At 32.2% G+C, this 110,702-nt stretch overlaps 2 protein-coding genes across 2 annotated transcripts; one reads left to right on the top strand and one right to left on the bottom strand.

Moving 5' to 3' along the window:
* Positions 1 to 897: 897 nt before the first annotated feature.
* LOC129985334 (very low-density lipoprotein receptor-like) lies at positions 898 to 110,426 on the bottom strand. The gene is made up of 13 exons (XM_056095322.1): positions 110,343 to 110,426; positions 33,443 to 33,499; positions 27,482 to 27,542; positions 25,387 to 25,518; positions 22,938 to 23,072; positions 19,709 to 19,852; positions 18,371 to 18,499; positions 16,266 to 16,406; positions 14,991 to 15,107; positions 12,030 to 12,143; positions 7,860 to 7,985; positions 7,656 to 7,778; positions 898 to 1,093 (listed from the first exon to the last, which is right to left on the bottom strand). Exons 2-13 carry the CDS (start codon positions 33,488 to 33,490, stop codon positions 1,074 to 1,076), a joined length of 1,290 nt encoding a protein of 429 aa, XP_055951297.1. The 5' UTR covers positions 33,491 to 33,499; positions 110,343 to 110,426; the 3' UTR covers positions 898 to 1,073.
* On the top strand, positions 91,605 to 95,561 carry LOC129983949 (uncharacterized protein K02A2.6-like). Its single transcript, XM_056093680.1, has one exon. It carries the CDS (start codon positions 91,605 to 91,607, stop codon positions 95,559 to 95,561), a length of 3,957 nt encoding a protein of 1,318 aa, XP_055949655.1.
* Positions 110,427 to 110,702: the final 276 nt, after the last annotated feature.

Raw genomic sequence — 110,702 nt, 5'->3', positions numbered from 1 at the left:
TTAGGTGCCCTTAAGAAGGCCATCATTTTTGCTTCAAGGCCGATTTTTTATTCTGAGGCTTTCATTTTTCCCTGCATATGAGCTTCCAACACCTAAGTTTACGAAAAGTGAAAACTGTGCAAAATCGAAAACTTCTGATTCAAATGCAAGTGTTAGATTTAACTCCCTTTTATTCGAATCAGTGTGTACTGGAATCGTTATTCGATTTTGTTATTTGTGGTACCTTTACTACTATTGATGCCATTAAATTCACATGTCGAATTTATATTATATCTATTGGGTTTAATGTGGTTGTCTCCAATTATGAATGTTGCACCTTTTGCTAGTGGTCGATCTCTGAATTTAAATATTCGAGAAATTCAAGCGAGTGTTTCAGTTCGTTTGAAGAAAACTTTTCTTGAACACTTATATGGTATGTTGCTCATTTGTATTTAAGGTATTAAGATAGGTTATATTTTATGATGCTGGTACATGAACTGTAACAAGAATACATAAATTCTTTTACGTGATTCCATGATTTGGATTTTGTTCCCACGATAGATGATTATATGATGATGAAGTGTGAGATCATTATGTTAATTAATTAATAAGAGATTAATGTTATCTTTTAATAAATAAATTTCCAACACCGAACCTACTGTTCGAAACTTCTCGATTTGATTTACATCAAGATTTATAACCAACAAAAACTATTCAAATACAAACAACGTGACATCGTAGATAAGCTATCCAACCGTATAGCTCGAATAGATGGTAATTACTACGATGTATAGTTTCTGTACTTTCAGTTTATGTTAGTCGAGACGATCCCATTCTACAAACGACCAGATTTCCTTACCCACAGATAATTACCCTAGTCTTCTATCTGATTGTAGAAAAAGAGAAACCGTCGCAGAATACAGAGTAATCCATTTTATTCTGAAAGAAATGATCTCTTCCCCAGATTCAGAGGAACTTTTTCCCTGTGGCGGCAAAATAGCAATGAAATAAATAATGGAAGTGATGAATGCAAGTTTGTGATGATGTTTCGTTTGTTGCGTTGGTGACAATGAGTAGGAATCCGGTTAGGAACGTTATTCGGGTGCTTCACAACCTGTGGGCAGAAAAAGAAAATTGCGATGTTAGTATAATATTATAACATTTGATAGATGTGCGAGTTCATTTTTATGAGATTGGGTAAAGAAAAATGAGTTTGATATATTTTTAAAATTTATACTTTGGAGAATAAAATATTCCTAATCAGAACATTTCACTGAAAAAAAAAAAAGATATATTAAATGCGCCACATCTGGCGGTATACAGGGTGTTTATAATTAAACTTCCCCTATAAGCAACATCTTACAACGCAATCGGATGAACGGATTGCAACGAAATTTGATGTATGGATTATACAAGAGATGCGCTCACGAAATTTCGAAAAAAAAAAGAAAAAAGTTCCAAAATGTCCACCAAAGGGCGTCTTTTCCCGAAAAACATTAAATTTAACACAATAAACGACCAAAACGGAATACAGAAACAATATTAACAATCCAGAACAAGAATTATGAGTAATAAAATATAAAACCGGGAAAAGCTGTCAGTTCTAGAAAAAAATGTCGAGATTTGCATACTTGCAAAGAGGAAGCTTTATGCACAACAGGTTAGGGTATGAAACGTTTGCAGTCGTTTTCATGATTTATGTCGATGTTTCCGGCTGTAATGGTGATGATATCTTGTTCTTACGCTGAGTCCGTAACGCTTCATGTGCGAAGCATCGCAACTGATCTGTTACGATCTGCTGTTGAACACAAGTGTCCATCGACTTGAAATTTTGCTGAATGAGGGTGGCCACATGGGGCACCCTACATCATCCTAGACACGATTAACAACTGCTCCTCTTGTGCCATTTCGTCCTAATCGGTTCTTGTTTCTCGAAACTGAACTTTTTTTTTCTTTCTCAACAATTATTTTTCCCATACTTTTATTTAAAGTAGTTCGATGACAAGGTGATCAGAAACGAGTCAATAATTGTTAATATTGTTTCTGTATTCCGTCTTGGTCGTTTAGTGTTTAAATTTAATGTTTTATCGGAGAAAACGCCCTTTGGTAGACATTCTGGAACTATTATTATTTTGAAATTCCGTGAGCGCATGTTGTTATATAATCTATATACCAAATTTCGTTGCAATCCGTGCACCCGTTTGCGTTGTAGGATGCTATTTACATGGAAGTTTAATTATAACCACCCTGTATGTGTGTGTGCACGAATGATAAAGGTTTCTAAAAATTAATTTTCCTATTAGCACAAGATATTGTACAATATCTCCCTGATGTTGTTCGATATTCGGAATATCGGCCAATATCATGAAGATATATCATAACAATGTTATTGGCATTTTGTGCTAAAAGGTATTAATGAAGGTTAGGCGAATAATCTTTTTTTTTTTTCAAAATAATTCGATCATTGCTGAGTAATAAATCATTTATAATCCTTCATTATAAAATGGATTTATAACTCGACGACTGACTTGCTGTTTTTTGGGGGGGAGGGGGGGGAGGTTGATAAATCTGGTCGAAGTGGGTATCCATTCATTATGTGTGTAACAGTACAATCGATACCATTTTTTTTTTTTTTGAAAATATCCGATGTCAACTTAATAAATGCACATAAAATAAAGCTAAGATTTCAAGAAAAAAGAATTAACACGTTCGTTGCGATGAATCCTACCTATGATTCGGACTAATATCTAATAAAATGCTTACTTCTTTGCTATCTCTTAACTATAGCAGAGAAGGAGCATCTATAGATGCGCTGGCGCCATTGCAACGCATAGGCGCGTAATGCGGCGTCAGTGTGTTGACTGTAGTAGAGAAGATAATCTGTCATTGGATAATAGGCGTGAATCAAATGCGATTCCCAAGGTGCATAGCGGGATAAAACAAGGCGTGGAACTACACGACAAACTAAACAATAGGTGTGTTCGCATCAAATTCTATGCTGAATGAGAACTTTTCTTGTCACCCGAGTGTGAGTAACATGGCACTCGGCGTGTTAAATGAACGATCAACCATACATTTTCTTTCCTTAAAGTTATTGCAATTACTTTCTGCATCATTTATTTCCTAAAGTTGTGAACTGTGTATCACAGAGGGTTGGTCTTCTCAGTATTGCTTATTTTTCTCTACAGTGCTCTGAACTTCTCTTTAATAGTAACTATGCTGTATATAAAATTGAAATATGTTTATTTATGCACTGAATTTCTCCACATTCGAAAAAAAAAATTGTTAATACATGTTTGTCAGTATCTAGATAGAACAATCCTGGCATGCATTTAAAGTTTGCCACCGATAAGGTTGATATAGAAATATTTTAAGAGGACAGTTAAAAAAAAATGCTGTTTATTTCATTGCCAATGTATCTTTTTTTAATTTAGATCCTCTAATACTGGTGGTTGAAAAGCGAGATTATCTACGATATGCTAATTCTTAACTGTTAAATTTGTAATATGCCATTCACATTTCTTCTTTCAAAGATCAATTAATGGAAATTTGAAATGTGCCATTCATATTCCTTAGATCAAAGATCAATCAAGGCAATATTAAAAATTTTCTTAACACATTCATTGCCATGGGGATCACTGGTGCCCAACAAGACAAAATTTCTAGAAATGCTTTGAACATATGTCGATACTTACAAATTTTTCGTTATTACTCTTCTTACTATAATGTTGTGAAAAAAGAAATATAGTATAAAACATATAAAAATAGTTTTATTTATTTCTAAAATACAGATCTCGCACATTGCGACATATCGTATTGAAGCACTTCAAATAAAGAAGGGATGAACCAACTAGGGATTGCAAAACCGGGATACCGAATACCGGTATTTTGAGCCATTTGTACAATTTTGTAATACCGGTATTCACAAGTTTAAATACCGGTTTTTCGGTACTTACTAGACATTTTTAAAATTGTCTCCACTATATGTTCAGGGATCGCCAACATAGCAAAATAGTATACATTTTTGTTTTTATGTCTCCCTAACGGGCGAAATTAATTAACTAATTAATGGTTTAATTAATTTCTTAAATCTAAATTAGGTAAACATGGATTATCCCTGAAAGAAGAAATTGTATCCATAATGACTGATGGAGCAACAGTTATGAAAAAAAGTTGGAAAGTTGATTGGTGCAAATCAGCAATTGTGTTATGCTCATGGAATGCAGTTAGGAATAATAGATGTATTATACCAAAAAAATAAAGAATAGAAGAATCCAAACACTGTGGATATAGAAACTTCGGATTCCAACTTTGAAGAGAGTAAGAGTGAGAGTGATATTGACAATGAAGATAATAACAATGTTATTGTTGAAGAAGTTATTACTAATGAGGATGAAATATTAACCCATCAAGAATTGCTTCCTATAATTTATAAAGTTCGAAAAATTGTTAAGATATTTAAACATTTCTCTATAAAAGATGACATATTATTAAAATACATACTAACTGAAAATAAAACAGAATATATGTTAATATTAGATTTTAAAACACGTTGGCACCGTTTACTCCTAACAGCACACATCACTATCTGAAGATTATATATTACATTCAAAAATCGCACAGAAGAAAGGCATATCGAAATAGAAAATGTCAAATGGTATTTACATAATTATAATGATTTTAAAAATGAAAATGAAAAACTAGAAAAGAAAATAACCAATTCAAATCTGATTAAGTTTATAGTAAATTTTCTTAAAATTTTTTACCCACAAACCTATCCACATTCAAAAGAATTCTGTTCAGTTATCGAAGATGATGATGACACTAATGTCGATAGTGAAAAGGAATTGTCTCTTGAACAAAAATTAGAATTAGCGATAAATAAGAAAATTTCAACGAACCAAAATACAATACAGAAATCAACTATATAGAAAAACCATCCGATAAGAAATCGATTTATTTGAAGATGAGGGATTTAGAGGTAAATACTTGGAAAAAGTATATCGCGCATTGCTAACAGTACTACTAACTATCGTAGATGCCGAAAGAGCGTTTTCAACAGCTAGTAATTTTTGCACAAAATTACTTTTCAGCCTTAATGAGAGAACAATCGATGCATTATGTTTTTGAGATCACATTTCAAAAATTTGAATTAGTACCACGGACTGAATAATTATAGTTACAATTTTTTTGTGATTTAAATAAATAAGTTGTTCCTTTACTTTTTCGTGATTCTTTATATACTGTTATAATTTATAAGTTGCAAATTATTTTTTGTCATATTTATTTACCCTTTCTAATAAAACTGGCAAATAAAACAAAGAAACACCTGTGTTTTCTTTATTTTTCTAAAATTTCTAATGCCGGTATTAAAACCGGTATCCCGGTATTAAGATCTAAAAAATACCGAATACCGGTATTGTGATTTTGGTCCGGTATTGCAATCCCTAGAACCAACGCAGTCTTGACAATATGTCATAACTTTGTAGTACAGTTTTTTGCAGTCGTTCTCCGTAGTTGCTTTGATTTTATTTATTTATTTTTGATCACACATTTTGTAAAATCTTCGCACAGACCTAACTTTTTCCGTTATTGATTTTAATTCGCGTCATATTTTCTTTTGCAAATTTTCACGTGAAAAAATGTAAAACTCAATTTTATTATCATGACATTTTGTTAACACATCCAGTGTTGTAAGGATCACCAGGGACCGATACTCGGGCGCCATTGGCTACTCCAATGAAATACATCCATTAAAACATGCTTATACATCATAAAATATCTGTTATATAATAATATTTCAACATTACGTGTATCGCATAATTTAAAAAAAAAAAAACTCATCACGGCGCCAAGGGCAAATCTAGTAAAACTCGCGCGGTATCAACGTGTCAAGGACAGAAATTTCAACGAATAGCAGATATCATTCGAGATGTAATAAAAATTTGCCACAAAAATATTTCTTTTACGTATCCTTACTATCAAGGAAACTTAAAAAAATAACGAGGAAAAAATTGCGTGGTACAGCACTGGGTTTAACTAATTGGCCGCGAATTTTATTCATAACATATTTAAAAGGAACCGATTTATTTAAACAGAATGTATTTTTATGTTCCAATTATTGATATTTTATGTTGAAAATCCCTGTATTCGAAATAAAAGGTATGATGTGTGGAAAGGTTTTTATGTCACTCACTCATCGACGCCCATTTGAATAGTTACAAACAAAATATTAGTTACTTTCTTTTTCGATCTGAAGATTTTTTAGAAGATTGATGGAAATGAAAATATTCTGGGAAGAGTAAAATTTACTGCGATATATTAAAATAATGCATCAAACATCCTTTGCAAGTGACATGTAACGTACTTTAAATATATTCTTTAAATCAGAACTTCATATTCTCCCCTGGTCAATGAACGACACTAACTTGCGCGTGTTAGAGTTAAAGAAATAAAAATGTAATTAATTTTTGATTCTATCTTTTCGTGCCTTACATTGTCTTTTGCCTTCATTACATATACATACTGGCTAGTAAGAATTAATATACTCTACTCGACTTATTCGACTATGACTTCGATTTATAATATTATAATACTCGACCTCAACAAACTCGTAGTATTTTAGTTGAACAGCAATCGTAAGAGTGCCAAATGTCGTTGGTATGCATTTTAGAAGATAAGAAAATGAGCGATGCAAATAATAGTGATAATTTTAACAATGGTAGAAGACAAATGAAATACCTGGCGAAAAAGCAACATTAATTTTTTTAAGAATTTTATAACTCTTTATTTTATATGCATTGATTAATCTAATAGATAGGTTTTGGGTTATATAAACAATCGCTACTTTCCGTAGCATTTTTATACTTCTCACATTTTATAATAATTATAAACTGAAAATAAGAATGGATTATATTACTACAATTGAATGATGCATATATTAGGTGCCGTATCCTTTATTCTCACTAGTTCGTTCTTTTTCTTCATGTCATTCGTTTCTTCAAGCTCCAAAATGCATATCAGTGGGATTTAGCGTTTCTAAAAATCTAATCTTTCGAAGAGGAGTAATAAATCTCGGACTATGAAAGTAGCTAGAAGATCTGTTTGTAATTTTAGTGAGCACTTCCGGACTGTCAAAGGTCCTCCAGTTGTGGGATACATACAAGGACACTTTGTAAGAAGATATCGTGTTTAGGCTGGAGAAAGGCTTCGTATAAGAGAGTTTGGCTGAAATATTATAAAAGCTACCATTATTACAGGAGCTGCTAAAGGAGGCAGCGTTTCAATTAACCGTATACTTGTTATTCCAAACAACTTGCCATTTTATTTCAAGAGGTTCCAATTTCCCTTAAAATTGGCTTTAACAATGACGATCAACAAATCCCAGGGCCAAACCATGGCTTAATGTTGTATACATTATGGTATTAGAATAAAAATAAATGTTGAAATTTTCCCGTAGACCTTTCTCAATCAGTTACAAGTTTCTTGATTATATCATATCAGACTTTGCTTTCAACAACACTATAATGATACGGTTTGATAACATTTTACATTTTGATCAGACCGTCAGTTCTCATACATACACATCAAAAATTTCCACGCGAACGAAGTCGCGGGTAATGGCTAGTATTATATAAAAATGAAAGTAAAAAGGAGAGTGAGAGAACAATACTCACGGCAGACGTTACACCTGTCCTCGTCCGTGTTGTCCCCGCACCCGTCAAGTCCGCTGCACAAAATGGCGGTGGACCTGCACCGACCATTGCCGCATTGGAAGCTCTCTTTGGGACATTCTTCACCTGAAAAATGAATGGAAGTCACATATCTATCCTCTCTTTTGGCAACACTCTTTATCCAAGTTACTTTTGAAATGAACTAACCTCTCTCGCAGACTGCGAAATCCTCGTCCGATCCATCGAGGCAGTCGACAACGGCGTTGCAAAAGGCATAGGCAGGGACACACTGCCCACTGGCGCAGCGGAAGGAATGGGCATCACAAGGAATACCTGAAACAACATTCTTCTATCAGTTAATTGCCTTTTGAAATACGGAACTTATGCAGAAAATGATTTCTGATATGGTTGTCATGAACTTATAAGGGCATAATGAAGGCAACCGAATGAGAAAGATGAAGTGGTATATCAGTATTAGTAAAAATAAGATATTCAGATCATTGAAATATTTGAAGCATTTCGTTTGAGTGAGTATTATCCTAGCGCAAGATCCATTTTCTGGATAAACTGCACCGCAACTAGATGAAAACTTTAACGCCATGTTTTAAAATTATGTATAAAATGTTTATAATCAGATATTAAAAAGACAACTGCAGATTAAAAGCATTCAAATTTCTTTGATAAAACCCACTTCCTTTACATAAAGGAAAATGTTAAAATGTGGTTTATGTCCAAGTAAAAGCGGAAGACAAGAAACAACCAACTCAGAATATATAAGACGCAATGAGTCCAGTGACTGACATTCAATCAAAATATGTCGGATAGTTAAACTATCATCACAGTGGCTACAAGTTGGTGATGGCTATTTAAAAAGTATATATTTATGAATTATTCCAGAATGGTCAATACATAATCGTGTCAGAATAACGTCGCATCGGCGATTTATAGAGGAACACCGAAGTTCAATAAAAGGTTTGGCAGTATGTAGTTTGTTTTTGGTCTCAAGGTCCTATTGGCTCTGCCGATTTCGGAAAAGCCATTTACGAAAGGAAGCACGCACATCAGCATAAGGAATGACCTATTTGTAGCATTTGTTAGTTGATTTTGCCGCAATATCCACTATTTCGTTCCCATGAATGTCCGCATGGGGAGGAATCCAGCGGAAAAGAATTTCAAACCCCTTTTGAAATTCTTTATTGTTTGATAGACTTAGAAACATCATTAGATCATTTGATAGACTTTATCATTTATCGTTTGATAGATTACATGCTTAGTTTCTGTTTTGAGAAATGCATTTTTGTATTTTTGTGGCATACTAATGGCACGTTCTATTTCTTCATTAAGATAAATAAATGCTAATCTTCGTGGTATCATAGTAATTCCATTGTTCTTAATAATGATTCAGTTTTAGAAAATTATATCTAATAATTCGGAAAAATAATTTATATTGGTTTTGAGTTATTATTTATTCAGAGGAGCGTATTAACTTCAACTTATCTTTGCTTCTGAATTCATTTCTATAAATATAAGCGAGTTGAAAAAAAAAAATATAATGATGTCGATCAAGCCAAATTGTAAATATTTGAATTATTGGATTCTATGATTAAAAAATAATCAGAAATATCCATGTAAAATAATGTCTTAATTTGAAAAGTATGGCCGAAAAATTTAATTAAAAGATCAATTATTTTTCATGCATTTTTTTTTCAAATTTACTTCATTGTATTCATCAGAGTTTGAAATCTAATCTCAAATTCACTGTTTTATACATTCACTGGTAATAAACCAAATGCGACTTTTTGGTCCTTTTGTTTTGCCATGCGGCAGTTTAGCAGAGAACCACATTTGTGATGACGAATGCAAACTACTCCTGTTAATTTCGTGTTGTGGCGCCTGGTAAAGTATCTAATAAATTTTCTGGGGTAGATTTCAGTTCGCTTCTGAAGAGGTACTTTGGAAATATATATCCTAATTTTGAATAGAGGTTCGATGACACCTGATCCAGCATTATTCTCTAAATTTATGCAGTATACAAGCTTAAGAACGTTTGGCCCAGGTGAATTTAATATAAATTATTGATCTTCCGAACAGACGCATTTAGATTTCACAAGAAAAATGAGTTCTCTCCAGTATTCTGCCGTTTCTAAAAGGGCGAATGGAAAGCTTTAAAAGGAAAACAAATCCTGCAAATTACTGTTTGTTTCAGAATCCCTAGACTTGTACCTTAATCGAAGATTGTACCTTCACTTATACGCAGAAAATTGAACAGTTATTACGTCTCCTAATTCCACGAATAATCTCAGTTCTTCTTATTGCTAAATATAAACCGCTCCTCCTCTCATCTTACCGAATCCGAGAATGAAAAATAATGTCATTGGGTAATTTGGGATAATATAAAAAAATTGGCCGAGGCTCTTGTTTTAAAGTTATATTTTGCAACATTAACAAATGTAATTCATTATTTAGTATAATTTGATTTTTCGTACAATTTTTTTTTATTGTTATGTACAATAAGTAGGTTTGCATTCAAAATCCCATTTTTTTCAACGAATTTCTATTCATTCGGTGTTTTCACTAAACCCACAGTTCTGTGGTTTGTTTCTCTTGGTTTACTGAGAGATTTCTGTTTCAGAATACTGCACGCAAATTTCGAGCAGAAAAACTGATGAATTATTTACGAATCTTACCAATTACTTAATAATACATCACTGGTGCAGCAGACATTCTTATAACTATTGAATGATGAGTGTTTGATGTTTAAAAATCTCTTTTACGAAATGTATTTCAATATATGTGACATCAAAGAATATTTCATTAGATGCTTAAAATTTCATCCTATTTTCACTGGCACTCGTAAAGCAAAAGCTGCTTTCTATCAAAAGAAATTAGCTTGTAGCTTACACGGATTCAAATTTGTTTTTTGAAACAAAATCAATAAAAAAAAAGAATTATAAACATTATTAGATTCCTAATTGATCATGGAGAACAGTTCCAATTAGATTAACCCTATCCACTTTTCAAGGCATCATTTAATACACCTCGCTCTCTTTCTATTTATAATATATCCTTAAGCCCCCTCAAATAACTAATTTTTATAATTCCTTTATATTTTCACTTATACTGTACATAATCAAGTTCATTCATTCAGTTTTATTGTACTCCAGGTATTTTTCATTCCAGTTTTTATCATTTCTTGCTATGTTATATATATTCATATTTTGTCATTTGTTTGTTTCTTTCAAAGGGATTGCTGTGTAATTTTTTTTTTAACAAAATCCACCTATATCTATACAAAACCGGAAAGAGCCACATGAGTTCTAGAAACGGAGGTGTGATGTGGTGTTAAGTAAATTGAATGATTTAACAAGCGTACTGAAAAGTTAAAAATAAGCAAAAGAATCAATTAAATCTAATTTTTAACTTTATAGATAATGGAATTATTGCAAGATGATTTGGTAGGTTTTCGTAAATAAATGTTATTAATTAAAAAATATAATAATATTTTTTTAGTTTATTCAATCAAATCTAATCAATCCATTCTCTACTACTAATAAAATTGAATAAGTGTTTGTCGGCGTTCTATAGGTCAGACTGCTTTTGATTAAGAGTTAGTTAATAAAATTTGAGATTATATATTTTGGAGCATAAAAATGTCATTGAGAAAGAATTTTTAAAATTTTAATTAATTAAAATTTTTTAAAATTCTTGCATTTTCTGAAAATATTATAATTTATAAATAATCTTTACATCATCTTGAAATTAAAAAAATTATCTTTTCAATTATACTGTTTTTTTCCGCAAAATTTTTGTTTCTTTTAATCACTTTTTTTTAATATTTTAACTGTAATTTGCATTAATATTTCATATTTGAAATCAGCCTCAAATTGTTTTCATTGCTGCTATTAATATTTAAGCCTGACATTTTCCCATTGCTCATGATCAGAATATGAAGATTTGATTTATTTTTCTACATTGAGAGAGTTTCGATATAGTGCATGCTTTTAATAAAAATTTTGAAATTTTGTTATATTTATAATTAAGGTTTAAATTCAGAACCAAGCAATGGTTAAAATTTTTTAAAGTTTGACTGATTTTAAAAACTATTGCACCTTTTTGTAATATAATCAAATGTATAAAAAATATAAACGGAAAATTTAGGAAATGGAGATGTAAGGCTTCTAAAATAGTATAAAATATATATTTATCAATATTTGAAGCTTAAAAGTATTTTTCTGAAGAATTCATTAAATAATACAAAATATTTAACTGAAATTTCTAGCAATCATTCATCTCTGTGAACCAACTGGTAGTCAAGGACGGCTAGTAACATAGAATTTGATTGAAGTAAATGATTAGAATAATAAAAAGCAATCTTACCAGTATAACATCTGGCTTCGTCGCTTCCATCCGGGCACTCCCATCGTCCATTGCACACAGCAGACCGGGACAAGCAAGTGCCATCGTTACATTGGAACGATTCAGAAGGACAGGCTGAAATATATACTATCATTATTAAAAGTATACTTTCTGCTTGTAATTTTCAATACAAGGTTTTGGGAAAACAATGCCTGTCTAGCACCAAAAAAATTATTATTCATTTATAAATCTCAAAACCATAAAAAATAAGGTGAATGAAATTCGTTACACCGAAACTGCTGATCTGTGCCAAATTTTGGATTAAAAACAACTGCCAAAGAGAAATCTGCTTATCTATAAAATATCAGAAGTAAAATCTAGTCTTCAATTAAAATGACAAACACTAAAGAAGCAAATAAACTTCACACAAACAAAAACGCAATTGTTGACCTGATAGAAAACACCTGATTGAGAACTGGCTACATTCGTCTTACGCATAAGCTGGAGGAAGCCGCTCCCCGGTGCACCGTATATCAATGTCCTAGGTCAGTTCTTTACATTTTGATAGAATATTCACACTTCAATAATCAACACATCCGTTGCTTTCATTCTCCCAACTTCATGGGTCGCGATGGTCTGGTGGTAAGGTCTCAACTTTGAGGGATTCAGGTTCGAGATCCGATTCCGTCGAAGAACCATCGTGTAAGCTTATCTGGTGCACGTTAAACCCATCAGAGCCAAACATCCTCCACTGGTATGGTGTAGAAGTTTGGAGAGGAGGTGCCAGCTCAGGTGTCGTTCTCGTCATCTGACCACGGTTCAAAATGACGAGGTTCGTCCCAAAATAGTCCTAGTGTTGTTTTAAAATGGGACATTAATATAACTAAACAAAAAACACCCAACTTCATTTTAAAAGATATCCTTCATGTTCCCCATCTTTTCATCTTTTGATTTACTATTTACAAAAATGATTTACTATTTGATTTGTTTTTTCAAAACTTGTTTTTAAAGTTGTGTTTTTCCTAACGCCTAGTATTAAGTAAGTTGCACAAGTTGGTACAGCTTAGTACAAGCTGTGGGATCTGCCATATGGCACAATTTTTAAAGAAGCTTTTAAAATGAGACCGATAACTACCATATGTTTTGGTCAGTTTAATCATAAATGGTTCTGGCGCCTGTAAACTCCATTAAATCATATCAAATCTGTTTGCCTTAAACTTGATGCGTTTGAGAACGATAAGACTAAATGATACAAGTTAGATAAGTGAAACTTGGTGTGTGATCCTAACATCATAATCGTACATTAATGACACACTTTTTTTTTTTTTTTTTTGAAATTCCAGTTGTGTATTCAGTTTTCTTCAGTATATAACGAAGCTAAACAGTTCGTTCTGGAAGAATGAAAGAAAGAATATTCCCTCTCGTGATTTAAAAAAAAAATGTCAAAGGTTTTTAAAAGCGGGGGAGTGTCAGAAAAAAAAATCATTCTTTCTATGTCTAACTATAGAAGCCAAATATGTCATAGATGATGTTTTATTATCTACACATTCTAAGAAAGCGCGTTCATAGTTACGATATCGGAATTATGTCCATTTAACTATGTCCTATGCCGCACTTTACCCATTTAATTCCGCACTCAGCAGTCGTGATGGGGACTCAATGAACCTGGAAGCTCGCATTATAAAATTTAATAAAGAAAGTTCTTATTTAACATTTCGTTTTGTTTTGAATGAATTTTTGAACATATTTGTCCTTAATACCATTTCTAAAAAAATCAATGTACTGTCGAAGAGAATTAACAATGATCCTTCAAAAAATCTGTTTTTTACCCTTTAACCCATTCAATTCATTGAATTTCGAAAAATGTAGAAAAAAAAGTCACTTTTTCCGAAACATTTTAAGTATTGAAAATAAAATTCTTGCATTTGACCTGTCTAATTCCACTAATGTTTAAAAGTTTTTTTTAATTAATACTTCAGCATTTATCATTAATTTAAAACAAAAACACTTAAAGTATATTCTTTTTATTTTTAATTAACTGTTTTCCTGGCGAATTCAAAAGTTTCTTTCACTGATAGTTCACTAATTTCACTGATACTGGGCAGTTTACTTTTTCTCTGAATTGGCAAAGAGCCAAATTAGGAAATAAAGAATTTTGAAAATTATATAATTTAAATTCAAATTACGTCGTTCGTAATTAACTTCTTAATTTCATTTTCTCTTTCTCCCTTTTTACTCACTTCCATTTTCAATTATTATTTCAATTTTTATCAGCTATAGTTCACCAAGAAGTATCATTGCTACGAAAGAAAAAAAAAGCAATACAAAATCATGATTACTTCTTTACTTATTTTCATAGCTTTATTTTATGTTATTGTGGTTTTGATTTTTTTGATATTCATCAGGTGTTGGGCTACGCTGTGCGAGTTTTCTATTAAGAATTAAATATAAAACCAATATTAAGAATTATTATTATTATTATTATTTTTGGATCTTCAAAATGAATTATAAAATCTCCTGTGAAAACTGAGCTACTAAAAAGACTTTTTAAGCTAAACCACCAAAAAAAAAAAAAGGGAGACCAAAACTTGAAACAACTTGAGGGAAAACTTGAAAACAACTAAGTTACAAACTGGGAAACTTTAATCAAGAACAGGTCGTCTTAGAATAGGATTCCGTGGAAGTCCAGGTCCCATCGGGAGCCATGAGCCAGTGAAGAAAAATAATAAACTGATAATTGATAACAGATAATCCACACTTTGAGTAAAGAATCAAGTTTTTGAATGGATTATGTTTGTTAAGCGATCCTCTTCGCAATTTATGAATGATTAAGCTTTGGAAAACTGAAATGATTAAGACGAGATTCTTTTACAAAATTGATTTTGCATTAGAACTTAAATTTATCATACTAAAATTTCATTCACATGTAAATTTTCTTGCACCCACAGAAGTGTGAGATATAGAAAATGAAAAGCTGCTAACCGAAAGGCGTGCAGTTCTCTTCATCTGTACCGTCCAAGCAATTCTTCTCCCCATCGCACACGAAATACCACGAGATGCACTGTCCACTCGTGCACTGGAAGGTGTCATTCAGGCACTCTGCAATAAAATAAAATAATGAATTGTTTTTAATATTAAAACTGACAGGTGTGATATTTTATAGGTTTTTGAAACAACTGCTTCATGGATCAGTTATTTATCTTGCAATTTGCATCGATAATTAAGAAGACTTAAAAGGTTTCGATTGTTTAAAGGATAAATACAAAGCATGGGAGAAACTTTAATATTTTTTGGTAAATGTTTATACTGAAGCGGATGATAAATTTAAAATACTCATAAAAGTTTTCTTTTTCTTTTATATTCATTGATATCTTTTTCTTTAAAATGCAATGTTGATGGACCAGAATTTTTATTACTTTTGGGCGTTTTCCTTTGATCTAAAAGTTAAAAATTGTCCGCATAATTTTATGTGGAATTCACTTCCAGATTAGAATACAGTACACTCCCGAGTATCCGGCCTAAGGTGGCGGAAGAGCACGCTGGATAAGAAAAAAGCCGGATTGGCCGGAGATCTATGAATTCATTTCTTTCTCAACAATACCAGAAGAAAGGTTTTTACACCAAAACTCAATGTTACAATACGTATTTTTTCACTTCTTATTAAATACTAATCCCTCCATTTATCTCAAGAAACATAGAATATGAACGTGGTGGTGATCCGATGTAACACAGAAGCAGTCGCCGGTAACGTGTCGAGTTAAAATAGAATGCTCTATACTGTAGTTTATATATGTATATATACTGTACTGCAAGAATTTACTAGAGAAAAAGTAAGTGAAAGGATATAAATTGTCCGCATTTTAATATAAATTCTGTAATGCCTAACTTAATTACGATAAATGAAAACTAGGTCGGATAATATGGAAGCCGGATACTCGGGAGTGTACTGTATATCCATATAATTACTTCTAATATTATCAGCATTACAGTAAATATAATAATAAAAAAAATCCTCAGATCCGTTTAGTCTTATCACCTACTCTGTAGTTTATTTCCTACCATCTATTCACCCTGCCCTTACTACTAGAAGACGACCCAATATTTCATGTACAGATAGATATATTATCGATTTCTTCTCTCCACAGACTTTTTTAAGACGCATTGAAATGTTAGATAGGCAACGAAACTTCCAATCATTTTGTAATGCAAAACACAAGGATTGCACAAAGAGTTAATACAAAATCGCCGTCTACTCACGTGTATTTCTTGAGCTGCATTTCGGTGTGTCGATCATGCACTCGCACGTTTCTCGGATGCATCTGCTGTTTGGATCTCTCGCTTCGCACTGGGTGTGGGACAAGCACGGTTTCCCGAGGGACACTGGCTTTGAAGAGATCTCTGTTGACGGGACCAATAAAATACGATTAAGACAAACGGAAGCAGAATGGGTATGGATAGAAATTTCAATGGAAATAATTCAAGTGAAATGGTAGTCGCATCACAAACATAATTGAGTTTGTAGGTACAAATCTAACGAAACACTAATCTACTCTTCTTTTCAACATAAGATAAACGGAGCTGACTTTTGTGTCGTAAAATGCTACATTTCATTCCTAGTCTTTTTCTTTTTTTTAAATTTCTCGTATGCGAGGTATTGTAATTGTCAAAAAATTCGAGATTTTGACGTTTCTGTACGTTTAAGATCTCATTAGAGTTCGAAAAACACATTTCTAGAATTATGACTCTCTGTGACAAGGATAACACAAAAACGCTTTGAATAAACAGGTGAAATTTGATGTACGGTCTCGATAGCAATTCTATAGATTTCAATCAAATTTTGAGCAAAATATATTCTGAGGAGGTCTGTCTGTCCGGCTGGTTGAATATGAATTAAAATAACTTCAGAACGAAGAAAGCTGGATAGATAAAATTTGGGACACAGATTTATCATCTATAGTGTTGATTTCTGTAAAATTTTTAGTCAAGTCCAACAAGGGGTTGGCCGTTTGTCTGTCTGTACTTTCAGAAACAAATAAACGCGGCAACTCAAAAACATAATGACTTAAATATATCAAATTTGGTACTGAATTTTATTCATCCGATTGCAGTTCCGCGTCAAATTTTGGTTTCAATCGGTTGGAGAAAAACGTGTCTAACACACAAATTCTGTTTTATTCGAGAATATGCGAAAAAGTTTTGGTTCCCGCTGGTTTCTGTAGCAAAATGTGCAATCGGTTCCTAAGTCAAACCGATTAATAGCGAAGCAGGATTATTAGTAGGTACCAGCAGGAGAAACAGGGGAGCTCCTATTTAGCAGGATGCAGCAGGAAATGAGGGTAGAAAAATAATCGAGATTATACATTTCAATCATTCGCTTGTTAACATATATAGATACTAGTGCTCATTAAATATGTGCCATATGGTTGTCAACGTAGTGAGAACGGAATGAGGGGTATTAGATATTCAGTACACTAATTTGGGTAGGACGCACGAAGAATAATATTTATTTTGGTCTTTAGAATTGCAGAAAGTTCAGCACTAGATTAAGTTTCCTCACTTTCATTTTTAAAATCGACTAATATTTTACCTTCCCCTACTTTAACATTACATATCATTGAGTATTAGCAAGAATGTCGTAATGCTATTAACATATATAGTATAAAGAAATTTCAACAAGATGTAAATGAATCTACTGTCAGGATATGATAATAATTATAAAAAAGAATCTAACATAGAAGCCTTGTAATCTTATTTATCGAATGTTTATATTTGTAACATATTAGTCATTTTTTACTTTCATCAGCCACAGTATTTTGGGTAGATCTTATTCCATTTGTTAAGCAAAATGTTAGTGGGTCGAATTTATTTTAGTTACATCAACCCTTTCTCATACAACAACGAGTCTGAATCACGCATCGAATGACTGTATTCTTAATTTTAAATTTACAATAAAACGGAGCATTTAAAATGCAAAAATCAGTTAAAACGCTTTAAAATCTCAAAAGCCCCTTATATTATTATAAGGGGAAATAAAAATAATAATAAATTTTCCAAATAAGAAGTATTATCTATTAAGGAAATAAAGCAAATTCGTATTCCGAGAGGTTAAAGTCTCATTTTTACGCAACACGAAGGCTATTTTGGGGCGGTTCTTCGTGTTCTGAATAGCAGTCAGATAAGGAGGACCAAGTCTGATTAGTTGTTGGAATAATCACGCACTATTATAACCAGTGTGATGAGAAATAGTTTATCTACTTTGTTATCAGAAATACCAAAAATTTTATCATTTTCAGAGCAAATGAAAATGCTATTATTATATATCTGTTTCCTAGAGAAATAGGCATTGAATAAAAATGCAGTACCTGAAAAAGTGGCCTCTGTGCAGATTTCCCCTTGTCGTCCGTGAAGGCACTGGCATTCTCCCTCCCGACACACAGAGAGCGGAGTTACAAGCTGACACTCGGAATCTTCATGGCATCTTCCACTCAAACCTGCAAGATGAAATTTATTTTTTAAAAAAATATCTGAATGTGATCGAAAGAGATTCTTGTTTAGTGAGGATCTTAAGTTTTCGACACAGAAAACAAACTTTCTTTTCTTCTTTGCAGATGGCTCTAAAGAGAAAAAGCTCAGCCACTACATTGGTAGCAAAAAATGGGGGAGGGGAGGTACCACAGTGATTATCTTAAAATTTTGCAACTGCTTCTATGTTTCACCGAGCTGCGGCCGCTTTCCCATTCTACGTGGCATCAGATGAATAGAAGGCTTAGTATTCAATAAAAAGTGGGAAAATAGGTATTATAAAGTTTTGGTATAAAAATTTTGTCTTCTAGTTTTGGTGGCATAGAAATGAGTTCACAGAACTCCGCCTTATCACGCTTTTTTGTTTTCCGGCCTGCCCCTACGCCGCATTAGATTACTATTGAACCGAATTACCGAAATAGAACTATTTTTTTGGTCTTTTACCTTACCGAGAGAAAATATTAGAAACGTCAAAAAAAATTGATGTCACGATTTTGACGACTCTATGCTTTAGTCCAGAAAACGCGTTTTTGGAATTCTATCACTTTGTCCGTGAATGCGATTATTCAAACATGCCTTGTTAGATGGATGAGATCTAGTATGCGGTTTTTATCAAATATTTCTTTTGTTAAATTTTGAACGAAATATATTCTCAAAAAATTTTATCTGTTTGGCCGAGTGCAAGTGAATGTGATAGCTACAAAATGGAGACATAAATTTTGCTATCTAGTGCTTCTAAAGGGCAGATGAGCACCAAATTTTGAACGAAATTCACTAACGGGTTGACCATCTGCATCTCTGCAAATGCTTGCTTGAAAGTAAAATCAATATTTTATTCGTAATATCTCGATAGATGAATTTTGATATGTGATCTTGTTTGTGCATTCGTTCTGTGCCACATTTCAATTTTAACCGGTAGAAAAATAAGACGTCTAAAATACATATTCAATTTTTCTTCATCATACTACGAAACACAAAAGGTTCATGTGCGGAATTCTGAAAATGGAAATTTGAGCAGTCGTGGCGTCATGACCTTACTGAAGATCCACCATTTTTATACTGTTGGGAAGGGGAAACACCTGTATGAGGGTGTATGCGAGAAAGTTTCGGAGACATCATTCCCATTGGTTAGCTTGTTAAAACCAATTTTTCAGACAGTACTTCCAGATGTTACTGACCTGGTGCACACTTTCCATTGGGATCTGTTCCCAGCGGGCATTCACACTTGCCGTAGATACCAGGCACGATGAACTGGCAGCGACTGTTGGGATCTGACATCTCACAGTGTTCTTGATTGACGCAGTACTGGCCGACGGGTGCAGCTGCAAAAACAACACAGTGAATGCATGTTACTGTTCATAAAGATTAACTAAAGAATTAAAAATAAGTACCAGATTGCTTTATTCTATGTAATCACGATTTTTAAAGATGAAATGGTATTGCTCTTATTTTTCTTTTTACTATTTTGTTGAAAAATATGTCTGTAGCAAATGTTCATGAGGTAAATCATTTCAGAAATGAAAATTTTCAAAGGAAAATTTTGAATTGCATTTGTTACGATGTCATTAGAGTGAATTATGATCAGAGTTATTTTTGTTCAATGTCAAATAATACGAGACGATATTTGATGTCCTTACACAGATTAAGAAATCTCCACCGCTCCCGAGTATCCGGCTTAAAGCGCCGGATAACAAAAAAGCCAGATAGGCCGAACTCATTTCTATGCCCAACAATATCAGATTTTATACCAAACGTATTAAGTAATACGCATTTTCTCACTTCTTATTGAGTACTAAGACCTCAATTCATCTCAAGCCACGTAGAATGTAACGCGGCCGTGGCCCGGTGAATCATAGAAGCAGTTGCCGGTAACGTGTCGAGTTAAAATAGAAGGTTCTGTACTGGTAGCTTATATATGTTTATATACTGCACTGCACGCTTCAAGAATTTATTAGAGAAAAAGTTAAGTTAAAGGATACAAACTGTTCACATTTTAACATAAATTCGGTAAATCCCAACTTAAATGCAGGAAACATAAACAAAACATTAACGTAAATCGTAAAAAATTCTTAAGGAAATGGACTCAAACTGATTTTATTTTTCACCGATAAATGATGACACAGATATGAAAAGGTAACCCTAAGATAAGAGTCAAAACTTGCAGTTTTTAGGTTTTGAAAAAGTCCTTAATAGATGACTGCTTCTACAATGCCTTGCCTTCCTCATTTAATTACGATAAAACAAAACTAGGTCGAAAAATACGGGGGCCGGATAGTCACGATACGGATTCTTTGGAGTGTACTGTAATTCCAATTTACATCAACGCTGTTTATGTTATATAATGTAAATTACTTAACATAAACAATAATACTGCATTAGAAACCTAACTTTCAGGTAGAAGTCTATTACAGAGTAGTAGCTTCCATAGAAGAAAGAAGAAAGGTTAAGTGCAACTGGACAATAAAGTTTTTTTTTCTTTTATGTCAAGCATTTTTTTCTCTTCCCAACCTAAAAGAAAGAGTTGTAGTTCTTTTCTTGTTCCGAAACTCTGCCAAAAAGATATAAAACTTTTTATTCTACTTTTTCGAACAGAGTAACAAAGAATAAAAAATATGGGTCTTATATATAAACTTTTAACTCAAAATTCTTATGAAATTTTGGTACTTTCTCTTATTTTTATTGTATAAATATTATCGTACATTTTAGTATCAACGCCACGGAAGTAATTCCTTAAAATTTCACAGAAGAATGTAGTCTACATATTTTAAATTATGACTGATATGCTGTTTATTGATTCTAATGGGCGATGGAACTCGCAAATACTTTTGTTTTAAAATCATAAATAATTTAATGTATCGTTTTAATGACCTTTTTCCCTTGTCCATCTGAGTATCTAATAATTTATGGGACATCATCATGGCAAGTTAAGTTGGATAATGATTATAATTTTGTATAAAGTGAGATAGAACTGTCTAATTCTGATCCGTTGTTTCACCGAAAAAAATAGTGAAAGATCATAAACGGATGAAAAAAATTTCTTATCTCGGGAGACGGATTGTGCGTTTTGTAAACACAGAATAAAACCGGAATAATTTGTTGAGGCAGTTTTTACAAATGCACAAATAAAAATAAGAGAAGCGGTTAGATGTACTTCAAACAGGCAGCACAGAAAGTAAAAGCGATTTTTGACTACATCCTTGAAAAAAAAGAGAAGGTTCAAAAGTTAATGAAATTTAAAATCACTAGAGATATTAAGTTGAAGCGATAATTCTAATCAATTGTTTAAATTTGTTAAAACCATCGCCTCTTCATTTATCAATTAATTGTATTTTCTTTCAGAAGCCATCTGCAATGCGTCAAATCTACAGGGTGGCCGGAAAAACACTTTACCTGCTTAATAGGCTCTACAGCTAAAACGAATAAACGAAATGAAACCACATTTCATATACAGAATGTAGAAGACATGGGAAGATAAATTCCGCAGAAAAAAAAATTAGTATTAAAAGTTGCCGATAGGGGAACATTGGCGCTTTTGTCAGGTACGAACGTGGAAATTTGCATATCGAGATTTTGTAAAATTCTAGTGCGAGCGTGACAGCAGCACCATACATTCCTTGTAACAAGGGAAGAGCAAACGATGTGTTAGCAGTTCGTTCTTGACTATTGATGTGTTCTTGACTGGTGTTCGTGATTGACTGTTGATGCGTGCTTAATAGAGGCCCTACCTTACCTCAGCAAGCTTTACTAGTAAAACTGTTCTACACTAGACTATGTAACGCCGTGGCTGCTCTTAAGCAAACAAGCATTCATTGAAACAGAACATAAGACAGGCTGTTAAGAACATCGAAACTGACAGTTTACACGCATCTGAGGAGAACGTCATACACCGTATGAAATATGTTGTACACAGGGACACAGAATATAGAAAATGTTGCATGGCGTCCAGGAGACTTTAATATTGATGAATGAAAGATCATTTTCTGTGAGTTTCATTCATTCATTCATAATTGTACTCCCACAGCGCCAGTATTTCCCCTACAAGCAGATTTTAGTACTATTTCTTTCTTTCTTTCTTTCTTTTTTTTTTTTTTGAATTTATCTTTTCATGTTTTCCACAGTCTATATATAAAATGTGGTTTCATTTCATTCCTTCGTTATAGATGCAGATGCCGCCAAACAGGAAAAATTATTTTATGGTCACCCTGTATTTCAATAATTGTTGCTCAATAGCTTCTAGAAATCACGGATCTGAAACGTTTCAAGAAAAAATTAACTTCATTTGAAACACTTAAGTCCAAATGGAGTTTGTGTTTCTTGGGATATTATTATTCTTGTTGATGCAGCGTTCTTCTTGAAGAAAAATGCATTTTTTGAGATGGGAAGAAAGAAATGATTCTAGATACTCACGAGGAAGGCACTTGTCCATCCTGAGGGGAAGGAAGTTCTCTTTGCATTGGCACACTTTGTTTTCGGAGCACCTACTGTTGGCTACTTTCACTTGGCATTGGCCGTCTACCTCGCAACTGTAACCCAGGAGACTCGCTGCAAGGAAAAATACAATGGATAAAATATTGTTTTTTTTTAAATTCCATAACAATATAACTCTTATTTTGGAATAAGATTCATAAATTACTTGTGTTCAGTTGCTTTATAATATTTCGTCTGCTTTATAATATTTCGAAATAACATTTTTTTTTTCTTTTTATGTATAAAAAGATGAATTTATAAAAGACGATTTTACAACTTAATACGAGGCGTATTCGGAAAGTAAGAACAGTTTCTTTGTACCGCCGCCGCAACTCTGCGGTCGGCGTTCCGCGCATGTGCACTAGTCTTCCTTGTTCACTGGCTCTTAACTGATGCCATTTTGGTTGCTGTATGTTGTGTTTTCTGTTTGCTGCGCACATTTAAAATGTTTTAAGACAGTTACTGATCCCGTCGACAGTGAGATTCTTGCTGTCATTCGATTTTTGAATGCAAGGAATGTAAACCAGCTGTAATCTGTCGTCAAGTCAAAGATGTTGACGGTGAAGGCACGCTGAGGGATGGAATGGAGAGAAAGTGGGTTAGAATGTTTAATGAAGATCGAACAAATATCTACGATGAGGCTCGGAGTGGTCGGCCCTCTGTTATCAACGATGATCTAGTAAGGAAAGTGGATGAAAACAATCCATGAGAATAGACGTTTCACAATGACGATACTTTCAGACGAATTTCCGCAAATTTCACGTACTGTTTTGTACGAAATTGTTACAGAACGCTTAGGTTATCACGAAGTGTGTTCTCGATGGATTGGCGGTTAAGTTCCTATGAAGAAGGCATAGAAAAGTTGGCAACCCTCTACGACAAGTGTTTGAACACTGGCGAAAATTGTTGAAAAATAGTTTAAGCCAATGGTACAGTTGTCTGTTTCACGTTAAAATAAAATTGGTTTGAAAAAATTACTAGTCTTTTTTTTTCTTTCAAAATGGTTCTTATTTTCCGAATACGCCTCATATTATGAACTGCATTATACTGGGGTTAGTTAAAAATTGTTATGCTTTTGCTTGATATGCTTTTTTTCTTAAATATATCCCTTTTTAAGGTAATGCTATTAAAATTTAAAAATCATAAAAATATCACAATTTTGGCGTTTGCCTAGACAAATGGCGGCCAGATACATCTAAGAATACCATTGGCATGTGATTATCACTTTCTTTTATGTCTCTTTATATATAATTATTTTTTCAATCCAACAGTTTTAGGTAAAGGGCATCATAGATGGACAAGAAATCGTAAAGAAAACTCCGCCGAGTCATAAAAACATACGTCAATCTGGAATGATCGGGCCATCTCAGATATCAATATGCACAGTGTGAGTCACCCCACCCTAGAACCCTCATTATGAGGCATATTCTAACATCGGCGGCGGGACTTGTTAATGATTCCATTACTAATTCTTTACAACCTGGAAAACTAAGATCCTTTTCACTTACACAGTAACTTATTATCCTTGATCTGGAGTCGCTTTAATTCCCCGCGATAATAAGGAATGACACTTTCCCTAATTGTATAAAATTATAATAAAAATTCAGTTTCTTTACTCTCATACTCAAAATTTTAAAATATCCGTTTTGTTGCTTAATTTTGTTCAGACGAACAAACTATATGCAAAAGAAATCTCTTCCTGCAAATATAAATCAATATTTAAGAAACCATTAAAAGAGTTGAAAAATATTATTTATTTTGAACTTATTCTTAAAATTTAAAAACCATTATTTGATCAGTTTATGAAAACATCAAACTCAGCTTTCCACCGTTATACTTCTGTCTTCAAGTAATACAATACATAATTTCTCTTGCTCTTGATGACCATCATATATCAAAATATTTCAAAAAAAAAAAATTGCATATAGCAAGAGTTTCGATATGGATATAATTTTCATATTTAGTCTTAATTGTATTTTAAGAGTCAATCAGAAATTTATAATCCTATATTTATTATAAATTGCAGTGCGAAAAAAATTTATAATGTGTACTTATTAAGTCGTTTATCTTTGAGATTCGCATGTCTCGATAATTGCAGATTGGGAATTTTTGGTACAGTCCTTGTAATATAAAATTTAGTGAAAAATTACTCCCCTCCCCCCAAGTTTTCTCTAGAAGAATAAGTCAGTTGTCAATTTTTATTCATTTCAACTTCTTCCCGTGCTTCCTCTACTTTATTTGTCCCAAGCATTTCTGTTAACTCATTACGCTCATTACTTTTCCGTAAATGTTGCTTTCTTGCAAATACACTAGCCGGACAGAGAAACCTTCCACAAAGAAAGGAAATGGCCGATAAAGTTTTGAAGAATCTAGGTTTGAGACAACAAACCTCGCAAGCAAGCGGAGTTATTGGCCTTGAAATGGTAAGGCAGGCAGGTGCACACGCCTCTCCGACTGTCGCAGTGGCTGTACTGTATGGTGTCGGAACACTCGCTGGACGTGCGGCAAGAATCACCCAATCCTAAAAAGAGATAAAAAAAGAAAATGATATCGTAATATTTCTGTAGAGAAACTTAAGCTCAGTGTCCTTATTTGAGGACAGTTACATTCTCACTTCTGTGGCTAAACTGTTCATTTTTTGCTTTATCTTATATCAATGAATCAGAAAATACAAACTTATCATGGTGCAATAGCTAATTCTTAAGTTCCAGTTTTAAAAATGGTGTTGGTTATACTACAATTCTGAAGTAACATCAGATTACACCAAACTTGCAAAAGCAGAAAAAAAAAAGCCGAATTTTTAATAGATAAATTATATTATTGGGTATTTTAAAGACATTTTTTAAAAATTATTAATATCACTTTTATCCATTAAGTTGCATGTTACATTGTTGTAATCATTGCCAGCGGGTAGCTCGTCTTCCCCGTGATGCAACCGTATCGGGTTCGAGTCCTGGTTCGGGCATGGCTGTTCTTTACCCTGTGTTCTATCTGTAAGGTATGTGAAAGACCCCCTGTAAAAAGGGGTTGTACATGTGAGTGTCATCTTCATACGAGCTCGAAGTCAGACTTCTGCTCTCGGGTACTCAGGGGCCTTTACCCTCAGGAGCTACAGCGCAAACTCGGATTAAAACCACTGACTTCGTCAGAGGGTTTGTCTCTGACAAGTGCCATCAGTAACAACAACAGCATCATAATCATTGACCATGTATTGAAAAGTAACATCCTTGTACAGAAGCATGCGGGTATAAAGGCTTACTTCCATTTTGTGTGCGTGTTCTTCCTTCTGTACTGAGCTGAAAACAGGGCTCATTTTGGAGCCGCATCTCCTCTTTCTTTTGATAGATTTGGTACAAAATTTAAGTCTTACGATTTTGGTGTAAGATCGAGTGCTGGATTTCATACATCAGTACGTCAAGTTAAAGAATTATTATATTTGCATATAAACGGACCAATGGAAATACAAATATAATTCCAAAAACAACCTTCTCGAATTCAGAGGAGTTTAAAAGTTCATTCAAATGAAGTGGTCGAAATGTTTTGACATTTACATTAATTTGTTGATGCGCATTTCGTTTAAAGAAAAAGAATGAAAGTAAATGTTAGTTTAATTTTTTTTTAAATACAGCGCTTTTTTATAAATTTGAATACAAGATAGGTTTGTTAATATTATCAAAATGAGTTATTCCACAGTATAAATTCTATTTTAAAATAAATGAACAGCCACCACTGACACATTTATAAAAAATACTATTTTTTCTCTCATTAAAAGTTTTTAATTTCGGAAAAATGTAAATTATTTTTAAAAAGCTATATTTATTTTATGTGCTTTCGTTAAAAAATATATTTGAAGTCAAATAATAATAATAAAATTTCTGACATTTCTTTGTAATCTAAGATATTTCATTTTCCTTTTTTTTTTATTAAAAATGCAAGGATAGCTCAAATTTTTGAATCATAACTCCCTAGAAATTTAGTAAATGTATAAATCTCTACATTTCGGTAAAAAAAAACACCATTAATTGATGTCAATAATTATGATCTATTTCAAAAGCCTTCATATATTTGCATGATAACTGTTGTAACAAAAACAATTTTAAAAATTAAATTGCGTAAATGCCATTTCAATTGACATGGATTTAAAGAAATAAATGAGGGAAGAGTGTTGCATATTTTACCGCTTTTGACCACAAAACAAAATGTGAAAGTTTTTCTGTTCAATATAAAGATGAACCCCAAATGAGTTCAACTTGCTGCTATATTGAAGAAATGGACACTTTGACGAATAAATATATTTCTCTGATAAATGGAAGAAAAAGGTACTATTCTGACAAAACTGCTATTGAAATATTTGTCCTGATCGGATGAAGTGCGAAATTTAAAAAAAATTAAAATACTCAAATGCTTCTAGAGGAGACTAAATTATAACTGAATATCAAAAGGAACTTTGAAAAAGTCACGAATAAAAAAAATAAATTACTCACTTAGAGACTGTCTTATGTCATTACGGCTGTAAAAGTCTCTGCTGGTTGCCGTGGACACCACCTACAGAATGAAATTATTTTAATATACATAAAAGTCATCAAAATTGCAGTAACAGTTTTAATTTATTAAATTGGATGTTACTTAGATTATCAGGAGGTAATTATAATCAAGCATAGCTTAATTCAAACATGCATAATGAATTTCAAAAGAATATTTATAATATCTCATCACGAAATAAAAAAATATTGAGAAGAAATTTTGACAGATGGAGCCAAAGTAGTATTATTCATATTATTTTCATTCAGTATTAATATATTATTTAGCTTATCTCGCTATTGATTCTGTAATAAAAACTTTGTTTACGAAATAAGTTCGTTCCCAAAAGTGTTTCATCAGCCAAAATCATTTTCATACAAAAATTAATATGAGATGGATTGATCCTAAAGATTGTTTATTAAACTTTTTTAAGAACACACTTGTAATAAAAATAAAAGAAAAATAATTTATCTCCATTGAAGACAAATACAGGTCTAATCAATTCAAATATAAATAATAATTTTATTCAGTATTTCCTAATATGTACTTACTAAAGTTGATGGTCTAATCGGAAAGCAACCAAAAAATAAAATTGATAATTTGAAAGGAGTTTCTTTCTTCCTTTCTTTTTTAAGAAACATTCGGTATACAAAAACAGGTCCAACCGTGCCTGAAAAATGTATCTTCTTTTTTTTTCTAGTATCATTTTGTTACTGGAGTACTTATGGCTTCCATTTACAATGGATCGCTTGTTCGTGATTCTAAGCACATTCTATAGCCTCCTAAATATTTTTTTTGTGTGTGGAAAAGGCAACTGTTCGTGATTCGAGGCAGAATTTGACTGTAGAAGTAAAATTCACTTGAAATAAATATATTAAAGCAATAAGAGCTATATCACGATCGAAACATTTTATTCTCTATGCCTATAGCAAGTATTTATATTTTTATTCCTGTATTTACAAGCAACTATATCTGTCTACCATCGCACTGTGACATAGCGATGAGGGCAAGGGGGATGAAGATTTCCTACGTGCCAATCTTAATGGTTGTCTTGAAAACAAAAAGATATTAATATATTATATTTATTTCGCTTTAAAGAGTCAGATTTGACTTTTACACTTGTTATGCAATTGGCCTCGCAGTAATGGGGAACACAGTATGGTGGGACGAGTAGCCAGAGGTCAGTGCAAAATGTGTCATTTTATTGATTTATTTCATGCCTCATTTCCTTCTATTCATTGTTTTAAAATTTGAATCTTCAATATTTCAGAAGTGATTTACATTTTTATTTAAGATGGAAAATGAGACACAGTTGCAAATAGCAAATTTAAATGTCTTTTTCCCCATGTTTGATTTTTCTTTACTTTCACGTTTTAATCCTTCGCACTCGGAAAAGTAATTTGATGCATAATTATTTACTGGAAACAAGGATTGGTTTATTACTCCGAAAAATAAATATATGTAACCATTTTTTTTTCGAAAAATTAATCTACATCATTGTACCATTTTGTAGGTATTTTTAACAATCAGAAATAAAAAATAAATTAACCAAACATCAAAATGCTGCACAATCTAGAATGGTGCCTGTGAGGAGACATCCGAGTGTAAAGGATTAGAAATACTGAGGCGTTTTTTTTTCCTATTGAGGAAGGAGTTCCCTCCCATATTTTTTGTACACGTATATAATAAAACTGTACACGCAGTAAGCATTCATTTCAGTTTTTTTGAATGTACAAGATAACATCCATAGGAAGGCAACCAAGATATGGAGATGAGAAGCTTCCGATATGGTAGTTAGTTCTTGGTGGGCGTATGAAGAACGTTAGGTGGGTGTATGAAGAACGTTACCTACTACGGGTTGTACCGGGGCCAATAATGGCCTTTTTTAGTCAACCCTAGTTCTCGAATCCTTGCTATTGCTGCTACCAGATCAATTAAATAATACACTTTCGGTCAGGACAGTAAAGATATAAGATATTGCTTGCCAACGGATCCTACCTTCTGCGTTAGGATGGGTTTCATTCTGAAAAATAGGGACGAGAGGGAAGAGGAAAGGAGATGTTTACATTTAAAAATAAAGTAAATTTCAGAAATGCACCCCTTAATAGGAGAGAGAATCTTCGAAAAGTGGCCGTCGCAGATACTGAAAACGAACAGCGTCATCCATTTCTTTCTTTTTTTCATTAAGAGTTGCAGTAAATATTTGTATTAAAGTGTGTCATTTAAATACAGCTTTGTGTAACATTACATAAATTTTCAAATAAAATTTTAATCAAAAATACTCAGATTTGAAAAAAAGGAATTAAAAAGTTTAAATTTCAACTAAATATGCAAATTAAAATATTTGTCAGTGCAATTTTATTTGAATGTTAAACTTGAGCATAGTCAAAAACTAAGAAAAAATGTGAAGAAGATATGGTGTCCTTTCAATTACCTGTCACAATCAAGATGTTCTTCAAATATATTTGTTATGTTCGCGGGTTTTTTTTTTTTTTTGTGTGTGTGTGTGTGTATGTGTGTGTGTGTGTGTGTGTGTGCTCACATTCTTATCTTTATTATCTAGTTTGAGGCAGACTTTTTTCTGTGGTTCAGAAATTTTCTGATCTGAAAGGTTATTCGAAAAACTGCAGTACCGATAGTAAATGCTTGCTGTCTAATCTGTCTCTCAACCATTGCCTGAAGAACCCAATAAAAGATACAAGCTAAAAAATTTTAATTAATATAATTAAAATTCAAACTCAAAAGTAATTAGCATAACAAGAGTCCTAAATGGAACAGACGATCAGCAAACACAGTTCATGATTTTCTTCATATATAAAAGAAATGAATGTGGTCTTCACATTCCTTACAGCTTGCGCAGGGGACATTGACAAAATACGACGACGATTATTGTATCGATCGCCGCATATTTCTTCAAGCTAAAATTTCAATTTAGTCTTTCAAAACATTTGCAAGGGGATTTCCTATAATTCAGAGTCTTCTAATTTAAGGGAAGTTCCACACCCTTCAGTTGAGTGATATAGTTCTTAGCCTCCGGTCTTCTCCTATTAAATTACCTTTTCCAAATTGTCTACCTGTCAGTACTTTTTTATTTTGATTTTCGGAGTTCAGTTTGTTGAACTTCGAGTTAGTGACTAGTTAAATACAAATTCGAAGGCGACTAGTGATTGACGTAGGTATGTGAATCTGAAGCGCATTAAATCTGATACAGTTAAAACCGGCTGCTGTCAGTTTATTTGAGAATGTATGTTTTAGAATGAAAAAGAAAGTACGATTAATGAAATAAATAAATAAATAAGCATAAAATGATAGGCTTAAGAAAATAATTTGAAATGATTTATAAAAACTTTTAAGCATTATTTCAAATGAATAATATAAGATATTTCTCAGAAAAAGGGTTTTCAGTTCATTCTGTTTTGTTTCAGTTAAAAAAATATTTTGCAGAAAAGAAATATTTTCTTATTCATGTAATCCTTATACCATTATATATATATATATATATTAAATCATGAATATTGTAATTTAATATTGCAAAATTAATTTCTTGTTTTCAAAAAATTGAATTTTAGATTTTTCTGACTTCAAGAATCCAAATGAATGAAAATCTTATTAAATATTTAATGCCGAAATTAATAAAATTATTATTAAAAATTAAACGCAGAATATTTTTTACCCGGCACAATTTTTATTGAATACAAATAAGTCAAGCTCTTTGGGAAACTTTTAGAACAAAGTAACAAGAAATTCTGACATTTGATAACGTTGCAATATACACTGATTTCCGAACAAACAAAAGTGCAAAGTTGACTGAAACAATATAAATATATGGAATGCACAATAAAAATCAAATTAACCATTAAATCCATCCATTACTTCAAAATTTAATAAAAGCTGCTTAGTTATTCATTAAACAGCAAATTATTTGTAGCAAAACCCGAACTTTTTTTTAACCTTTTACAAAACACAACCACAATGTTTTAATCCACAATGTTGTGTTACTTTATAGTCCAAACAAATGTCTGGAGACTGTAACTGTGTGGTAGCAACCGACGAATAATTAATTTCTAATGAATTAATGGGTCTCATTAATTCGTTAGTAAAACTCAATACGCAGGAGGATACATTTTCTTTTGCGTTTTTAGCAACAACAAAGAAAACACAGGATATTATAAAAACTTTTCATTGATGTGCTACTTTCTTGAGTTGCTATAATTCGCATTCTACAATTTGCCCGTGTTTCTTTACAACTAATTACCGACATCCGATTGTTGAGGGTAAAATCTTTACATTCGGTCACCTCAGCGCATGGGTGCTATGTATGTCCAGCAAAACAAGACCTTACTGTATATTTTTCACATCACAAACTGTACGAATTGTAACATAACGCAACGTAAAAAATAGGTACAGCTGGAACATGATTATAAAAGATGTTTCTTTGTTCCCATCCCTTGTAGTGGAATTTACATTTGCAGTCTTCAGTAGAAGTCCGTTACTGCCCAACATATGACATGCGAAAGTCATTTTCGGATCCGAATTTTACGGTGTTGTTTTTCCAATCTCGTTCCATGATCTCAATGAAAGTAAACAAACCGATGATTCGAACCCGACCTTTTTGCGAGTTTTGTGGTTGGCAACAATCGCAATGCAAATCGAGCGACTATTTTAATGTCGGCTCGTGTCGTAGTTTTGGGAGAAGAGAAGGATATGGAATATGGAAAATGTAAAATGTGTTTAGCTCTAAGAGGGAGAGCGTCGACTGTTTGGCGATGCAACTGTATGTTGCTTCAACATTTTAACTATGCCGATTAGTGATTTTAGACGGTTCGAATCTGAGGTCTGGTAATATTGATTTAAGTTTTTATTATTTAACTTATTATTTTGATTGCTCCAGTGACGAGCACATTGACTTTATTCTTGATTTTTAATAAAAGTCATTTTTTAAGAAACTGCTTTCATCTTTATGCCTTCTTGACACAAAAATTTCACTTCTTGCTTTACTAAAGTATAACAGAGTTGATTATGGGCCTAGAAGGATAACAGTTGGTTATGGGCCCAGAAGTTTAACATTTTGGTTATGGGCCCAGAAGTTTAACAATCGGAATGGCATATATTTCCGATTATGTGCTCACATTTGTCCTCAAACTTCAAGCTTACTTTTGCATATGGAGTAATTAAAATTCCCTATTTTTAAAACGGTATTTTGTCTTATCCTTATTATAAAATGCGGATCTTGCGAATGATTTAATTAGATACATGCAGCCCGGAGAATAAAATGAATTTTTCTTTTAGCTATGTCGTCATACGTTTTTGGCAAACATAAACGATCCCCGGATGCCGGGATATCCTGGTTGGGAGGGCGATGGATTCACATCTTGTGGGTTGTGAGTTCGTAACCCGCCAGCCGTAGACTCTCTGTGTACATGGTGGCTGGCGCACGCATAAATCTGTCGTAGCTGCAAAGTCCTCCAAGTCGAGACAATATCATTGGGGTGCTGGATCAGAGGTGATCGTTCTCTGATGCAGGTCTAAATTATGATATATGGATCAGTAAATGAAATGTATTAATGAAGTTCGCCTCGTGAAAAGGGCTGCAACGCGTGAGTAGCTAAGACGCATTCCTGGCCCTAGCTGGCGCTATTAAAACAAGAGATGCTAAAACTCATCTTAATATCGCCATCTATGACAAGTGCCGTAAGCATCAACAACAACAACGGTACCCGGGGCATGGTATCATACTTTTGTTCCTTCATCACATTTGGCTTTAAAAGCCAAATAGCAAATAAATGTTTTGACTTCATGGCATTCCCCAGGATTGCCCTGCTTTTTCTTGCCTCCCGATAGCTCAGTCACTGAATAGTGTGTTTATTTTAAGCAGTATTCAATAGATAATATTTTGTTCTAAAATAAATGATACGTCCGCTTACCATCCAAAGTGCACTGAAGAATAGGGACTGGATACCTGAGAATTTCATGGCTCTCACCTGTAAGAGAAAAAGAATAAATATTTAACTGTTTTATAATAAAGGAATTTCTTATAGTATAGTTTGAGAAACAAGCCATTTCTTTTTGAGCAAAAATGAATGTTTTACTTACAACACAAAATCTCAGTTGGCTTAAACTGTATTGATGTCAAAATGTCGCTCAGAAGTGCAAACTTGATTATGAAAAGTATTGTGTTGCTTTAATGTAATGAATGGTTTTTCATAGATTAGGTTCTTTTAAATATATATATATTTTCATATATTAACTGAATGATTACAACATAAGATTTGTAGCGACAAGACATGATGGTGTTATCTATAGATACGGATTTCATTTAGAACTTTTTAAAAAAATGTGTATGTGGGAGCTGCTAACAGATCTCATATCCTGTATGGAGCCATGTTGCGTCATTGATCACACGATACTTCCCCTAGACTAGAGTTGGGCTGTGAGACGGTAAGACGTACCTCTCACGCTCATGTCTCTTTTATGTTTTATGCTAATTTAGTAATGTTTTGTCCTTTGTCCTTTAATCTTAATAAATATATTTCATATATTAATGCTGGTCGTTGCCTTTCCCCACGTATATGACAGAAAACTTTTGACGAATTTCAGAAATATTTAATTATAAGAATAAGATGCGAAGGTTTTTATATTTATAAATATGAAAAACCTAATGAATCAATATACTAAGTGATCTATACTTATAAAAGCAAGTGTTTGTGTGTGTGTGCCTGCATGCATGTCTATGATATTCCGACACATTCATCGCACTCACATTCATGAAATTTTACTCTCAGACAATCGCAGTCGTGACTCAATGCACCGAATCAATCCCAATTCGAAACCCGAATATTAACATTTAAACAGAACATTTTTGACTTAATATTTTGTTTGGTTTTGGATGATTTTTCTCCCATACTTGCCTGTAATATAATTTTCAAACGGCTATTAAAAATTATGCACTTTTAACAGAACAAAACGATTATTGTTCAAAAGAAATGGTTTTGAAACAACTTTCATGTCTTTCATAATTTTGATATATATTTATGAAAAAATAACCCTTTTCCCGAAAGTTTGTAAGAATTTTAATTTAATATTTTGTATCGTTTTTAGAGTAAAACATAAATATACGATTCTAAATTCTGATCATTCTTTCCAAAATTGAGTCAAACAAATGCACACACATACACACAAATTGGCGCCTTTGGTGCCATTTATTGCGTTACTACATTTGGCGAACTCTCATCCAAGGGAAATTCCTATTTGGCGACGATATTTTGAGAAATAGTTTAATGGTTTAAGTAATTTTCCGCACGCATTTGCCCGTACTATCACTTCGGATTTGCGTAAAAGATTATTTATGCTCCATCAGATTTAACAATTGTCATTCTATTCAAATTTCTTTTGAACGTCTCACTCCATTTACTGAATCTAGAAGGGGAAAAAAATTCAAATCGCTAGTTTTCTAAAAAAATTTAAAAAGTAAAACAAAAATTTCTGAATCCCACATTTTAATTTTGAATGTTTCTTTATATTTTAAAATAAGAACTGTCGAAATATTTTTTTCCATTGATTTTTAATTCATTGTTTTCTTCATGAGTTTAAAAGTTTTTGTCGCTGTTTTCCGGAATTGGAGGGGGGAGGGGATTTCTTTCTTTCCTCGCATAGTCCAGAAAAACTATGTTCTCCTGTGTGAGAATATTCTACTCGCTTATTTTTTTATGTATTCTAAATTCTAATAAATGATCTGCAGCAAACATCTTAATTTCATTGTTTTTAAACATATCTTTCTGAAATATTTCTTTCATTTTCTGAATCGAAAATGGTATCAATATTGGGAAGAAAAAATAAACGCGGGAGATCATTGCTTTTTTCCCCCCATGCCACTTTCGTAATTTTATTTTACGTTATGATCTCGCTGAAATTCTTAACGTCATTAGCAACGTCGTGTGGTTCTGCTTTATTTTGTAATTGTATTTATTTTCCGATCATTTTGTTCAACGTGTTTCGAAAAACAGCGTATGGATATAATGTAAGCCATAAAAGGTAACTAAAGAACTTAGAATGCTAAGCTGGAAACAGCCTTCATTCTTCTGTAATAATAGCCTTCTATAGAACAATTACATTTCTACAATACGATTTGATTTATTAGGCTAAAGCCCGGGTTCGAATCTATACAAAGGTTATGGAAGACAGACTTCAAAATTTTGAACCACGATCAAATGACAAACAATACCATAATAACTTAACCATTTCCTTCTTTGAGTTAATTAGAAATGTGACAGACATACTAATTAAGCCAACAAGTTTTTACCCTATGTGTTGAAATTTCTATAATAGTGTTTCTTAACATATTGCTTGCCACATCAGTCATACGTTCATGACACTAATCTTCCGTGATAAAGTTATCTTTCAAATATGGTAGATACTTCAAAAGAAGATTTTCCTAGAAGAAAATTTTTATTAACTTCCTTCACACGCTATGCGATAATTTTTCTTCACTACCAATCCTATTTTCACACCCTTTTCTAATTAGCACTAATATTAATTCTGTATCATGACATTCATTGTAGGAACAAGTTGTTTATTTCTAAATTCACCAAAGTTGAATGAATTTTATTGCTATTTATGAAAATGGGCGTAGATTGGTACCTTTGGCGATAAATAAGAGTAGACACTGATTAATGTTTAACCCTTAACTGGGGAGGTGAAATTTTAGGACTTAACTGGGGAAGTGCGGTCTACGAGACCGCATTTCATTTACACTCAAATTACATTTTCTAATGAATTTATAAGTATGAAAAACTGCCAATATATTTTGCAGATATTTTTCTTGATATATAGATATGTTTTAGAAATTTTCCAAACTATATTATCATTGAAAAAAGTAAATGCGTTGGAAGATACATTTTCTTCTCAAATGACATGTTACAATAAATAATATTTTTGAAAAAGCGTATTACTTTTTACTCTTTAAATCATATTTATTTTTACAGTATATGAAGGTATATAGAAGACAATATAATATAAAATTCAACAATTATATGAAAAAAAAAAAATCACAATGGGAAAAATTGGCCCTTTTTTATCGGCTTGTGTGACTTTCATAGCACGGTTGTCTAGGGCATTTTAAATATGCAGGTTAAGAACTAGTATAAAAATCAAACTATAAATTCTGTATATATATATATATATATATATCTTGGTATATTAATATATTTTATAAATTTTTCAAAATACATTATCATTAGAAAAATTAATTATGTTTGAACATACATATCAAAATCAGTTGAATGCGAACTTTCATCGAAAAACTCTGTACAATTATCCTTATCACTAAAATCACTTTATTCTTCATTTAAAAGTGTCTGGAACATTGCTTCATAATAGGATCAGTAAACTGGATGATATTTCGAGGCCCAAGTTTTAGTGCCATCTGCTAAGTCTTGTTTATCACTGGGACACTAACAGTGAGATGCGGTCTTAGAGACCGCGCTCGAAGAAATAACTGAATTATTTTAAAAAGCATCCGCTGAAATCGGTTGAAAAAGTGCACGTGTATTCAAGGTCATAAAACAGTAAGCTACAGAGTCAATCCATTCAATTGAGCTAAAAATAAAATAGGGGTGATAGAAAGCACATAGACCGCACGTCCCCAGTTAAGGGTTAAGAGCAAAAAGGCGATTGTAAGAATAGTAGTTAAGCTAACAGAGACATTTTTTCATCAATTGTCAAACTTTCTATGAATATTTGAAAAATACAAAGGCTGTCGACGATTTTAAGAAATTATAGATACTTAAATTTTAAGATTATAGATAGTAGAATTTAAAATAATTAGAAATGTTTGAATATTTATATGACTAAAAATAAAACAGATGTAATAGAATTATTCGTTTGATATTTATCAAATATATAATTCCAGTATTAAATAAATACTTCCAACAATAAGTAACGTACACTATCCACTTTTAATAATTATTACTTTTAGAAAATCTAACCGTAATACTGGCAATTTTTAAGGTTCATCTGGAATAGTGAACTGTAGTTAAAGAAAGTTAGACTCCATCAAATAATGGAAACATTTCGACATTTCAAAATAAATTTTAAAAAATTACCTGTCTGAATTTTGATAAAAATGAAAGAGAGCTAAAGAAGAAAATGACATTTTCTCTCCGAAACTTAATACTGCGAATATGTTCTTCATAGAATAAAAATTTGAAAAGTGGATGGAGAGTCAAAAGAGAGACAGCGAGAAAGAAGAAAATAAACTCAAAGGAGTGTTAAAAAAACAACGACGCCATGAAAAATATCTGGTGTAAGATGTGAAACAACATCATAAAGTTTCTGAACATACACAATAAGAAATATATCTTTTGAAATGGTATTTTTCTAATAAATAAACTGTGAATAGCCTTATTATGGGGGGGGGATGGAAAACTGAATCTGAAGCATGCTTTGAAGTAAAACTTTTTCTCCACTTTTCTCCTGAATATTAGAATTGTGATTTTGCTTGCTCTTGAGTGAAATCTATTTTGGCACATTTTTCATTTAAAAATGCTGATTGGAAAAAGATTTCTGCCAAAGGAAAATTTGACTCATTTTATCCTTTTCCAGGATTCTGTACTAGTAAAAATTCATGTTACTTTGAAAGATAAAGACGGACACATATGTTTTAGATAAAATGAATTATACTCATTTTAATATTTTATAATGGAAACAATTCATAACATATCACAGAATAGCATTTTCACGTTGCAAACAATGTATTTCATCTTACATTTAACTCTACACTTCTTTACGTTCTTGTTATAATCTTATCATTCCTGCATAGGATGCCAAATTAAATTTACATCTATCATCAGACTGAGAATTGATGATATCAGAGAATCAGATAAATTAAACTTAATCTACTGAAGATAATAATCAGTTCTGCTATTGCACAGAAATTAAATTCCCAATGTTTTTATTATGATTTTCATTTTGCTCCTTACTATTCATTCCAAATTTATCTCTTTTTATTTATGTTGCCTTCAAATAGACGAAAAAATATTTATAATTTTTGTGTATCAATTAAGATTAATTGCATTTGTTTTTAATTGTCCTTTGACCTACTCAGATACGCCATGGTTCGATGTTTCTTCGTCTTTTGGCTTTCGAGAAAGGGTAAGAGTAGAAACTGGTGTTCTACGATAACTCTGCGACTCCCTTGGCTACCTATTATTATGGGAGCTGTCATTTTCAGACGAATCATAAATTAATGTATTTTTTTCTGGTTTCTTCCATATCTAAGTGCATAGTATTGCTAAATATCTTTCTCACTTTACAAATACACTCTAATGTACAACGAAAGTCAAAATAAAATTTAAAATTTTGTTCTTGGAGCTTTAGCTAAGGAAATCGAAGGCTTATATGAATAGAGGTATATTGATTGATATCTGGACAACTTAAATTTTTTATAATTAAGATAGTTGTCATGCCCCTATTCTCTAAGAAACTGTTCCACCAAACGGCCAAAAGGAGATGAAGGGAAGAGAGAGAAACAGTTGCGTGGGAGAAGTGTGGCTGATATCGGTAAGGGTGTGTGATGGTACGAGCTCCGATTGGAACTCCGAGAAATGAGCTTAAATTTGAAGTGAACTGTCTATATATAAATAGCCATCAATCATCTAATTCATAAAATACAATAAACTCTTTTTGCCAAGTAAAGTGTCATCACTTCTGTTGAAACACACGACAGTCAATTAACTTTCATTAATGAATAACTAAAGGATTTACGAACGATTCTAACTCACCCATCGGTGGGTTGCGACATGGATAAGTTGGAAATCACATGACTATAAAATGGGTAACTTATGTTACGATTTCATCACATAAATTCCTCCAAAAAAACATTCCCACTAAAATATCGACCCTTCTGTAACGTCATGATTGTAGTACTAACATCAACTCGAAAATTCAGTTTGGTTTTAAATCCTACCGCCAATTGACGAATTTCTTTTGCTGGAACCATGTTCTAGACAAGCCTATAGAGGAAATCCTGAATGAAAGGGGCTCATTTTGAAAATGTTTTTGTGGTAATAATCCAAAAACGTCATTTTCAATCCTCCTTTTTCATTTTGCTTTATGACTGGTAAGAAGTAGTTCTCTCCAATCGGCAATTTCCGTCACCAAAAACAGTCATCCCCAAATTCCCACCTTCATCTAATAGCCCTTCCCTAATCCTCCATCAGCAGTTTTTACGCCAACACGGCGTGATGTGGCGATTCGTTTCCAGAAGCACGTCCATTCGTTCGTTCCGCTGTTCGCACCGGAACATTACAGGGAGGAATTACAGAATGTTTGGCGAACGCATGGCTGGCCAAGACGATGGGATCTCTTCTTAAAACAAAACAATTGTGCTCTATTTAAAATGTCAGTTTAACTCCATTTTCCTCCGTGTTTAAGGATAATCGAGAGATTACATGCCCCAACCCAACAATTGCCGGCGAAGTGAACCGAGCATGTGACGAAAGGGAATTTCTCGAGCCTTTTGCTGTTTTTTGGACCCCTTATTTACAGCTTCTATTTTTGCTGCATTCTTTTGCTTAAAATTCTTTTGGCGGTTGCATAAATATTTCAGATGGTTTTACTATTTTTATTTATTTATTTATTCTCTACTTCTGTTTTCTTTTAAAATTCTCAGAGGAAATAAAAGTATGCTTCGATGTGCACGTACGAATATCACTGAATGTTTATATTATTAAAATGATAAATGGCTTGTTTAAAAATTTCACCTCAGTCCAACGTTTAAAATGAGTTAATATCATTAAAATTTCCTTACTTAAATTTGCTTCAAAGAGTCATTGATAAAATCGTTTTCTAATGAGTCAGAAGAAAGAAAATTGTTGAAATGCGTAGAAGATTTTTACCGCTGTTGATATTTGACCTTTATTTTGTCGTATCAACAATGATTGCCCTTTCTCAAATATTAGGTTAATGCTGCCCTCTTTCGCTTCCTGCTATCTTCCTTGCTGCAAAGCTTGAATTCAGCAATATAGTTGTTACTTATGGGCACTTGTCATAGATAAGTCCGCTAACGAAGTCAGCTATTTTAAACTGAGTTTTAAAGTCTATTGTTTCAGTAGCACCATCTAGGGACGAGAGTGTGTCTTACTTACTCATGCGTCACAGCCCTTTTTTTTACGGGGCGCCATTCACTCATCCACAAATCGTAATTTAGACCTGAATTAGAGAACGATCCCCTCTGATCCAATGCCTTTAATGGTAATGTCTCGATTTGGAGGACTTTGTGGTTGTGACAGATTTATACGTGCACCAACCATCTTGTACACGAAGAGTCTTCACCGGCTGGGTTCGAACTCACAACACAAGGATGCGAACTCAACTCCCTACCAACCAGGCTAGCTCATCCCCTCAGTATTGTTAAAGCATAAGAGTTTTGTCTGTTGATTGCAAAAATGAGTACATTTTAATTGCACAAAGATTTTTTTTAAAGCAAGATTTTTTTTACCCTATTTAATATCACAATATTTCACCCGTCTGTATGAAGAAATAACTTCTCCTGTTGTTATTGTATTTGAATTTAGAAAAACGAATGAAACAAAATAAATATTTACGAAGGAAGAAAAGGATCTTTATTTGTTCTGTCATCATTAAAACATATTGCGTACGGCGCTCTGTACGCTCCCAAAGCCCGCATATTTTTGAACGCTCTAGTAGCATGCTTGGCAAGCAATAGGATGTATATATGTACATTTTTAATTTGCCTTTGGTATTATATTTACATAAAGTATTCTCAAATATTGCTATATATCTTATACAGGTATTTATCGTATAAGAGTTTTTACATTTTAAAAAGCTGATTCCTTACAAATTAAAACACGAATTTTGGAATAACCAAATGTACAACAATAAAACACTTTATAAGGTACAGTAAACGATCTACCGACGCTCTGACTATACTGACCGATTGTTTCCACATGCTTGGAATGCCGACATTCAGTTATTTTGCTAATCATTTGCTATAAGAATGCTAAAGGCTTCGTTACCCTTGTAACGTAATAAAAATTATTTGCCTCTGGTTGGTTCTGCATCGATTCAGCCGAAAAAACATGAAAATGAGATATCTCATGACCCGGACACAACATTCGGCCTGCTAAAAACGTAAAATCTCTTGACCCGTACACAATGTGTAATAGCATAAAGAAGGAAAAAAATAATAATAAGACGATTAAAAATCGTAAACCTATTGTGAAAAGAATATTTAGTTTATTTGTATGTATCGATTTGTATTTTGAAAGCAATGTCAAACACAAGAAATCGTCATATCTTCCAGAATTAGCAGCTTTTTATCCTATATATTTTTAATTTGTGTTACTAAATTATTTAATCAATCCAAAATAATACATGTTCATTTTGTATCAAAATAAAAATTCTCAATATCAGTCAAATAAGTAAAAATAAAGGGGCTGTGATGGCCGAAGCTGACAGAAGCCTTTCTGCGAAAGTTCTAACCGCTCTAAAATTTTGCCACGCGACCATTATTGGAGTCACGACCCACAGTTTAAAAACCCCTAGCCTCGTGATTATTAAGACAGGAATGTCTTAAGATTCTTTTTTAAATGTACTGAACCTTTTCGATCAAGATGCATTTCTCGAAATCGTCTGTTGTTGCAGATGTCTGACCTGCAGGTCGGTATGGAATTATCATTTTCATGAGAGACACCGTTTCTCTTTGATACAACTGACCCTTTAATGAATAAAGGGATTGCGTATCCAGTCATTACTTTATTGGAGTCAGTCACGCCTATTTAGTTTCCAGGATTGTTTACAGGGAGGTATAAAGGGAGAGCGGTCATTCCACTCAAATTTTAAGGATAGAAAGAGCGTTAAAGAGGTGGTCCAGCTCTATTTGAGCTCGTGTAATATAAAATTTAATTAGTAACTGATCTCATCTTTTATTACCTTTCCTTTCCGACGTAAGAGTTCTCAGATACAAGGATGACTTGAGTTTAAGCCTTTCGTGACAGTTGTAATAAAAGCTTCATTTTTATACATTTGTTTATTTATCTTAATTTGCTTCGTGATTGTAAGCATACTTCCTGGTGTGCTAGAGGTCTGAAATTTTGTGTACTTATCTCGTACTGTTCTCGATAAAAATACAATATTTTAATATTTTTAGGACCGAATTTTCAAATTATTGATTATTTTAATAAAATTTTGGTTCTGTACAAATGGCACCATAAGAGAATGAATTTAAAAAAAAAAAAAACTGATTTTCAGATTTTGTAATATATATTATAATGTATTTTAAACTTTTAAAAATAATAAAATAGGAAATGATTTAAAAAAATAATTTTAGCATATCAATAAATGTGTATTTAAAAAATGAACTGTTAAAATTAAATTTGTTATTCTTAAAAGCAGTAGCAGCTCGTCTATTGGAGCACAGATCTTTTATAATAATATTGACTTTCTAATGCATTTATATAAAGAAGAATTTGAGGCGAATTTACTTAAAATCATTTATCAGACACATTCTGTAATTTTGATGTCTGTTTAGCATCTTTCAGAGGAACCTAAACAAAAGTAACATATATTTAAAGAATTTACGTTGGAACTGTCAACTGGGAAAAAATTGTTATCGAGTGCTTAAGGTTTTAGATTAATATCTCAATTTAAAGCAACACGGCGATTATGTCGATGAGCCGTAGAATTTCAAACTATAATTAAATTCGAGGATACATTTGAGCAGGCTGTTCACCAGTTTTATTTTCTAAGCTACATTAGAAAGAGAACATTTGACCCATGATAAAGGATGTTTTCTGGAATCGGATCTAAAACCGTGATTCTTTCAGCAGACCAAGACGGTCCCACTGTGCAAGGGATGGCAAAAAAGAGCCTCTACAGACGTAACGGGTCAATTCGATGCTAGACCAGGCATTCAGTGACTCTTCCTGTTTTCACTAACTTTTCAATTGTTTTTCTCAACATTTCTGTTGTGAACAGTTTAATCAAATATTCAATGGAGGGAAACATTACCGGTCTAATACACATTAAATAATTTTGACTTTCTTCTATAATGGGACAGATGTTCGAACGCGCGGCTGATTATTCTATCAGTAGTAAAATGTTGCCGAAGAAACTTCTATATACAGTGTCCAATGTGTGGAGGCGCTTCATCTTGCATAAAAGTAATTGATGCAAAACATTGGCGCTGTTGCATAAAACAAAAACACAACAAAATTTCCCAGCATGTTTTGGTACTTCCCTGTCTTTTGCGAAAATGTTCGAGTCGACATAGAGCTACAGCATTTTCTTTGTTTTCATAAAATAACTTCATGAGCAAAGCGCGAAATCATTGCTGATAAGAATGACATTTTCCCAGCTTTATCACTTTTATGCATCTCACAGTTGCGTCAAACCAAGGATTTATGCAAATTTTTGTGCTTAAAGTACGAAATTGCAATTATAATGACAGTTTTATTTTCTTCACTTATTTATTTTCTTTTTTTCATAGAAATTAGAAAGAAAAAATTCCATGCCTCATTTTTTTTTGGGGGGGGAGAGGATTATTTGTGTCGTTTCAGTATACTTTTTGTTGTACAGGCCAATCTATCGATGTTTCTGGAATTAGTCCCCCCCCCTCGTAATCCGTTTCCCCGTGTCTTGAATAGTATGTCCACCCATTTTGAAGCCTTTATACTGAGTAGTTCAATGTATAGAGAGCTTACAGTACGGGTGTTTTAATTTTGACCACCTTGTATATAAAACGCTACCGTACGTGGGACAGAATTTGCTCTTTATATTTATTACTGAATGGCAGCAGTCAAATATAAACGAATGTTTCAGATTGTTCCATTGAACGTTTCTACAGCTGCATTTAGTTCAACATTTCGCAAAATAATGGAGCTGTAATTATTGTAAGGAATCCTCTACAGTGGGTTTGCCATGTCCCCAAATCTCCATTCAATCAAAGGAAACAAGATGTAAAAGAAATCAAGAAAAAAAATTGTCACAAGAGTTTAATAGAGCAGAAAAAAAAAAAAAAAGACTAAACTGTCACCGAGTATGACTTACCTATGGCAATTAATGATTGTATCTTGCAAAGCAATTGTCTCACAAAAATAATGTTTGAATTATTTTGAAATTACAAAAAACAAAAAAACACCTATCTTTTGAATGATATCAGTTTCTTTTCTATAAATATTTTCTCTATTTTTAATATTATATTAACTTTCATTTAATGCACAATCTAACAAGATTTTTAGCGTTAGGATAGAATTCAAATTTATCTATTAATCGCATGCTTTTGTCAGTGTTAAAATTCACATACAAAATTACTTTTTTTTGCATTAAATCCGAAATCAAACTTTTATTTCCGCTTTTATTTCGCAATATATATTTTTTTAAATTTTATATATAGAGTACCATATAAATACTATATTCTGTAGTAAAATATAATATAAAGATTCATGTTCCTCTGTCATATCAAATAACAAGGTGACGTTTTTTCATAATATAAAATTTATATTAATCTTTTAAGGACATAAAAAGTAAATAAATTGAACCAACAAGTTGGTCGCCAAATTGGTCGCGACTATTATTTTTGATTCCTGAATTAAATTTCTGTCAATACTACTTATTTTTGAGCTGATGGTCCACATTTACATTCTCCTTTAATTAGTGACCGATCTCTTTTCTTTTTTAATCTCTCATTTGCGGTGTTAGACTTTCCAAATGCAGGTATTAGATAGGCTTAAGCTTCCCATTACAACAGCAATAAAACTTACGCGAGTCTTCTGTGAGTTTTTCTACTTAACCACTTTCTCCCGAGATTACTTATGAAACAAAACCGAGAACAGCCCCGAGGGGCGATTTTTGTTTGTAGAATCGGAAAGAAAGGAGGGGAAAGAAAGTGTGTTTCTAATCCTCCAGGAACTCGTTTTCGCCGTCAAGTGAAGTTTGTGTCAAGCGAAAGTGGTAATCCTGCCATTCAACCTGGCGGCGCAGATCCGCATTCGTGAGCAGAGTGCCGTGACAATCACCTCCGCTCACGAAACACATTGCAGAAGCTGTGATTTCTGCACACGAAGCGCTCACTCGAGTCCCATCTTCACTTAATTACGTTCATTCCGAAATGAATGGGTGCCATAAAGTTGGAACACGCAGAGATCATTGACATGAGTGTCTCCGCTTCCTCCTGGTCATTCGATATTTTCTAGCAATACAAATCCTCCTGCAGTGCCACATAGGGTTGTTGTTCTTCTTTGGGGTCTACATTCTAATGATCGAAATCCTAGAGCCGTGACCATTAAATTCTATTTATATGACTCATATGAAATTGGGGGTGTGGTACCGAGTCGCCTTTAACAATGTAATAAAAATTGTTTAATGCCACCGTTTTCTGCTCATAAAATTCAGTAACCACGAATAAAATGTTGTTGCTGCAATAGAATAAATAAGCTGCTGGTTAAAGACCTGCACAGAAAGGATATGGGACACAGACAATGTTGGTCCGATTAAGACTTGACTCGAAATCCAGGCCTGATTGCCAGACATTTGAATCGACTGGATGTATTATTTTCGATATTTCATCAAAAATGAGAGTCAAAATCTGTCTAATATTTTTAATTTTTTAAAAACCAAAGTCCACTTATGCCAGAAGAGAGTATGAAAAAAAGTTTTGATCCAAAATCAATTTCAATTATCCAGTTGCATTATTTGTTGAATATTTCCATAAATATCCATTGAAAATTTTTATCAAAATAAAATTATTCAAAATTAAAATACATATTGAGAAAATCGCGAGATATAATTTTTTCATATTTTTTGTGTGCAGATCGGAAATGTGACCAAATATACTATTTAGACCTCCTTTTATTTTCACAATTCTCAATAATTTTTCAAAAGAATAATATTAGAAACGAAACACATCGTAATTTTTATTTATTAAAAATGTGTGGCTGAAAATGAATTGGAAAAATTTCATATTTTAAGGACGAATTTTGGGGCACGAGAAGAATCGAAAATTCAAGCACGATTTCTTCGTACCTATGAGTCGAATGAAAAAGCAGAGATTTTCAACATTTCATACGAGAATAAGATTGATGATTAAACATTTTTATTGAAATAAACTTAAGTAAAAAATGTGTAGATTATAAAGAAGTTCGAAGATAATGTTCTTCGAACCTGCATCGCATTGTTATGAATGGAATTAACATAAACACAGATAAAACTACTTTTTACTTCTTCGTATACATAGTATAAAGAAAGTATAATAATCATCAAGAAATTCGAAGAATTTTCACGTTTTAGATTCCCTGAGTTCTAAAAACAGATTTTTGGGAAATATCCGTCTGTGATAAATATGATTCAAAAACGCTTTGATCTATGCGAATGAAATTTGGTATACGTCCTTTATACCAATTTGGTAGATTTCTATTAAGTTTTCCGTAAAGACCTCCCCCCCCCCCTCATTCCAGAGGAAATCTGTCTGTTCTCCAGCTCGAATATAATTTTAGAAATTAATATAAATATTACAAGTGGAAGTTATGAGTAATCAAAAAGACATTATTTAAAATAAATAAAAGCAGAATAAATTGAAAGTATGAAAATATAAATAAGAAATCAATCAAAAATTTATATAAATAAAACAATATTTTTACAAATGGCAACATGAGTGGGTTGAAATAGATATAGATTAAATATATTTTAGATTAAAAGTTTTCCGTAGACTTCCATGATTTGATTTTTTCAAAGCCGCTTATCGAAAATTTGCAATTTTATTTTTCTCAAAACAAAGCTCGAGCGAACCTCGTACTTCGAGAGCCTCTCTTTTGTTTTGAAAACTGCTTTTCATCATTCTGTATATCTCCCTCCCCTTACCTTAGGCCCCTAGCATCAAACAAGAGGGGTTTGTTTCTAAAAAAATCGATTTCTTTTTTCCTTGCCTTCTTATCGAGAAAAGATGAATGAAGCATGGTTTAGACTTTCTATCGGTTCATTGTGGAGGGAAGAAGAAGAAGAAAAAAAAAAAAAAAAAAACAGCCTTTCAGAGGAACGACCGTTCGTCTGCTAGCAAGGAAGGAGGGGGTGCTCTTTGTTGAGGGAGCGAAACGTGTAATCGTCTGCCAGATAGCATCAGCGCTGACAGGCGGCCATTAGTGGAGGGAAGGGGTGGCCGAATTACTTATCACCTATTCGCATTCTTAGGGCGCGCCAGAGCGGAACTGGCCGCAGACGATCTTTTAAGAGGCCTATCAGTTCAGTTGATTGCTCCCGTTTGATGGGGTTCAAGGGAAGGAAGGGACTTACTGCGCGATTCCGTTCTATTCGGAATCGGAAACCTACAATTAGTGAACATTTAGGACAAAGTATAACTCAGGCGATATATTTTTACAGGGCTGCATGTATGACACGTCGAGAGATCATTTTATGACAAAAGTTTATTTCAGTGGTGGTTTCCCCGAAGCATTCTCATACACTCTCTAATAAAGTTGTTTTAGACGTATTTCCCCCCCCCCCCCACAATGATTGAAATCAAAATTTGACACAGAACTGCAATGGTTTTTTTTTTTTTTTTTAGTTATCATTTTTACATGCTTCTGGAAAAACAGACCGACAAACATGAACCCCTTGTTGGAGTTGGCTCAAAATTCGACAGGTGCCTACAACATAGATATTAAATTTGTTTATATAAAGAAATTTATTCATCTAGCTCTCTTCGTTTTGTACTTATCGTGTTCGAACAACCGAACAAATAAACTTTCTCTGAAGAGATTCCACTCAAAATTGGATAGAAATCTACAAATGCAGTGTAAAGATCAAATTTAATCCGTCTACTTCAACGCCTTCTTGGTTTATCTTTGTCATAGAAGACATAACGTCAAAAATGTATTTTCGAACAGGGAGGTCTAAAACAGGGAGATTCGCGAAAACTTCGAATTTTTGCACCATTACCACATTTTCTCCGTATTTTTTTTTATACGCGAAAGTAAGAATTTACGAAATAAATAAAAAGTAATACTTGAAGGACTGACAACAAAATTTTAAGCTCATTTCAGATTATCCAGTTTAATAATATAATTTAGTTTTTCATAAATTTTTGTTCCTATGAAACACCTCATGTCTTTATTTTCTTTCCATACCGTTTACAGGGCTTTATAAGGTTACTATTTTTATTTCCATCTTTTTTAACAAATTATTTTTTACTCTTTAGTATTTAATATAATTTCTAAATCATCATAGTCTTTATGTAATTTCTGTGACCTTTTTTTTTCTCCAATCCATTACTAGGTTGTGCATCGGAACAAACATTTCATTAAAATCAATTCATTAACTGATAAATAAATTTAGTAAATATTAAAATACAGAAACGTACCATTTTACAAAAATTTCGTATTTTAGCGTTTACAGGAAGTCGATTAAAAATTGACCACAAAATTGAATCCTTATAAACACAGAAGTTTAATAAAAACGTATTGCTATCACTAAATTATAATTAGCAGATAAATTATTACGTGTCATTATAAATAAATATCTTATCATAATAGATGAACAAAAAACAATTATAGCTTTTATGTTTGGTTAGGAAGCGTGGTAACAGCTCGTTGTATAATCGCAGTTGAATATCATTTTTGGAACGATATACGCATAAGATAATAAAAAGAAAAACAAGGTGACATGTCATTTAACAGGATCAACTGACTGATAATAAACAATTACAAGTATCTGCTCTTGTTTAGGCTGAACTATAAAAAAAAATCTAAACCAGCCTTTAAAATTTTCAAAGTCACTAAGCAATTTAAAAATAAAAATGAAATATTTGGCTACAGACGCTGAGTAAAATAGGCAATAATTTGGGGTTTTTTTCTTTTATATATATCTTTTGCATACTACTCTTATCTACTATTCACTTTTAGTTTAATGCAACTGACGTGGCAAATCACCCAAGGAATGTACTTCTTTCACGCCTTTGAAGTGGACGACGAGGACTGCAGTCAATGGTAATGAAAATTAACTTCCTCCTTTCACAAGGGTAGTGTTGTCATGTTTCTAATTACACAAATATATATTTAAAAAAAATTCATTGATATGGTCATTTCTTATTTTTCTTCTTTAACCCGGGTGAAAGCACAGTGGTTTGCATCGAGTGCAACAGCTCAGGATTTTTCAAAAACGTTTTCGAAATCCATGTGTCCGCAAAAATAGATCACAACTCATCTACAAAACAATTACTTTTTGGCAAAGTCAAATGAACGAATAGGTATGAAAACTGAATAGCAAAATATGATAATTATTTCAGATAAATAAAAAAAAATGTAACTGAAAGAAAGAAAAACGAACTAAACAAAATTAAAAGAATTTCAATTAAGTCTATATTTCTGGTATATGGATTTTAAACCAAACGTATAGAAGGAATTTAAAAAAAATTCAAATGCCAGTTTTAAATGCAAGCATACCCCGACCTAGCCAGAGGGGAAACTTTATCGGGCCGCTGATAAGCAACCTCACTTGCAAGTAACAAAGGGCCCTCTAGAGAAAACGAATATTGGTACGAAAAAAAAAAAGAATAGAAAAAATATTAAATTTTACATTATATATTAACTTTTGATACATTAAAAATGCATAACATACATTAAATGTACGTTAACTAAAGCCAAGCGCTTTGACAAAATGTCCCGAATTGAAGATTGAATGGCTGGAATTTTTATGAGTTCTTCGACGTCATCCAATTTCTTGGCCATCTGGTATATGTATTAATAATCGCCTCAGCTGGAATATTGGTTATATTTCTCCTCAGATAAATAATTTAGTTGTAAATTCATTTCTAGGACTCCACCAAATTATTTGACATTAAAGCAGTGCAATTTTAATTCTCTTTTAAGTCCTGCTTATTCTATAAATTAAATTATAAGTACTAATTAAAAAAGTGTACATATTACGAAATAAAAACGGAAGTGAAAATCTTTTTTTTCGGAGATATGTCAAAAGAAGGTACTTTTTTAACATTGGCAAACAGCGTTTTGATGGAAATAAATAAATAATTTGATAAACAAGAAAAAATTATAGAGAGATTAAATTGATATAATTAATGAGGCATTTTTTTGACATTTAAAATAAAAAAAAACATTTTTGTGGAATAAATAGTTTTGAAAGATATGATCATCCATTTCCATAGCAAATATCCATCTGATGATGATCAAACTTATTTTCGCACTCTATTGAACTTTCTGTTTAAAAGTCTATTTATTGATTTCTTTTACATCATTTTCCTTATGGAACGGAGAATGGCATTTTTCGTGCCGTATCCAGATCATTTCCAATAATATTTTGCAGCCCTATTCATTAGCAAAGTGCTTCTGTTAAAACGTTCAGTAAAGAATAAAACGTTCCTATAACAGTTTGTTTACATTTGACTGCCGCTATTCCTCCCTAAATAAAAAGAGCTATTTCTGTACCCCGTGCATTAGCGTTTTATATTTATTTATGGACGGTCACTTTACTTTTCTATTTGTCTCGTTATCTAAACAGATAAGAAACAGAATTCTTCTTGTTTGGTTTGGATAAGACCGCAAGGCATGGCGATGGTGACCGACTGGTAAAAAGTACAGATCTTTGGCGTGAATTGAGCATTCTTACCGAGTCTGTCCTCAGAACATGCATTTTGAACGCCTTTTTGTTGACCGACTGACACCAAAGTTTGACAGGGAATTACGATTGCAGTCTCAAGATAACACATCGTTCTAGGGATTATGATCGTTGAAGATCTTCAGAATTTTCTCCCGAAATCCTGTCATGAGAACCATTGCAACAGGTAATCTTCCTATAGGAATCTACCTAAAAATGAGTTCTCGGAATATATTTAATATTTAATTCATTTTGTGTTATAACGAAACCGTAATAAAAAATTAATATGTTTCATGCAATAATCCAGTAATGTAGCGAAACAATTCGTGCTATATGGAGAACGTCCAAGTGTATTCAGCTGTGCTATGTGAAAAATAGTACGGTCAGATTGCTGATTGCTCATTCCTATAACTTATCAAATCTTTGTGTAGGGTTTTTTTTTTCGGAAAATGTTCTCTGAAATTATTTTGTAGAAGGGCTGACTGTAAATGACAACTGTTTATGTACTAAATGAATATAAGCATGATCTAGAAGAACTTTTCACAAGATTTGTAAAAATCTTTCTCTTAAGCATGGAGATGCTTAGTTAACGAAACAGTTAAGTGAGTGAGACGTTCCAGCTGCGGATGTTTTCGTGGGAAAATTATATCCCGATTCTCATGGAAGAACAAGCCAAAGCTCTGTAAAGCAGCCTCATGGCTCACAGCTCACGCGATTCTAAACAGTTAGAAACTCGATCCATTCGAAATCGAGACGCATGAAAGAACTGGAAACAGTTCTGGCTTCCTGTTGTCAATAGAATGCTAATCAAAATTTCAGGATTATCAAAGAAGGGTGGACTTTCTGCATACAGATATTTAAAAAAAAAAATGTAAAAGTTTTATGAAAATTGTAGAAATGATTGATTTGCCAAACTGTTTTTATTTTATTTCTAAATAAAAACTTAAATACTTTAGATCTTTGTTCATTACTGAAGCTGAAAGTCATTTCATAAAACAAAAGAAAAACACTTAAATGCAAAATAATTCTAAAATCTGGAAATTTTATATTTTGGTTCATTCATCCAACAGTAATAGTATATGTATAATTTAATATATTATACATATATCGTAGTTGAAGTGGAAATAAAAGTAGAAGTTAAAATTTTTATATCTAAGAGAAGAAAATAATTGCAGAGCGGCCTTTAAGCCGATTGGACCGATTATTCATTATTGAGTCCCATTCTTAAGGGTCATAATGCAATCTCTTTTTGGCCCAATTTAGTTGTACGTCTAAAATGGAGGCAGGCAGAACACGTGGCCTGGCCGCCATTACAAAAAGATAAAAAAATGTTAAGCATTTAATAATACTCTCTTGAATTTGTCATTCTCAGCTTAAAACCCTTAGAAATAAAAAAAAAATGATTCCAATCATATTGGGAAAAGTTTATGCACAGTTTTTCTTTGGATAAGTTAATCTTCGATATAAAATTTATCCTGTTTCATTTATGCACTCTTCATTAATAGAAAAAAATAAAATTTCGATGCTGACAGATTCAATATACCAATAAAAAAAGTTTAATCTCATTAAAAAAATATTTTAAAATAAATATATCAAATAAATTTCGAATTTCTTTCATTTTTTTTTCTTCCTAAAATCCATTTTTTCTTCGATTTATTTTTAATTTGAAAATGTGAAAAGAAGGGGAAATAAATGATTGCAATGTATTTTCCTGGAAATTTGAATGGCTAACTAGTATTGTCTCCATGGTCGCCGCTCGTACGAAGGCCGATCTTCAATAACCGGAAACTATTTTTTGAAGAAATTTATTTTAGCAAGGTATTATTACAGGATATCGTTTTAGCAAAATGATATAATATAGAAAATTAATTATGTAGATTAAAAGATTTTGAGATTTATCGAAATTTTATTTGTTTCAAAGGTGATCTATCCACACAGATGAAGAGGGGGAATTTAAATCCCATCCAATCTTTAACGACAAAGACAACAAAAGTATTCTTAGTTTCAAGTAAAAAACAAAAAAGATGAAATGAAGAGCGAGGAAATTTTAACATTATGGTACTTAAACTCTCAGGATGAAATATTTTTTCTTTTTATCTGGGAAGAAAATAGGATGAAACCTTTCGGAAATGACGGCATTCATTGAATGGAATGGAATTATTTGTGTTACAACTTCTTTTATTTTAGAAGCAGAGATGTTCGCAGTGATGCAGGTCTTCATTACTTTCATCTGATTCAAAACTTAGAACTAAAAGATAGGAACAGAATTTCTATGAAGCATTTGAAGAATATAATGTTTACCACAAATAATTACAGAATGTACGGAAAGAATAAAAATAATGTAATCCTCTTCAATTTTCTTCTTTAAATTAAAAATTGTCAGCCTTTTTACACAGAAAAGCCCTTTTTATACTGCATAACATAGTTACCATACAATGCAATCTATAAATTGGTACAATGTTTCCATAAAATAGTTTCCAGTTAGGACGATTATATATTTCAAGCAATGCGAATTTCCTCGCATATTCTTCTCACCGCATTAAGTGAGTTATCTTTATACAGAATAGTAACGATGTAATATGAAACGAATGAACCTAGTTATGGGAAAATGGAATGTATTTTAAAAGCAAATATTTACTTTCAATAATCAACGAACATATCTTAATGTCCATTCATTGTTTCTTTTTCTTTCTCTTTCTTTTTGTTTGTTTCAATTTCAATTTCTGAGGACTGTAAGTTATTATAACAACTTTCCTGACCACACCTTTCATCAGAGAAATGTTTTGTTTGCATGCGTCATTGCGTTTGAACTAAAATAGGATGAAAAAAATTCTCAAATACATTCTTTTCCTTTTGGAATGCACAACAAACAGCCTGATTGTAGAAATCGGCTTCTTCGTTCGAATGGAAGCCTCGATAGATCGTTGCAAAATATTGGATGCTGAAAACTCAAAGTTGTGTCAATTTACAGGCCAAATATTACACTATTTTTCATTTAGCAATTTGGACATATGTAAATGATATGCTTTATCTCATTGACATTGAAGAAGAAATGTGTCTTGAGACTGATTCAAATATGCTGATAATAGGCAAAAAAAACAAAAACAAAACACACACACACACACACACATTCAGAGGTGATTAGTCATGGGCAAATAAACCTAAGCAGATGCAGCAACATTATTCTGTCATCTCGGGTAAAGTTACAAACCTCCAAGATCTTTCTGCGTAGCATACACAATAAAGGAGGACGTCATGATTCAATTCACGTGATTTTTAAAAAAATTTTAGCCACGCAATCAATAACTTAGAATTCATGTATAATCGAACATGAACAAGAAATAAATTCTTGCGACGATAGTGTAAAAATTCAATCAGTTTTACACCATCAATTACCCCCCCCCCCAATTTTTAATAAGATGATAAGGTATGCATGGTAAGCTGCCTAACTTTCTGATGAAATAGAAATATTTTTAAATACAGTTTGTTTTCCCATAGATCTCTTAAAGAAACCTTGCTCTTGTGGACAATCATCATTTAACAGTTGTACAAGATGTCGAGATATATTTTGTTTCCGATGTTTTTACTATAGTTACCATTCTAGTTCTTGTATATAATCGAAAGTAAATGTATATAGGATAATTTTTTAGAAGTATTGAATAATTTTATTTTTTTACGATGCGAGTATTTATAAATAATAATTATCACCATTTATGTTATATTTATTACTACTTTTTAAATATCAAATTACAATTTAAGTATTAAAAGAATGAACATTTATCCTTGCATAAAAATACGTAGCATATTAATTAAACTATCTATAAATAGTTAATTAAATTTATATAATTTTATTTTTTTTAAAAATGCATCTGTATTTATAATTTTTTTCTTTTAAAATTTTAATTTTATTATTATGTATTTCGATAATAAATATTTATTTTGGATGAAAAAAATTAAAAACATATTAATTAAGAGTATTTGTAAATTTTTACTTGAATAAAAGTTATTAAAAAAAAATCCTACCCAGGTTCGAATCCTGACCTCCCGCATACGAAACGGTTACCTAGACAACCATGCCATCGGGATCATCGCGACGGCAGTCAAGTTATCAGTATATAAACTTTACCAAAAGTTTGAGGACCAATTTCTCGAAATTGTCTGGCCATTGCATTTTAATATTTTCATGAACGAACTTTCTAAATGTATACCATCATTATTCTAAATCTCATCCCGATCTCAGATTTGAACTCCGGGCTCTCCCCATGTCAGCAAAGACAAGGATTAATAAGTTTCTGTATAATATATGCAACGTTGTCTGTCATGTGATCTGATAATCCGACATGGAATGATTTCTTTAAGGAATAATGAACGCGAATCAGATTAGTTAACCTTAAAATCTGGAAAATTATCACTAAGTATATGGTACTAAATTTGATTTACAAATCTTTCATCATTACTATTTCATTTGAATCCGCTATTCTCTTGAATAACTTTCAATGAAATGATGTTTTTCGTTTACGTGCACCATGAAATGCTTTACTTTAAGGTTAGTCGATTGATTTACCAGCGTCGAACCTTTTCTGAAGGTCTGATTTTTAACTGATAAATTTAGAATTTTGCTTTTTCGCTGCCCGGATGCCTGATCCGCATGAACTCGAGGGAAACGTGACCGAGATACAGAGTCGGAAGATTAATTGAGCAGATCGAAACGGATCCGAGATCAGACCGAAAGGGAAATTTTGCTTTGTTTAAAACTCCTCCTCTCATGGCAAGGTTCCTTTTTGAGATCATCTTGCAAGAACCTGGTTTTTGAAAACACGGCAGCTGAGGCATTCTCTTTTTTCTTCTGTTCTTAAAAATCTCAACTGAACCTTAAAATGCTCAACTCAATTGAACTTATCCTAGACCAGTAAAGAAAATAAACACATCAATCAAACTTCAGATCGTTTCTTATGCTTGTTATTATTAATTTCTCGTATATGTAATATACATAGGGAAAATATCTCAGTTCTCAAAAAACTCCCACCCGGAGAATTGGATAAATTTACATGTTTTCAACTTACCTGATTCTATATAATAAATAATAATAATTTTTGAAGATTCTATTTGATAATGAACACGATAAGTAAAAAAAGTGATTATCTAGAAGAATGATATTTAGCCCGCGATTTTGACATCAAAATTATAAATTTGCATCAATTTTGAACGAAATTCTTAAAGGGAAGTATATACCGGGTCCGGCATAAATTCGTACAAACTTCAAAAAATCATAATAAAAAAAGTAATGCTCGAAAAAAAATGTAGTTTGCGGGGATATGTTCAGAGAGCCTTTGGATTCCTTTATTTCCATTAAAAAATGTATTTAAAAATGACCGATAGATGGCGCTCAGACGGTCATTCCGAGACGGTTTATACAAATCAGGAAAACAGAGCACAGTACACCATAGTACATTTTATTTTAAAGCAAAAGGTGCTGAACATGACCGCAACCACAAGGTATTAAGCAAGTGAGGCATGTAACTACGCCTATTACAGCTGTGTGTAACAAACATGTCGGCATCGATGCCACTAACGGCCAATTGAATGGCATCTTTCAGTTCCATCAAAGTGGAAGGAGAGCCCCGGTAGACACGAGACTTCAGGTATCCCCACAACCAAAAGTCCGCTGGGGGAAGATCTGGCGATCGTGAGGGCCACTCATTCTTATATCTTCTGCTTATCACTCTGTCCTCAGTGAATGTGTCTAGGAGAAACGTCTTAATGGAACTAGCAACATGAGGCGGGGCACCATCATGCATGAAAGTGACGGAAGATAACGCACGTCTTTGCTACAAAGCATGCATACCATGGTCTCGCAAAAGTCTAAGATAGCGTTCTGCAGTGACGGCACAGGTTTTACAACCGGATGCAGGACAACGCATTTCAAAAAAGAAAGGGCCTAGAATGAAGGACTCAGTGAAACCGCACCAAACAGTCCCACGAGGGTTTGATGCTGCCCAGATACGACTGCTTTGCGTATTGATGTCACCAAGCTATGAAAAGTGGGCTTCATCTATCCACATGATGTTCAGTAACCATTGTGGGTCACGTTCCATTTGTGCGAGCACCCATGTTGCAAAGGCTTGTCTTTTCTCGCAATCTGCTGGCAACAACTGGTGTAATGCCTCTACCTTGTACGGATGCAGTTTCAAGATTTCGTGCAGAATGCGTCGTATCGACCTTTCCGGAATTCCTGTTATTTCACCTGCTTCACGTGCACTGGAACTCCCTATTGAAGTCTCGGCTGCCACATTTCTCATCACCCTTTGGACAATAGGGACACGGTCAGAGCTGACAGATGACCTGCCACTTCGTGGACGATCCTCTAATCTTCCCGTTTCCTCAAAACGGTGAACTAAATTCGATATCCCATTCCTTTCACCATCCGTAACTGTCGCAATGCTTTAGTCGCGGATTCACCGTTCTTATAGAACAGTTTAACCACTAATGCTCGATCCGGTAGCGATAACATGCTACTGGCGTCGAATGACAGATCCATTTACAGCCTTGTGTTTTATAGCTATACTGATTTGAATAAACAGTCTCGGTATGACGTGTGAGCGCCATCCATCGGTTATTTTTAAATACATTTTTTAAATGGAAATAACAAAATCCAAAGGCTTTCTGAACATATTCCTGCAAACCGCAATTTTTTTCGAGCATTACTTTTTTTTATTATATTATTATTTTATTTTATTTTTGAAGTTTGCACGGATTTATGCCGCACCCGGTACTTGTGAATGTAAGCATAATAGACAAAAAAAAAAAAAAAAAAAAATTAGCATATGTTTTTAATCTCAGAATTGATAATCTTTTCGAATTGCAGATCAATTCATGTACTGGTCAATTATCTGTTTATCAATACGCGTGTTTCTGAACCCGATAATTAAATTGTGTCAAATGACAAAAATGAAATTCGTGTATGCGATTTTTGGAGAGAACTGGACGTATAAATTAAACTTTTTCTGGCTTCCTCTGCTAAAAGGTAATACGTGTGATCGCATGTTTTCGATTGCATATGTTTTTCATGAAGATTAATCGCGTTGTTTTCTAATTCATTATTTGAGGGTGTTATAGAAATAAAAGGTGTTATTTACAGCAACATCTGTATCAAGGTTTAGCCCAGTAGGTTACTGAAAAAAGAACGAAATGTATTTCTTTATCTATACAATGAAGATTAATTCAAAACTCACCATAGAGTGGAAATAGTGAGAAAGGCGAGAAAATAACGCTGAAAGAACTTTCGCTCAAATGTTGATTCAAAAAGAGCTCGAACAAGTTTTTTTGAGAAAACAAAGGAAGAAAAAATGATACAGCGCTTAAAAAAATACTTGAATTCAAATTCGAGACTAAAAATGCATTTCTTGCGAAGATTTAATTCCCTCCACCCCAGGATTTGCAAAAAATGTAAATCCTAGGGGGGGGGGGAATCAAAAAATGCCTTTGTCAAAATATTAAATGAAGTTTAAGTTTTTGGCGTCAGTAGTTTTCAATCAGTATCTTATTCTTCATAATTTTATTAAAGGAACCTATTTTACCAATTCCGATATACAATACTGTTTGTTAACGTTTTATAGTACCTACAATATTTTTTTATAGAAAGCGAATAAAAAAAATGTAATATAGTGCATTATACTTCCGAATTTTCAGATATTATTCTTTTAAAACAAAAGGAAATGATAAAATGTGAATTTTGAAAAAAGACAAATGACAAAAACGACAATATTTCATACTGATATGTATCTGCTAGTCATTTGAATATCTAGAAACATCATAGAAGTCCGCATGTTCTTCAAGTTCTGAAAAGCATTCACATGTCTAAAATTGCTTTTATTTACTTTAAAATGATATCTGTGCATTCCTCCAAAATCTCTCCCTGTCAGAAATGTTCATATCCGTATGCCGGACTTCCACTTCCTGATGAATTAAATGGAAAGTTCATTGCTCGGATTAAGTGTTGAGCGGTCGTGTTACAGTTGTAGCCCGGCTATTGTCAGAATCTAAAATACTGCGGTCTTCAAGTTCAATTGTGCACAAAAACATGGGGCAATTGCTTTGTTTTTGATAGCAGACACTGTTCTGGGCAGCCAAGCTTGTCTTTTTCAGATATCTCATGGAAGATCTCATGAAAAAGTGTATATCTGAAATAAGTCTCTTAAATGAAAGAATTTTCTTATCACTTTATTATTCAATGATACCATGCTAGTGCCGCGAAGAAAGCTGATGGCGATTTGGATAATGCCATTATACTGAATTCGCTTTCTCATTGATAAGAAAAAATACCAACAGTAGACGGTCAGTTCCTGCTGTTGATAAAATTTTCCAGTTACGGATGCCGACATTAAGTATATCTGAAGAGTCTTTGAAAAATGATATCATTTTCAGAAATTACCCTTAAAATAAATAATTTTTCTTATCACTTTATTATTTATTGATACCATGTTCATACCGCGGTGTAAGTTAAGTAATGCCATTGCTCTCGATAATATTTGTTGATAATTACTTGGGTAATGCCATTCTATTAATTTCATTGATATCGTTTTCATTGATAAAAAATAAATACCAACGACAGACGGTCAGTTCCTGCAACTGATGAAGTGTTTTTGTAACAGATGCCGATGTTGAAGCATTAATTGACTTCAACCATAAATTAAAAGTAATTTATCTCATTTGCTATTAGATTGTGTTTTAATTTTATCTTGTGTTCCGACACATTTTTTAGGAATACTTATAATAAAATATTAATATATTTGTTAAGTTTAAACTTACCGATAGGTGAAGCTGAAATAATCCCAAAGTAAATTAAAATTAATATTTGTTTTCTCAGATCTTAATAAGTGTATTCTATTCTTAACGAAATACATTTTAGAGGAATTCGCTTTCTTTTCCTTTATAGAAAAAAAATGTGTCATTTTAAGGTAACGTTTAATTTTAACAGAAAAACGGAAAAGGATGGCAAACTCACACATATTGATTTACAACGTCAGAAATAAAAAATAATAAAACACTGATGCGAAAATAAAACATCAAGAATTAAATTCTTCGAAAAAAAATAACATTTCCGTGTTTTGCCATTTCCGAAACAGACGTTTATGTTTAACAAAACTGCAACATGCTTCCGAGGACTGACAACAATTTCTGTCTCAAACATTGTTTTGGTTGCCAGGAGCTGCGCACTTAATCCATAGACGGGAATGAAAATGAATTTCTTTAGAAAACGCGTATTAAGAAATGGCATCTGTAAAGCAGAGCCCGTTTCTTTAACCTCATTTATGAATTTTGTTTTGACGACGAAAAACTATGAGACAGGAAAATGAAGGTTAGGTGAGAGAAACTATTAAATATTTGAGACGAATAAATTTACAGCCCTTGATAAGAAGTTAAAGATGAGGAGATTGAATGATTTTGAAAAGTTGATCATTTAGTGAAGGAAGCTAAAACAGTTACATTGAATCATCTGACTTCACAATGCCAAACCACAAAATAATAAAGATCATAAAGTAAAAATAGAAATCATCTATTTTCAGAATATGAAATTGAAGCACCATTTTACAGCAGTGGAATGCGGCTATTATTTGTCTCATTCATTTTATTAAGTTTTAATTTTATTCCCAAATGCTGCATAGTATTAGGATCCACAAAATTAATTTCATCATCAAGTTATTTTTATAATATTTAATGCCAAACGACGTCTGGAGGAAGAAAACAATTCAATGAATTTATTCCAATCAAAAGAAAATCACAAAGGATAAGGTCTAAGAATCTTAGGTCTGAGCAGAGATCTATATTTGCAAGATTTTTATAGTCGAATTCATCTTTATAACAAAATTAGAATGAAAAAAAAAATGACTCGGAGGTTATGGGAGATCCATTACAGTAAATGAAATTGTCTGAACGCATATGTAAATGGAAAAAGAATATACCGATTCATTACTTTTACTATTCGATCATTTTGCTATTATGTTTGCTTTAAGCAAGAATACAGCCTTTATATAGGTACTTATGTCTATTAAAGGAATTATTATCACTCTTCCTCTCCTTATCGATCCGTTTCTAATTCATACGGAAAGCATGGGTGCTTCATCGGTATATTGGTTCAAAACAATCCAGTTTAGTGTTTGATAAATGAACACAGTGAGGCTGAAACATCGCTTCACGAATTCGAAATGACAATCGAAATATGAAACATTATTGTAAAGAATATAAAACAATGAACGGAAAGTGGCGAATGCGACATTTTTGTTTGTCGATGGGTGAAAGAGTAGTCGTTCGTTTTTCAGATGTTTCCTCCAAGACTTTTTTCTGTGAAAAGAAAAAAAGCAAAAGCAGAAAACAGCTGTTGCTTATTTAAGGTAGTGAAAAAGTTAATTATTAAAGTTAAAAGTTTCAATCAACTAAATAAAATTAAAAAAGACCCTCATCAAGATTCGAGTTTAATCCAGTGTTCATTCGAATGATTGTAGATTGATTATTAAAAATGCACAATGATTTTATTAGAAACAATGTGCGGAAGATAGCAGACGAATAACAAAGGAACTACAAATGCCGTCTCAAATCCTACTACAAGTTTATCATACGTAATGATGATATGTGTATGAAAGGTAAAATGATCAAATCCAACGACAAGTTTATCAAAAGCATTTCTACTTTCATGCGAGCATGATTGGAACACAATGAGTTTCACTTTGGCATCTGATTTAATTGTAGCTCTTAAATAATACTCATTTTTCCCAAGTTGAACCTGCGGAAGGGGTCTCCCCGAAACTTTCTCGGATGCTCTCTAATAAAGGTGTTATCCCCCATCTCCTGCAAAAAAAAAAAAAAAAAAAAAAATGTGGCAGAGAACTCCTTGCTTAGAATTGGCGCACAATAATACTCATTTTTCTATATTAACCTTTGGCCGGAGCACTTTTATTGGGTCTATCGTGAGATCCTTAGCGGGTTTTTTGGCGATAAATAACCTGGAATGCGATTCATAGCTAATTAAATCAAATTTGTATTTTAGGTGCAATAAATTCAACTAATTGAAATCGAAATTTGACACATAACAACAATTGCAGTCACAAAAATGACATCAATTTGATATATCTAAGACACCCAATTTTTAAGATATGAGTTTACACGCTTCTGAAAGTACAGACGGACAAACGATCCACCTCTTTGGATTTAATTCAACATCTGAAATTTGTCTGCACCATAGAGGCTACATTTGAGTACCGAATTTTATCCATCTAGTTCTCTCCGCTTTATAGTTTTCGTATTACCTTATATTAGAACAACCTGACAGGTCGGCAGGTCTGAATGGATTTTGCTTAAAATTGAATTGAAATCTAAACATTCGATGTGAAAACCGTATACCAAATTTCATCCATCTATCTCAAAGTATTTTTGAGTTATCTTTGTTACAGGCAGACAGACATTTTCAAAAAATGTGTTTTTCGAACTCAGACAGCTCAAGAACATCGAAATTCGACAAAATCTCGAGTTCGAAATTTCTGAAAATTACAATACATTCTCAATACTTCGTATACGAGAAAGTAAAATTTGGAGAGAATTGGAATCTGTCATTCGAAACATGTTAATATGATAATCCTGCAGGTTTCCACAGTGGTTTGTCTGTTTTATCTTCACCTGGCTTGATTGTTTCAGCCAATGTAGTCTGAGCATAACGATTCTTTTATCACACAATTTATAGAAAAAGATTTTATTTAAAAGCATTCTGTTTATAAAAGTGAAATTCAAAAATTTTCTTTTGAAAAGTACTATCTAAAGATAGTATTTTATTTTAAATAATAACATTAACCCCTTAACTGTATTATTTTCTTTACTATCTAATAAGATGGCACCTTCTATTTTAGGTATATTTTCTTATTTTGAAACATTGAAAGATTTGATGATTTTAGTGATTTCAGCATAAGGATAAAAAGCATTCATATGAAATATGCTTTAAGAATTTTGATTTTTTAAAATTAAACAAACAAAAAAATTGCAAGTAAATAATGTTAATGTTAATATAAAGCTGATTTTTAAAGTTTTTCAAATGTTATAAAAAAAGTTTTGTGCTATCAAAGCGTATTTCAAAATTGAGGAACATTTTTTAAAAATTGGATTTTTTTTAATCAATGAAATGTTTGATTAAAATTTTGATACACTGACTACATTGATCTTACAGCCTGCCATATAGAATGCTATGTTCTGTTAGTTGCTATTTTCCTGTCAAGCTATTTAGAGAAAATACAGCAATCTAAAAACATTATCACATTTAAATTTTCCATAATAGGGTAAAATTAATCTTGTAAGAATATCATTACTTCATTCAAACAGTCTCCGCTCTAAAACAAAATATTATTTTCCCACCGAAATAAAAAAAAATGACAACTATGAAAACTTTCTGGAATTTGAATAACATAAAAAAACAGCCAATCTTTTCCTATCCAATTGATCCAATGAAGCATGCATTTATTGGCTGAAATTTCTTCCCATCTCTTCAGTCATGATTTGTGAGCTTTGATAATCTATCTGATTCAAATCATTGTGTGAAAATTAAATTCGATTCGGAACTGAGCCCAGGAATTTCCGGGTCAAACGAGCTGACGAGCTGTAAAGGTGAACGCTTCATACAGGTGGTTAGTCAGTCATTTTCACGCCCACTAATCCCCTGCGATTCTTATCTGATTTAACGAATGTTTCATTCTTGTTAAAATGGAGATAGCGATGAGGGAAAAAGTTTTACATTGTTATAGTTAATTCAAACGACAAATTAATTTTTGAATCTTCTTTAGGTACTGCGCTTGAAGCAATTGGAAATGTTTATATGGCTTTTCAACAATGAAAGGATGAATAAAAACACAAAAAAAAAAAAAAAATGAAGCGCCTAATGATTGTTATCAAAGCTGTTGAACTTAAAATGTTTCGGTGGGAGGTGAATCATTTATATGCAAATTTCTTCCATAAAGCATATTCTCTTGATAGTGTCATTCATTATTATGATCAGGTTACCTTATTTCGATGAAAATAACTTCTACGATAGGCAACATTACATTTTTCAAATAATTTCTAAGTTGCATTCCTCTCTTGTTTAAATTAATTTCCACACGTTTTGTAGCTGTTCATTGATATTTAAGTTGGGTTTAGATTCGTCCAGTTATAAGACGGCCAATAGGCAGCGCATGCGTAGAAAGGCTGAAAAATGGTGTTCTGTCTATGGCAAGTACTGGTTCTGACGGGACAACAACATGCCGCTGTATTGTCATTCTTTTTTCTTACTGCCCATGCATTTGTAAAATTTGGCGATTTTTTTTTTTTTTGGCGTGGAAAAAATGGATCATTTATCATAGATTAATTTCCGACATTTTTTGCTCTCCATTCTTTCTGATGCGAGGTTGTGTTCTTTCTGACTTATCACAGATGAATGCTTCCCAGTCTGTATATGAAATGTGGTTCCATTTCGTTTATTCGTTTTAGCTATAAAAGCCGTCAAACAGAAAAAGTTATCTTATGGCCACCGTGTATATACAGACAACCGCGACAGATGTTTAACGATTATAATAAAAAACCGAATTTTAATAGGATGGCGCAAATTTCAAGATAATAAGTATCGATATGCATTCTTTCTCTGATTTTGTAATACTATGCCTTATCCACATATGTTTTATGAAAGAGGCATAATGATTTGGTTTTTAAGACCTCAGCTTAGAGCAGGGGTGGGCATTCGACAGGCAGACCACCTAGCCATTTTAGGGTGACCGCCTTTACTAAGATCTAAGAAGCGCATACTAAAAGAAACATATTTATGTAATATTATATTTTCTTTATCTCTTGAGACAAACGAAGTTTTCCCTCCTTCAAAATGACATCATTTTAAAAGCACGTAGTTCAGAACCTAAAAATAACTTTTGGAATCTAATAGACGAAGTAAAGTATCCTAATTTTTTTAAAAAGTTTAACATCGCTGTTTGGGTCTACCTATCTGTGTTAAACGTATTATTTTTAATGATGAATATAATTAAGACAGCATATCGTTCCCTTCTCACAGACGACCCCTTAGAATCCAGTGCAAGATGAACAGTCAGTAATTATATATGTAAGATGAACAGTCAGTAATTATATACCGAGATATTGAAGATGGACGGACAGTATGCAGATTCAATTTTTTACTAACTATAACTACGAAAACTAACTTTAGAGCACTCACTAAGCAGTAATAACTGCTTAGAACGCTGTATCTTTAAAACTGGTTATTAGGTATTATTCTAATAGATCATATAAAATGATTCTAGTAAATATTTTCGTTATTTTTTTCTGAGTATTTTTAAATTTAAAAATCGATGAAAAGTCATTATTATTAGGCTGACCATCATTATTATACGAAAACAATTTTTACGTGACTTGGAAGAAACGATATATCATTTTCTTCTCGTTAAAGTTTTGCTACTCAAGAATTAAATTTTAACAAATATTTGAATTCTCTAGAAATATGAGTTAATTTTTTTTAAATTGTATTTTTACTTTATTTGCCTCTTTTTTTATTAAACAATTTTTTTAGTTTTACAAAAGTTATGAATCTTTTTTCACTTTATTGAAATCAGTTTTTATTATTGCTTTCACTTTGAACTAGCAACAAACGGGTTCTTTAAAAAAGATTAAAATTAGAAAATAAAACAATACGAAATTTTTAACAATTATAGAGTTCGTTTTTCAATATTGGGTCATTTCATATTTGTTTGGATTTGAAATAATCTTTTTTTTTTCGTTTATTATCTTTAAAAAACTTTCTTTTTTCTGATTAATTTCTTTTACTTTAGGTTGCTTTTCTAAACGCTCTATTATTTTGTAGTCATGTTTATCTAAATAGGCATGAAGAGAATCCTACTATTTTGGAAAAGTATTTTATTTGTTTTGAATTCGTTATGCAAACCTTTAGCAAGACAGCCATTTTACATCCATCATTACATTTTATTAAAGGAAATTGAAGACTTCGTGAACTGTGCCTTGATTCATTCCTTCATACTTCTGGAAATGTCAATTGAATCAGTTTTGTAGACAATACAGAAATGTTGATCTTCCCGAAATTCAGTGAAATCGTGCGAATAATAACGAGACAAAAGTAGTCAATTCAAATAAAAGATGTTCCCAAAATGTGGAGAATATGCAAACAATTTCTTGATTATACGTATTTTTCAGAAGACAATACACCATTTTTAATGTGCTGGAGGATAATGTTCCTCCTGTGATGCATAATTTTCAGGTCTTCCTCTCTCAAAATTCTAATAAATATTCTCAATCAAGAAGTTAGCAAATCAATCCGTCATTATTCACATAAAGATTACAGTCATTTAGAATTCTAGAAAAATGAGGAATTTTCAAAATAATATAGGAGGCATTCCATCTCCGTTTCTAGAAAATAAAGTTTATACTGAATAAAATTCGAAATATAAAAAATCGCTATTTCTTTTATACCGATAAACTTTCAAACATTTTTATTAGCTATTGATGGTTGTGCGATCTTTAAACAGAAAAATAAAGAAACGATTAAAAAAATAAATACATTGCTATCAAATATAAACAGCAAGAAGAAATCAGCAAATACAATCATTTGGTTGGTGGGTATACGCACGTGAAAAATAATGATTAAAAAAAACTGAAATTAGTTTTCTATAGAAAATGAGCAAATAAAGCAATATATTCACCTTCAATTTTATGTAGAAAATAAATAAGATGGGAATTTAAACACAAATATACATCTACGCTTGGAAATGAATTCCGAATGCTACCGATTTATAAATAAATTGCTTCGTTGAAAATCAAGTTAATAAGAAAATGTAAGGGAAAAAAATTAGCTTGATACAAATTATTTTCAACTCCAGCATCGGGAAATGAGACGCAGTTCAGTAAATATTGAAAAAAAAGCGTCATTAAAATGGGTATGGATACGAATTCCTAAGCTTTGGTATGTGGGGAAACTGTAAATAACCTCAAATATTTTTAAAAGAAAAAAATAATAATTCGGTACGGCTTAATTACCTTTTAAAGCTATATATATATAAATCAAGAAACGTTCATTTTATGATTTTACTGTATATTGAATGATATATATATAGACTGCACTAAAAACACCGTTCGCTGGAATAAACGTAACAATTTCAGTCAGAGTAAATTGTATTGGTTCGGTATATTTACTTAAAAAAATAAATTGCATTAAATAATGCACATCAGCATTTAAATTGCATTCATTTTTCTAAGTTCATTTTGATTTCTAAGAGTTAATACGAATGAATGCATTTATTATTTGTTTAGAACAATCTAATATATAAAACTGAATTTTTGTTTGTTCATACTTTACGCGCTGCTGTGCCGTTCATCTGATTGCAAAAAGCCCTTACCATTTTATTGCTTGCACTTGCGCGAAGGTTATAGGCTTAGCATTTATTTTGAACAGAATAAAGTTTACAAACAAAGCGTTTCATAGTTTCTATGATTCAAAATTATTTTTAAATATTCATGTAAATAAATTCATTAAATGTAATTATTCATTAAATGTATTCAATGTCGACAAGAAAATAAATACCATTCTATCTATCATTCCTAATGAAACAAGATAGCTGTTTCAAATTTCTAACGATACTTCCCAAATTATTTCTTCTTCGGCAGCAACGCGCCGGATACCAGCTGGTAAACTATAAAAAATCTGCCATAGAGCATTTTTAAGAATATTCGAAAGGGGAACCATGCGTCTCTTTGCACAAAGATCACTAATCTTTAAAAGGATCTTCGAAATGCAATCGGTCAGATCTACGAGCACACCCACTTGGTGGAGGAGTGGCTGCATTTTTTGACAAATAGATGAAATATCTTTTTGGTGAAGTTATGGACCGCTGAAGATTGTTTCTGATGTCTTGGAATTTTCAAACATTATGATTCCTTTAGAAACAAATATAAAATTCGAAACTGGTTGATTAAAAACATTCGTTACCTATTTTCTCTGCCTGTTCTGAAATTTTCGCATAACCTATTAACGTTATCTTCCAAATTTCCTTTCTGGTATTCGATATTCAATTAGGTAGTATATTTTTAGTGAGAACTAAAGGAAACTGAAATTCTTTTTATTGAATTTGGATAACAGTGGCTTGTTTTGTGTTATGCTCTGAAAGTGAAGAATTATTTTGCATTTCGAAGTAGCTGGTACCCAGCGCGTTGCTGCCGCAAAAGAAATAATTTTGGAAATATAATTTGGAATTTGAAATAGCTATCTCATTTAATTGAGAATGATATTTATTTTCTTGTTGACAGTGAATACATTCATTGAAATTGAATGATACATAGAAGAGAAGTATAAATAATATTTATTCTACTTTTTTACCTTATTATGCAAGTGCTTTAAAGTAGACAATATTTTTTGCTTTTCGGTCTTCAGCAAAAACAAATAAATTTTTTGGTTGTCCGACTCGTGAGCATCCAAAATACAACTGGCCATGTGAAAAACATGGATTTTCTAGGTTCAGAGCAATAAGTTGGCAAAGTTTCATCGCCATCGGATGACGGTACGAAAGTGCATAAAATAAGAACAAACAAAAATTCATTTTTATATATTAGATTAGATTAGATATAATAATTGGAATTTGCCTATAACCTTCTCGTAAGTGCAAGCAATAAGTTGGCAAAGTTTACCGCAAAATGTTGAACGGTACGGCAGCGCATAAAATAAGAACAAACAAAAATTCATTTTTATATATTAGATTAGATTAGATATAATAATTGGACTTTGCCTATAACCTTCTCGTAAGTGCAAGCAATAAGTTTGCAAAGTTTACTGGAAAATGTTGAACGGTACGGCAGCGCATAAAAAAAGAACAAACAAAAATTCATTTTTATATATTAGATTAGATTAGATATAATAATTGGAATTTGCCTATAACCTTCTCGTAAGTGCAAGCAATAAGTTGGCAAAGTTTACCGCAAAATGTTGAACGGTACGGCAGCGCATAAAATAAGAACAAACAAAAATTCATTTTTATATATTAGATTAGATTAGATATAATAATTGGACTTTGCCTATAACCTTCTCGTAAGTGCAAGCAATAAGTTGGCAAAGTTTACTGGAAAATGTTGAACGGTACGGCAGCGCATAAAAAAAGAACAAACAAAAATTCATTTTTATATATTAGATTAGATTAGATATAATAATTGGACTTTGCCTATAACCTTCTCGTAAGTGCAAGCAATAAGTTGGCAAAGTTTACGGCAAAATGTTGAACGGTACGGCAGCGCATAAAATAAGAACAAACAAAAATTCATTTTTATATATTAGATTAGATTAGATATAATAATTGGACTTTGCCTATAACCTTCTCGTAAGTGCAAGCAATAAGTTGGCAAAGTTTACCGCAAAATGTTGAACGGTACGGCAGCGCATAAAATAAGAACAAACAAAAATTCATTTTTATATATTAGATTAGATTAGATATAATAATTGGACTTTGCCTATAACCTTCTCGTAAGTGCAAGCAATAAGTTAGCAAAGTTTACCGCAAAATGTTGAACGGTACGGCAGCGCATAAAATAAGAACAAACAAAAATTCATTTTTATATATTAGATTAGATTAGATATAATAATTGGACTTTGCCTATAACCTTCTCGTAAGTGCAAGCAATAAGTTGGCAAAGTTTACCACAAAATGTTGAACGGTACGGCAGCGCATAAAATAAGAACAAACAAAAATTCATTTTTATATATTAGATTAGATTAGATATAATAATTGGACTTTGCCTATAACCTTCTCGTAAGTGCAAGCAATAAGTTGGCAAAGTTTACCGCAAAATGTTGAACGGTACGGCAGCGCATAAAATAAGAGCAAACAAAAATTCATTTTTATATATTAGATTAGATTAGATATAATAATTGGACTTTGCCTATAACCTTCTCGTAAGTGCAAGCAATAAGTTGGCAAAGTTTACCGCAAAATGTTGAACGGTACGGCAGCGCATAAAATAAGAACAAACAAAAATTCATTTTTATATATTAAATGTGTGTGGGTGAATGATGAATGATTTCAAAACTTCTCTATAGATTTTATTTCTCTTAGTTATTCTAAAGAACAAGTTCTGTTTCTAGATACCATTATCGGCATCTTTGATTAAGTTCTGCAGTTTTTTAATAAATAAATTGAACATTTCACAGTCACTTCGATGATGATTCATCTATCAAAGCAGATGCTTGTTTGACATAACCGCTGATTAACTTAAATGAATGAAATTCAAAGCTTCATTAATTTTTCTCTTTTAGTCAAAGACGAAGACAACTTTTTTGTTTAAATTTTTAGTGTGTCAAGAATATCTTACTAAATATGAAGATGAGGCAGGCAACTGTATAAAAATTTAGGCACTTCAGTTTTTTGTGTCAATATAGTTATTGATTCAAACGGCTCAAAATACAATTCTTTACATCATTCAAAGAACTTTTTTTAATTTGAGGAAAATGCTTATTTTTAACAGTTTACATATTAGCCACTGAGTCACATTGGAAGTAGATGTCCTGTAACTAAGTATGATAAGGTGCCTTATATCTAAGTGCCCTTTATATAAGTATAAAAGTGATATACATAAAAAAATAAGATAAAAGTGTATCATAAAGGCAAGATGGTGCCTGCAGACGTAGAAGTAATATTGACCACCGTTTGGCGTAATATGGCTTATTTTAAAGAACTTCAACTCACATGCCATCATAATTTTACGGCCGTATTAGGCCATATAGTGGCATTAAAGCAATATAAAACGTGAGATAGTTTTTTTCCCCTCAAAACTTAAAAAAAAAAATGTATTTTAAAACTGTATAAAAAAAAACGTTTTTTTACTGTAATTTAAACTATACATAATTATTTTTCAATGGAAAATTTTGACAAAATGAAATAGAAAAGCTCTTGATTGCAGATTACTTCCTAAAAAGATCGCTTCAGTATATCGTGTATAAAAATGTGCAACTTAACTTTACAAATAATTAAAAAAATAATAAAAATAGGAAAGACAAAGCATTTCTTAACACAATCTAAATAGTATTTATTAAGAGAAGCGTGCCTATTTTAAAAATTATCCTACATGATTAATTTTTTTAGAATTATAAAATAGCATGTATAAATCTTGAAAATAGATAATTTGAGAATATTACTAGAATAATATTCCAAATATATTTTAAACAGTGTTTGATTTTAATCTGAATAAGTTCTATTATACGATCTTTTTAATTAGATGAAAGCATAAAATTAAATAACTTTCAGAATATCGTAAAGAAAAAAAAAAAAGATCTTCGCATCATGTTAAAGTCATGGGGCATCTAGACAATTGCCACCATTATCTATTTAATAATTCGATCCTGCATCATTACGACATAAACAAATTCGTTGCTCGAATTTAATTTAACGCAATAACTACAAAATGATAGAACAAGATAGATAAAATTCGATACACAGAATTGACATTTCTAGTCCAGACAGCTATCAAATTTTAAGTCAAATCCAACACGGGATTGATAGTCTACACTTATAGAAAAATCTTAACGCGATAACTCAAAGACGCTATATCAAATTTAGAGTGTGATTTTGTTTCAAATTTTCGATTCAATCGGTTGTGAAATTCTATTTTCGTATATTATTAATCGCATGACAGGGATGAATCGTCAAATAAGTCGCCAAGGATCACATGATAAATTCAGTAAATATGCTAAATTTATGAGAAAGGTAAATATTTCGTGATTGTTGTACGTCAATGGTACGCAAGGCGTTCTTTGAGATAACATGTTTGTTTTAGTAATGCGAGAAAGCTTTGAGATGACAACTCCTGTTGGTTATTATATTTATTGAATAGAAGTTGGAAGTAACTCAGTATTAATAAATGATATCCTATCCAAAATTGTACTGGCCCCTGGGAGTATTTAGAAAAAAATAAAATATCGATTTTAAATTTTGACCACAGTAGATGAAATGAAATGGTCAGTTTTCAAATGTCGAATTATGCAGGATTGTGAATCTGTCTTGAGATTGCATTCTTCACACCACTATAGGGTCGGCCTTGAGCAGGACCTCGAGGCTGTGGTGGCCTGGTAGTAAGGCCTCGGCTTCGGAACCGGAGTATTTGAGGTTCGAGACTCGATTCCATCGAAGAACCATCGTGTAAGCGGGTCTGATGCGAGTTAAATACGTTGGGGCATAACGTAATTCTACTGGTGCGGTGTGGAAGCTTGTAGAGGAGCTGCCAACTAAGGTGTCGTCTTCGACACCTGACCGCGATTCAAAATGGCGAGGTCCGTCCCAAAATAGTCCTTGAGTTGCTTTAAAACGGGACGTTAATATAACTTAACCAAAGTTGACTAGGACCTTGGAAATTTTCCTTTCGTAAATTTTGTAAGTGCTTTGTGAAATAAAATTCGATATAAAGATTAAGCCTGTTGGTGTGGTTTGGAAACTTAAGGAGAGAAAGTTGTCTCAAGTGACATCCTTGTTTTATAACTACGATTTTAAATGATGAGGTCCAGTTTCATAATAAGATATTAATCAAAATTCAATTGAATTTTACTACAAAAATTTTATGCTTACAGTGAAAAAGATACTAATATGCATTTAAGGGGGGGGGGACTTATTTAGACACTTTGCTGTCATTTTGAAGGAAATTTAGATGTTAGGGAGAAAATGAAATATTATCAGTGCATGAATGGAAAGAACTTTTTTCATAAAAATTTTTGTTTAACATATTCTGATTTCATTTATTTTTTATTTTGAAAAATCCGAAGTATTGTAAGCATGAGCGGAACGAAAATTGAGGGGAGGTTCTGGGAGGGACATCCTCAGGTTGTTTTCGCACCGTTAAAATCGTAAAACCCGTAACACTTATTCTTCTCGTCATGCTCGATCGATGTGAACAACGACACGCACAAGCGATCCCCGAACACGCATCCGCGAGCCTCTTCCACCCAGGGTGGCGGCCTCCTTTTGTGTTTGTCTCCCTTCGGAGCATTTCAGCATCCGCAACCAAGCTACTGATAAGACCGGATTGAGAGGTAAACATGAAATAGATTGAGACAAGAAATGAGTGCATATCTATATACAAAGCTCATCTATTTTCTTGTATCCTCTGGACACGCATCCTTAAAAAATATTGCATCTGCTAGCGGAATTTTGATAAGAATAATGATAAAACCACGCAAAAAATGTTTTACAAGCATCAAGTTATATTGTAATACGCGACTAAGCAATACACTAAATTCTTTATGTGCATCATTTTGATACCCTCTTTGCTAGTAAAGACAAGTTTGGTGAGTAAGCTATTGTGACCATAAGCACAAGCAGTTTATACAAATCTCGAGGTTATTATTATTATTATTATTATTTTTTCGTTTTTAGTATCAGAATGTGAAGAGTCAATGTAAAAATGTATTCTGATGATAATTAGGTGTGTGCGAAAAGGGGCGTTACACCGGTAAAGAACTCATAATTAGTATTAAAAAAATAAAATTTAAATAGTTGTCAAAGAACTAGACATTCAAAAAATAAAGATTCATACGCATTTGTGCTAGGTGCAAAGGAGAAACTATAGATTGCCAGAATATATAAATAAATAAGCTAAAACAAAAAAAAGGGAAAATATATATGGAAATAATACACACATGAATGTATATACATATACACGTGTTTCTTTCCAATATATATATTCTTTCCAATATATATATGAGTGTGTGTGTTCGGGCATCTCAAAATTTAAACCGAAGCTAGATTTCAAGTGATTAGAAAATAGTTTTGGAATGAAACTTTCTGGCAACAGTTTATTATTTAAAATGTGAAAAGTCATCTACTTTTTAAAAAATTATTCTTTTTTTAAATATATATGCAAACGCATTGCAAGTACCAAAGGCTGTATTTCAATTTATCCGTTAATATATGCTCATTGCATTTACAATTTCGATCGTTTCATAGTCGCACCCAATGCGATATATTTAAAATGAAAGTTATTTTTGTAAGCGCATTTCATCGCTTTTTGGTATCTGCCTACAAAGAATCAAGACAAAGACCCATTTATCAAGGAATTTAGGAAATACAAGTAAGGTAACCACACAACAGTGGCATCAAAAATGGAACAATCCAATCATACATCATTTGCTTAATGCAGTGCAACCCCCACTGATCTTTTTCTGTACGCTGCCGTGAACATCAGAATGTTCAAATTCATATATCTCGTTTGATAGTAACGGCCCTCCAACTGAATATCGTTTGGGCCCCAACAAAGCTTCTGTTTACATATCAGTTATGATCATTCTGATACTCATCAAAAACGTTTTGTTCTCATTTAAAGTTCAAGCATGAAGTAATCTTGCTTGCTTCTTTTGAATGCTTTTTAAGTATACAATATCTTTATGGTTGCATTGGTTCAAGCTGTATATATCCGAGACCCTTCAACTATCTGCATTCAAAATCCTGTTACTGAAAAATAAAATTAATAAACACAATTTGAATGGCCGATAAGTAAAGAAATACGAAGTTTACGGTAACTATTTGGAAATTCTCAACTCATCATTTTACGCCTACACATTTTTATTCTCTCATATACGGAATATAAAGAATGTATTGCACTCTGAAAAATTTGAATTCGTGATCTTCAAGAATCTTCACGTTCAGAACATCTTGAGTCCAAAACCACACATTTTTTAGTTATGTCTGTTCTGTTTGTAACAAAGTTAACTCAAAATTGCTTTGAGCTGGACGGCTGACATTTGGTATACAATCTTAATACAAAATCTTCAGATTTCTATCAAAGCAAAGTACATTTGAGCAAAATCAGAGGAAAGATGACTCTCTGGTGCACGAATATAAGTGAACAAGATAGCTACAAATCGGAGAGAGCTAGATGGATAAAATTGGGTACACAGATTCAACTTGTTGAATTTAGTTTAAAATTTGACAAGGGATTGACCGTCTGTCCATCTTCACATTCAGAAGCACGTAAACGTGATCACTCAAAGATGCAGTGACTTAAATATATCAAATTTGGTTGTGATTTTGTGATTAAAAGCGTAGATTGGTTCAATTTTTTTTTACAATAGGTGGGGGAAATATAAATATAATCGTCTAAAATATAAATTTGGTTTTCGGATTCTATTAACCGCGTTCAAGGGATTAATTGCAAAAAAAGAAAAAAAAACTCACATAAATACGTATATAAAATAAAGGCGATTAAAAAATGACATTGCATTATCAGTTGAGTAATGTAAGCTCACAGCATGGGTAAAGAGAAGGTGTGAATGATTGGTGCGCAATCGCAAAGGTATTTATCCGCATAAAGATATTGCAGAAAAATAGTTCATTCGCTTCATCCCAACAATTTTCAATTAAATATTTTTGAAAAATTCCGATGATGTCATTGACGAACTTTTATTAACATCGCTTGAAATTTATTTATTTTTTAATGAAAGGAAGATTTAGCTCACTAGCTCCTTTTTTTTGATAAGATGGCAAGGGGCACTGGATTACTTTTCGTTTATTAACATTTTCCCGTTCCTCAAATGGCTTAACACACAACCTTGAAGGTGAGAGTGGAAATGATTGCATTAAAAACAAAATTCTTTCTATTCCCCACACAGTAACAGGAAGCTTAAATGGGCAAGGAACTCGTATGGAAGCATAAAAAAAATGCAGCATGTTTCAAAAGGCTGCTGATAGTTTGCTTTTGCTGAAAAGCATCTTAAGAGAAACATTTCGTTCGTATAATGCAAGCCGATATTTTTCTGGGAAAAATGTCTTCGATAGCCAAAACTATTCTGAGAAAGAAATCTTATCTTTCTTCTGGGCATCGACCCGTTGCTAAATAGAACGGCGTCGCGGTCATGATTGCCTAATTGCATTTTTGAACTGTTGTTTCGGACATTTTACAACAGCTAATTTTTTTCCTTGTTCAGAGATAATTTCTTATAGATTGGACCAGATAGAATGCTGCTCTTAGAAACAAGCATGAGTTCACATTTTCTGCAAACAAAAACTTGGGACTTAATAAGATCTGCATTCAAAAATCAAGAATTTCTTTTAAAACTTTCATTATTATCTAATTAAATGCACATTTTTTTATCCTATAAAATAAATCTGATTTCTTTATATAACTAATGCAATATGCGGAGTCTGATTATCATAATAAGTCACATAGTGAATCAAAATTCTGTAGTTGAATGTATATATACGATCCTCTTTTTAATAGTAAATCTGTTTCATAGAAACTTTTATAATAAATAAGGAAAACATGAAATTTAAAATTTTTTAGATTATTTCCTTCTTTCTATTTTTTCTCTCTCTCTCTCTCTTTTCCTTTTTCTTTCTTTCAAAAATTTTTTTAAATTTTTTCTCTCCACTGATTTTTCAACATTTAGGAGCAAAGGAGTGATTGCTGTAGCAGAATGTTACTATTTTACATATATCTAAACGAATTCACTTTTCAGAATAGAAAATGAGTCATTATTGCTAAGAGAAAATTTTATGTTTATTTTTCTTGTTCTATATTTTGATTAATGAAAGAGCAAACATTTTATTTTATTATGTGTATTCAATAGATGGAATTTTTTAAAAATATCGGTAAATACGATTAAAGCGTTTAATTCGAAATTAAAAGAGAAAAGACAATCAAAAACGCTTGATGAATTACATTTTCACTACTTTTATAACATAAAATTATCTAAAAAATCTAAATATCTAATATCTAAATCATATATATCTATCTAACATCTAAATCCTATATATCTGTTTAATATCTAAATCATATATACCTATCTAATATCTAATATCTAAAATTATCATAATATAATCTATCTAAATAATGTTTAAACATGTTTTATCTGATATATACCCATTTGAATTAATAAGTGAAGAATTAGCAGATTGAGATTTGTAAGGTATTCAAAATAATTCATATTTTTCTTTATTAAAAACAGATGTATCGCTAAAACTGCTAAATACTTTTACGAGAACTTAAATATTATACAGAACTTTAAAGGACTGAACCAAATTGTCGTTAAATATGTTTTTATGTACTTATGGACACGATCGTGGAAAAAAAAAAAGACGAGCGTACATTTTGTTAATTGCTACTTAAATAGAAGCGACATTTCGCAGAACTAAACCTACAAGTGCTTTATATACTTATATTATTAAGAATGAACCAATTTTCCGTTTATTACCAAATAATTACAATGCAACTATGAAAGAGCTATTCGGATGAAGAAGTTTCACAATATCCATTTGTTTGGCGAATTTTCTGTTAAATACTTTGCTCATTACTTTTTTGAAAATAACTGTCTCGAATTAGAATGAATAAATTTGATTTAAGATTTTTATGAGTACTCCAAATAGAATCCGTTTGGTAAAAGGCACTTCTTTTAACGGAATTCCACTACAGTCGCCTTGTTAATTATTTTGCACATGGAATCAATTTTCTTCGACCCATTACATCATTGTTTTTGTTATACACAGTCATAAAGAACACACCACTTAAATATAAATTTATGAGCTTTCGTTCTGGAAATGGTGTTGAAAATAACTGACAATAGAAAAAAAATACCCTGTTTTTACAAGCATCATTTTAATGCTATTGTTATACAAAACTTTCGTGCGACTCATTAATTATATCAAAAGTAGTTAGGTCAAAGCCATTTGGCCATTAAAAAAGAGAGGAGTTAATCTTGCTCAGTAACTCGATAAATATCAACACAACTTTAGAAAACAAGTAAACAAACTCGTCAATCACAAGTAAATAAATAAACAGAGTCATAAAGTTCAAACCAAGAATAAAATTAAAGCTGGTTACTCAAGAATCGCAATCACTTCGCTTTAAATCTGAGAAAAAAACTCAGCTAAAATGATCTGTCAGTAGCATTTTAATCATAGTGTATCGTATGTTTTTGAAAATCCTATAATTTAAGTAATTCTTTGTGATGTGAGGAAACAAAATGTGCGAAAATATTTCACTTTGGTGTACGTATGTATATCACAAAATATTTCGATGAATGAATATTGAAATGACGCAAAACGAGCTGCCATTAACGTTGTGAAGTAGAATAAGTGAAAGTAAGAAATTTCTAATCATTATTAAAAAAGATATGATAATAAGGAAATAAATTAAAAAAAGAGGAAAAAGAGAGATATTTTGAGTGTTCCATAAAATTCACCGTGTTTACTTTTTACATATATTGGAAAAGTTGTAATTTATCATAAAAAACAAATTTATTCAATTATTCTGTGTTTTCTTTAATCTTATTGAATGAAAAAAAAAAAGAAATAAAAAGAAAAGAAACGGTAGTTTGATTTTTTTTTCCATAATTCAAAATATTTACATTTCTTACATTTGTCTTAACTATAAGGAATGTATAATAATATCGGTATTTAACATTAGAAAACTGCTGGGTAGGCCATTTTCAAATCTAAAAACCGATATTTATTTTCATCTATATCAATTGTTCCCAAAGTTTATTTTCCTTCCACATTCCCTGGTGAGTATTTTTATTTTTGAATATAGTACACTCGCGAGTATCCGGCTTCCGTACTATCCAGCCTAGTTTTCTTTTATCGTCATTCAATGAGGCAAGGCAACATTTCCAAGGCATTAGAAGCGGGCTTCTGCTACGATCCTCCTACGTGTCGTGTGCAAATACAAGTTGTGACAGGAAAAGAGCAGCGTTCTGTTCATTTTTCATTGTTTCAGTAGTGTGTAACAGACCTCAGTTGTTGTCGCTATTCCTGATTTTAACAGCACAGTAAGATCAGGATTCGTTCATTGTTCTTCGGGTATGCTTCATGTTTTTTAAAGTGTACCACAGTGAAGATTTCAAAATGGGTGATAAACGAAAAAAAAAAGTTGTATTGATTATGGAAAAGACAGTGACAAGACTGGTGTAACAGCAAACAATGTCATTTCGGAGTTAGGAGTTGTGATGTGAAATGTGCAAATAAAATGTGAACAGTTTATATCCTTCAACTTATTTTTTCTCTAATACATTCTTGAAACGTGCAGTGCTGTATATAAACATATATGAACTACCAGTACAGAGCCTTCTATTGGTACTTTACACGTCACTGGCAACTGCTTCTGTGCTTCACCGTGCCCCGGCTGCGTTCACTTTGAGATAAACGGAGGGCTTATGACTCAATAAGAAGTAAGAAAATATTCTAACAGTGAGTTTTGGTATAAAAACCTTGTCTTCTGATATGGGTGGACGAAGAAATGAGTTCATAGAACTCAGACCTATCTGGCATTTTTGCTATGAAACCTTTCCTTCCGCCACATTAGGCCGGATACTCAGGAGTGTACTGTACTTCGTATTGCTAGTCTTCTTATCATGGTTTCGCTTAGAGAAGTTTTCAGAATGACTGATGTTGAGGGTTTTGATTGACTTAAACGAACTATTCGAAATAACAACATCTGGAGGATACGGATTTGATTTTTGGTTTTATATTTTATTTCTCGAAACAGCATTATTTTCACCCAATGAAACAACACTGAAATAATTTCACATTCATATCTTATAAAATATAATTTTTCAACAGCAAACGAATTATTTAAATGGAAAAAAAAATTTAATGCATTCCTTAAACTCGTTTCATGAGCAAAGTTTTATTAAATTAAATTCATTCGAAGATAGATATATCCCATCTGTGTCAAGATTACTATTTTTAACATGCGCATACGATTATAATGTTTTTTATCAAAGTTCTGTGTCGTGATAATTGCTAAATAATTTTATTTTAATACAGATTTTTTTTCAATGTTTCTTTCATCTACCCCTTTCTCTCTCTCTCACTCTCTATTTTTTACAAACTTATGTCTTGTGATTTCCGCTCACATAACAGTCGTGTATCACCCTCACCGCCAATGTCATAGGCACCCTTTTACCTCGTAGATGAGAGACCTCACATTAGAAAATCTTTTTAAAACTAAAGTTCATATTAAAAATGTAAAAATATTTATATAATACAACTTTTAAAATAATTTATTTGACTAAAACGCATTCTATCTACAAACGGAAAGATATTTCATTCTTTTATTATCTAAATATACCATTCCTATATTCAATAGATAGAAATATCCCGCTGCCTGATGGATGGTATTCGAATAAGCATCGAATGCACTAATTTAGGATTTGCGCATGTCATTTCCTATATGATTTAATCGGTCAAGGGTTCGCATTTGATCGTTCGCATTAGTAACTTCAGTAAATAATATTTATACTAAAGGACCAATGAATAGTAGTAAAACATCTCGTACTAGTTTAGAAAAAAATTCAAGTATGGATAACCTTTGAGATACATTAAGACAACTAATAAAATAAAATAAAAAAATAAATCGCCTTTATTTTATAATTGGTTTTATTTTAAGCAATTTTATTATTTGTAAGTATAAAATGAAGTAAAATAAACTTTATATACATAATTCTGCAGACTTCATAACACTTTTTTGAATACTTTATCCATCGATTTTTCACTAGAGTTTTAAAATGACATTGTGTGGGTCCTTATAAAATTAGCAAATGAATTAAAATATTCACATAATAAAATCGCACTAGGTGTTATATAACTGATTACAGTTAGAAATTATTAAAAAATATACTTTTGATGATAAGACATCTTCTTACTAGAAAAACATAATCTTTTTTCTCAGAGTAAATAAATGGAAGAAAAAGAAATGTTATTAGAACTAATATTCTCAAGTTTCTTTACGATCACTTGATTCAATAAAGATGTAAAGGACTTGATTCTTAAAAAAAATTTACTAATTCCCAAGATAAAAATTAATCAGAACTATATATTTGCTAAATTTAAAAGGAAAAATATTTCAAATCATTTCCGTTTTAGAACACACACACACACATGTGCACGCGCACGCGCAAACACACACACACACATATAATATCCTTTGAATTTTTAGAATTAAAAAAAATCGAATTATGCTATTATATTATTAGTAGATGGTATTAATTAAGTTAACTAGGATTTACAGAATTCTTGTAAAAATTAAGTCACAAATGGTTCATTATTTTTTTAGTTTACAGACATATCCGTAGATTGCGTTTAGATCTGTCGATACATTTTTTTTTCTTCCCGCAGTACTTCTTTCTTATTGTCTTTTCTGTTCGTGAGAAACTTTCAGAAGCGTAGATGTCCTGCAAGTAGGTAAAATAAAAAAAAATAACAGTCAATTCTGGTTTTTTTTTGTGTGTGTGTGTGTGTGTATGTGTGTGTGTGTGTGTGTTCAGTTGATTAACTTGCTCCTAAATCTAAAATCTACTTCGATAGACTGCTTTCGTAAAATTGCATGTTTATACTAGAAACAAGAACGGCCCGAATTTTTTTCCCTTAACCTCCGCAAGAAAAACTGGGGGGTGGAGTGCAGGGGGGGAAGTGAATAGAATTTCGCAGATCAATGATGTTTGAAGACAAAACCTTTCCCATGGGAGGGAACTGACCTGTGGGATCGGAAAGGGAGAATGGAGGAATGGGACCGTCATAAACAAATAGCCGCTGGCGGAACGGACGCTTGTAATTATTGGACTCATGTCTAAAGTCATTCAATTATCCCTTCATGTCTTTCGGAAACAAAGGTGTCATTTTAAGTTCATTCGTTTCCAAATTTTACAACTATTAAATGATTTTGGATGCGAAATGAGTTCCTTGGTGCAAGAACCGGTTAATTATACGTCGGAGTTTCTACATTTCAGCAAGTTGTGAATCATTGTTCACGGTTTCGTTCTCTGATGAGTGGTTACAAAAATCGATTTCATTATTTCAATTATTCCTTCTCTTTCAATTTCTTTTTCTTTCAAGAAATATATTTAAGTGTTTCTAAGATTTGTCAATCCATAACACTACACGTGACATGCAATTGAAATTTCAAATCCCTTTTTCCTTGTTGTTCGTATTTTTACAGGTATGCGGTGACATTTGATCTTTTTAAAGCTTTTCACAATAGATCAGAGCACCTTGGTGGGGTGAACACCCTTACATCTTTCGTGGTAAATCTTAATTATTCAAAAAGTTTTTTTTTTTTTTTCATTTTTTACATTTAAATGTCTCATTTCATTAAAACTGATTAATGTTTCCTATTTTCATTTTTGGAAAAATCATTGCTTGAAAGAATAATATTGTGTTTTAAATATAGCTTACGGCTAAGAAAAAATTCGTTGCTATTCTTAAATATTGGGTATTAACTGAATAAAAAAATTGAGAAAAGTAATAAATATAGATTTAAATATCTTGCTTTTTGAAGTAGAAACATTTAATTCAGTTTTTTAGGATAAATTTTGTATTCTCAGTTGCGTAAACGGAGCAAAAAAAGATATGCTGTCAGACGTGGCAAACATCGCCTTACATATTTATCTTTTCATAAGCATTCGTGTTGCTATGGGGTAATGGTAAATTGATTTTATAACCTTTTCAGTGTGTAGTCGATTGATAACAACAAGTATTCAATCTTCAATCTTATAATATTTCAGAAAACAGAATGGATAGGTTCTTAAAGTGAACACTTGCCATTTAAGGTTAAACACATGAGGTGAGTTAATCTCACTGCAATTTTACATTTGCAACAGATTAATTATTTAATATTAATAGCTCCTAATTTCAAGACATATTATTTCTATCCAATAAATAAGCCAAAAGGATAGTTTCTGAGCCTTGTAAATCGGGGCATTGTCGAAGTTTTAGCTTCAGTAAAATAAAAATAATATTATGGATCAACTTCCTTTTTAAATGCATCACGTGAATGTATGCTAAATAATGATTGGGAACAAAATCAGGATTTTAAATTTGCAAGCATCGGCCATTATATAATCACCACACTAGAAAGTTTAACCATTATTCTACACATTACACGAGGCAATAAATTATAACGTTGATCGTAGCGTAAACAAAAATTATAACATGAATGTGAGCTTCGTGAACACATTTTAAATCTTATTCATAAATACTATAACCCGTTATTACACCTATAAAAACTGTTTGGCCATCAAAAGGTATATCTGAAAGTCGCAAATGTTAAATTTTTGAGATTTTGAAAAATGTTTGGAATATTCTATGATGGCCAAAATGACGGTAAGGCATAGATTAGGATTGGCACTCTCGGTATTTAAATTTTTGATAAGGATAGAAAAACTGTTTCAGTTTTTTTTTCCTGCTTTTGTATATAATCTTTCTATTGGTCCTGTTTTTGCTAATAAATAAAGAGATCATATTTAATAAATAAATCTAATGCACAAAAATGAATTTTTATTTATTTGCATTTTATGCGTTGCCATACTATTTCTATCTATGCTACTGCCTCATCCAATTGCGATGAAACTTGCAAACGAAGCTAAAACTTCGACAATGCCCCAATTTACAAGGCTCAGAAACTATCATTTTGGCTTATTTATTGGATAGAAATAATATGTCTTGAAATTATTGCAACTTATTGCTTTGAACCTAGAAAATCCATGTTTTTACATGGCCAGTTGTATGTTGAATGCTCACGAATCGGACAACCAAGAAATTTGTTTACGCTGAAGGCGGAAAAGAAATATTGTCTTCCCTAAAGCACTTGAATAATATAGTAAAAAAAAAAAAAAAAAATAAATATTATTTATACTTCTCCTTTATATATCTTTCAATTTCAATGAATGTATATATTGTTGATAAGAAAATAAATACCATTCTTCCTATTATTCCTCATTAAACAAGATAGCTATTTCAAATTTCAAACGATATTTCCAAAATTATTTCTTCTGCGACAGCAACGCGCCTGTTACCAGCTAGTGATTAATAATTAAAAAGAGATGTACAATGTTTAATTTTTGAAAATCAGCGTCCGGAGATGTTTTGATCCTGATTTTACGACACATAAAACGACTATTCCTAACGAGGGAATGATAGCAGTTCAACAGAACTCTTTAAGTTATGTAGCTAAAGTTGTCTTTAGTATTACTGTTATATGATCGAATAGTCTTATTCCGTCTTCGACCCATCCCCTTCCAAATAATTATAGAGTTATAAATTGGAGCACAGAAAATCTGGTAAATTAAAATCCTGATGAAAGCTTAACCCTTTATAGTTTTCTGGTATATATTCTTACCACCTGCAAAAGATTTTTTATGAGGGATAAAATAAGTATTTTAAAATGATAAATAGGGTAATCAAATGCTTCAAAATTGATTGAGTTACCTTAATAGCTTAGAAATACATCAAATCTACAGTTAAATATCATTTATATTCAAAATTGGTAAATATGCTTACCACTGCCCATTCACGATGCAAAGATTTTCGTAGCGACATCTTTTTGTCATTCAATTTTAACTCCTGAAAAGTTTACAGACAAGAAACAACACTATGTGTTGGGTTCCTTATGTCTAAGATATTCTTATATTTAATTATCATTATTTGTTATTAAATTTATTTAATTTAAATTCAACATTCCTTTTGAAAAAATGAACAAAAACTGTTGATGCAGTTGGAATTTCTTCAAATTCGGAATCTTCCTTTTACTGATTTTATGCATATTTTGACTTCAATTTTGATGTATTGATTATTTGAATGCTGTAGTTTACGACATTTTAGTTTATTTCTTGAAGAAAAAAGTGGATAATACGTTATTAAAAAAATTGCATGAGATTCCAATAGTTTTATTTTTGTGCAATGTTTCAATCCGCTCAGCCAGCTTACTAAATGCAAAATGAGCGTCAAACTTTAATGTAAGACGTAACTGAATTCCATGATTTCTAACCAAAAAAACTGTATAAAGTTGTTTTAAATATATAATTGAGTGGTAAGTATACTTACCCTTGAACATTCGATAGTATTTTTACCCTTCAGTGATAAGTATGCTTGCCACTTACAGTTTTCCCAGAACTATCATTGGTAAGTATATTTACCAACATTTATTTCATAAATTAAAACTCAAATCAATGAATATTTGATATTTTAGTATTGACATCATCAGTTCATCTTGATATATCCCTAAAAAATTTTTTGTCAATACCCCGGAATTATGAACTATAAAGGGTTAAGCTCTTAAGATAAGTTAAAGAGAATTTTCTTGTCTGAAATGAAATGACACATGATTCTGCAGTTTATGGCTCTATCATAAAATTAACATTCAATTTAACCTTTAAATAAAAAATCTGTGAAAGGAAAAATGTATGGATTAAATAAAAAAAAATTCATTTGAAAATTTTTAAACTTTTTTTATTGCCTTTATCTAAAAAAGCCAAGGAAGGAAGAAAACAATTTTTTGGTAAAACTCCCTGCTGAGATGATCTAAAGCTGTGCCTTAAAGTAAGTATTTTAGCTCAGTTAAATTGACGCACGATTGCGTCACAGCACGGGGACGTCTCTTGGGCTGACTTCGTAATTTGTTTAATTAAGGTAGATGGCGGAAATGGTACCCGAGGGGGATACCTCTTCTTTAAACTAATACAAAGCTTAAATGGAGCTTAAGAATAGAATAAAATAAAAATTTATTGGATTTATCGTCATCATTTATAAGACTGCCTTTTCAGACTATAAGACTAATGTGCTACCTATAAACCTTCTAGCTACAGACCCTCCCGGTAAAGAAATTTGTATAATGTAATTAAAAGAATTGTAGAAGCTCCTCCTTTATCTGCCTTTGTAGAGAGTAAATCATCTTTCATTTCTTTTTGCACATATATTAATAGTAATTTTCACCATATTATTTAGACTTTATTTCTGCGAATTTGCATACATGTATACTTTTATGCTTTTGTATTTGTATTTTGAATATTCCATTTTCATTTGATCATGCTTCTTCAATTGTATTATATCATTTACTGCATGTTTCTGTTAGTATGTGAGCAATTTTATTTTATTTTTTTGTTGGTATTTGTGCATTTTTTTTGTTTCCCCCATCTTTGCATTTGTGCCTGCGTCCTTTTTATATGAAATTTCTTCTACTATCAATTGTGTATTGATTTAAGTTTGTAAGCTTTGCGCTACATTTGTTGGCACACAAGGATTATACATCAAGAATAAAAAAATTTAAAAAAACTTAACCCATGCTGAAAAAAATTCAGCATGGGAAGTATTAAAATAAAGTTGAGACGAAAATCAGTAAACAATTGAATATTTTATCAACAAAAACTTGGAAACCAATTACGCTGAAAAATGCAAACATGAAGCAACTATTTATAACAAGCACAGTTATTTATGCCAGGTTTACATTCGGTCAGTTCTAAGACGGCCTGCAGAAAGGGATTGATGTTTGTTAAAATTTCATAAGGTAGATTCAGGCATTCCATGCTTGGCTCTAAATTGCCGCTTTGGCGTCCCTGAATTTTTCTTTTTCACTACGTATCGAATTAAAATGTCGGATATTTACACAAAGAACCATGGCAAAATAAAAAAATAATAAAAATAAGATCAACGTACGTAAATGTGGAAAACTATAGAAAAGAAATGGCAAATAAAATGAAAAAAAAAACACGCACACACACAAGCACACAACTTCAGATCAGAAAGAAAAAAGAGCTAAAAATGTCGGAATAAATCGATGATAAGTGATCCCTTTTTTCACACCAAGAAAAAAACAAAAACCCGCCAAATCCTATAAACGCATGCGCAGTAAGGGAAAAAAATACAATAAAGCGGCATGTTGTTGTCCCGTCAGGACCAGTACTTGCCATGGACCGAACAGTATTTTTCAGCCTTTCTACGCATGCGCTGCCTACTGGCCGTCTTATAACTGATTGAGTGTAAACCCAGCATTATCTATGCGATATTAAAAATACTCTATCAGTATGTAAATGTAAATGATGTTTTAATGAAACGTTTCATGATAGGAGATTGACGAACCATCTGCATCACCGAATTTTAAGAGTAGATTTTTTTCACGTTTCCAAACTAAATGCCAACCGAGCTTCCATTATTGAAGAGCAAGAAACTTAACAGCCTGCAATGCGTTCTACTTCATCGAATGGATTCTCCTAACATGGCACCTCTTCATGCGTCGTTTACCTGCTTCCAACAAAAAATTTGCCAATGCCTTCCGAAAGTCTCGTATTTAAATTTCACGCCAAATGTAGTTCCCAAATCACCGTTTAATGCGCTATGAGAATGTTGAAATGATACAAATAAGAAAATCTTTGAAAGGAATAAAACAGATTAGCATTATTTAATGGCTAAAGGAAATCCAACAAATGAGATTATTTAACACAATGGTGGGATTCCAAAAAGGAATTTGAATAATATGATTATTTATCTCTCAAAATTGTTGAATACTCGTTTTTCAACTGTAGAGAGAAGAATATAAACTCTAATCTTTTAAGCTATAATTTTGAGGTGGATTTTCGAAAATTAACGAATCTCAGAGAAAATAATATGCATAGAATAAAGAAATGCTTTCTGAAAGACTAGCATTTAAATTTCCCATCAAATGCAATTTCCGATACCAAATCGCCGTTTAATGGTTCTACCAGAATGTCGAAATGATGCAAAAAAGTGGAAACATTTTCTCAAATAATGAATGCTCTTTTTTAACTAGATGATATTAAGCCGTTTGATTTTGACTATAATTTAAGTTGATATTCTTAATATTTCTAAATGCTTATTTCTAAGATGTATCAAAAATGTCTTCTCGAAAGGATTGATCCAAGGTCAAATCAATTCCACACTGGCAGGACTTCGACCTTAAATCATCGACAAAGGAGGAGCTTCATGTTTCTTTTCTTTCTTCCTTTCTTTCTGGTTTGTCTTAATTTAAAACTTATTTTAATTTTCTCTTTGATATTTACAAATTTGGGTTTAAAATAATTTCTTATTTCGCAGAGTTATTTTATTCTTTTTATTATATATTTTTTTTCCAACGACCGTTTTTTTCGATTTATTTCGTTTTATATCATTAGTAAAGCTAGAATATTTAAACAAAAATATGTAGTAACACATTGAATATATTTCGCTTATATTTTTGAAAATACTTCAGATAGAGCATGCAAAGTTTTTTTCATTGTTTTCTTCATATTATATTCCATAGCCTGACCTGTTTCTAATTAAAACAAGCGGATATGTTTTGAAGAGAATTAAGTAGTAAATTTTATAATGGATTTCTTCAACATTAAATATAGACTGCTTTGATGGATTACAATCTATCAAATATCTGCTTATAATGGATTTCTTCAACATCAAATATAGACTATTCCACAGATTGCTTTGTTTCTAATTAAAACAAGCGAATATGTTTTAAAGAGAATTAAACAGTAAATTTTATAATGGATTTCTACAGCATCAAAATTAGCGACCTTAAATTAATGTTCTATCTACCGATTATTTTGATGATATATTAAAAAAAAAAAACAGTACAATAACTTTGAACTTTACGGCAATTTTCATGCTCAAACTCCCTTTACTCGAAATAAAAATTATAAAAAAGGTTTTCCTTTGTTTCGGTTCTAACTGAGAGTGTAAATATAATAACGGATCTGTAACAGTGACCCAGCTTTTAGCCCGAGGCTTCATTTTAATTATTTCATCACCATCAACATGAAACTTCGCGGTTTCGTGTTTCGTCATTCTTTGAAGTTTTCTATAGAGATTCTAATGGAGGAATGGGTGAAGAGCCCCGCTTTCTATTCTTGGGGGAAGAGCGTCACCTCTCGCTTCCTCTTCTTCCGGGTCCCACGCGCGCAGACGATTTTTAATTGTGCTCTTGGGGCGAGTAATTGCTCGCTCCATTAGGGGTGAGAACACGGCATTCGACAGAACAGAACAAATGGGCTCCCGCTTTCCCATGAGAAGCGTTCCATTTCAGCAACGGTGAAGCTGACCTTCGTGATTTAACAAATGTTTCTTACCTCACACATGCTGCCAGTTTCGAACTTTTTATTTAAAATTAAATTTGCACAGTTTGAGAATATTTTTTTTCTTTTGTGAATTTTAAATTTTTTTCAAGTGTGCAGCTTGCGGCCTACCCGAGGTAGTCCGGATAAATGAAGACAGTACTGAATGTTCAGGTTTCGAAAGTAAGACTGGGGATGTTTAGTTTAGTTTACTTTTATTAACGTCTCGTTTTAATGCGACTCTAGGATTATTTTGGGACCTCGGTCAGATGACGAGGACGGCACCTACGCTTTCACCCCCTCTCCAAATTTCCACGTTACACCAGTGCGAGGACGTTTGACTCCGATGGATTTAACGTACTCGTATTATTTAGAATTCCGTGGATTTAACAGACTCGCTTACACGGCGGTTCTTCGGTGAAATCGGGCCTCGAACCTGAAATCCTTCGCTTCCGAAGCCTAGACCTCACCACCAAGCCACCGCGGCTCGTGGGAAGACTGGGGATGAGGGAAGATGCACAGAAAAAAAAAATGACGGAGAAAGAGGAAGAGGCGCATATGTTGTCCCTTTTTAAGTGCAGAAAATGAGAGCAGCAGGTTTCCGCTTGATTTCAGACTCCGTAATAAAAAAATAATGCTACCCGTACAGGTAAGGAGAGATAAGAATGCTGAGATATTTGTATTCAAATATGAAGATCTCGCAAAATAATAGAAAAGAGTAGCTTTATAAAATTTTAGGCTTTTACTTGTACAAATAATAAAAATATTTTTCATTTGTGGGTGGCGATTTATTTGTAATCTTACATACGATTAGATATAAAACTTACTAAAGAAATTTTTATCTAAATTTTGAAAATATTTATTAGAAGAGAGTTTAAAAGGCAGCATAAAAAATGGTAAATCAGTTATACCTTTTTAATTATTTATATTTAATCTGAAAAATTTTAATTCAAATCTGATATTTTCCAGAGTTTTCGATGCTTTTGTCCCATATGGAAAAAAAAGTTTTGCGAGACTATATGTTTTTTACTTAGATTTTAGGTACAGTTGATTCAAAATGGCAAAAACATGTAGAATGTTTCTTTATTCACGTCTAATCAATCCACACTTATTCAAAAAGTATACTGCATCGGTAAAAACAAAAAACAAGCACTACCGTTAAGAGCAAAATTATAATGAGCACACAATTCCGAAATGATTTCCAAAAATATGAGAACTGAAATTGATTCTCAATCCTTATTCTAAAGAAAAATTACTTTTTTAGAAAATCCTAATATGATTATTTGCAACATTCAATTGGTTTATTCTCAATCCATCTTAACATTCAATTGGTTTAGTAGTTTATTTTACTTTTGTATAGCATTTCTTAATATTCGAAGTAAAACTAGCACTATTAAAGTTAAAATCCGGTCAATATCATATAATAAATACATACCGTAAAGCTCTCTAAAGATATTCTATAGCATTAACCATCGTCACCCGACTGAAAGATACAATAGCCATTGTTGGAGTTCATGGAATGATTGATTTTTACTTTCTCGTCTATGAAGTAAAGTGAAAGTATTGTAATCTTCAAAAAATCCAGATTTTGACGAATCTCCACGATTTAAACCTGCCTGGGTTCGAAAAACACATTTTTGGAAAATGTCTGTCTGTCTGAGACAAAAATAACACAAAAACGGTTTCAGCTAAATAGATGAAATATGGTTTACATTCTTTACACCAAAATGGATCATTTCTATCTAATTTTAACCAAATCACGTTCAGAGGAAATTCGTTTGAATATAAGTTAACCTGATAATCACAAAGTCCATTATAATCGGTATACTGAAGTGCATTCAGAGCTAGATGGATACAATTCGGCATACAAATTTACAATTTATCGTGTACTCACTCACTTATCAAATGTTGAGAAGAATCCAATAAGGGATTCACGTCTTTCGGTCTATGCTTTCCGAAGCATGTAACTCAACATCGCTTAGATATGTCAAATTCGGTGTGGGATTTTGTGACTAAAATGGTAGTCCTGTGTCAAATTTTGATTTCAGTTGGTTGGGGAGAAAACACGTTTAAAGCACACATTCGCCTTTATGAAAGAATATGCGAGACATTTTCGGGGAGGCCCATTTATTTAAAAAAAAAAAAAAAAAAAACACCCGGAGAAGGTGAAAAAAAGAATGTCATGTCCCGACACCAGTAACCTTACTCTCCTGAGTAGAAAGAAAAAAAAAAATTCAACTGAGTTTTTGCATCCTATGACACATTGCACATGCACTTGTCATCAGATATATCATGCGCTATGCTATGACGTTATGTTTATGTTATGTATCTGGCAACAGCCAGATTAGAGAAAGGAACTGTTATGTATCTGGCAACAGCCAGATTATAAAAGAACCTTCCAGGCTGTGTGACGCGCGCCTGCTTTCTTACCTTTTTGAGTTCCGTAGTTCTTAGTTTTGTACTTGTTCGGTGTAGTTGTTGTTATGCTCGTTCGTGCCTGTGCATCTTAATACTAATAAATGTTCTTTGCGTGTATGTAAAACGAATCGTATCGTCTCTCGGTCTACCTAGCATAAATGACAAAAGATTTGGCGACGAGGATGGGATCTTCGAACATTAGTTTTGAATCTTATGATGCGTCTGTGGAAGACTGGTCCAGTTATGTGGAACGTTTAGAATCTTACTTCGTTGTTAATGGGATCGAAGATAAAATGAAAGTCCCTGCTATTTTAAGCCTTATGGGAGCAACAACGTATAAATTGTTAAAGAATCTAGCCACTCCCAACATTCCTTCTGAATTGACTTATCAAGATATCGTAAAATTACTTTCGGAACATTTGAATCCTAAACCACTGGAGATGACAGAACGGTTTCGTTTCTACAAGAGGAAGCAATTTGAAGGTGAGTCCATTGCAAATTATTGTGCCGAATTTCAAAAACTGTCGATACACTGTAACTTTGGGAACAATTTAAGTACGATGCTTCGTGATAAATTGGTGATGGGTCTCAAAAACGAAAATATACAGAAAAAGCTGTTAGCAGAGGATAAGTTAACATACGAAAAAGCTAAGAGCATTGCATTCGCAATGGAATCTGCTCAGAGAGATGTGCGTGAAATTCAGAATCAAATGGTATCGATAAAAAAATTACATAGTTCGCAAGATAAAACTATCAAAAAAGATTTTTCTAAATTTAAGAAATCTGAACCTACAAAGAAGTTTGATAAATCTCGGAAATGTTACAGATGTGATAGTACTCAACATTTAGCTCACGAATGTAAGCACAAGAACACTCAGTGTAGGAATTGCTTAAAGAACGGGCATTTGGCAAAAGTCTGCCGCTCAAAACGTAACGAAACAGTTAAACAAATAGAATCTTGTTCTGAAACTGTACCAGTTAATAGCGTTAAATCACCACAACATGCAAGGGATAAGATTTTATTAGAAATTTTTGTTGAAGGGAATAAGTGTTTATTTGAATTAGATACTGGTGCTGCTATTAGTTGTATGAATGTGAATGAATTTAAGAAACTTTGTCCGGATGTAGCCATTAAGCCTACCAAATTATTGCTTAGGAATTTCGATAATTCTATGATAACAGCAGCTGGCCAAGCAGTGGTGCAAATTCAATACAAAGATCAAATTAATACAGAAACTATTTATTTGGTACATGCAAAAGTAAATGCAGTTTTTGGTCGTGAATGGTTGAGAAATTTCCAATTAGACTGGAGCTCAATTAAAGCAGTTCGGGTTGGAAATTGTAATTCTCGAACCAATAAATTAAATATCTTGCTTCAAAAGTATGAGAACATTTTTTCTCCGGGTATCGGGAAACTGGAAAAGTTTTGTTGCCGTCTTCAAATGAAACCTAATTACAAACCGGTATTTTTTAAACCTCGACCAGTACCATTTGCTTTAAAAGAAAGAATAGAAACTGAACTTAAGAGGTTAGTTGCAGAAGACATCATTGAGCCGGTGACATATAGTGAGTGGGCTACACCAATTGTTCCTGTTATCAAGCAGAATGGGAACCTACGAATCTGTGGTGATTATAAGGTGACTATCAACCCGGGACTAAAAATTGAGCAATATCCGTTACCCCGTATCGAGGACATTTTTGCTGAACTGGCAGGAGGGGAGTTCTTTACTAAAATCGACTTATCTGAGGCATACCTTCAAATGTTAGTTGATGAGCGGGACCGACATCTATTGACGATCAATACTCACAAGGGTTTGTTCCGTTACAAGAGAATGAATTATGGTATAGCCTTAGCTCCGGCAGTGTGGCAGAGAGCCATTGAACAAGTTTTATCAGGCATCGCGGGGGTACACGTATTTTTAGACGATATTACCGTAACGGGGAGAAATGATCAAGAGCATTTTGAAAGGTTAGAATTAGTATTACAGAGACTAGAAGAATATGGTCTCAGAGTAAATAAGCGGAAAAGTGAATTTTTTAAGAAATCTGTGAATTATTGTGGTCATACAATTGATAAATTTGGCCTCCACAAAACACAAGAAAAAATCGATGCAATTACGAAGGTACCAGTTCCAAAAACTGTATCTGATTTGAAGAGTTTTTTGGGGTTAGTCAATTACTACGGAAAATTTATTCCCAACTTATCTACTCGTGTCGCTCCTTTCAATAAATTACTGCAGAAAGGTACTAAATTTTTGTGGACTGCAGAATGTGAAAAAGCTTTCAAGGCATTGAAACAAGAAATTGCTTCAGACCGAATTTTATGCCATTATGATCCTAAGTTACCTCTTGTATTACAAACTGATGCATCACCAGTTGGAATAGGAGCAGTTTTAAGTCACATTATGCCAGATGGTTCAGAAAAACCAGCAATGTTTGCATCAAGGTCATTGACTAAAACGGAACGTAATTATTCGCAGATAGACAAGGAAGCATTGAGTATCGTATGGGGAGTAAAGAGATTTTATCAATATTTATTTGGTCGACATTTTGATCTCGTAACCGATCATAAACCCCTAGTATCAATTTTCGCACCTAATCGTAGTTTACCATGTCTATCAGCAACACGAATGGTTCATTATGCACTTTTTCTCCAAGCATTCAGTTATACAATCAAGTATCGAAACACAAAGAATCATGGCAATGCAGATGCACTTTCACGGTTACCACTAGCAGTTGACAAGGGCTGTGAGTACTTGACTGAAGCAGACGTGACAAATATTTCGCAAGTTGAATTAATGCCTGTTACAGCAACCGACATAGCTAGAGCTACTAAAACTGATAGGAAATTGTTAGAACTGTATGAAAGTTTAAAATCTGGAACTGAATTACCTGTGCCTTGGAAAGGTAGAGAATCTGAATTTTCATTGCAAAATGGATGCATAATGTATGGTCATAGAGTATGCATTCCTGAAAAGTACCAGAATCAAGTTTTGGAAGAACTTCATGTTGGACATCCTGGAATTGTCAAAATGAAGGCCTTAGCTAGAAGCTACTGCTATTGGCAAGGTATGGATGCCAGTATAGCCAATTTTGTTCAGAACTGTTCAGCTTGTATCGCAACGAGGAACGAACCAGCAAGGATAAATCGACATCCGTGGGAATGGCCAAATGGACCTTGGCAAAGGATACACGTTGACTACGCTGGTCCTTTTATGGGTAAAATGTTTTTTGTAGTCTCTGATGCATATTCGAAGTGGATAGAAGTCATTCCGATGAAAAATATTACAGCTAGTTTTACAATTCATCATCTTCGTATTCTTTTTGCTCATTATGGAATTCCCTTAACTTTGGTTAGTGATAACGGCGCAAGTTTTACTAGTTACGAATTTCGACATTTTTTGAAACTGAATAATATTAAACATATAACTTCAGCACCTTACCATCCTGCTTCGAACGGACAGGCAGAAAGAATAGTGCAGTTGTTCAAAGCTTCGTTGAAATCCAGTAGAGGTGATTCTGGAGATCTAAATGTGAAATTACAAAGATTTTTATTACAGTATAGAATAACTCCACATTCACTCACGGGAGAAACTCCGAGTGCCTTGTTTTTGAAGAGATGTATTCGCACTAGGCTTGATCTTTTTAAACCAAATTTGAGAGACAAAGTTGTTCAGAAACAGAGTTCGAGACTTAACACAGAATCTATCTTGCGTGAGTTTCAGGAAGGGGAGAAAGTAGCCGTAAGAAATTATTCCGGACCTAACAAATGGAAAATTGGAACAATTATAAACCGAGATGGAACTTTGAGTTATAGCATACAAGTTGGAAATGAAATTTGGAAGAGACACGTAGATCAAATAAGGAAATGTGGGAAGTCGATTGAATTATCCCAAGCTGATACTGAAATTCCAATTTACGATAAAGAATTGAATTTTCCAGATGAGCCAGTATCCGATGATGTTGCTGCACCTGTACCTGAAGTTGTCCCTGAACCTAAGGATGTACCTGTATCTGCCACTCCAAGTGATGAGATGCCACCTGGGCCTGTACCAGATGCTTCCGGAAAGCCGAAAACTGATGTACCACTCCGACGCTCAAACCGAATCAGGAGACCTCCAGAGAGACTGGTCCTGTGACTCTATATTTTGTCGGGGAGGAACTGTTATGTATCTGGCAACAGCCAGATTAGAGAAAGGAACTGTTATGTATCTGGCAACAGCCAGATTATAAAAGAACCTTCCAGGCTGTGTGACGCGCGCCTGCTTTCTTACCTTTTTGAGTTCCGTAGTTCTTAGTTTTGTACTTGTTCGGTGTAGTTGTTGTTATGCTCGTTCGTGCCTGTGCATCTTAATACTAATAAATGTTCTTTGCGTGTATGTAAAACGAATCGTATCGTCTCTCGGTCTACCTAGCATACATGACAGTTTACATTTTGTTCATTGAATAGAATACAAGTTGCATAGATTTTGGTTGTTACAGAAAATACAAAAGTAAACGCGATAAATGCACGAAAATAGGATAAACAATCTAGGGCTATTTTTTAAAGGTATTGACAGCAGAAAATGAGAAAAAAGATTTCAACCCTAAATCAGTTTTCAGCGACTTTTTTTCGAAATATATGTTTGCCCAACACAGTGGGACACTAAGCACTTTTATTCATCCACTTAGGAAAAAATAATAATTCATTTAATAAATAATTGAAGTAAAATCATCTAAATATTTTATATATCAATCATATGTCAATAAAATTTAGATTAAATCATGTTCATTAATAATGCTTATTATTATAATGACTGATCATTCCAAGGGACAAGAAAGGCAATAAGCGCATTCAACAAATTTGATAATGTTCGAGAAATGGTGATGAGGAATACTTTACTAACGTAAGAAATGGAATTGTATTGATAAAAAAAATATTAAGTAAAACAAAAAACAATGAAAAGAATTGCTTTTAAAGTGACAAACAATGATGCAAAAGGGATAATAGGTCATGGACTTCATGACGGAGATGCATTTCATAAGGCAAATGATAGACGGACACTCATTTTATTTGAAAGGAAAAGAGAATGAAAATCAAATATATTATTTACCAGAAAATATACTTTAATTAAATAGTCAAAATTGTCATCATGTAATGTTTCAAAAGTGAATTATTAGAGTTTTTGTTTGACTAGTAAGAATTGTTTTAAAACAAAATGGAAAATCCTAATATGTTACAGATTCTTCATTAAGAAACTAATTCAGTCAAATTCACAATAGGCCAATTTAATGATGGATGATTTTTTAAAAAAATTGTTATCTTAAATTATATTACGATTATAAATCGATTATATTACGATTGAGATGATTATTTTTATAAAATAATCAACTCAATGATTATTTTTAAAAATAATTCATAACGACTCAAAAGAATCTAGAAATACATTTTTCGAAAGATGTATTTGAAAGAAATGAGCAGTTTCAATTCATAATTCAAGTTTTTTTTTATTCTCCTGGGAAAACATCGCATGTTGGAAGTAAAGTTCCAAAAAAGGTGACATGAGTTTTTAAACATGAAAAAAAAAAATGTCAAGTATCGGACAAAACTGGTTACTTTAAAAGCTGCTTCATATTCTCCTTCGTCAGTGGTATGAACCCACCCACCCCCACTTTTTTTTCCATTACCTTTTTTTTCCCTTTCCTTTTTTCCCCCTTCCTTTTCTTTCATAGGTTTTAAGATACAACGTGGAGCTGATGTTTTTTCGTTTAATGTCATTTTTTCGTTTTTTAAATACGTTTTTGAAAAATATGCCCTGAAAATTGAAATAATCCGTATCAATAATCGAATTTAAGTTTTTACTGTCAAAATAAGTGTTCATAAATATTATTTCTACACATTCAATTTATGAAGTAATTTGTTTAACAAAAACGGATTGCTGTGCAGTATAAAAAATGAAGCTTTATTTTTAAATCATCAGGCGAACATTTTCTAGCATGAAATTGCATTTAGCAATTTAGATTTCCAAATCTTTTCGAAAATTCTTTCGCTCGTTTTTGAAAACAAACATTTAAATACGATTCATTTGTTTTTGCGTTGAAAATTCATAAATTGTTTGTGATCATATTTATACAGGCTTGCGTGACCCATTACAAATATTAAACTTTTATTCCATTTTATAGTACATTCTACTTTCAACTAAATATCGTAAAACAAGCCAAAAATAAATAAAAATCCCTAAAAAAGTTTTCTTTCGGTGGAATTACTTTTTTTTTCTTTCTGGTATAATTTCAGATAAATATTTTGAAATAAAAAAAATTAAATTAAATAAATATTTTCAGGATAATAAAAACGACACCAATTTTCTCTCTCATTCCATTTTCTGTATTAGGAAGTCGAATGTTTAAATAAATAATACCCTACACTGATCTATTAAATCTAACTTTCACTCCACAATATTCTACGGAACGCAAAAGAGCCTTTAAGTAAAATGGTGCTATTTAATCCTTGTGCTATCTATACTTATGAACAAAAAGAAAAAAGAAATGTAAATGAATGCAACATTTTTGTACTTAAATAATTAAGAGAAAGTTCACTAAATAATACGCGAATTATCTAATATGTATTTAAAAATTTTATTAAATGATTATATTAGCAATTATTCATAATGTGTTTTATTTTTTTCGTTTACGAGATACAAAGGGAAAAATGTAATAAATTATTAAAAAAATTGAAGTCAGGACTTTGATGACTCCCTCACCTTTTCCTTAGTTTGAAAAAACAATTTTCTGGAATTTTAACTGTCTTTGAACGCGATAGTTCCAAAACGATTTGAGTCAAATCTATGAAATTTGGTATGGGTCATTGTACTAAATTTGCGGATTTCTATCAAATTTTGAAAGAAATTCATTCAGAAGTCTGTCTATCAGGCTGTAAGTTAACATGATAACAATACAAAGAAGAGAGCTAAAGATAAAAGCTGACGCGCAGATTTAAAATTTGAAGTGTAGGTATGTTATCAAATTTGGAATGAAATCTACAAAGGGACTGACCATCTTTCAATCCATACTTTCAAAATGCATATGAACTCTATAACTCAGAAAGGCAATGACTAAATATATGAAATCTTGATGAGTTTTGTGACTGCAATTGTAGTTCTGTGTTAAATTTTGGTTTCAATCGGACGGAAAAAAATTCAAAATACCATTCAGTTTCTTGATACTTTTGTATTAATCACTCCATCAATTCATTACCAAAATGTGTGCTCTAATAGGTTTTTTCGTAACTATTGTTCGCTCGTGATGTACGATACACGAGCACATTTATTATACAGCGTGCGAAAAAGGTTCGGAGAAAACATTCCGTTGGTTCATAAAAGAATAAGAATCTATTTTTTAAAATTTTTATCTCATAAAAACTTTGAATTTAAATAACATTTAATTTACATTTTGTAGAACTAGATAATTTTGTGAGCTCTTATTATTCAAGAATCTAAAACATTTTATCCGATTAAACAAATCTTAAAAGCGCAAAAAAAAAAAAAAAAAAAAAAAAAAAAATAGTAACCTTAAAACCGCATTATTTTGAATGTATTAGGGTGTCCCAAAAGTTTCTGTCTCATCGCGCGAAGAATGGCCTTATCTGGTTCTGCTTGCGTAAATATGAGGGCTTATCTATTAGCCCTCTATGTCATCGGTTTCAGTCGTTCCAGAACTCTACTGCACCCCAAGCTGGGACTACACCCCCAAAAAGTTCTTTTGTTCATTTGGTGGGATTGGAAAGGCGTCATTTTCTACGATCTCCTTCCTCAACGTGAAACAATAAATTCTACGAAATACTGTCATTAACTGCATCAATTAAAAGCTGCTGTAGCAAAAAATACGGCCAGAATGAATGAGCCGACGAGGCGTTGTTTTTCATCATGACAACGCGAGACCACATATTGCATAAGCCTTAAGAGAGAAGCTCTTACAGTTTGATTGGAATATTTTACCGCAACCTGCATACTCCCCAGATGTCACTCCATCTGATTATTACTTCTTTCTGTCGTTAAAAAATTCTCTTCGCGATAAGCGCTTTAAATCCATCAGCGAAATAAAATCGCACCACGAGGATTATTTCTTGTCCAAAACAAAACAATTTTTGAAAGGAGGCATCATGAGACTTCCTGAGAGATGGAAGAAGGTAAAAGAACAAAGGGTTATTATGTATCTTAAACAGTAAGTATTGTGTATTCATTTTATATTAGGAATAGGAAAGAAACTTATGGGATACCCCAATACTTTTGATATTTTCAAATTTATAATTTATGTAAATAGTTGTAAAAAAATAATTTATAAGTCCACAAAAAGAACTATTTTCAATAAATTCACAGTCATGATGCAAAAAAAGTACAACTAATTTAGTTAACTTTGTTTTTGCTCCATGTATAAAAAAGAAATGAATAGTAATTTACAAGTGAAGCCACTTATTGTGATCGCAGTTTATTTAACACTCTCTTTATACTAATAAAAACCTCTGGTTCCAAATCGATGTATTGAAAAGTATATAAAAATATTCTTTAATGTGGTCACTACACCTTTTAATATTATTAGATCTGAATTCGAGAATTGTCCTATCTTTCATTTTCAGCCTGCGTTAATGATAGGCATTCGTGGAATTTCTTTCTGCGCGTCTAAAGAAACATTTTGTCTGGACCTAGAGTGATTTAAACCTACAGCTGTGCAGCTAAGTCTGACTTGAAATCTGTCGATGAATGCAACTGGATTAAAAAAAGCAAAATGGATTTTTAAAAAATGGAATTGATTTGAGTGTTAAAAACAAAATTGAAGTTCTTAACAAGCATGAAAATTGAAATTAATCAGTGCAATGCTGCAGCATATTGTAAAATTTCATAGCCTCTTTGTAAAATTTTGAAAAACCATGTACCTTTATGAGCAAGTCTATGCAATAAACGTTAGTAGTTCCGACAAAAATAAATGAAGTGACAAAAAAAAAAAAAAAAACTTTTACGAGTACTTTAACTTGATATTTTGAAATCCAGCATTAACGTTTAGCAAATTTAAAAAAAAAAAAAAAAAAAAAAAAAAAAAAAAAAACAAGATGTAAACAATTAAAGAATAAATGTCAATATTAAATTTCTTGATTAATATTTTTGAAATAAATCATAATAAGTAAATAGTCGTAGGCAATCATAGTAAGTGCTTTTTTTTCACTTTTGTCTTGGTATGATAAAAATACAATTGATTTTACTGAATTCGGTTATTGTTATCAATCGTTTAATGCTTCCAAAATTTTGAGTCCGATGTGATCACATTAAGCAGCAGCTATTGTATTGAGGAACAGAAAACGTACATCAATATTTTTTTGAAAGAAATAACAATATGCATGTCTTCGCAGAATTCAAAGCAAGATGTTACAATTTTGTACGCACTTCAAACAGTTGGAGGCATGTCTAGCGAAGTAGAAAGCAATTTTCATAATAGTGTTGCCAAAAACTTATCAGAAAAGTTCCTTTCAGTATTTTCATCATTTTCTTTATATAAACAAGGACACAAAAGAATAAGTTTTAGTGTTTATATTATTTTACAAATAATTTTCATACATTTTTATTTACCTTGAGTTGTTTCGGTTTTTTTTAATTGGAATTTTACAATCCCTTTTTTTTTTTAATTCCTTTCCATATATGTGGGAAATTCCAAATTTGAATGATCTGTACGTCATCAACACCAATACATTATTTTAATATTTCAAAATTACTTTTACATTACCTTGAAATTGAAAAATTTATATTTCCATTGATATTCATTTAGTACTTAAGTCATTTTTTCTGAATTTTCACAATTTCTCAATTTTTTTTTTAACAAAACATATAGTTTATTTCAACACTATATAGTTATTTTAAACAAAGGTTTGTATTGTTTCTCTGAAATTCAGACCGATTTTATTTTTCATCCCATATTTAATCAAGCGATTTTCTTTCCATTTTTAAAAATTAGGGAGAAAGAATTCTTCATTTCTGCTTCATTTACATGACGAATAAAATAGAGAAGTGAAAGCGAACTGGGAATGACTTATTTAATAGCGCTATGACGTCATGAGACTTTCATTAGAAAGGTTCCTGTGTGCAATAAACAGAACATATAGAAAATGATTAAAATGACACAGTTCTAATATATATGACAATTGAATGCTTAAAATAACTCGTTGACGGCAACAAAGTGACGTCTAAGAGAGTTATTTGAAATTAAATATTGCAAATATCCCCAGCAAATCGCCAAAGGTGGATAATGAATTATAAATTAAAAATTAAAAAGCAGAAAATAACTAAAATTTAAAAAGTTCGTTTTTTAGTCATTTCTAATCAGCGGGACTGTTCTTCCCAAGACTTTCCAGCATGCTCTCCAATAATGTCTCATCACCCCACATAAAATAGAGGATTTCAAGTAAGCCGTGAATGCCTTGTATGGCATTTGCATTCTTTGGTGCGATTATAAAATTTTTGTTGAATTTATTATCTTATCCTGGCCGTTTTTTGGGGATCGATTCATCTTTGGCATGTGATTAGTACCCGAAATAGAATTTATATTTTAGATGTATTTTTTGCAAGCGCTTGAAACCAAAATTTGACCTACAGCCACAAAATCCATATATTTAATCATTAAGTTTTGGATGTATCGCCTTTACCTATTTGTGGCAGTACAGCTCCATAGAAGGTCAATCCTTAGACGGATTTGGTTTCAAATTCGGTAGGTGTCAAGATTTTAGATGTTAAATCCGTGTGCCCAATTTTATCTATCTAGCTGTCTTCGCTTTGTAGTTATTGTGTTAACATAGAATCGGACATTCAGCTTTTCTTTAAATGGAGTTCACTCAAACTTGAATAAAAATCAACACATTTGGCGTAGAGCCATTTTCACCTGCTTCACTCAAACCCTTTCTGAGTGATCGTGTTCAGAGAGAGATGCAATGCCAAAAGTGTGTCTTTCGGGGAAACTCGGGGAAATGTGGAGAATCATCCAAATCTGGAGTACGAACTTTTTGACCTTTCTCTATACTTCATAGACGGGAAAACAAAGATGTGCATTTAAGAACAATGCATCCTTTTATTATGGTCTGCTTTATCATTACTAATAAAGAATTTTAAAAAAATGTTCCACCCTCTTTTATTTCGTTTTTATATGATAAAAGAAATATGCGAGTGAAATCGGTTTATAAGCATCCATCCTATTATTATTATTAGTTAGTTATTATTATCATTAGTTAAAGTTATTATCAGTAGAAATTATGGAATGGGCGTAGTAAAGATATTCATCTGCGGTAACACTTTTGATTGTAATGCAGTTTGATATATTAACGTTTTGAGGTTTATTGTCATTATTATAATACAGCTGAAATTCCAAAATTGCAAAAACAATGGACAGTAAAAGAAGCAATTCTAAAAAAGAACGGTTTAAAAAATAATGACATTGCAATAAAATGATATAAGAAACATGTTAAATAAAGGATGAATTATTTAATATTGTTTTTAGATTCTATAAAAATAAGTTTGAAGGTCACTTTTCCCCAATGTATTATGTTCAAACTGGATTTTTTTTTTTTTTTTTTTGGAATTTTAAAATTTATTTTATTTTTTTTATGAGTTTTTTTTATTAGAGTCGATATAGTTATTTAAGTGATGTCGCATGACTTAATTTGCATATATCCTTTAACATTTAAATACATTATTTATAATAACTATTATATTTTTTCTTCAATGCAAAGTGGATTTCAAAATTAAATTGTTGCTGCACATTTAATATGTATTATGTTAGCATAAATATACTTTTCATTAAAAAAATTTTTTTTTTAATATTTGAATGAAATAGGGATTTTATTTATCAACAAAAATTAAAATTGAAGGTAAAATAAAGAATAAAATTTAATCTCTTAAAATATTATTTGGCCTTTTTTTAAATAAAAAAACAATTATTTTTTAAATTTGATGCGTCGAAAAGATGTTAACTTTGCTGTTAAAAATAGAAAAAGGTAGGAAAATACTTTTTGGAATATATTTTACTTTTCTGAATAATTTATAGCATCGCATCAAGCAAGCAGTTCGTTAAAATTTGTTTAAGTATACAATCAGGGGTAGATCTTGAGAGTATGAAATGAACGGTCCAAAATAATTGAGGATTTTTTTTTTCCTCTATAAAAAAATTGTTGTAAACAAGTCATCGATCTAATAACTTCGTATAAAGTTACTAGACCGATTACTTGCTTATTATACTCGAGGCTCGAGGCAAGCACCTCCAATACTTACGCGTAAAATCGCCAATGCGTACAAAACTATTACATAAAATTCCTTTAGTAATTATTTGCCCAATTTATTTAAGACATAATAATTTTTAAAAAAATTCACAGTCAAACACACGTAAATGAAGCTCTCCTTAATGGTAACACATATCAACACGAATCTGGGAATTTCAGAGTGACAGATGTTTTTTAGTAAATTATAGACAACTGATTGCAAAAAAAGAGCATTGGTTTTTCTCAATTATCCTCAGATTTTTCGCAATAAAAAAAGTGGAGAGCTATTTAATTAAATTAAAGTGAAATAATATTGTAAGCAATATATTATTATAGAATTTAATACTAATTTCTGAATAAGATATAATAATAAATTTAAAATACAATACCAATAAAAAAGTAACGAAATTATATCTGTAGATGTTTTTTAACTCCTTGATTTTCCAGCATTGATAATGATCTGTTTCAATGGAAGGCATATATTGATTTTAGTAAAAAAAAAAAAAAAAAAAAAAAAAAAAAAAAAAAACACTTTAAAAGATGATTTAATGTAAATGATAACGTTGCTGCTTCAATTGCTGTAGTTCATACAAAGTTTTGATTTTTTTTTTCCTCTTTAAAATAAATGATAAAAAATTTTAGTGACAAATTTTATAATTTTTAACCGTGCTACAAAACCAGCCAGTAGGCTATACAAATACAAAATTCTGCTTCCTTGGTGATTTGAATCGCAGATTTGAAGGCAGTAATGAATATGGAAAGAAGATACCTAAACAAAAATCTAAATTTAGAAATAAGGAACGCGATTATAACAAAGAGGATCCAAAATAAGGCCTCTTTCATACTAAATTAGGTTGGTGAAATAATTTGTTAAAATTTTAGATAATAATGATGATTAGTTCCGATAGTTAATCGAGTTTTTTTCCACATTTGTTGAAAGGCAAAATCAAAGAAAATGCGACTTTCGGTCCAGATTTAAAACGATTTATGAAAGACAAAAGTTTCGAGAGAATAGGCTGACTACTCCGACCCGCCTGAAGGCACACTAAAAAACTTGAATGACCGGACTGCCACGGCAGCAACACTGGCGGGAACCGTGGTTGATTCCTTGGGGCCATCACCAGCCACGGTACAACCCTTACCTATGGAAGTAGTTCCGACATCGATGGGAGGTAGCCACCCCCACTCTTTCGTACGCCCACAAGGGTGGCGGGAATCAACCACTATGCTGGAAGCTTCTCATCCTCAATTACGAGGTGAACTTCTCCCCTCCCCCCGTTGGATAAGTTCCGAGAGAAAAAGGAAATCGATGAACATGTTTCTGTGACTTTTTTAAAAAGATCAAGAGGTCTCTTAACTATATTTTAATGGGGAAAAAATGCCGCGTCACTTTAAGAAACTGGATAATAAGGTGTAATATATTTTTTAACTCCTATTTTGAGTAGTAGTCTGATAATCTTGTTTGATTGAGAACGATTTCACCAAGGCGCGAAATACATGGGAGATTATATAAAATTAAAAACATTAAAATGTGAATATGGAAGCTGATTGCTGCCATGTTTTAAAAAATAATATTGAATCAATTTCAGAATATAATGGGCACAAAAGCTCTTTTGAGGGTAAAATAAAATAAATCTATCTAATTTTTATAACATAATTTCTTTTTAAATATATATTTCATTTTTTTATTATTTATTTCATTCTTCAGATATTTCTGTAAGTAAGTTTATTAAATTAATTTAGTAAATATTAAATATGGGCTTTTTCAAAAATGTCTCAATTCGAAAATACATTCATGTACATAAATTAAGGATAATTTAGAGTCACGTCGAAATCGTACTCTAAAATACATATATCACTCGTAAAATGACAACGTACATCTTCAAAAATCATATGCAAATTGCAGGAAGCCACCAGAGGACACTTATAGTACGTCACAATGACGGGAGTGTCAGAGAGTGATGTATAAGGAATACAGGCAAAGAAGTAAAATTGTTCGCAAGTGCTATATAAGCCTTTCATTGCAATAACCGCATAGTTATGACACGAAGGGCGCATTTGGATGGTTTTTTTACGTGGTAGAATTATCGGCCGTCCGGAATATGGGCGTATCCAGCTGGAAGTATTCGAGGAACTTGGAATTTCCCAGTGTCATCTCCAGGCTTTGGCAATGATTACAAGATGATGGTAATGTTAGTAGACGTTACAGCGCAGGTCGCCCCCGAGTTACAACGCCGAATGAGGAGCGGTATTTGGCAGTTACTGCCAGAAGAAACAGACGGAGCACAGCATCAGGCTTGTCTCATCAACTCTTTTCAGCCACTGGTACTACAGTTTCAAGGCAAACCGTGTATAGACGCTTAGGGCAGATTGGTCTTTATGCTCGTAGGTCTGTCAGATGTGTTCCACTTACTGCAACTCACTGTCGTCTGCGGTTAGCCTGGAGTAGAGAGCATGCATTGTGGACACCGCAACAGTGGGCTTGTGTGATGTTTTCCGACGAGTCCAGGTTTAGCGTGCAGTCTGATTCTCACCAGACTTTCATATGGAGAGCGCAAGGTACCCGTTACCACCAAGAGAACATCAATGAACGACACCATTTCGGTGGTGCAGGATTACTCGATTGGAGAGGAATTATTCTGGATTCCAGAACTGACCTGCATGTTCAAATTGGAACCATGACAAGCCAAATCTATCGGGACGTCATTCTGGAACAACATGTACGTTTGTTTCGGGGCACCATGGGTGCAGAATTCGTGTTTATGGATGACAACGCTCGATCGAAGGATATCACCCGTATGGACTGGTCAGCATTCTCACCAGACTTGAATCCACTAGAGCATGTGTGGGACATGCTTGGCGGACGAGTTGCAGCCCGTCAACCACCTCCTACATGTCTACCGGAACTTCGGAGAGCATTGCTTGATGAGTGGTGTAATATTCCCCAATATCAGATCGCTAATTTAATACTCAGCATGCGTAGGCGTTGTACGGACTGTATTGCATCGTCTGAGAGACATACTATGTATTTACCATCATACCAACCATGTAATATTGGTTTTTTGTAAATAATTTGTTTGCTTTTTTAAATTTGCTCCAGGGAGCGAAAAATCGCAATTTTTATTAATGATATCAAACGTAAAGTATCTTTTTTGCTCTTTATGTTTTGTTTCATAAATAGGCTTTACAAATAAGTCACATTGGTTTTGCTTCTGATTCTTTCTTTTCCTGAACTTGCATTATCCTTAATTTATGGACATGAGTGCATTTAGTATCACAATTGTAAAAAAAAAAAAAAATCCTTAATAATGTCACTGAAAAATGATATTATTTTTTAAATCAATATTACAAATGTCATAATTATAATGTCACATTTAAAAGTTTATGGAAATACTAACTAAAGTATTACATTTTGTCAACCTTTGCAATTAAAAAAATCTTTTTTAATACAGTTATTTGATAAATTCTCATAATGTGCTTTGATTAACATTACGTTTACGTACTTTTTCTTATTAATATTAGATACTTGACCTATACATTTATTTAACTTCCGAATTAGAAGATTATTTGGAATATTATTTTAATTCCTATAATCATATAAGAGCACTTGACATATTAAACCATTTTTAAGTGATTTTTGCATTTTAAAATTTTTAATACTTTCACTGAATTGCAGGTTTAAAATTAAAAACACAATCATTCGATGCGAGAGTCGCACTTGTCATTACATGCGAAGGGGTTTTGGAATCGGACAAAAAGAAATATCAAAGTTTTGTGATCTTACGTCCAATGACTCTATAAAAGTCATGATTCATGGCTAAAGAAACTATCATTTACTATACTACTAGCTGGTGACCGGCGCTTTCCTGCCGCAGAAGAAACAATGTTGGAAATTCGTTTGAAATTTGAAATTAGGAATGATAGAAAGAATGATAATTATTTCCTTGTCGACTGTGAATGCATTCAATGAAATAGAATGATATATAACGGAGAAGTACAAAAAATATTTATTCTATTTTTTTTTTTTTTTGATTTTATTATTCAAGTATACTTTAGGGTAGACAATATTTGTTTTTTCGTCTTCAGCAAAAACAAATAAATGTCTTGGCTGTTAGACCCGTAAGCAACCAACATATAACTGAAAAATAGGTATTTTCTAGGTTCAAAGCGATCAGTTGACAAAGTTTTATCGCAATCGGATGAATGGTACGGCAGCGCATAAAATACGAACAAACAAAAATTCATTTTTATATATTAGATTTAAAAAAAAAAGAAGATGTGTTGAAACTTACGGATATTATTGATAAAAAGGAAAAAAAGCATTCCTGTCAGCCGCAATACAAAAACAAACGAGGTAAGTGAGACTTCTTGCAATTATATCACAATCCACTTTCATAAAAAAATTTTAACAAGGGAAAGAAAAAAAAAAAAAAAAGATAAATCCTTTAAAAGAAATGAGGGGAACAATCCTTGGCTGGTTATTCACTAGAGCGAAGAAGATATGACTGAAGCAAAGAAATTTTACCCTTAGAAAAAATAAGTTTTACGGGATTCATTCATGCTTTATTCTTTTTTAAGCTCGAAGAATGAAGATCTTATTCAATGTCTAGGGGAAATGAAAGAGATGGCAACGCATATAACGGATTTAAATAGGGGTTTCTCTTCTTTTTTAGTAATTACCTAACGTCTGAGCATAATCCCGGATATTATGTTTCAAAGCTTGAAGTCGTAGCTGAATGAGATAAAAATAGGCCATTTCGGTTAAGTCGACTACTGGCAATGATATCCGTCAATTGAAATCCAAAACGACTCAATAATGAATACCCGGGAATAGTATGATCAACGACTGAATCAATGATTCTCCAAAAAAAAAAAAAAAATGTATTTTTCAGTCATGAATCTTCAGAAACAAAAACAATCAACAGAAGGGAAAAAATGGGCATCGTGTAAGCTTTGGGACAAGCCCTCTGCTTGACTTTTGAAAGTATGCCTTTCTACTTTTTTTTTAGTTATGGTTACCGGCAGAGTAGAGATATCTGACAGCTAGAATATATGTTTTTTATTTCACTTAGAAATGATTTCATTTCAGTTTGCAAGAAAAATCATTCAAGCGAAAAAAATTCCGAGCACAATATATACAATAACGTTTTTTTTTTAACCGTTCAAAATTTTTTTTAATAAATAGTTCGTTTCTTTTTCGCATTGTTATTGCCTTTACATTTCGTTTGCATAAGCATATAAAATGTTTTCCCCGATTTTCAGGTCTATCGACTAAATTTTGTGTGGATTCAAAATAAAGTCATCCCTTTATCTAAACAAAACGTTTTCAGGATATAGAATTTTTAAGATGATTCCATAAGACTAGCATCCATTTCTTATCACATAAATAATTTCTATTTCGAAGGAAAAAATGTCATTCCTTATTTTTTATTTTAAAAAGATCATAACTATAATAGCACGTAATAACAAAGAAATTAAAAAAATAAAAATAGTAATAAATAAATAAAATAAAATGTTATACATTTTTCTCGTACATAGAACAACATTTCCATCCACTGACTTAAAGATAAAGGATGTTTGTTCTATATGAATCGTTAGAAAAAAGAAGCACTAGGAAACTGTCATATGTATTAATAGATGTGCTCATGTTAATGGGCTCTTAATACTATTTCAAGTAAGGTTGTGCCAGATTAACTATTGAAAGCTGTAGAAGAAAATATAACTCCACATTGGCAGAGTTGTCAAGAAATGGAAAAAAAATATATATATTGCAGTATACACTTTATATATAAATATATAGTACCAATCAAAACTGCGTTCCCTCCAGTGGAATTTTCCCTGTATGAATGTTCACAAATACTCAAATCAAAACTAATCACTAAAACGAGATTGAAACAAAGAGTGATCTACGAACAGAAAAAAAAAATGAAATGCCATATATAAAAAATAAAAAAAAAAAAAAAAAAACGCTGAAAGAAAATATTAGCAATAACTTCCAATGAAACAATATAAATATAAAATTATTAAAATGGCAGACCTCAGCTCATTGACTTTTGCCGCCATTCAGTATTAAAAATGTAAATGAAAGTGGAAGTGATTGAACCCATCATTCATTTTTATTCTTATGTTTATAGGCATACCAATTTCAACATCAAGAGAAAAAAAATTTCTATTTGAATTTCTTGACGCTAAAAGGTAATGATGTAGACCGAAAGGTATATGTCTATCTTCGTCCAGCATGACAGATTTCCCTGGCTGATTCTGTTATGTATGATCATTAGAAAGAGAATCAAATAAAAATCTCTATTTCAACAACAGCTTTCTTCATAAATTCTAGAAAGGAAAAACAAGATGCACAAGATATTGTCAATGAATTTTTAAAATATCCATTAAAATATTTGAATGAATTATTTTCTTCATTCAAAAACCAGTCAACACACATTTATTGCTGTATGACTTTTATTTTGTATTGATACGATAAATTCCTAATGAGAATTGAGAGAAATATTACAAGATTTCTATAACGATATCACTCACAGAGATATATTTAATAATCCTTTAACAAGTTAAAAATAAAATCGTTTGGCCTTGGATAAAAGCAAAGACCGCAGCCTACATTGAAGAGGAGATAGCAAAGAAAGAGAGTACTCACCGTGCGGCTGCTGAATCGGAAGGATGCGGAGAGAGCGAGTGAAGAGGATTCACGGCCACCCCTGCTCTCCTACACCATTGGTTGGTCATGGACGAATGGCTACAATGGAGCTGTGCGCATGTGCTCTTGGGGATCCCTGGGAAAACGCTCCCAGTCGTGTCTTCCGCAAGAAAAAGAATTCCAACTTCTCGGGGGAGATGCTCAGCTCTCTGTTTTGTTGCAAACGAATTTTTTAAACTCCTTTTCACGTAATCAATTAAATCTTTTTTTTAGCCGGTTATTTACCGTTCCTAAACAATGATGACAAATTGGATAGATTTTTTTTAAAAAAAACTCTCTTTTTTTTCACACACTGATTAC

The sequence above is a fragment of the Argiope bruennichi genome, chromosome 9 (assembly GCF_947563725.1).
Source record: "Argiope bruennichi chromosome 9, qqArgBrue1.1, whole genome shotgun sequence".
NCBI classification, from domain to species: Eukaryota; Metazoa; Arthropoda; class Arachnida; order Araneae; family Araneidae; genus Argiope; species Argiope bruennichi.
This window is presented reverse-complemented; position numbering and strand designations above follow the sequence as displayed.

What these genes read in the sequence shown, in the direction of transcription:
- LOC129983949 (XM_056093680.1), top strand. Translation starts at nt 91,605, where the DNA reads ATGGGATCTTCGAACATTAGTTTTGAATCTTATGATGCGTCTGTGGAA.
- LOC129985334 (XM_056095322.1), bottom strand. Translation starts at nt 33,490, where the DNA reads ATGAAATTCTCAGGTATCCAGTCCCTATTCTTCAGTGCACTTTGGATG. An exon ending in TCTTCAGTGCACTTTGGATG is followed by an intron (nt 27,543 to 33,442) that starts GTAAGCGGACGT and finishes TTCATTCTGTAG; the next exon opens with GTGGTGTCCACGGCAACCAG. An exon ending in ATGCAGCTCAAGAAATACAC is followed by an intron (nt 15,108 to 16,265) that starts GTGAGTAGACGG and finishes ATTTTATTGCAG; the next exon opens with AGTGCCTGAATGACACCTTC.